Genomic DNA, 142,622 nt, shown 5'->3' on the forward strand with positions numbered 1-142,622 from the left:
GGTCTTTTATGAAGTAATGGCTGTATTTCTTCTCTTTTTCATTCCCTCCCTTCAAAAGAACTCTATGTGTTTTCACACTGATAGTAGTATTGTGATTATGAATAATCTTTCACTGTTCTTGTTCGGTAGTCTTCCTTTAAACCTCTATCACATAACACATGTGTAAGATTATTGACCACAAAATTTTCTTTCACAATCACCACCAACTAGAAGACACTAGAGATGCCACTGGCCAAGCTCCTGTTACTGCTAGATTTTCTCCGCTTTCTGTGGTTGTACCTGGTGTCTAGAAGAAACACTGTTGAAGAAATCCTGTTTGTCTTGTGCCACAAATGTTTGTGGCACCCTCCTGGTAGACATAAATAATTCCTGCCCTGATGAGCGCTTGACTGCAGTTAAGAGAAGAGAAAAAATGCTTCAGAACTCTTATCTACTTAGATATATTTAAATATATATAATATATTTTCTAATTAACATTTATTCTTTTCATTTCAGCAGCTATACACAGTGGGTCAAATTAATCCCTGGTAAATTGTTATTAATACCTGCATACATATTAATCGAATGTTTCCAGGCAGACAGAGAAACTGCCTGGCCACTCTCTATCTGCATAGGTTGCTTTCAGTGGGAAGAAGCAGATCTTGAAAGCTCAAAGGAGCTGCTCACTCTTGCAGTCCAAGCTGAGAAGTTGACCAAACTTTTGACAGCATGCAATTTCCCCATGAGATTTTGAGTATAGGTTGGGCTAAAATCATGTTTCTGAAGGGATTATGGTACTTCCCCATTCTGATTGTAGGAAATGTGGAGAAGTAAAAAAAAAAGCACTTTCCAATTTTTTGTAATGCTCCAGGACTGTTACTCTGGGCTGCTGCTCAAATCACCTGAATAACTTGCTGTTCCCTATGTTTTATTTTAATAAAAATGCTTCTATCAGTACATCATTATTTAGTTCCTAGCAGCAGAACACCTAAGAAGACCCTTCTGGTTGCAACCATTAATGGCACCAATCAAACCTGAAGCTGAAATACCCCAACTTTATTTAAACTCAGCCTCCTGCCAGACTTCAGAACTAACTATTTGCACATCTTCTGTTGTTTTACATGTGTTAAGACCTTCCTGCTACTGCATAATGAGCTAAGGAATCATAAGCAAGGAGATCAAAACACAAAAGATGTTTTTTTCTGGATGAAAATGTCACCTGGGTCTACTCTTAGCTGTTTTTTTGCCTTGGTCAAAAGTGAGTGCAGGATATGAAGACGCATAACACTGATGTGTGGCTGTACATTCAGCACACAAACAAATACTTCACCTTTCCTGATGCAGGGCTGTGGCCCTTGCACTCCTTGTGTGAGCTCTGGGATTATACCACACGTTACCACTAGATGTCAAACTGTGTCCCAAATCCCACAAATGCCTCCAGTGTCAAGTGATGGAGGGCCCTACGTGCTGCTCCTGCTGCAGCAACCGTGTGTCAGAGCAGATTTAAATTTTATTTCAGAGGAAAATGGTAGAAAAATGATTGATTTAAGGGGCTTTAGTTACTGCCGACACAGGGATTTCTAAAGGGGTACTTTGCCCAGAGAGGCAGGATCAGGTGATACTAACAGCTACTAACTCTGATTTTGTTCAAAAAATAAATCTACCTGCTTGCACTATTAATAAAGAAAAAATTAATGTAGGTCCACAGGGGAAAAAGTTAACTTACCAGAAAGTGAGGCTATATTTTTCCTCTGATCCTTCTTGGCAAGATTTAGTTGCTTGAAAACTAAAATCAGCAAGAAAAACTGAGGAGTCCTCAGCTTAGGACTGCAGCTCTAGCAGCATTCATACACGAAGCACAAAAATCATGATCAGCATTTGGATCAAGGATTCTCCTGCATACAACAAAACCCACAAGAGCAGCTTATTCCTTCAAGCAGCTTAATCTGGAAGCGATGGAGGTGCTCCCTTGCAGATGAGCTACATGCTGAAGCCCCTAATGAAAGGTGTTAATTACAAGTCCCGTGTTTCCTTCCTCAGGAGAGGCCTATGGTGCTGTTACTCTGGACAGGTTTGAACTCCTACCTACCATGAGTTTGATTTCTCAGATGTGTGCTTCTTTTTGTTACCTTTACGTGTAAATGACAGCTCTTTTACCACCCAGAGAGGGTTGTTTCTTAACAGGAGGTGAAGAAATTCCCATCTAACTGAATGGTTTCTCAATGAAAGCTGTTAACATAAAGGATGAGATCTTGCCTTTACCGTGTTTTGGAAAATAGAGTTTGTTCGATGTAGGCTTCTGAAAGGACATGGCTCGGGCTCTTTTTAGCCTCACCGGTGTCCTTCCTGTTTCTACCAAAAATAAACGCAGCCAAGCTTTTCTTCTTTTCTTCTTTAGCACTTTTAAACTTTCTTGGCTTTGTCACAAGTTGTGTCACAGGATGTCCCACATCACCACAACATACCGCACCACCACAGCATGACATGGGCTGAGATCAGCCATGTGTGGGCAAGTGTCTGGGCCTCTCCTGCCTCTAGTTCCTTGTCATCATTTCCCACTGGATCAAGAGTGATCAAGTACACTGCGTTCAGAGCCTCCCTCAACAGCTTAATCAGGAGGATTTCATCATCTGGCTCTTACCTTCTCTTTTAGCAGTGGTGTCTTACACCTCTGAAAGGTGTAAGGCACCCAAGATCCCCCCCGCCCCCCAGTACAGCCTCAGTTCTTTCCCTGTTCATTTCCACATACACTCAGTGCACAAAGTTTACTCATGGTTCATGTCTCTAATCGGTTTCTCCTCAATTCCCTCCTCCTGTGGTCCTCTTCTGTGGCTGGTAAGAGGCCCCGAGGCACAGCTGTGTAAGGACAGAGGGTCTGGCATGGTGGCTGCCTGTCCCCCACAAAGGGGATGGAGGCTCTGGCAGTGGGACAGCCAAAGAGCTGTGTGGGAAGGAAAAGCTGCCTGGGCCTGAAGCCCTCATTTGAATTGTGTCAAGGCCCACAGCAGGTCCTCTTTGGCAGTCCTGTTTTTCTACATGGAGCAGCAGGTTTGAGAGGAGGGTCTCCTGGACAAAACAGGCTGCAGAACAAGCATGGTTAAGAAAGCTGCTGGATCTGGTTACTCGTCCCCAAAGCTGTCTCTCCAGCCAGAAAATTTCATCTTGACACATGAGGAGGGCCTCCTCAGCAAGCGTGCTCTATCCAAACCAGTAAAGAAAGGGCCTTGTGCCAACAAAACCAGGCCAAAACTATGCAATCAGACCTCCAGCACGTTTAAAAATATCTCTGGGTCCCTGTACATCCCACTTCTCCTGGCTCCCTTTCTGTTTCTCAGTGTGAGGAAGGAATCTCTAGCTAGCCGAGGTCTGGGATGTGGTTGAGATGTTTCTGTGGTAAAAGGGTGGAGCCTCCCTTGTTTTCTTCTTTTTCCACAAAGTGCTCTGGCTCTTGGACAGTGAGTGTTCAAAGAAACCATGTCGCTTTTCCTCTCCACCCCCACCTCTCCTTCCCTCACTCAGAAGGTAAATGAAGGAACTCAGGGATGACAGGAGCAAGCAGCAAGCCTGAGCTTTGCAGCAAAGCTCTCATTAGAGCAAGGTGCGGCCAGCACGCCACAGCAGAGGCCAGCCAAGACAAGCACTTCCCTTCAAAGGGCCCTCCTTCCTACTACACCAACACTGGGACACCCTTTCATGGGATTTCCTTGCTGTGGCAACGCACACCCACACGGTATTTAAAAGAAGGATCATTTTGGGGTTATCCCTGTGTCACTACCTGCTCCACTTGCCTTAAGAGTTGCCTCCAGCAACCAAACAATAAATTATCAGGGGCAGGGATGAGGACATGGAGAGCACGAGGGTGCCCCAGGATAGCAATGAAATGAAGCGGCTTTTGGCAGCTTGACAATATAACTTCTCAGTCATCATTGCTCTCTCTGAATTTTATGTCTGAGGCTATAGCCTGTTCTGAATATAATGAAAAAGTTATTCCCCTTCAATGGCACGCAGTCTTACACTTAAATTTTTCTCCCTTCAGCATCCCCCTTAAGTGAAAGATGTAAGTGTAAAAGTTAACAGCACCTGAAAGTAATAATGATGATATTTTTACAATCAAACATTGGCATGAGACTGTGCTCTTGATTTTTCTCAGGCCATGAGGTCTCACTAGTCACAGCTGGCCCAAATGCCTGAAACCACAACTAGTCAAAGTTCACAGTCAATCCATGGAGGAGAGGAAGAAATTGCAGAAAACTTGCCAGATAGCCTAAGATAATAAAAAACCTGAGGAAATTTCAATCTGCTCTGGGATACTCCAAAAGTAGAAAAAGAAGTGAGATTTGCTGAATAAACAATTTATGGCAAAATTATTCACTGAGATTAGAAGCCACACAAAAGAAGGGAGAAGGATCCAGAATGTTTTATGGTAATAGAAGGTATGATGGTATTGGCACAGGAGGAATGTACTTCCTAGGAGAGATGACAAAGAGGATCTGTCTCCTTGTTGGCATTTTTCAGAAGCACAACAAGAAGTAAGACTCTAGAAGAAAAATAGAAGCCATTTTTATCCACAATCTATAGATCCTGGGGCCCCAGAGCTGAGCTGTCACATCTTATTCTTATATCCTACTCCCAGTGTGTGAGTGTTTTACCAAGATGTTTTCTTTTCTCTCATTTGATATTTGCAGCAATTGCTATTGTTCTGCAGTCTCCAAACGGGCTCTGGGAGCCCAAGGACAGCATGAAAAGCTGAAGTATGGGAAACATTGTACCCGGAAAGGGCAGAGCAGGAGGACTGACAGGGGTGACAGAGACTCCAAGGTCTCCTGGAAATGCGGTGCCTCACTATCCCTGATGCAAGAGCTGTACTCGGGTGCTGTGGCATTTCACAAGTGAGTTCAAAAAGTGTTTATAACCCTCAGGTACTGAGTGGCTGTGGCTTCACATGCCTGTAATAAGCAAGAGCTAGTGTTAGCCTAGAGTGAACAGAAAAAGTGATTTGTAATTTTTTTTTCCTTCTGTTTGGAGGCTGCTAAGCACATACAGAGTGTTGGGGGTCTCCACTGCTATCCACTTCTCTGGCCATAAAGAATGAACCAAACCAGCGAAAACGTGAGAAATTGTGTTACTTATTGCATAGGTTAACCTGAAAAGAGATGATCTAGCTCAAACTCATTTGTGGGTAGCCTAGATAGTTTAAAAGGGAGACAAATCTGAGCTGGCACAAATTGGGGTATCTTAGAAAAACATTTGTAGTTTCCACATAACTGATTCATGATTTTGTCTGTTTGAGATGGTGTGCTTTAAAAATATCAGATAGAAAAAAAAAAAAAAAAAAAGGATGATTGGTGTAATCTATTTTAATTATTCTTCATATTTGCAGTTATTTCTAAAACTCCATAAAAATTACCAGAAAACAAAACTAAACTGAACTAAAAAGGTTGCTTCCTGTTAGCTGGTAATTAAAACATCCTGATTTGAAACTAAATATAACCCTTCCTCTAAATTTGGTAATTTTTTGCTAGACTGGGCTCTCTGCACATGTAAATAGCACAATCTAATAGCTCATTTTTATTCAAATCCACAATTTGCATTTACTTATGTTAGAAAATAGCGAATGGCTTTGCTTATTTATGTGATAATTATTTTTTTTACTTTGATTTGTGTCAAGCTATTTTTGGATAAGAACTGGAATTCAATTAAGATGCAGAAAGACAGCATTTAAATTCTACTTTTTACTTGATAATGGAGCTACCCAGTAGTTGTACAGGACATAGAAGATGATAAAACTGATTTAGCAAGGAAAGGAAATAGTATCTGTAGGTGTGAATTTAATTATTTCTTTTTGGTTCATGTGTCTTACAAGTTTTAAAGCTAATAGATCTCAGCCTTTCCAGCCTCACTTACAGTAGAAAGACGAAAGAAGGAAATCTAGTCCTTCTTTTCCAACTTGCTATGAACTTTGTAGTGATGATAACAGCAGTAGCTGTTGAATCAAAATAATAATAAATAATGAATAAATTTAAGAAAGCCTCCCAGAACTTCCAGAAAAAAAGGCTGCAAATTGCAGGGAAGGGAGCTCTTGGACTTCAGCAGATTTTTCTAGTTTTTTCACTGGTGACTTACCTCACATTGCTGATGTGAGATTAGGCCTTTAATACACAAAATTTCCCACTGATTTCTCAAACAGTTTCATTTTCTAACAGGAAGGTCCCTTTTATTTAAAAGCTAAAAACACAATTAAAAAAATTCAAACCAGCTATGACTGCACCCTTAGCAGCCCTCCATTTGCTCCTACTCATTTCACATCTAAACAGAAGTTTCTGCAAGAGGCTCCTCCCAGAACAGGACCCATTCTGCGATCACCAAACGCAGGTTTTTGTTGCATGTTCCTCAAACAATTAGCACCACCTCAGCAGCCATTTCACTGCCATCCCTGAGCTTCTCAGGATGACATTAATCCACCTTCTCCTCCTGATTCTCCCTGCTGGCAACCTTTTCTGTTTCATGTTCAGCTGGAGCCCAGGACTCCCTCCACCTGACTGTGCTGCCACAATAGGTCACAAAAGGACCTCAAGCACAAAATGTCCCTGGCTGTTCAAGCAGTTGCCCAGCAGCTTTCTTTTAGTTAAGGGGCTGCAGATTTCTGACTATGTTGGAGAGTCAGAAAAGGATGTGGCTGCAGACCAAACCCTCTCACATCTCCTAAGCAACCACTGAAATAGATGAATGGTCTTTTCAAAATGGCATCATGATAAAATGATTTGGCAAAATGCGAATATAATTTCCTGTTGACTGTTAAGGCTCCATAAATGTTCTTTAGTCACTGAGCACAGTGGATCTGTGTTCTGCAATAAACAGCAAGTATGAAATAACCTCCTTCTCTATTGCAACACAAACCAAGATCACAGATTTGTCTAGCCTGTATGCACTAAATCAGGAGCTCCTACAGAGACAGGCCTTTGCTTCTCAGCTTGACATCCAAAAGTTTCCAAGTTTTTAGGGTTTGTGTCTTTAAAATTTCTCTATACACTAATGATTGCTGTAGCTTTTTTGGTAGTGGTTTATCCTGAAATCTGAGCATCTTACAAGAAAATCCCCGACACCCGGAGCTGGGACTTTAGGGCAGTTGCTGTGTGACAATAATATTACAATCCAGAAAACCCAATACATACTGGGTTTTCTAATAACTCCCTTATCTCCTATGACAAAGGCAATTCCCAGTTTTATTAGGCGCCTTTGAGTTACTCATATTTTCTTCTGTGATGTGTTGAAGTGCAACACTGCAGGGTCATGCATGCTGTATCCTACAGACCCTGTCTGCTAGAGGTCAGTCTGAAATCCAGCCTCTCCTTGCTTAATTTCTCCCTTTTACTGATTTATCTGGAAAACATGAATTGTAGCACTTGAGTAGTTCCCTGTACCCTCCATTCATCTACAGTTTCCCCCTGAGACTGCTGTCCTACAAAGCCCATGAATCAGTGTTGTGTGCCCATGGTGTCAAAGTATTATCTTACTTGGTTTTGCCCCAGCTCCATTTTTCCCGACAGCATGCGTTGTCCTAAACTGTTCTTAAAAGTTGCTTCCAGTTTCAAGTTGGAAATACTTGGTATTGTTACAAAAAGATGCTATGTAACTATAACTCAAACCACTGGATTTGTCCCAGCATCTCTTAAATTTGTCAGAGAACTGTGTGTATGGGGTGATCAGAGGAGTGAGAGTATGACACTGGCACTGAGGTTGCTTGCACTTCTGCCCTCCTCCTCAAAAGAGATTTATACCCCTCTTCTCAGGCAGGACTAGCAGATGCCTGTGTGGTTTAGGCAGATACTTTTCTAGCTAGTCTTTCTCTTTCCCCTAAATTTTGCTATCATTCTGGTGCTCAGCACCTTTCTTATCTAGCTGGAAATGCTGGCATCCTTTTTTTCTTTTTTTTTGCAAGGAAACCTCTCTAGTGCTTATGGGTCTCAAGGAAAACCCAAACTTGATCCAGCTGAAGGATGTTCCTGGAATCTCCCTTAGGGATACACATGTCCTTTTCTGGCTAGAGCTATTTTGGCTCAGAGGGCCAAAAGAAGCAGCAAAGTTGGAACTTAAGATAATGGAACAAATCCATTTTGGATGCAAATCTGTGATTTCCAGGCTCTCCTCATTTAGGCTGCTATGGATCAGGCAAACCTCTCAGTCTTAAAATAAACTTTCATTCTCTCGTCTCCCTGTATGGCTTGTTTGATTGTTTGTTTGTTTGTTTGTTTGTTTTCTCCCCCTCTTTGTTTTTTACTTTGGCTTCATTTGTTTAAAACAAGCAGAAGTAATCTTGTTCTTGCTCTGCACACCAGTAGGGCTGGGGCTGCTTTTTCTCTCCCGTTACAGTGCTGCTGTTGCAGAGAATGATGGCCAAACACCACAAGACCACAGGAAACAACAATGGGGTGAGGGAGAAGGGCATCTGAGCACACCTGTAACCCTATATGTACATGTTCTACTACAATCAGGGCAGAGATAGCAAAAGCTTTCCAGGAACAACCTGCTGCTAAAATGCACTCTGGCAGGAATACAGGATTAAGGGTGAGGGAGAACACAGAGCAGACCTTACATTGCTCCTTGCCATCCTGATTTGTTGTCTCTTGGCATTCCCACCCCCCCCCCACCCCCCCTCCCCCGTGTCTTCTGACACCTCCTCAAAGACAGTGCCTGGGGCAGGGCCACACCACAGAGCTCTGAGCAAGAGGAAAAAGCCCATGGGGAAGGTTGAAGTGAAGAGGCAGAATTGCTTCCCATTTCCCAGTACAGTACGTTACAAGGGGCCCATTGCAAAGCTTGGCTGCCTGACAGTTTCGTTTGCAAGAGCTTTGGCCCCTTTCCAAGCAATTCTTTCAGGTCTCATTGTTTGGTAGGAAACAAACAAGGGGAACAGCACTGGGTGGGCACACCAGAAGAGGGTCTAAATATAGCAGGGCAGCATTAGGGAGCCAGGCTTCTTGGCCAAAGCTTACTGTAAAGATGACAGACCCGCTCTGCTAGTCTACAGAAAAGACACCAGTTCTGCTGTAGGCACCCCAGTTACACAGGAGAGGGCTCTCTAGATGTCCCAGTCCTCTTGGCCAGCTACAATGATGCTACACTAGCCATCAAAGTTGAAAGTAGCCTGTTAAGCTGAGTAAGTAATTGCAAATCACAAAGAGAATATAACTGGTTCTAGCCTGAAGTCTTCTGCGTAGTTTCTGCTATAATTTACACCCAGTCTAACTTCAGCATGAGTCAGGAAATAATCTGAACTACAGATTTGGGCAATGAGGTGTCAGAATGAAGGCAAGCCAAGCCCTTTTGACCTGTGATGGAAAGAAGATAACTTTGTGCCACCTTTGCTTGGAGGTGTTGAGACTCTGTAGGATTCAAACTAAATAATTTTGCTGGCAGCACTGCAGACCTGGTGACACTTCTGAAAGCAAAGGAAGAGAGAAAACAAATCTGCTAAAGAAGTTTAAAAATGTCCTCCTTTACTTGGCATATCCCCACAGAAAACACATCCCGCTAGAACAGCCAGGGCACGGGTAAGGAAATGTTAAAGGAGAAATGTGGCTTTTCCTGAGGGAGTATATGGAGAGCTTTAATTTTACACATCCTGAGCGACACTCAAATCTCAGGCAGAAGGAATCCCCTCACAGAGCTGGTTTTCCTGCTCAGTACCTTCAGCATTTGAAAGCACAGTAGAAAGGCAAGTTGTTTTTCCACTTAACCTAGGGGCACGCCTGACCATGAGGAGAGATGTGGTGTGAGACAGGAAGAAAAAACAAGAAGGAAGAGGGAATATGACCAGCTTTGCAGAGAAGACAATAGGAGATCATTTGTGCAGACCCTCCAGAGCATTTCCTACAGGGATTTAGCTCAGGGAGCAGAAATAAGAAACAACAAATGTGCCAGAGCCTGCCACATGCAGGAACACCTGGCCTTGCCTTATGCAGCTGCCAGCACTCTCTGCCCCTCACAGCTGCCAGCCCCTGTTAGAGGTGTCTGCAAAGAGCACATGTGGCTTTTGCAAACTTGTATTTCCTTTCTTCCCCCTTCCTGCCACCAAACCACGCTTTGCCCTCTTAGAGAGAAGGTGTGAAGCAGCAGATTGTCCTAGCACCATCATAGCTGGTGATTCTTCATAGGAACTCATCCTTGTGCTGGATGTTCAGGCACAATAAAAGGAATCTTAGTTGAAAGCTTGTGCTAAAACAAGATATAAGTCTCTCATACAAAGGATGATTCATGCAAGTGATCAAGAGACGACCTCAGAATAAAAGAAGTCAGGTTTTAAGTGACTTTTAAAAATAGCAGGCTAGCTTTTATCCCTAAAATAGTTAGCATCCCCTGAGCTATTTGTTGGGGTTTTTATTAAAAAAAAAAAAATAAAAATTATTATGAAACAGCCCTTATATTCTGCAGAAAGTGACCAAAATGGAGTCAATCCCTAAACCCACTTCTTTTCTCCCTTACAGATTAGTCCTTATAATAGAGATTAGTTCTCAGCCCTTAGCCTCAAAACACCATTAAAATAATGCAAGGCTGCTGTTTTTATGCAGTCAAGTTAACCCACAACTTCCTTCTCCCGTGGCAACATGATTAGCAGAATGGATAAGAGAGGTACATCTGAAAGTGGAAATACAGGCAGTGAAGTGGGTGCTGGTTTCAGGCTGGTGAGCTAGGCTAATCAGAAATTATACATTTGGGGTTTTTCACAGAGTGCTACCAATGCTGTTTGGCAGAACTGAGGACAGGAGAAACTAAATAGTTGGGTTTTTTTGGTCTTTTTTTAAAATTTTATTATAGGCCTCTGGCTCAACAGATTTTTCATTACTGTTAGAACAGTGTTTATAGACTAGAGGGCTGGGGAAACTGCAACAAAAGAAGTGGGTTGCAAATATGGAGGAAGAGATTGATACTTCAAACTCTGCTTCTGTCTCTTAGGCTGTGGTAGTAAAACTGCCACATAGTGACAAAGCAAGGGGTGTCTGAAGGGATAGATAGATAGATCTCCTAAGGATTTTCTTTCCCAATTGAGTTTTCTCAGCTCCTAGAAATGTCTAGACTGTGCTTGAATATTCTGATAATCACTTGTATTCACAGGCTGGTAAGACATAAGGAGAAATGGCCTTATGTTTAAGACATTCCCCATGTTCACAGGTGTAGCTGATTGGGCTTTTTGTTGTACTGTAGAGTCACGATGTAGTTTTAAGCAAAATTTCTGTAGGCCTCTTTGGTTATCTGATCATGCAGAAAAAAACCAGACAAAAACATTTCCTGGTTTGGTGGGAATCCTTATTGTTGATATTTGCAGTGAGGCAATGTGTTGAAGGAATCACCTCTGTGACACACTACCTTGCTTGTACTCAGCATAAAGTTGCCAGCTGTCTCTTTGAAGTTATTCAAAAATTTGCTGGCAGGATGCTCTCAAAAAGGCCTTTGTGACTTTGGAATGTCTCCGTCGTGGAAGGTTTGTGGTCTTCCTTCCTCACCAAATGGGTCACTCCTGCTGGTAAGATGCTAGGAGGAGGTTCAGACCATGCCTCTGAGATGAAGGAAGCTTTTTCTAGCTGTGTGGCTTGTCTGATAGATTTTTTTTCTCTGAATGTTTGTTTTACAATACTGTCATATAATACTGAGCTATCAATAGAGTTTTACACAGGGAGACATAAAGCCTTTCTGTAATGGTCTTTATGTTGTTTAAATAACGAACAGTTTGAGTCCCCAGTCAAGAATTAGAGATCCGCTGTGCCAGATGCTGGACAAACACAGAATTAGGCAAATGTCATGGTTCAAACAAGTTTGTGCTCTGAATAAGGGAATGGAGATATGCTCCTCATCCTGTTTTCTGTATCCAAGACATCTCTGAAAGGACTGTGAACAGTGGCAGCAGGCAATCTGGCTAAAAACACAGTTGCATGTTTTGTAGTTGTACTCTGTACAGTCAGTACTGAATATCATGTTATATTGGGGTACTTAGAATCATTTAGGTTGGAAAAGACCTCTAAGGTCATTGAGTCCAGCTGTTAGCCCAGCACTGCCAAGTCCACCACTAAACCCTGTAGCCCTGGTCACGCTGCCATGTCATGAGCAGGCAGCAAGGAGCCTTGTGGGGTGCCTCCTTCCTTTGCACCCGAGGTGCTGGGATCTGCAGAGTAGCTGACAAAACAGCTGCACAGAGCAGAGAGACACACAGAACAAGGTATGTTAGGGTGTAGGTCAAGAAGGTGGAAGGCAAAAAGGGAGGGGAGAGCTGAGGATAAAGGGCTTGTGTGGCTGGGAATGGGTGAAATTAGGAACCAAGAGTGGTAGGTGCCCCGTGACAAGGATCAGCCCCATAGTCTGTGGTCCAAAATGGGCTCAGAGAAACAAAAGACTCTATGACAGCCTTTGGCTTCACAATACACTCCTGCTTTGGCCACAGAGATGGGAGTAGACAGGAAACTGCTCTGGAGAGGGGCAGGAGAGGAAAGAGAGTGTGCTGAGGGGTGGGGAGGGAGGGTGAACTGGTGTGTCAGAGTCTAACAATGAACCGTCTGTGTCAGGAAAACAGACGTACTTGGCAGGGCTATTTTTAGGGGTTCAGATCTCCCCCTCTCTGAGTCTGCCTCCCCCCCTCTTCTGTGCTGAGTGGCGCCTGGCAGATTGGTGGAGATTTAAAGGCCACAGATAGGAAAGAGCTCAAACACAATGAAGGAAATGCAGCAGGGAGGGGAGAGATGGGTGCCCAGAAATAGCCTGTGCGACGCCTCAGCCACGGCCCCCAGCTCTAGTGGAAGGGGAAGAAATACTTAGACCTAATGGCCAAAGCTCGTTCCCCAGGCTCTCGGGGTGCTTCTGGTGTCACTGATACCTTGTCTGTGAGAACGGAGAGAATGGTAAAGAACTGTAAAGTCATTATCCGTGCTGTGTTCATTCACACACACAAGGCTGGCTCGCCACATCCATTCTCAAGCCAAAGGGCGGGTGAGGCATCGCCGATCAGCAGTGAAGTGGGATGGGAAGGTGCCTCACCTTCCTGCATGAACCTGTGGCTGACAGGGAGGCCTTTGTAACTAACTTAAAATCCTGACCTATATTTACAGGTTAAAGGGAAGGAGTTAAAGTCATTGTTGGGGGTCATGGCTTCCAAACTTGGGCTGTGGCACTGCGGGGCTGCTGGCTACCACACTCTGCACATGTTGGCAGAGATGAGGAAGGAATCTGTATGGAGATTGGCTGCTATGGGAATCCCAGTTTGGCCTGATGTTGCTCCTATTCTGCACTCATTTTTTTTCTTTTTCTATTTTATTTTTAGGAGGGAGAGAATTTCCCCCTTCTTTTCCAGCTGTTTCAAGCTTGAATTCCATTTCGCTTTCCATAATTCTTGCCTGAGAATTTTTCCTCTCCAGGTTTGCCTGATCTTGTCTGTGAAGCTTTTCCAGGAGGGACACTGGCTTACTCCTTAGCCCTGCTCACTCAGACTAGTTCAGAGACCTGCCCTGCCTCCTGAGTTGCGCAAATCCAGATTTCGTATTTTTTCCTCTCTGGAGAACATCGCCTCTTTCCCTCAGAAAAATCCCTTGGCTCAGCACTGATTTCAGGCTCTGATATGAAGTGCTTTATTTGTAAAGCCTCCCTTGTTTGGCTCCCACTCACCTTGCCTGACCTCCTCCTCCTCCTCCTCCTCCTCCTTCCTCTCCTTCTCTTGGCCACAGGCTCCCTGGGCAATCCTGTAGCGACCTCCCCTCTGTCCTCTTGCTGAACCTTATCCTGGCACTGGAAGAGCGATGGGAAGGCCCTGTAGCCCAGCCTGTCTGGCAAGAGCTCTCCTGGAGCTCCTCTTTCTCTTCTTTCTCTTCTTTCTCTCGCTGCAGCACACGCCTCTTTCAGCCTGCTTGCCATGCCGTTTCCTTTCTCCAGCTCTCTTCCCTCCATGGGAACGAGGAGCTGGGCAGCAGCACAAGGCAGCAGGGCAGCAAACCTACAGCATCTGAAAGAGCTTCTGTGAATAAAGTGGGAATATTCCCTGTTTTGTTTCTAGCTTCTCTTCCTTGTACTTGTGCTTCAAATACTGTTTTTTTCTTGTCATGGCGGTGGCAGTCTCTCTGCTTTCCCCACTACAGTACCATGGTGGTGATGGCTGCTGGTGGGTCCTGCAGCCTGGCCCTGGATACTCAGGGTCCAGGGTCCTGGCTGGGATCAGGGCAGCAAACCACAGATAACCAAAATGAGAGGGCAGCATTTAATTTCTGCAGTGTTCATCAGCCAGCAGGACCCATCACCATGCCTTCCAAAGGTGGCACCAAGAAATGGTGCTTCCAGCCGAAAATGCCTACTGGCCTGTAATAATCACCACGGGGTGAGGGTGCTGTGCTGACCCAGCATTGCTGCTGAGCGCCCATGCTCTGGGACTGTGAGCCTTGGACCAGGGCTGTCCAAGGAAGGGGAGGGGGTTCACGCTGCACTGGGTTCTCCCTTGCCCCTGGGGCCAGAAATCCCTTGCTGGTGACATGAGGAAGCTTTACTCATGCAGGGGGTGATTATATTTTTTAAATGTACTTATTTATTTATTTTAAAATGAAAACATCCTCTTTTGAAGACATTCTGTTTGGATAAACTTGCAAGAGGGGAGTGGAGAAACCATATCTAAGATGAGGGAGGGCAACGGAGATAGGGCAGGAGTGTGATGTGGAGGGTTACAAGATGAAAGTACAGGTGGACACAGATCCTGTTAGTGATGTGACCTCCATCTGATGTAGAGCAGCGGAGGAGACCAGTGAGATTAAACATCTTGTTTAGCTCAGGGTAGGAGGGAGGGAGGGGGCTGCAGGGGGGAGTTCGGGACTTCAAAGAAGATGGTGTGGTTACTTGCCATGGTGAACCTGTTCTCTCACCGCTGGTCCAGTGTGGAGACTCAGCTGTGTGTGAAAGGGCTGGCAACTGCAGCAGGACATGCCTCCTCCCTGAGGAGGCTGGGACAGGGCTTTATCTTCCTACAGAAGGCAGCCAGTCACCCAGACAGTGGGAGGATGGCCTGGCAAGGCATCCAGGTCTGAGCGTCCTGTTGTCTGTGCAAGCTGTGTGAAGTGCGGCCCTTGGCAGGCAGGCAGGATGCGCTGTGGCACGCGATGGCTTTGGCGGCACGCCGGTGCGGAGAGGGATCCCATGCTCTGACTCAACATCAAGGTGCTGTGAGATGCTCAGAATAAATTCAAGGAAGTTCTAAGTGTTTCATGAGGACTGAGGGTTCCCGAGAACAAGCACTGGTCTGGTGTGAGAGCTCAGTTTTCCTCCTTAGCCTGCGACTGGGAGCAGAAGGCAGGGAGGTGACGGGCCAGACATCTCTATGATACATTCTGCAAATCATTTTCCCCTCAACCCGTCAAGCATCAAGATGTAAAATGGGGATAATTATGATAATTGCAGAGATAAACTGCAAAATCAGAGCTGTAATTGTACAAGGTCCTTCACTAGGTCCCTTGGTGTTTTTTCTTAGGCATGAAGTGGTAACATCCAACACTTCTGAAGGAAAAATTAGTCACCGTACCAACAGAACCTGAATTGATTTTGGCAGTGGTCAGATCTCAGACAGGGGCTTGATTTCTCTGAAAAATTACTCTCAATGAGTGAGGTGGTGAGTTTGCAGACGGGTTCCTCTGCCCCATGAGAGTGCAGAGCCGAGGATTGTGAAGGGAGGTGAGTTAAGGATGTCCTTTGCACCATTTCCTGGCCAGTTTTCCTCCACACCAAAACTACTTTCCTTGTCTTTGGCCTGATTTTTGGTGAAAAGCTGTGATATCCCATTTTTCATTTGTTCGTTCATTTTTTAACCCAGACCCATACAGCCACATTTGGCACAGAAGAAGGGTCAGTGAAGCCTTAGGAGAGTAAATTTTGCCTCCCTGGGTACGCTGGTGGGCATACCCAGTCCTGTAAAGAAATTTGAATTTCTGGGATAAAAAAACGTGAAGTAAGTGCAAGGAACTGCTCTTTTGAGCTGACATGTGTGTACTGAAAACTGGACCAGAAAAGCACTTTTGGGGTGAAAGGGGGCGATGACACAGACAAGGCTCGGGGCCTGAAGGCAGACCTGTCCCATTTCCCTTCTTGCTGTACTGAGTCATTTCAGCTCCTTATCTAAACCCCTTTGTTGTTCAGGGGGAGCCTTTTTTGGGAGCTGACTCAAAAGTATGTGAACTTAGATGCCCGGACAGCATCTGTTTCTGCTTGCCGGGGAGGAGGGAGCTGAAGGTTTCCCTCTTTAATTTCCCAGCTCTCTGTCCCCTTCTTGCACTTCAGCAGCTCCAGCCCGCACCTCCGTAGAGGAAGGCAGATCCTGCAGTGACAGAGTCATGTTGGAGGGCAGGAAGGCGCCTTGCAGAGAAGGACCCTGCGAGCAGAGCCAGAGCTTTATTGGAGAGGCTCCTGTCGGACCCTGCCCGGCCTTTGCCGAGCTGCGGGCTGGCAGAGCAGGAAGCGCCTGCATCGCCCCGCAGCGATTTCCTCCCGGGCAGCCCCGTTATCTGGCAGGACAAGCTCTCCCTCTTCTTCTCCCTGATCCCATCCCTGTTCCCCAACTCCTCTCCCCGCCTTCCCTCAGCCTCACACACACACACACAACACACACGTAGACACAGACACACACACACACACACGCACTTCGCTGCCAAAAAGCGTCCTCCGCCCCCCTCCTCAGCTAACTTCCTTTCAGCTTTTTTTTTGAGGATTTGTAAAACGGGGGAAAGGAGAGAGCGACTGAGCGGGAGTCAGGACAGGAAGCTGGTTTCTCATTCCTCCGACTGTCCAAAGCAGGAGGAGGGGAAGGGGGGGAGCCAAAGAGGAGCCTTGTGCAGACTCTTCGCCGGTCGCTTTTCATCAGTCCGCTTGAACTTCCAGTCTCCTCCGAAAGCCAAGAGGAGGACGACCAGACTGGGACGCCTTCTGCTGGAAGTGGCGACAGCGCGACTGACGAAACCCAGAAGGTGGCTGTGGAGGGTCCCGGGATCGCGCTGCTTTTCCCTAAAAGACATCCCTCCACCATCTCCTGCTCCCAAATTGCCAGCTCTGATGCGGGCACCCATCCGCCACCCACTTGCCTCTGATGAGAACCGTGCTGGGCTCAGGCTATGATCGCTGCTGCTGCGGGCTGTGGAGCCTCCTCTCGCCCTGACCTTCTTCTGCCACAGGAGCAGCCCAACATCTGGTGGGGATTAATGTTTACTTCTCTGGCCGGACGCTGTACGGGACCCCCGATGTTGCTCCCTGGGAGCGGGACACGGGCGGTGGTCTGAGGAGAAGAGCAAGAATTTTGTCGCCCAGCGTGAGGCCGGGGGGAGGGGGGCAAGGCAGGAGGGGGGTGAACCTCTTTTGGGACTAACCTCATGAAGAACAAGGGAGCCAAACAGAAACTCAAGAGGAAGGGAGCCGCGAGCGCGTTCGGCTGCGACCTGACGGAGTATCTGGAGAGCTCTGGGCAGGATGGTAAATGCTTCTTTACTCTCACTCTGCTTGCAGGAAAGCCAAGCGCGTGGCCCCCTCTTCTCACCGGTAGTAGGACTGCAAAGCAGACCTTTCCAAAAGCTCAGGGTTAGACGACCTGGAGCCGATTTATCCCCGGGAAGTGGAGTCACTGCCCCGTTACTCACAATGAATGAACGATCGGAAGATTGGTGATGCATCTGCATGAGCCTTGCATGAGTAGTGCTGTGTGTGTGTAAAGGACTGGGCTGGGGTTCTAGGGTTTCCTAAGTGTGTACCAAGACAGCCCGACATCGGTTGTGGTGCCCTCTCCCACCTGCCTGGCTGTGGACAGGCTTTTTGGGGAGTCAGGTTTGGAGATCTCAACTGTGCTCAGTGTTGCCTCCTCCAGGATTTCAAAATCCACCTTAAGTCCATGAGACTAGAATTTTGGAGGACTCCAGGGAGGAACTGGACTCCAGTACTCTTCCCATGTTGTCCTTGGACTGCTGGACGGACAGAGACTGGGTTATGGGGTGGAGTGTGGTGGGTTGGTGTAGGAGGCGTCTGAGCTAACGTGTTCACCACCCTGCCTGTTTGCTCTCACTCCTTCTTCCCTTGACTTTCATGCTCCCAGGTATTGAATGAGAACATAGTAGCTCAGACAAGAGGTAACTCCAATAAAATAAGGGCTTCCTGAGTTTGAAATGGTCAGTCCTTGATGAGGGAAGGAGCAGAACATGTTTTTTTAAGGTGGGTTGGACGACAAGAGAAGTGGTTGTGAGTTTGGCCAGCAGAAGGACCTGCAGTTTAGCAAGAGGAAAAAATAAATGCATGCCTGTTACCATCCCTGATGTTAGCATTATGATCCAGGTTTAGCATTATGTTCCAATTTGAATTAACCAATTTTACCAATGTCAGGTTATTTCAAGAAAAAAAACCCAAAAACTTGTAGCAGGAATGCCAGCTTAGTACAGGGAGAGCTGTACAATCAGGTCTTTCATTTGCTGATGAGCATGGCTGATGAAGTGCAGTGTGGAACTGCACTGGCAGAGGGATGGACTACATAACAGGAGTACTTTCGTTGCACAGTGAAGAGGGCAGTAAATGTATCACTAAGATGAAATGTTATATATGTGCATTTATTTAGGTATGGGGGGAAAACAGCGGTTCAATTGCATTGTGGGTCATCTGTAACAGGTACCGACTCTTTTAACAGATATAGCTCTTAACAACAACTGAATTGAAATGTCAAAAAAATAACAGACTTAATGAGCTGATGTCCCTTTGCCAGTGTGAGGTGCAGACAGATAAATTCCATCCAGTGGAATCATCCATGAGCCTCTGTGGTGAAGGAACTATTTACAGCTGTTTACAGGAGCACTGGAAAACAAGACAGGGAAGGCGGGCACAGGCAGTATATTCATTCGAAGCAGCAAGGGGATTTTGAAGGCAAAAACATAGTTACTGCAGTTGAAATTGGGCCAGACAAGCAAAATCTATTACCTAAAATCCCATAGATTTTTTTAAAAAATAATCTTTTGAGACCAAGAAGGAAGGACATTTTCTCAAATCTCATTTGTGGCATGGTTCACAGTTCCAATGTGCTTATCTCTCCATGCTGAGGAGCATTGGGGGAGAATAGGAAGTTCCTTTCCTTTATGCAGTACTGCTGTTTGTTCAGTAGCACATCCCATTGCCCAGTGCTGTGGGATCCAGAAATGTAAGACTCGGTTGGTGTAGGTTTATTGGTAAGGGTGTAAGTTAGATTGGAAGTTCCAATTCTTCAGGACAAGGGGAAAATAAATTCAAGTATTAGAGATATTAACTTTGTTGGTTGTACGACTTGCAGGATGAATAGGAATGACCAAGAATGCTGAAGTGACGTTCTGGGGGAAAAATGAAGGTTGGGATGTCACCAGGACATCACAAACTTGCAACCAAATTAGAAGAGCATTTAGGGTATGAGAGATGGTTGATTTGGGGGGAGTTGAATTGTCCTGCTAAGAATTATTTTCCGTGACAAGTCAGTGCTCCTGTAAGCAGCAAGTTTTATAGGTAAAACTTTATAGAGCTTTATAAAGTCTTTCTATATAGCTTTATAAAGCTGTAGCTTTCTCTCTGCTTTATGTAGTGCTGTGTGTTTAACTGGTGGGATGCAGGCTCAGGTTGTTCCCTACTAAGAAGCAACGAAGTTCTAAGACTTTTCATGGTATCTGAGAGCGATGAGGAGCAGGAGAGCACTTTGGCAGCTGTCCAGCAAACATTTTGTTGTGGACCTTTCTGAAGGCAGGTTTTAAAATGCACTCAGAAGGGTTAACTGGAAAAGAAGATGCTGTGGGCTCGGCAGGACGTGAGTCATACTGATTGTGCTTTCCGTGCTCAGGTTTGCTTTACACCATCCTGCAGTGCTGTTGTGTGTGACTGGAGCTGCACAGGCAAGGAGAGGCTGAGACCTGCTTTGCCGGTGCTGGCCAAGGGAGCACAAGGGATGGCCAGGGCTAGTGAAGACGATTCAATTCGGAATTTTTCCCTCTGGGTTAGTACATGCCCTTTGCAGTTAGGGGGTGCTGCACTACTTGTCCGATGCTTTGTGGAGGAGAGGCACAACCTGAGTCCCTACATGCTTGTGGTTGTTGAAGAGCAGCTTGTGCTTTCTGTAAGAACCTTAGTCCCTGTGTTGTTGCCAAATTCCAGTGGAGAGAATTATATTCTGCTAAAGGTATCAGCATTTCCTCTCTTCCCATTTAACTCTTTAATAACTTGCTAGGGTTAGTTTCAGAGACAGCCAAAGATCCTGCTGTCTTCCTTACCAGATCCATGTATCTAAGCCTCTGTTAGAAAGAACTTTATGCAGCAGAACTACAGAGTATTTAAAAATTATTAAATGGGAAGACTTTAGCAGGTAGAGTGAGGCAGCTCAGGAGCCAAAAATGTGGTACAAAGCTCTTAGGCCTAAGTTGATTCTTCAGATCTGACAGAGGTCAGTGGCAATGGGCAGATGTGCATGTCTGGTGGCTGGTTAGAAACTCAGATGTGTTGAATTTACTGTGTTTCAAGTCAGTTCCTGTCAGTACCACATTTGACCCTACTTGGCCTTTTCCTGCTGGCAGTCTATACACAGACACTGGTCACACTTCTTATGGGGGCAGACTGCTATCAGTGCACACAAGCATTTAAAATCATGACTCAGGCCACAAAAACCATGACATAAAATCAATGCTGGGTTCTTTGTCTTCTCTCTGTTTTCCAAAACTTCAATGTGCATCTGGGTTATGTTTTCAAGTCTTTCTTTGGTAAGAGGGGAAAAATAAACTTCTCTTCCTCCTCACCATAATTATCAAACAATGGCTTAAATAGCAGTGTGTATGAGGACAAGCTCACATCAGACATGAAAGAATGATGGCTGGCAATACCAATGAGGAAAAGTTGTCTAATTTTGCTTAGTCCCTCCTGTGTCACTTCCTGCACTGAGTCCACTGATCTTTTGGCATATAAAAGCTTCACTAGAAAGCAGTGTCCATGCCCAGACTTTGGACATGGATAGGCGTCCATGCAGAAGGAAGTGAGTACTAATGCCCTCTACTAAAACATTTTACTGTGCCAAACTTTATTGAAATGTATGGGCTAACAGATAATAGTCTTGAAGGACTAACATTAGAGTCATGTTTTGTCCTCTTGATAACCAGCTTGGTTTCCAGAGGAGAAAAATGCATGCTGCCTCTGCTGAAGTCAGTGGGAGCTGCACCTCAGGCTCTCAGTTCCTGTAATAACAACAGTATAATTTTCTGGTGACGAATGGGCCAGCAGAGAAGACAAGACACAAGTTTGTGCACCATCGTTAGCTGGGGCAGGACACTCTGAACTGCCTAAGAAAACAGTCACAAAGAACAGTCTTGCTTCTGGTTGTATCACAGAATTGTTGTAAGAATCAAAGCTGTTAAAGTGAGAGGAACTACATGAAAAGGGAGTTTAATATTTCCAGTGATTCTAACTGCGGGAGATTCAAGCTGGGATCTCAGGTATACAGCCAGGTACAACTCCCACTTTTTAAAATGGAAATGCACACAGCATCTACAAGAATTGGGTTGTGATGTAAAAGGTAATCCAGTCTTTTGCATCAGAGCCTCTACCGATCCAGACCTACCTTTGCTTCATTTGCTTAGAGCCAGGTAGGACTTGGGAAAAGCCTGAATTGTTTCCTTTGTTTTTTTGGTATGCTGGTGTCTAGATGTTGGGTTAGGAGATGCTACCTGGTCTGCATAAAGCCAAATCTCAGAGTTGATGCCTTGTTTTTATGGTACAGGTCAGCTCTGTGTCTGAGATTCCCCTATTTGCTGGAGAGCTAATTCTGCTGTTGCTGTACCCCTCTGTGGTTTCTTCCACATCTGTTTCCTGCCTGATGTTGTCTGGTTGGGATGCAGTGAGCTCAGCTTTTCCCCTCAACCCCCTCCCACACTCCCCACAGCTCCCTCAATGGCCCTCATCCTGAGCCTGTAGCACCCAAAACACTTTCTATCTCTTCATCTAATGCAGCCTATTGGCTTTGTTTGTTACTTGCTTTAGAAAAAGAGCTATTTAGTTTGAGAAATTTTGAAGCCACCAATTCCCTTGTTCTCCCCACTTGAGGCTCCTTCTTGCCATGACAGAGAGAGCAAGGCCAGTCTGCAGTTGGCTTCAAATGCAGACAGGGAGACAGGTGAGGAAACCCTTACAAGTCCCTTGATTGTAGTATGGGAAAGGAGACAACAACATGGCTAGCCCATATGACACTTTCCTGAGCTGTGTGGCTCTGCAGTGGCTGCTTCTGCCTTGTCACAAGTGCATTTGAATGAAATAATAAGGAAAGTTTTAATTTTGCGTTAGTGGTCTCAAAAACGTGGTAGCTCTGCCTAGCCCTGGCTCCACAAGCAGGTTCTTAAATGTGTCTGAGAGCTGCAGTAGGCAAAGATTTTGCTGTAGCATAGACAAGTAGTTCTGAGGGAAAGCAGTAGCAATAATTCAGCAGTAATGTGCTGGATACAAATGAAAAGTGGGCTTGGATACTGCTTTCTTATTTTAGTACAGCCCCTTAAGCATCCTGTCCTCTGTGTGATTTTGTCATCATGAGTTTCACTGTGAAGCTGCCTTGTCCACATGTGACTAGATAAGGAGACCTGTCACTCAGGAAAAAAACTTCTTGCTTCAAGAACAGACTCCTTTTGGAGCCAATCATTAAACCTGCTACACAGATGTGAAGCAGCTTTTCTGGGCCCTGTGGCTTTCTTTCCTCACCCTTGCATGTCTTTTGGGATAGGAGCATGCTGGGATGAGCATGGGGGTGCATGCAAGTCCATAGCACAAGTAAATGGGTGCCACACAAGGCTGCATTTGTCTTCACTTAGGACATTTTTTTAAGCTGCCTTTCCTCTAGTGATGTTTCAAAGTGAAGACATGCCCATGCTTTTGGGTAGGTGCTTTTGGTTAGTGATGCATGCAAGAAGTCCTGGGAAAACTGCTGAAGAATCATTAAAGGCAAAGTGGAGGAAAAAGACAAAACTTCTTTTTTTTTTTTTTAAAGTCCCCTTGGAAAACTGAAAATGCCACACACTCATTTAATCTGCTGCAAAAGAATGAAGAGCTGCATTCATCCCTCTCTCAAAATTAGAAACTGTGGCACTGGGGATTTCTGTCTCAAGAACTGATCAAGCTGAAAAGAAAGCTTTTTGTGGAGCCAAATTGCTTTCAATCTAGATCTCTTTCCAGACCTACCTTACTCTGTGGCTATGCAAACACTTGTCTCCATTCAAGGAAGGAAGCGGCAGGGGCTGGGAGGAGAACAGGACAAGAACAGCCTCTTGCTTGGGCTGACTCAGAAATGCTTTAGTCCTGTTTTTTTTGTGTGTGACGTGTGGTTGTGGTCTGATCTACATTTTCACTCTGCTGATATGCAGTGGCCACATGGCCTGCACTCTGAGGGGTCTTATTCCTGGCTCTAGTCATGCAGGCTGTGTGGATATTTCAGGCTGCACCCCCTCATCCTTGTGATGGGAGCAAAAGGGACAACTGAACTGTGAAATCTGGGGGGAAAAGAAGTGGGACTGTGTTATTGTACAGTGAAGGAGAGCTGTGGCAGTGGATCCTGAGAGCTGAGTACATGTACTGACAGGTGGAGGAGCTAGGCTGGGCTTTGAGGAGAAGATAGCTCCCTGGCCTTTCAGTGTCTGCCAAATCATGTCCGGTGGACAAGAGATGAGAAGCTTTGCTGCCAAAATGGATGCTGTGGAGGAAATTATTAATAATGTAACTTCTTGCATTTTCTCCACCCGCTCTCACAAGTGGAGCATCACATTTTGAGTCCCAGATACCAGCCTCTATGGCAACAAGTGAGAACAAAAAGGCACTGGGAACAATGGGAACAGACACCATCTGTTTGCTTCTGCTACTTTGCTGTTCCTTCTTGTTTTGGATGATGTTTGTGTTACTTCCTCAATCTGTTTCTGGTTCCTGGGACCTGGATTTTTGTGTCTCTGTGGCACAGTGTTACTGTTGTTTAACATTCATATTGCAAGCTCAGCTCCTTGTTCTGTATTGGCTTTCCATTGCTAGCACTGTGTGATTAGCAGAGAACTCTTGCATGTTGCCTCCTGCTTTACATTTCCCTTACTGAGCACTGCAGGAGGCAGATGTGTGGTTTGCATGCACTGAGCCCCACTTTGATCCTGCCTTCTCCCCCACCCCCTGCAAACCGCATGAATCACATCTTGCCTGCAGATTTTAGATTAGGACACATATTTTGATTTAGCAAATGTTTTCTCTTTGTTGGTAGCAGCTGATTTCATCTGAACTAGGAAACCAAGGAGTAGGGATTTCACTGCTTGTGGTATCACAGCTCTCAAAGTTTCAGGGAAACAGTGGTAGTGGATGAAACATTGGCAGTGCACGGGGTGGATGTACAACACAGGCTGATCTAGACGTGATGAACAAGTCTGGGAGAGACCCCCATTCATCTGGGGGACTTGGGTCCCAACCTTTGGTGTGGGCCTGGTTCTAGTTTGGAGAGCTCAGAAAGCATGCATCTGTAACTTGGGCTTCACATATATGTCACAGTTCTACAGCAGCAACATTTGCTGGCATCAAGGTTGTGCCAAAAACTTATGTTGCAGTGTTTCTCCTTTAACGGTAATAAGGGAAATGAAAACAGCCTGTCAGTAATGGTATAACCAGCCCTGCTCCAAAGGGCCAGGGTTGGGGGGACTGTCAGATTGACTGCCCACATCATGGCTTGGGCTGGATCTCTATCTGGAGGGTGATTAAAGGATGGAGAGCTACCAGCATCTGCCTCCGGTCCAGCACCACCAACAGGCTGCCAGATACACTTAGAGCTCTGATGTGGAAACCTACAGATACCTTATTGCAGTGCAAAGGCTGCTAAATGGCTGCACTGCTGCTTATTTCAAGGGCAACTAGTGCTCCTAGCTGCCTACTAGTGGCTCCTTTCCATACATTCCCAGAGCCTCGAGCCTCAGCTGTCCTTTGGTCGCATGCCAGAGCCTTCAGCTTCTCTGCTGATAACTTCAGTTAATGTGTTTTGCATTGTCAACAAAAAAACCAACAAAACCAACAAAACTGACCAACCAGCTAACCAACCAAAAATCCCAAAAAACCCAAACAAAAAACCAAAACAGACACCTCCCCAAACAAACAAACAACAACAACAAAAAATCAAAAACCCCCAAACTAAAACAAATAAAAGAATCTGCAGTATGTTTACAATGGACACAGAGAACAGTGTAACATAAATTGAATTTAGTGTTAAATGAAATTATGTTGTGCAGCTGTGCTGACTATATTATTAACTTTCATACTTGATTCAATAGTGTGGACTCTCTTTTCTACGTTTATCTGAAACCACAGGCAGACTTTCTGATCTTCTGCACCAGTGTGATTGCAGATATGAAAGTACTTAACCATAGATTTAAGACCTACCTTTTTGTCAGGTGTTGGGGCCTTTGCATTGGGGCCTCACTCAAGTGCCAGGCCACTGCTACCCTGTCTGTGAGAGCAAGGAGTTCAGTCCCTAAGGCTACAAGTCTTTTGGCACAGAAGTGCGCAGGGAAGTGCCAGTCCTCTTCTGTTCCACCCTCCTGCCTTGAACACGACCCTGCAGCTGGATTAGAGTCCCCATTTTCACCCAAGTGGGGGCCCTTTTGATTTTAACAGTGCACCAAAAAGGGCAGAGCAAAACTCATGCTTTTTGCAGTTGCCTTGAGTTCCTCCACCTCAGTTGCTGTGTTCCCGTTTCTGAGCAGCCAGCTGGCCCAGGCTCAAACCAGCCTTCTTCCATCCTGGTGTCACCAGCTGATGATTCGTGTGATGGACTCAGTTCCAGGCCGTGTCAGCCTGGTTGGCTGTTTGGCTGCCTTGACTTAGGTGAGTTAATGTCTATATAGGAAGAGTTACCTTAACAGCAGTAGAAAATGTTACAGAGTCACAGAATTACTGAGATGAACAGGGACTTCTTAAGATTAACTAAACCAAATCCTCTGCTCAAGTAGGGTTAGTTTAAGCCAGTTTCCCAGGACTGTGTCCAGTTGAATTTAGAATATCTCCACAGATGAAGACTCCACAACCTCTGTGAGAAAACTGATCCAACCTCAGATTACCATCAAAGTAAAAAAGTATTGTGTTCAGATAGAGTCTCATGGTTTTTAATTTATGTATCTTGTATTGTCAATAGGCACAACTGAGAATAGACTGGATCCCTTTTCTTCATTCCCTTCCAGCAGGTCTTCATTCACAATGATTGATCCTTCTCTTATACAGGCTGAACAATCCTGGCCTCTCCTTATATGAGAGATGCTCCAGTCCCTTAATCAGTCCCATGGCCCTGAGCTGAGCTTGCTCCAGTAAGTCCTTCTTGTACTGTGGAGCCCAGAGCTGGACACAGGACTCCAGCTGTGGGCACAGCAGTGCTGAGCAGAGGGGAAGGATCACCTCCCTCAACCTGCTGGCAACTCACCTCCTAACTCTTCTGATGTTCTTAGTAATCTATACAGTTAGCAGAGATTTGCCTTGGTATTCCAGTTTTTGCTGGCAATTCAGTCAATAACTAACGTGCAATCAGGATGTTGTAAGGGATCCTTTCTGCCTTGCTTAATGCTCTTTCTGCCCTGGTTAATGCTCAAAAGGAATTGTATTTTCATAAAGAACCCCAGTTCTTTAATGATTTCTGAGGTTTTGCTGCTGGTCAGCCCAAATAAATTAATTTATATAATATTCTGCTATGCGGCATCTTCTGAAAGCCATGCAGAGCCTTGGCTTAATAGAAAGTCTACAAAAAACGCTTTGAAGCAACACACCTTTCTCAGGTGGTGTTTGTAAGAGCTCCCCCTCTCCTCCCCCAAAGCCACAGTGCACAGGACCAAGGCATTGTGGCCAAGCTCCTTCCTGCCAAAGCATGTCCAGCAGACTGGAGAGTCAGAAACTTTGCTGCCAAAATGAATACCGTGCGGGAAATTATTAATAATGCAAATCTTGCTTTTTCTCCACCCACTCTCACAAGTGGAGCATCACATTTTGAATCCCAGATACCAGCCTCTATGGCAACAAGGGAGAGCAGAAACGCTCTGGGAACAAGGGGAGCTGAAGCTGTGTTACACCTCCAGCACGGGAATCGAGCAAGGGGAGGGGAAACGTGCATCCCTTTGCAGGATTCTCAGCTGTCTCTGTTGCTCTTAGAAATATGCCCAGAGCAGCTGACTTGGGTTCATAGCAATTTATCTCCAGCTCCTCACTGCCCTCTTCTACACTCAGGGCTCAGCTAACTAAATGCTTTTGGAAATGCTATTATCTCCTGTGCTCTCTGGGGCCAGGAGCAGCGTGGTGATTTATCATCTGGAACAGGAAGCTTTGTTTAGTTCTATAAAGCACAGGAGAGTTAAAGAAAGAACAAAAAATAAATGCCAAATAAAATGCAAAACTCACTCTAAATCTCATGCCCTTTTTTTTACTCTCTCCTATCTGGGAATGTACATGTATTTTATTTTGTAATGTCATTAGATACTGTCACATGAGGAAAAGGTTAGAGGAGATATACCTCCATCTCTAGACAAGGGATTGAACATCCAAATGGCCAGAAGACATTCATGATGTCACTAAGCTGTGTAATTTATTTCCTGAAGAGCATCAGACCAGGTCAGCTTCTCCAATACAAACTTCATTTAAAGGATGCCACTGCTGATTTTCACTAAACACAGCAGCATCGATACTGCCTTTTTATCTGAAAGATGCTGAACATGCTCACTAACTTTCCATACACGTAGGATGCAAGGCTGAGAATCCAGGCTGGATCTGTGCCTGAACTCACCATCTATATTCACTGGCTCATCCAAAAATGCTGGTTTAGCAGACAGAACACTGGGAGGAAGGGGGTGTGTGTCTGTGTATGTGTGTGTTTATCTGCAGCTGAGTATTTCAGTTGGGATATTTTTGATACATTGGCATTCTGCATTTACCATCTCAGCAGGGAATGTGTCAGTCCTGTTGCAGACAGGCAGCTTGGCAGCACAACAGAGCCATCCAACATGTGGAAAACCCTTTGCTCCACGTGCAACTAGTGCTGGTTTTTCTGTTCCTCTCCCATTGTGCTGCTGCTGCTAGTGGTGGCAGTCACACCTCAGGAGGTTCAGATGTGTGATCAGGCAGGGTGAGCCTCCTTCTTGAGCCCTTGCATCTGTGCTGCAGTTTGTGTGAAATAAATAAGCTGTCAGTGGGACTGAATTGTTTACTTTCTTTGTTCAAAATTGGAGAGGGAAACAGCTTCACTGTTTTGTTCTTTCTGTTTTTATCCTCTCAGAGTGCTCCAATTGGTAGTGCATTTTCCTTACCCTTGTTCTGTTCAGGTAATTTCAGATACATGAGAAACCCTAAATGAGAACAAACTCTCTTGTGAGATTTATTGCATCTTCTGCTTCTAATCAAGCCAGAAAAATAGAGCAACAGACTTCCTTCTGTAATCCTGTTCTCTCCATTCCAGTCCCAACTGGAAACCAGAAGTACAACAAGGAGGAATGCAGGGAAAAAAAAAAAAAAAAAAAAAAAGGTTAAAACAAATGTCCTGGAATCTCTAAGAAGAGTATAGGGTTTGGCCTGAGGTGATGGCTCAGGGGTGCAGAGGGGGCGTGGAGGATTCTCCTTTCTCTCAAATGTTTTCAGTTCCCTCTTCTTATTCGTGTATTTTTTAGCTCCCCCTGTGCTCCCCTCCCTGTCTCCCTCCATTTCGCTAACTTTATTTCCAGGATGGCAGTATGCACATGTTGCCAAAGTCAATACATCAAGCTCTGTGCCCAAGGCAGGCTTAGGAGCAGTAAATGAGAAGAGCTGGTCTTGATCCATTGGGTCCATCATTCTTCCCTCCTGTCTCAATAGTGACTTACCTACTGCTGCTTAAGGTTTGCTGTGTAAAGTCACAAACGGGGGCTGAGCCAGGAAATTCAGTTCCATATCCCAGTAACTTCAGTTTGGGGTCACCCTCCAGACTTGCCAGAATGTAGATAAGGAATGGAGTCCCCTGCAGCCCTGTCTGTAGATCAGGTGGGCGTAGGTGACCCAGTGCCTCCTGTCCCTCCTCAGGGTGGCAGGCAGAACACGGTGGTAGAGGCAACCTTCCATCACTGCTCACAAACCTGCTTGAAGAGGGGAGGAACTGATGTGACAAACACAAAGGAGGGCTAGGAGTCCTAATTAGTCCTCATTTCTATCCTGCTAAAATACCCATCTGTCACTCTGCTGCAATAATGAGATTTGAGAAGATTAACTGGATACTGCTGAGGCCCCTCAGCATGGCAGCTCAGTAAGTGTGCCGCTGTTCAGCTTTAAGCCATGCTTGCAGCAATTACACCCCAAGCAGGTTTATGTCTGGTTAGTGCTTGCATGGGAGTGGCCCAAAAAAATCTGCTCCAGGAATGGGGTGGGTGATTCAGAAGATGGCAAGCATAGTATCAGCTCATCAAGTTGCTGCCTTGGCATCGTTTGGGGAAATGTTGCCATTTGGGCACATGGTAAAACAACAACCCCAATATTTTTAAAAAAATCCCTAGTTTATCTTTTTATTTCCTAGAAGATAGGGTTTCTTTTACACATGCACATGCTGTGCTGTGTCTTTTCCTTTGCAGAAGTGATTTCTGCTGGAGCTAGGATTTGTTTTTTTATCCAGTGCCCTAAACTGTCACATAGTGTTGCTCTGCCTGGCTCAACAGCTGCCACCTCCCAGCCTAGAGGTGGGTGGAGTGAGTCTTGTTTTTGCAGTTTGTGAAATATTTCAGGATGTAAGGCACTCATTAAATTATTGATGTTAGCTCTTGGGCATTAAACAGATGTGAACTGCAGCTCTGGATCCTAAGGGCTTTAGAGGCTTATCCCTGCCCTAGTGATGGTTCCCTGCTTGGGATTTTTCATACATCTCTTACTATAGATTTGAACTCCCTGCAGGATGGTGGAAGGATTTAGCAGATGGACAAAGGGTGACTGAAGGGTTTTCTTTGCAACATTATATACCTGTGAAGGAAATCTAATTGAGCCTTGGTAGAAAAAGGGGAAAGACGCATGTTTTCTTTAGGAGAATGGGAAAAATTATAAAAATGTGTTCCTGCCTCTTGACAGAACATGTTTGCAGGGTATGAAAAGATTTTGAATAGTTGTGATTCAAGGAACAGTGCAGGTGCACCTGACATCAATTCTTGTGCTTAAGGAAAGATATTTTCACTTGTAATGTGCCTTATTTCTATCCCTTTCCCCAGTCCTGCCTCCCTGAAAAGCAACTGGCAGCAGTAGGGCTGCTGACTTTACCTTGTGGTGATGGCAGGGTGGAGGTTGGGACTTTCAATGCAGCCCTGTCTCTGCAGTACTTTCAGCTCTTTGCCTGGGCTGTGGTGGTGAAAAACAGCACCTTGGCTGATGTGGGACCAGGAAGGGAAGGTAGCAAGCGTGGCACCACAAGCTGTTGAGATCATTGGGCAACTTTGGTGGGCTCCCACTGCATGTGTATGGCAGGAAAATCCTCTCCCAGGTTTGACATGGGGTGCCATGTTTGTGTTTGAATGGGAAGCATTCAAGAGGCTTCTCCCTTCACCTCCCCTTGCCCACCCATTCTCCCCTCTCTGCTTTGGGGTGCTATGGGGGCACAAAACTCTGCTGTTTGTTATGGGGCAGAAGAAGGGTGAGGGCCATCCCTGACCCCCCTCCTCCCCGCGGCAGTTTGCATGGTAATTAGCTCGTCCCTACGAGACAAGCCCACAGCCCAACAGAGCGGCGATTCAGAGGCTGAACAATGTCCAATTATCCCAGCCCTAGGAGCAAGAGGCCACTCCCTGACACGTGGGCTTCGTGTCCCTGGCCAGATGGCTCCTCAAACTCCCTTGGCTGGACCAGGAAGGCTGCTTGGGGAATTTGACACGTGTCAGCAGTTTTGGCTGAGTGCTTTCGTGAGCTACCAGCAGCGCAGTTGCCTTAAATATTGGGAAGAGCTCTGTGTGTGCCCTGGGCAGTGGCACCCCCTCCATGCCCTGTGCTGGGGCAGTGCTGGTGGCTACAAGGGAACTTGGGTGTTCACGGGTGGAGTGAGATGTTGCAGCCTCAGCTTGGCTACCTGTACCCCTTGACTGGTTTGGTGACCTGCTGGAGATGTAAGCAGCTTAAAAACACACCTTCCGCTTTTCTCTTTGCATCCCAGCGATTGTGCGCCAATGACGGCTGAATTGCTCAGACTGGAGTTTGAATTGCATGAAGGAGGTGGCAGGAGTCACATCCATGGCATGCCACAGGCCAGGGCAAGCTCTGTTCCTGCCGCTGCCTGGCTCAATGAGAGACCTTAGGGCACTCCTTTTTATCCACATCCCACCTCCCTCAGTGATTATGATGCTGGTATCATCCTCTTTTTGCAGCAAAGTTCCCATTATTGTTGTTATGAAATCGGAAGCGCCCTAGCTGTTTTCATCACCCGGTACTGAAAAGTGGGCTCTTGCAACCTCTGGGGAGTGACACATTGGGTGAGAGAGAGGGCAGGAAAGGGTCAGGCTCCCCCAGCTTGCCTGTCTCAGCAGGTTCCATACCCAGAGCCTCCGAGGGAGCTGTGAGGAACACCAGGCTGGCGTTACATACCCAGAGTGCTTCGTTCTGACTTAGTGAGGCTTCTGCCACCAATTGTCACCAATACGTGACAATGTAGCTTTGAAGAGAACAAGACAGCCATTTGCCATCTAACCTCTGGGTTTAGGAAATGGAAAAAACAATGCAGCATGGATCTGAAATAGCAGAAGAGATTACCCTAGACTGGAGCTTGGCCAGGATGCTTCTGCTAATCTTGCAAAAAAAAAAAAAAAGGAAAATAAAAAAAAGGAAACCGAGCAGAAAATTAAAAAAAAATGCTACAAAGAATTTCTGCAAGACTGCAATCTTGATTTTATAGTCTCTGATTTAGAAGGGAGAATATGCAATAGCACAGCTTTCCCTTTGCACACCATGGGATGGGTTCATTACTGACTCATGGATAGGACTGCCTCTTACAAGTTGCCTGCAGCAACTTCAATTGATTCTGGTTTTGGGACCAGGCCCAGTCTTAATTTATGGATAGGAGTTAATGATAATGCATCCAAAGAAACAGCTGGGAGGAAAGAAGTGTGGCAGAGAAATGGAAAAGGACACTGGAGGAAATGAATGGGAAAAGGGAATAAGGGCAAAGGTGGAATGGAGAGAAGCATGTGAGGAAATTCCAGTGTGCTTGAAAGGGAGGAGGCGAAGGTTGGAAAAACTAGTCTGAGGGTAAAACTGACTGTGTTGGAACAAATGGAGACAGCTAATGAATGGTGGAAGAGAGAGGGCTCTAAGTGGGAACAAAATTCAAAATCCTGGCAGCTTTGTTAGTAGGGGTGGAACAGAGGAAGTGATACTGTTCTGGGTACAGACAGCTGAAGGATAGACAGGAGTAAAGGAACATGCTCAAAGTGGTAACAACCCTTGTTATCCAAAACTCCTCTTCCAGATTTTTACCCAAAACCAGGACAGGGCAAGAGGTAAAAAAATTATTTCTGACTGCTTTCAGCTCTTGAAGCAAGCTTGGTTTTATGAAGTGTGAGGAGATACCATTGAGTTACTACATTGCAAGTGACGCATTTTTTTCATCAGCTAACTACATTTTTTCATTCCCCTTTTGGCACCTAACTGATGTTAAATTGAGCTTCAGTCTCTGATTAGTTCCAAAGTCTATGGATGTGAACAAGAGCAGCTTTGCATTGCTTGGATAAGTTTTCAATAGTTAATGTTTAAATGTGCTCATCTTCATCTCCTGCTGAAGCATGCGGTGCTTCAGCTTCCTTTGCTTTGAAAGCCTGTGCTACGAATCAAAACTTCTCTGAATTTAGTCTCCAGCAAGGTCCTGCTTTTAGATCATTCAGTTCACCCCCCTTTGAGACACACCTGTGCAAGAATATGAACTTAGCCTGGAGTTTTCTTCCCTCTGAAACATGTCAGCCATGTACTAAAATCAGGATACAGGTCATGGCCTGAAGTGTGTGGCTCAGCTGTGTTGTCTGTGGAGAACTGAAAAAGGCAAAGAGATGATTGACTTGTACAGCAGTACTGTAGCTATCAAAATGTAAGGAAGTTTGATTAAGTATGATCTCAACGCCCTTTTCCTGCAACACCCCTTCTTGTGTTTGCAAAGTGTTTATTAGAGTCTCAAAGCCCTTAGTACAGCAAGATCCAGGAGACAGAAAGACAAAAGAAACACAGTCCAGAAACCCAATTCCTGGACATAAGCCTTTGAGAAATGTAGTGCATTAAAGGATTTTTTTCTTTGGTTGCTTCCTCTTTCCTTGCTTCCTCCAGTCTTTGTTATTCCCAGCAACAACTTTATTTGCTTATTTGCTTCTTCCCAAACCACTGGACAGACGGGGGCTTCATCAGGGAGCAGTTTAGCTGGAGTGGGCAAAACAATGGGGCTTTAATCAGGGTGCCTCCAGCAGCCACTGCTGGCCAGAGGTTTCTCTGAATTCCCAACATGGAACAGTTGCCTCTTTCATGAAGTGCCTGTGGGATGAGCACAGGATTGCTACACCCAAAGCATTTTCATGCAGCCACAGCTCTCTGAAAGGAAACGCTGCTGAGGACACTGCCTGCAACGCCCCAAGCTACTGGGGTGACCAGCATGAGAGAGTCTTTCTTCCAGGCCTGGGCTGCGTTTGCCTTCCACATGCAATCTGTGAATAGCTCAAGTCTGGAAAGTGTTTAGGAAAGCATCTAACTTTTCTCTTAAAGGAGGAAAAAAAAAATAAAAAAGGAGGGAAAAAGAAAATGAGAACGTCAGGGATAAAGAAATAGTTTCCAGTGACTCGATGCAGTGTGGCCAAACTATTTGTAATAATTTCCTTTAAATTCCTTTTTTATATAGAAAGAATTAAATATGAAATCATGAATCAGGAAGCAGTCATCCTGCCAGCCAGTGACATGTACAGAGAGATCAGAGCAAAGTGAGAAAGACACAGAACAGCAGGAGACTTGCAGAAACCTTTTTTAGCTCTCTCTTTTTTTTTCCTCTTTTTGTTTAGTGTACACATTCATGTAGAACTAACATTTCTGACCCAAAAGAAGCTGCGGGAATCTCCTGCTGTTCCTTGTCTCTCCAATGGCAGCCCTAAACCTTCCTGTCTTGATGTGTCTCATCTGTCTGTGTTTCCTGATGGATGTTGCAGTCCCCAGATGTTTGGATACCTGATTCATCTCAAAGGAGACTGTGAAACATTAGGTATTTTTAAATACCCAGCTTTATAATTTCTTTGTTTAACTTTGCAACATTCTGAACTCACATAAGGCAATAACAAAAATCACCGCTGTTTCCCTTCAAAGATTTTTGCCATTGCTTCTTCTAAATTTGTGTGCACACAATGGCTTTTGCCTTTGCGATAGCAAGTTTATAACATTCCTGTTTCCTGAATTTGTATTTTTCCAATGGCTTTTTTTCAAGCCCTCTGTAAAGGTTCCTATCAGGAGTGCCCAGGCTTTTGTGTAAAGGAGTATGGACGTTACCCAAGTGCTACCAAAGCTAAGAAATTTCCCCAACAAAACCTGAAGTCAGAAGAAACAGACCTTTTGCCTGTTGTCCACAAAGGTCTACAGGCCCACAAGGCTGACTTGAGTTGCACTTGAGTTCTGCATATCTCAGAAGCCTGCTGGATTACACTCTGGAGCTCTCACACTGGCTTTTGCTGTGTCTCAGCCAAAGTTGGAGATGAAGATGCCTCTCTGAATCCCTGTTCATTTCTTGAAATTATTCTTCTCAGATTTCTCTGATCAGGGCTGAATTTGAGGTACAGATGCCTGACTTCAATTTCCCTGAAATACAGGGTGTTCAGCTGTAGGATTTTTATCTGTGTCTGTCTCTAGCTTGGCTCCAAGGGAAAGGAGAATAAATACTACAGGCCAGGAGACTGCAGATGCAAAAAATTATAGGCTTTAAAATGTCACTAGCTGAGCACATAATAGATATTCTTCACATTTTATGATTAGCTGTTGTGTTCTGTTGGCCAGTGCTGCCTTCCTGATGCAATTTATAAAGGAGTCTCAGGTCATTGTGAGGCAAGCCAGATTCAAAACTGGATTTCCTGAGAACATCACTATCTTTTGTAACTTTTCCTTATATTTCTGCTTCTCTGAGCAGGACAAGCTTGCCTGTGTACACCTGACTGTGACTCCCACTGTCTTTGCCGTCTCCCCTTCTATTTCTAGTCCAACAAGACATCATCCACCCAAATATCTGCGTTCATACAGCAAAAGCAACTGGTTTATGAACCAGGTTATGCAGCTGAATCGTGCCATCATGCCCAGCATTTCATATCAAGGGAAGCACATTATGTTTAGGATTCATCCAACTGTCTCCCATCTCTGCCCAGAGCTGTCTTAGAGACTGGGATGACCTTAATGCTGTGTGTGAAACCAGTCTCTACAAGGGGCCATGTGTGCCTGGGGGACCAAGGCACTGGTCTTTAGACCTTGGCAGCTGTATCTGCACTTCATGGATTTTTATTTATGTGTTTGTTTCCTTGCAACTCCTTTCATGCGCTGCTCAGGTGAGCCAGAGGCACAGCTGCCCTCACTGAATGTCCCCTGCCCGGCATCCTCTGGTGTATGAAACTGTGGAGTAGAAGAGTGGTGTGGCAAAATTGGATGGAGCAGGGCTGTACAAGCCATGGGATGCAGTTAGGAAAATACCCCTTGTCTGTAGGTAGTGCCACAAGCTTTCCCTGGGGCTCTTGTCACTCAGTGTGTCCTTTCAAACATCCTGTACACAGAGTCTCTTGCAGTGGGACACAAGCAGTTTAAGGGATTTTCATGCTGTCAGAAAAAGAGTGTCCTCATCTTGTTACTGTGGCTCTGAAAGGTTTTTCCAGCACCTTGCAGCCCTCTGACTCCTTGCCTCCATTTCAGCATGCTGCCTTTTACCACTGAGCTCCTCCAGAAGCACAGCCTGCATGGCATGGGGCCAGCCTCTGACCTCAGTGATACTAGTATACATCTGGGATCCTGCAGCCAACTGGTATGGAAGTACTCAGCTCTGAATATGCAGGAAGTATTCCCAGCCATAAAGGGGCTTACGATTTAGGCTAGTGAAACAGCAGATCAGAAGCAACTTCTGTGTGATGGGGATACTTGCAAATCTCTCTTGTGACAAAGTGTTTCTGCAACATTCACACTTTCCCTGTTACTACTAGAGTGAGCCATGAATTAATTCCAAGGAAGTCTGAGGAATGCACCAGAACTCAACTGATGCCAGGAATGAAAAGAAAGGAACCAAATTTTAGGTGGATTTGTCAACAGAATGTAGACTGCTGTAATTTGCTGCTCTTGACATTGGGGACAGTGGTGCCGTCAGCTCCAAGAGAAGTGAGTGGTTGTGTTGGCCTGGAACACTTCTCAGATTGCTGAGAAACTCTTGGTGAGGCTGGGTATGGATTAGAGGAGTGCTCAAGTTGAAAGCTTTGATGACAGTGTCTGGATAGGGGGTTTTGGAGACCTGGAGACAAAGTATTGTCTGTTTTGAGTGCACTTGACACAGAATGACCTTCCTTGAATGAAACCAAGCTGCAGACAAATACTATCTTCTGTGAGACTTGCAGCAAAATTCCTCTTTGGCCAGGGTCCCTTTTTGCTGTAATTGAAGAAAATAAATTGATAATAAAGACTGGGTAAAAGCATTGTTATAGGAAAAGATCAACCTGAGAGATGCAGAGCAGAGAGCAGGAAGAGCCTCATCTCATTCCTAAATTGGATCACATCCTTGCTGTAATGCTTCCCAGGAAAGTGCAGTAGAGCAGTGTTGCTCAGGCTTCTCAGGCTGAAGCCAAACATGTTACTTCAGAACAACTGAGAGGCCATGACCAAAATTTTGCAGCATATTGGTAGGCAAAGCAGAGAGAGAGAGTAGAACGAAAGTCCTGGAAGCCCTGAAGATCCCCTTGGTGCAAACACTTCAGGTGGGCTGAGGAGCAATGCTAGGGCAACCCTTACTGGGCAGTGCAGGCTGCGTTTCCTGTGATGGGGCAGAAAAATATGGCCTGTGGTTGGTAGTTGACTCAGCTGATTTTCCCCATTCCTTCCAAGAACTCTGCCCTGGGATGCTGCGGCAGCAGGCAGAATTTTACAGGCAGTTCCCAGAGGTCAGGCAGAACCTGCTGCACTCAGTACAGACTCTCCTGCAACCTTACAGGGAGCAACGTGGGTCAGGAAGATCCCAGGTCATCTCAGAGCAGTCCTGGGGGCATCTGAGGATGTCTCTGGGGCAGGATGTGCCTGGCCACCCCATCCCTACCCTGACACTCATACACTTGGATTTGAGAGAAGCCATTTCCACATGGAAGTCAGCAGAGCTAGAACGGTCATGAGATCTGAGTTCTGACAGCCCTGCAGTCTGTTGGCTCAGGAGGAAGCAGTAATGCATATATTTGCAGTCTTCCTCCAGACAAAGCAGGGAATGTGTCTGAAGGGGTGGATACCCATCCCAGTATCTAAGAAGAACCTTGAGCCCCCAGCATGGTTTTCCTGTCTGCCTGGTAGCATCAGCAGCTGCTGGTTTGGAACAGTCTGTATGTCCTTGTGCGAGCCAGGGCAGCTGGAGGTGGATTTGTTTTCTGTTGATTTCATGGCAATGTTGCTGCTTCGGGCCACTTCCTTGGTGTGAGGAACAACAACATCCTAGAGGAGACACCCAGTGAACTGCTGACTGCTCCACGGCTGCCCAATCCGCATGCCCAGCGTGGGAAGCGGTCAGACCACCCTGACGGCATCAACAAAGCCATCGTGTTTGCTGACATTTCAAGGGAGCACAGAAAGGAACAAAAGCTGGGAACAAAAGTCTTTGATGCAGTTTAGAGCTGCAGTTGGAAGATATGGGCCTGAATTGTAAATGCCAGATCCAAGTGCCTTTTTGCTGGGGAGGGATTTTAACCATCCAGGTCCCGAAGGTGGGGCTTGAGTCTGAATTCCAGGGGAAAAAAAAATTATGCTGAAAACTGGGTTCGCTGTGAAGTCAAAATGAATGGTAAAAAAAGGAAAACTATAGGTAGCTGAGGAGACGGAGAAAGTCAGTAGACAAAGAATGCAAAAAGTGTGGTATAACTGATATGTAAACAGACAGAGCATCTTTTCCAAGGAATTCAGGCCTCTCTTCACCCACCCCCCACCCCCAACCTCCCTTCCCTGAAATGATCAGAAATACTGCAGTTTCTCCCTAGATGACCCTTTGGTAGCGTCTTGCTATTATTGTGGTATTCAGTTATGAGACAACAACTCAAGAGGGGAAAAAAAAATAAAAATAAAAGAATTATAGAAGTGACACCAAGCCACAGAGCACAGGACCGGTTCCAAACATGCCCAAGGACAGGGCTACTGAAGTCTGGTCTTTTGACACAAACTGTCTTCTAGGACAAACAACCCGAAAGGTTTTTCTGACCATCTGATCAGTGATCTTTGGTTCAAATCTCCTGAGGTTTTAGCCTGTATATTCAGGTTTAGGGCAGAACTTTGGGTAGGAAGATTCTTTCTGGTTTGGTGGAAGCTTGGGGGAAATTGATCCTCTTCCAAAAAACCACAGTTGTGGGACCCACATCTTTTTGGGTCAGTGGTTCTGACAAACCAGTTGCAATTTCTGCATGCTTTACCAACTTCTGAATTTTAGAAGGTAAATTTCTATTTGCCAAGAGCTGTGATACAAGAAAACTGGCTCTTAACCTTCGGTCTTCCACTGTCTCAGTGCTTGACTCAGTGCTGCCAAATAATTTCTGTTTCTCCTGTTTGTACCTATGGGATGAGAATGATCCTTATCCTCTGTTAATTCATGACTCCTTGCCGAGGGCTTAGATTTTTGCTGACAGAAGCAAAGCACATTTTGTGAGACCGTGCTGGGGTTTTATCCTCACAATGGGGGACGTGACATACAAGCAAGATTGTGGGGTTTTTTGTGTCCTGAGGGTTGAAAAGCAAACCATATTACACTCACCTCCTTTTTTCTCATTCATTGACAAGAAACACATGCAATATTCTGGGCTTCAGCTTGCTAGGAACAGTGCTACCCTCCTCAGAAGTGTACAGAGAGGAGCAAACACTGGACAGGCATTGATGATATCACTCAATGTCCATTAGAGCTCGTTACTGTTTTGTGTTGTACTGTACTCCATCTTCCCCTAACACCAGCCTTCCTTTCATCCAGAACTGGAATAAAAAAAAGGAGAAACCACCCCTAAATAAAAATTCTCCGAAAAGTTTAATAATGTTAAAAATAATGATAAAGCAATGAACATATTTCGCCTTCTAGAAATGGTGTATTTGAGTGTTTGGTTGAAAAATTGAACAGAATCCATGCATTCTGGTGAAACATTTTGATTCTGTGAAATGCACACTTTCCCACTGGAAAATCTTTCAGCTGGATGATTTTCAAGTGGCCTTTCTTCCCACATGCTTTAGTATCCAATTTAAACTCCAGCTGCTGGTTGTGGTTGTCCTTTGCTGTAGCAAGTGCTGGCACTTATGCTTTCCTTTAACACAGCATACTCTTCCAGGGAATCTTTCTGTGGCTGAAAAGGCATCACCTGATAATGACACGGGAAGGCCGGCGAGATGGTTTAGTCTTTGTCTCAGTGGCTGGTGCAGAACCATTCCGTTCTGAGTAATCTCCTGACGGATTTTGAATATCCAGGAAGCCAGCCTCCCACCCTCTCCCTGAGAAGGCAATTCTACACAATACTGTGTCTCAGTCTTAGGAGGTTTTCCCTGCTCTTTAATACCCTCTCACAGTTTCATTCACTCATAGCTACAAGCCCTCGATCACCCAGAAGCAGCTGCTCCCCTCGATGTTGTGCCTTCCCTGTGCAGAGCACTACTGTGTGTCTTCATTTTTCTCCTGGTCATTTGGGCCAGCTGTGCCTATTTAGCACCAGCTCTTTGTTCTTCCTTGCTTGCTAATCCCTGTAGGTCATTAGAGTTTCTGCTCCTTTTCTCTTCCTCCTCCCCATATGCCTCATGGTATCCTGTTTTCCTTGTAACCGTAGCCACACTGCAGGGCTGAAAGACTCAAGGATTTTTCCATTAATAATCCCCACGCCCTTTTCCTGGTCAGTACACTGCTTAAGCGGGATTGAGGTAATTCATTCACGAATAGCAGGCAGCACTTGGAGACGGGGAGAGAGCCACAGGAAGATGAGGGCTCGCTGGAGTCTGTCTCTCTTGTGTGACCCTTCATCCAAGGGCGGTTTTGCTCCCGGAGCAGCTCGTGGTCCCCTTTCCCACTGTCGTGTGTGGGCACTGGCACGGCTCCAGCTATGGGGGGCACGCCTTCTGTGCTCGGGAATGTTTGCTCCAGTGTCAGCACTGCAAATTTCAGCAGCCCTGGCCAACTCCTGCTGGGAGAACATAGGTGGGCTTTTATCCTTTGGGTCTTACACGCTCACCGGCCATTAAGATTTTGCAGTTGCACCTTGAGTAAGAATTTCTTCTGGTGAGGAAAACTAAGCCCTAGTTCACTCTTGCAGCTCTGCTGGCTCTGCCAGACTTGGGGCCACATCTGCTGTTGACTACAGTTGCATGCAGCTGGAATAATTTTTTCGGCCTCTGTGGCAATTTATGGACAGAAATTGGAAGCATAGTCCTCTGCTTAGTTACTACAGTGTCACGAGAAGGTGACTAGGCCACAGATAGGAAAAAGAAGGAGAAAATCACATTATAACAATGTATTTTATTGATATATGCCTGTGACTCATCCCAGAGGAACATCAGGAGCAGTAGTTCTAGATAGTCTGCTAAGGGACAGGTCCTATTCTGGTTATTGCAGTGCACCCCTTAGTAAACACCCTCCCCACCCCACCTGTTTGGCTACAGTGGTATGGATGTGGTATTGAAAACCCTGGGGGGCTCTATTTCTCCAGTCAAGGGAAACCCTTTCTTGCTGGGGTTCATGTCCTAAGGGGACCCGATTTGTTGCTCTGTGAAGGAAGCCATGGGACCCTCATGGCTGAAGTCCTGTGAAGGGCAGGCAGCCCTGATGCCCTGGCTGGCCATGCTCCTCGCCCTCTGCCCTGCTGTGTGTCCCTGTAGCCACAGGCTCCAGGACTGTTTCTTACGCTGTGCAGCAAACTGCAGACTTCCTGGTGGGAGATGGGACAAGCCCTTCGGCTTCTCTAATGGGACAAGTGCAAACCTTGAATATCAAGGGCTGGGGGAGGCCTGAAATGATTTCTGGTTAGGTTTCCTCTTCTCTGCTGTGGCAGTGGCACACACAATGGCAGTCTGTGGAGCTGAAGTGATTCAGCTTGGTGTGAGCTGTGTCCTGCACATTTGTCGCCCATTTCCTCCACTGCTGATTGAACAGTGCTGGCAGTGGTAATGATTCCTTCATTTGAGAGAATAAAAAAGAAGGCAATAGTCTGGTGTAAAGGTCTTGGCATTTGCTGCAGCTTATGACAGCGCTGCTGGAACGCAGGGGCTGTGGCTACTCTATTGTGAGCTTACATTCCTTAGCAGTGGGAAATCAGCAGTTGTAATTAGTCTCTGATGTTCTCTGCTAATAAGTGATTTTATGGTACTTGCAAATAACAGCATCCCTAAGACATAACTGTATTGCTTTGACCTCTTATCTCTTCTCTCTCCTCCTCATTGAGAGGGACCCCAGATGTTCTCCAAGACTACTTGGCAAAAAACCATCCACCCCTGCTCCTCCCTATTACATCCCTTTCTCCAGTACTGTTTTTTTTCCCCCAGCCACTGTATAGGAAAATGGTTCCTGCTAGTCCTCATGGAAAAGGACACAGATGCTGTCAGGAAGCCCATTTGCTTTAGGAGGAAGAGGGGCCTGACATCAACAGGAAGAGCTGTGCAGCAGAGCTGCTGCTGCCTCTGAGAGAGGGGGGCCTTGAAAACAATGTCAGCTCGCAGTTTAGGACTGGCCAGCAGGAAACGCATGCACCCTGGTGTTTGCTGTGCAGAGGAAATGATAAGCACTACCTGGCCTGACTTGGAGCAGAGATAGCATGGGGAAAAAAAAAGGGGGGGAGGGGGAGCAGGAAAGTTGTTTTTCTTCATAGTAGTATAGAGCCTGTCCTTTGCAAAATGGAAAACAAAATAAATAGTGAAATATGGAATATATCAGAAATCCATTGGGGGGCTTGGAAACCGAGGAACACAATTGCCAAGTGATTAGATTTACCGCTTTAGTAACTGCTTGACATTGGATTTTTTTTCCATTGTTAGCACTGAGAATGACCCTCAGTTTGATAACCCCTGGCATGCATATTTATTGAGAGGTGAAGGGAGTGAGAGGCTTGTATCCCCTGTGGAACTGGGAGGATTTTTTATGCAGGAAAGACATGGGGACAGTGCTACCACTGGAAGCAGAAGGGCCTTGGGAGGACAAAGAAAAGTATTGTATAGATGGATAGCTTTCCTGACTTGTCCTTACTAGGTGAGGGGCTAGAAACCTTCTTGAGAAGTAAGGAGGTACCATCGTGCTGAATATTTTATTCAGCTTTGTTTCTTTTCCTCTTTTACTAGTGTCTTTAAAAGCAACATTGTGCCTCCTCTCATCACTGACCATGGCACAGAACTAGTTTCTGTTTCTGATGCCCTTACACCTCTAGCAGGCAGTTGCAGAGGTACAGTCCCTGCAGCTTAGCCTTGGAGAAACCATTCCTTGTGCACTGGGTGCATTTCAGTAGCTGTGTGCTGACATACTGAGGTGGACAGGCACAAACAGCATGGCAGGAAACATTCTAAACAATCCTAGCCCAGCATCAGCCTCTAGAAGGCTGGGAGACACTGTGACACCATCTGCAAATGTTGTTCTGCCTCTTTTGCTGTCCTTGCTGATTCTCTCAGGCCCTGGAGAGCAAGCAAACTGCCCTCTTGCAACATATGTGAGCACTGATGTGCCACAAGGCTGGCAGATGGAGCAGTGCTGTGCTCCCTGCTGTTTCTGAAAGAAGCCCTGAAGGAGAAGCACCACATCCAGATGTTTGAGCCAGGCTGCTCAGCAGCTTCTTCTTGAGCTCTTTACGCTCCCTGGTGTATGGAAAGGAAAACAAGATCCTCGTGAACACGGCTGTAAGAGTACACTTTAGAGTACTGCAGCCTCTGAAGATGAAAAGGTGTAGTCAGTATGACCCATATCCCATGGGCTGCCCTTCTTAACTAAACTAGTGAGTGAAACCAGTCCACTGAGGCTGGTTCTGGACATGCTGATGCAGACATCCATGCATGCTTGAGGAGCAGCCCCCCAGACCAACAGCTTTCCTTGGCTGTGAGTGAGTGCTTCACCCAGCAAAGCCTTCAGCAGCAGCAAGCAGGATGATGCTACAACAGGCAGGAGCACCAGCATGTCATGATGTATTCCCCCAGCCCTATGACACTGGCCTAGCATGACTTTCACATCTTTTGACTCTGTTAGGCTTTGACTGACACCTCATTAAAACCCAGCTACTTCTCTAAGGAGAGTTTCCTGGTAATGCACTCGAAACCTCACACATGCACGCACGTACATACATAAACAAATATAGTTGTATGTGTAAAATACATTCTTATGTGTACATGTGTGCACACACATTTATGTGCTGATATATACCTTTATTTACTTGTAGAGTTATGTGTGTCTGATCAGGTGCTGCTTCTGTCAGAATTTTCTCCATGCTTTTTGGGCACAGAAGCTGAGCCCGCAGACTGTTGTGATCGTATACCCTGGGCACTGCTTAGGATGGGTAGGACAGCACCTTGTTCCACCAGAAAAACTTCGGTAATCTGAGTCACCCACAGCTTAATCCTCTTCAGATAAAGACTGACCTGTTTTCAGCCCTCCTCTGAGCAGGGTTGGGGGGAGCATTTCTAGGTGACCTTCCACTGCCAGCAGAAGTCTTAATTCTCCACTCTGTGCTGAAACTCACACCATCATTTTGTGTCCTTGAAAAGCTGGTGAAAATGCTTCTATCATTCATACACCTCCTTTGCTAGTATTTGCATGTCACAGTAAAAGGTAAAAGGGACTAGAACAAATTGATTTTATTATCTTTTGTGGAAGATACTGTTGAGTCCAATGGGATTTTTTCTATGAGTGTGTTTCTTTGGGTCAGGCCCAGGCAACCTGGCAATGAAAACACTCAGTCTAAATATATGTTCAGCAACTGAGCAAAGATGGAATGGATTTGGTGCTGCTTGGCTACAAATTATAATGACTGATTAATGCTAGAGCCTTTGCATGTTTGTTTTCAATCAGATTGACATCATGAAGCCTTATTTACTTTTTCACAAAAGCCTGTTTTCATTTGCCTTTCACTTCTCATTTGCAGTCGTTATGGGTTTTCATTTAGGCTCCTCATCTGTCTGCCTGTGATATGTAATGATCCTCAGCAATTTTTCCTGCTCTTTGCCTTAAGTTGATGACTGTCTGTAAAACAGCCCATCTGGAATAACCTCTGGAAGTTACTGTACCGCTCTTGACTAGGAGAGCCCTTGAGGCAAGATCAGTGAGAGGCCTGAGTGAAAGAGCATTGCTGCATAACCTAGTGTCAGCCTGCATCAGTCAGTCCATCAGTGTGACAGAGGGCAAGAGAAGAAGGAGGGAGAAGATATAAATAAGTGCTGTGAGATTCAACCATGCCACTTTTTTTCCACATGAGAGTTTTTCCACCTGAGTCCACAGTGGGGTGGTGGGCCCCTGTTCTCCCTTTCACGCACCTGAGCTCATTGGCACTGCCATCCTGGGTTAGCTGGCACAGCTGGGTATATGCTTTAGAGCTTGGGAGTGGCTGTCATGTATGTTTGTGAACGTGTGGCAAGCATGGAAGGAAAACCATGAGTGCAGGTGGACCTCCGTCCTCTCCTGCACATTTGAAGGGACAACAGAAATTTCCTGGGGAAGAACAGCAGAGAGAACTGCAGAGCAGCCCACTTTGCTGCAGCACAGGTGTTCATGAGATAACAACCCAGTTCCTTGCTTCATCCTGCTCTTCCCCAGCCTTCCATAGCATTTATTTGGGGATTAGTTGCTTTGCCATGCCATCACTAGAAGAGTGAAGTAAGGATCTGTCAAACAGTGAGAGATCATTACAGAGCAGCACAGAAACTGCAGGCAGATTCCATGTCCTCAAGAGATTCCTACAGATTTAAGTGTATGGAGATGGTGTTTGTGAAGGGCACAGTACAGAGGGCTTCAAAACTGTTTAACGAGTAGCTGGTATTTTTCAGGTGCACATCAAGACCTAAGCACTCAGAATTTCTTTCTAACAGCCCCAAAAGTCTGCCTTATAAAGAGAAACCTGGAATCCCTATTGCCTGGCACACTAGAGTCCAAGTTGTAAAGAATTGGGGGGCAAACTAACACTGACAGCCAGGTAGGGAGCATTGATCCCCTTGAATTGCTGCTCTCCTGATCCTGGGATCCTAACAATCCCGTGTAGAAATCTCAAAGTGTCAAGGGAGATTTTGGCTTCTGCACCCTTATAACAGTTAAGAAGTGTGTGTTAGAGCTTGCAGGTTGCCTCCAGAGTAATTTTGGGACTGTAAGAAACGCAGCAGGTCTGCATCAGGTGGCAGGCCCAGGTAAAAGATGGAGACTGTGCTTGTTTTTTAAGTTTCTTCTGAAGCTCTTGTAAATGAAAACACATAGATCAAAATCTAGAGAGAGGAGGAAGAAACTTACTGAGTCCATGTAATTCTGTTGCTTTGTTGCCAGCAGTTAAGAGGGTTAACATGGCTTACTTTGGTTTCTATGCTTAAGAGGAGAGCAGAAGAAGAAACGAAAGCATGATACAGAAAACATGCCATAAGCTTCTTTATCGATCTGGATGAAGGACAGCAGGCTCTTGAGAGACTTCAGATGAAGCCTACATTACTGGCTTTCCATCCTATCATCCAGCACTTACCTGGGCTCTTCCCTGGCAGGCTGCTTCTCCCAGCTCCCTTGGGCTGCAGCATCGGCATCGCCCCACTTCTGCACTCCATCAGCTGGTGCAGTCTTTGGATTTGTTAGTGGTTTTACTACATGTCACCAGAAAGAGGTCAGTGGCAGAATTTCTGTCTTACAGCTTGCTTATCATCACAGCATCTAGGCATTTACCAAGACAGAGGTCAATTCATTACATGCAGCTTCAAAATTATTCTGATATTTTCTGTACTTACAGCTGAGTCCATTTCAAGACACAGCATAAATTGTCTAGTTACTCCTATCTTCAGAATTATTTATCCCTATTTCTTGTGCTGTAGGAACAAAATGCTGTACAATATCCACCCTAATTTGCTGTGGATCAGGGTTGTTAGGATTTGAATGGTTAGCTGAGGATGTGCACAGCTCATTGACCTGCCATGCAGAACCTGAGCCACTGTTTTCTGAGGTGGTTGTACCACAGCCATAAAAGTTAGGAGTGGAGATATCCTGTTCTGTTATCTGGTCTTTTTTTTTTTTTTTTTTTTTTCAGGAAATTGTCAGCAGGATGTTTTCCTAACAAAACTATTCTAGTATTTAGTGCAACCTCTTTCAAAAGTGCCTGCGTGACAGAATTTGCCAGCTATGTCAAGGTGAAGTCACATTTCAGAGGGGCACAGTGACCGTCGGGTCTGAGAGTCAGCGTTCAGTGTCTGCTTTGGCAGTGCTTCCTCTTAGGCTTTCTTTGATGTGTGCTGTCTATGAGCTGGCCAGGTCTGCCACAGGCTTTTTCATTCCTGCTTCAAACATCACAGCTGTCAGATCTGCTCTGGAAAAATCAGGTGTTCCTACATGTCTTATTTAGATACAGTAGATTTAAGCTGGGTATAATATCAGTGGGAGGAAAAAAAATAAAAAAATCCTTGATGGTGGTGCTATTGACTTTACTCAAACTCACAGCTGAGCCTGCAGGTTGTGTTGAAATGCGTGTGCTTGAAATCAGGAGGCCACATCCCAAAGAGCACTCAGTGTTTCCATTTCCCACGCAGGCCGTGGAGGGTGATGGCTCGCAGCATCTGACAGATTTGAGATCTGTTTTTCCTACATTTTTGCCCACCAAACCACAGCCGTGCACAGGACAGTGCTTTCATCGCAGGGAATGGCACTGTTGTGATAACCTTTGTGACACTGCAGGGGCATTTCCCACAGAAGCAGAGGGGAAAAAATACATGAAATGTGTGCCTTAACACAGTGAATCAATTGTGCTGTCTGTGTGGACAGGATCACCTTGGTGCCAGCCATTCACCCTTTTAAACTGTGTTTATGGCAGCTAAGGGAGAAAAGCCAAGGTGAATTGTAACAAGTTGGTTTGGTTTTAAGCCTGTTTGGTGCTGTTTATCTGTCTCATGCTGTTTAAATACAGGTGTGTGTGTGTGTATGGAGGGGTTGTGGTAGCTTAGCTACAGCTAACAGCCAAATTCAACACTGGACTTTGAGAGTGAGACAGGTTTTGGCTTTTTTTTTTTATTATTCTGTAAAATTAACTTAGTGCTGGTGGAAAGTATACACAGACATCCTCTGACTGAGCTCTTTGTCCTCGTGGCATTTATGTCCTGACAGGGCAAACCATCCCCTTTCCCAGCTCTGCCAACTTCATCTCTGAGCAGGAGGGACCCTCTGCAGGGATTTTGGATGCTGTGGTCCCTTCCATCCCTGGGTGCCGCTGACAAGGAGACAGTGGAAGGCAAAGGAAATGCTACTTGGTGGGAAGGCAGGGTTTATCCTTAGCTGGCACTGGTTAGGGCTGTGCACTGGGAGGAAATCTGGTGTTGTGACTCATGTGCTGCACCAGGGCTCGGGTGAGCTGCAGGGAGGAGAGCACAGTGAGATCTGCTCTCGGCTCTGTTTCTCAACCAACCTTATGCCTAGTGAAAAACAGGCAATGTCAGCAAAGAAAGGAAAAAAAATGTAGTGAATCAGCTTTAAAACTTGTGATTTACAGTAGAAAGTCAGGAAATGCAGAAAAATATCGTATCAGAGATACTGATGATCAAGTATGCTGCCATTTGTACAATGTTGTTCCTTTCCTGTGATTAGGAGGCCAACTGAATATATTAGTTTGTTCTGTTATTTTTTTGTACAAAATAACTCTTGCTTAGTACAGACTGAAACACTTTTTAGAAGGAAATATTTCCTATTTTAGTCATTTAAATTGAAATGGGAGACTTTTGACCTTTATTGTCGTGGCATCGACATAGCATGATAGGAAGCATGTGCTGCTATTGAGGGTAATTGAAGACAATTTAAAGAAATAGTAATGCATAAAAAACCCAAAATGATAAAATAAAAATGGTAAATGGTTGCAACTTCTTTTTTTTTTTTGTTTTTGTTTTATTTTGTTATATTTTGGAGAGAAATTAAAATAAAAATCCAAACTACTTCCTTCAAGTCAAAAATCAAAAAGTTGGTGTTCCAGGTGAAATGAAAGGTCCTCATTTATCCTCCCAATAGAAGAACTAAAATTAAAATAAAATTACAGAGGACATGAAACCTCCACCATGTGGCAGAAACCACCTACCAAGGAGGCCCTGAGCATTTCTGTCACCAGTGCTTATCCTTACAAGTAGTCTGAGAAAATAACAGAAGGATAAAGTAAAATATTAGGCCTGCTGCTATTCAGTCCAGGTCAGTGCAGTGTACCCTGAACACATGGCCCAGTCCAGGCTAGCTAACTTAGTGTCTAACTGGGCACTATTCACACTGACTGCTTAGGGTGTCTGCCTTAGCAACCTCCTCCCTGGGGTCCCTCTTTAGCCCATGGAGACTCAGAGTTTCCTCTGGAAGGTGGCACTGAAAGTCACAGGATATTGCCTGCATCTCCTTGCTCTTTGCTGGCTTTGGTGGGAGGCCAGGAGGCCATCCTCCCTCTGGTCACTGGATGGGGTCACTCCCTCTTTTCCTAGTGACCTCTCCTGCTTGGGCTGCTTGGGGATTTAAAGAGGGACATGCTTAAAGGTCTCTGCAGATTAGATCCAAAATGCTCAGTCCAGTGCCAGATGAAACCTTTGTTAGGCAGGCAAAGAATGGGCTCCTTGCTTGCTGGTGGGGAGGTTTGGTGGGTGGCAGCACCATGGCTGGGAAGGGACAGAGGAAGGGGAAGGAATTAGAGCCAGCAGTGCTGGGAGGAGGGAATTTCAGTGCCTGTTGCTGCCACTGGAAGCTGGGGGGATCAGAAGGAGGACAGCATGGTGCCTGACTCAATAAGAGCAGCAGACACGAGTAAAGGAGGTGGCATGATCTGTTGTCTTGGAAAAGACCCTGGTGAAGGTGCATGTCTGTGTACACTGAACTTGGAGGTGATATCCAGTGAGAGTGGAACGAGTTACTGCAACTGCTCTTCTGGTTTATTTTTGTCTAGGGGAAGAGAAGTATTGTCTTTTGTGTGCAGTATGTTTATAACTGAATTTCCCTTCTGACTGATGCCTCGCTCCGTGCTCTCTCGTCCTCCTCCATCTGGTTTCTATTGTAGTTTTAAATGAGGACAGTTTGGCTGTCTGGCAGAACAAGCGGGGTCTGTGTGACACCAGCTGCCCCTTCCAGCTTCTAAGCCTTCTAAGCTTCCAGCACAGTTTTAATTATAGGAGTGTCAAGACTGGACTCCCTCCCCGCCATCTCCTTTCTGTGCCTGCACGTACAGCCCCTGCTGCAAATCCCCTTCCACGCCTGATCTTCCTCTGGGAGAGACACAGCCCTGTGATTTACATGCCCTGTAACTCCAATAGAGACCTGCTGTAAATCCCATGCCAGAGCCTGTACCTTCCTGCATTCAGGGTTGATCCCAGCCTCAGTTCATCAGGAGCCACGTCTGAAATAATCCTACCAGCTCAGAAACTCCTGGAAGTGGGAGAGAGCTGCTCACTGCTGCTCTAACCTCACCACCCCCAAAAGCCCAAAAGGCTAAGCTTTGTAGGAGATCAGAGCTGCTCAGGAATGCCAGAGGTACAGGTCCTGCTCAAAGAAAACATTTATTGTGCTCCAGTTCCATACAAGTGCTGCATTTAAGGGCTTGATTTGCAGGAAGTTGATGTAGTCCCTTCACCTCCAGGGATCTGAGGTCAAAGTTTGTAATTTTCAGCTGCAAGTGAAAGGTGTCCTATGTTGGATTTTTTTTTTGACATCACAAAACTGCCAGAAATTTGTCTCTTCCTAGGAACCAAAGACCTGGTATGGCAGGAAATCTTGTACATGATGAGTGAAGGGCACTGGCAGAGATATGTGAGAAGCCCAGGGTTGGAAAAGCAAGGAAAAATGCAGGGCTGCAGTAAGAGATACTGGCAGAGCTCAGTGCATATTGTCTACGTGCAGTCTACAGGTTGTCTCTGCTGTGGAGTTTTCACCCACTTTTAAAAATGGGTTGAATTTTATGCATTTGCTACAGATTGTTCCCCTCAGGCCCCTGTTTTTCCTTACCAGTCCTCAACAGACGGATCTAGCCTTCTCTTCTTTTTCTGTATAGGGGGTTTGCTTACCTGCCTGAGGCCTATTGACCTCATTTAATCCAAGGAAACTTAGAACTCGGCCAAAAAAATGGTGTGATTTAATAGGTCTTACTTTCAAGAGGTCAAATTAGTCACAACAAACATCAGTATCTGCATTTTTAGTTGGTTTTCTTATTCTTAACACTGAGGTTTTGAAAAGTATCTAATAAAGGATGCTTTGTGCATGGACCCCATTTTTTGGCAGCCAGGCACCATCATATGAGGCTTGTCTCCATGAAAGACTGTTAGCCTTTAAACAAACCTTGTCACGTGGCTGTCGTGATCAAATAAGTTTTCTGTTCAATTAATTCTTCTTTTTTTCAGGTTGCATGAATGGTTTCTATTCTCTCACTCAGATAAATCTGAGGTGGACATGGATCTACCTAACTTCCATTTTTGCTGGTTACATGTCATTTATTCTGAGACCCCTACCAAGAAGGAAGGTTTAATATGCCATGTACCATAGCTTCTACCATAAAGATGTTAAAATCTGATTTTCCAGAAATGGAGATGAGGCCTGAAGTAATTTGTCTTTCCCTTTTTTTGATTTTTAGCATTCTCATCATCATATGATTTGAGTTCCCTACTGCAGTTCTAGATAATCAGGACTTACTCAGACATAAGAAGGTCTTCTTTTTCTGATGTGTCACTTGGACTTTTCTTGGAAGGATGTTAAGGAAATTTCATACTGCTCTTTTTTGCTCTCTCCCCTTCCACACCATTTAGCCCGCATAGGAAGCAGGTGTTGCATGCACTGGAAGGAATACTTCCCAGGTTCTTTCCTTTCTGGAAGGCTCTGATGTGATCCTCAAAAGTCCTTGAGGAGACAGTACCATAACTCTGTGACTGTTGTGGACAAAGCTTTCACTCTGTAGACTTCACCTGTTGTCTTTGCAATTTCATGGTCTCATGAGCACTGTTGTAGGCTTAGGGCCTCTGCCATGAGCTCCACCCAACAACTTGAGGGTCTTGAAAATCAGCACAAGGGCTTTGAGTGTGACACAGTATGACCAATGTACCCATGTTATGAGTGCCTGCTCAAAAAACTCATAAAGTCAATTTTTCCCTGTTGTTTTGGAGAAGCTCCTTTGAGAAGAATTAGCTTGTTTGGACTGTTCAGGCTTCTAAGTAATCACTGAGACTTTGTGTATTCCTGCATTTGGGTTGGCCAAAAGACAAGAGAAGGGACACACAAAAGGACTTCTTCTTTGCTTCCCTCAGCAAGTCAGGAGGCAGAAGGGCAGCGCTTCCCTGGCTGACTGGCTCAATAATAGTGTGTCACTGAGAGAGGTGCAAGCTTGGAGCCCTTCTCACCAGAGCCTGTGCCCTGCACTGCTTGGTAGGGACAGGTCCACTCATGAGCTGGCTCTGGCCTCAGTAGCTCCCATGAGAAATGATAAAATAATGAAAATTAATAATGCACTAACTGTTTTTGTTCAGGCTATTGTTGGAGTGCTGTCTTTAGATGCCATCTGATGAAGCACATGTTAATATATCATTATATTCCTGAGTTTTGAGCAGAAGAACTCGGGGAAGGTCCAGCCAGAGGCTGGCTTTCCAGTCAAATCTATGGCTTAGCTGGTTTTCTTCCATACAGCTTTTGAAATGTGCAGTGCAGCAGAGTCAGCATTACAGCAGGGAACTTTTGACTTGTGCATTTACTGACTTTTGTGCCTATGGCTGTGTGAAGCATTGCATTAAATACACAGTAGTTTCTAGCACCTAATAAGGAAGGGCTTTCTTACTGTTATTGTTATAGCTTGGGTTGTTATAGTACTGGGGACAGGGAGGCTTGATCTGACCAAGAGAATGGGGGGTTCTTATACCTATATAATGGGGAAAAAATAAACATATACTTTGGGTCCAAGTCTGGATATAACTGTTGTGCCTCAGGCTCCTCTCAGCTTTAAGACTGGTTAAGTCTTTGTCTAGTTATGTTGATGGAGTTCTTTTGAAGCCAATGTCAGGTTTTGTCAGTGTGCAGATCTAGTCAATATTTGAACTTTATACCCCCTCAGTGGGATTTATGTGCACTAAACTGTGGGTATGTAGGCTTATATGGAAGTGTGAATGCTTCTCTGATTTTTATCCAAGCCAATGAGACCTTTTGGCACAATTCAGCGAGGCTGGAGCTCTATACTGGGGAGGGTGGAGGTTCCCAGGACCTCATGCCTGGAAATGCATTACCACATGCTTTCAATTAGAATGAAAGAGCTTCTTTTATTTTATTTTGGAAGAAAAAGGAAGAGAGGGAAACTCTACCTTTCTTTCTGCTATGTTACTGTGACTTCAGGGTCAGTCATTGTCACATGTCAGTGAGCATTGCGTGGCACAACCACAGCATATCCTCATGGCCACTTTGCAGGGGTTATTTTTGATTTCTCTCATTGCTGTACCCTTCCCTGCATCCACAGAGAGCCTCTGCTGTTTTTTCATGGAACTGTCTCCTCTGTGGTGACTTGTCAGAGCCATCAGTGGGTATTCATTAGACATCTTGCTTTGCTTTCCTCTCATAGTCCCTTACGTGCTGAAGAGCTGTGCGGAGTTCATCGAGACTCATGGCATCGTGGATGGGATCTACCGGCTTTCAGGAGTGACATCCAACATACAGAAGTTGAGGTAAGGGCATCATTTGGGAGTGTCAGAGGGATTCAGGGGCATTACTCAGTACCTTTTTGGCATTAGTCCCTCAGACTGTGGCCAACAGAGCTCCACACTGATGCAGGAGATAAACTCTCTTTGAAGTTGGAAGCAGGGGAAGACAACATTTTAGGGATTAGCCCAAAAAGCCCTGTATCTCCCTCTGCATCTATTAGTGGGAAAGGCATAGAGGGTCTCAGAGCAATTGCTGAGTTGCTCTCTCTCACTTTGGGGCAGAGCAATCTCTTTATATCAGTTTGAGGTCCACTGCCTGTGTTAGGGATAATGGAGACTAATTGAAATGTCAGGGTCTGAACTTGGGACACAGTCTGGGCCGGCCTGTAGAGACATCTCTGCTTTCCCATTTGTTTTTTTCTCTAGTTGCAAATGAGTACTTAGGGTGGAGTACTGGCCCACTACTGCTCTTATTCACCCATATTATCTTCCCATGTTGTTTCAGACAAGAGTTTGTTTCTGACCAATGCCCAGATCTGACAAGGGAAGTTTACCTCCAGGACATCCACTGTGTGGGATCACTCTGCAAGCTGTACTTCAGGGAGCTGCCCAACCCTCTCCTCACTTATGAGCTCTACAAGAAATTCACGGTGAGACCCTTGGCTGTTCTTGTTCCTCTCCGGCAGTGTGGATGTGCTGCAGATTCCTCCATGACAGCTGTTTGGGATTCACTCCAATGTCCTGGCTTCTGGTGCATCTATCCATATAAACACTTCTCAGTGCTCTTCCCTTCTCATTTTGTGTTGGCTCTCTTTCCCTGTCCTTGTTTCTTTTCACCCTTTCATGTTTATTTCTCTCAGTTTTTATGCTGTTTCCTCCCCTTCATCTTGCTCATTTTTTCACTGCATTGCTTCCCTGCTGCCTCTTTTTCTCCCTCCTGTGCACCTCCTCCCAGCACTACTAATTCTCTTTCTTTTCTTAATTACTGTCCATCACTGAGAGTCTTCCTGGTCACCTGGGCATGTGATCATAATCACAGGGGTGTGGTTTCCTCATCCCTGTCCCTCCAGCTGTCCCTGACACCTGCACAAACTGATTGCCCAGCCCATGTGTAAAGCATCAACTTTTCTGCATCTGTCACATTTTTCATACTGTTTGTAGGACTGAAAATGAGGTTGCTGGTTATGCCAGATACGGCGTATCAGGTCCATCACGATCACGTTATAAATACAAATGGCAGAGGAAAGTGGCAACTGGCCAAGCAGAAATCTCTGTCTTTGTTTAAAGAGATTCAAAGAGTAGTTGCTTGATTCTGGAAAACAGCCATAGATTATACGTGGATACAATTGGAGCTTAGGAGCAGACTGCGGGGGAGCAGAAATATAAAACCACAATGCCTGAATTTTTAAGAGACTTGGCTAATTTTGATGACAGATAATATTTTATGAAGAGGTGGCACAGCAAGCTATGCTTGTTATTAAAGCCGCCTGTGTCTTAGCACTCTAAATCTACTTTCAGTTTTTTATGACACCAACAAATTTGCATGCCGTCACTGAGGCTGAAATCTTGCGTGCTGAAGGTATGCACTCTCAGCTAGAAGAATTCACCAGCTTCTTAAGATAACTGGTGTGGGGGATGGGAAAGATTGTTTTCTCAGTGCTAGAAACATCCGTCCTTTGTTAAGAATTTCTGTCATCCTACTCTTTCCCATTTGCTGGGAGGAGGAGGCGACAGCCATTGCCAAAAACGTCAGATGTTGCAGAGAAGTTCTGCAAAATCAGGTGCTGCTGTCTGAGTTGCCTCTATCCCAAATCAAGCACTTCCAAGTGACTCTGCTGTGGCAGCCAGGAGGCACTGGGAGAGATCCATGGGATTCTGACAAGGAGATGCTCTCCAGAGACTGCCAGTTGCTGCTCTGGGAAGAGGCATCAGTGCAAGGGGTGCTTGCTGTGGGGCAAAGCCAGGTGGGACCAACCAAGGAGGAACTTGCTGTAGGAAGTCAGGCAGCTGTTGGGGACACGACTCTGCTGGGGATTGTGGCGTGGGGAGTGGCTCGCTGTGCTGCCTGACAGTAGTGCTAGGTGTCTTGCTGTACCAGTGCCAGATTTTAAGTAAGATTGGTCTTTGTTTCAAGGTGATGTATAGTCAAATCTTCAGGGAAAATCCTGAGCAGATTTAAAAAATGGACCTGTATCTTCAGGATATAAGGATTCTGAGGATATGGGGCAGGATTGCTGGAGACAGGATGAATAGGATCTTGAAAATACAGGGTATCATTCAACCATTCACTGTAACTGATGAGTCTCATTCTTGTTGGAGCTATTTGGCTGTTGTCTTCCTTGCTATCACTACTGATTTATGAAAGAAAAAAAGTGCTCTAAAGGAAACATTAAGATTTAGATGGAAACTTCTTTTAGGAAAGAGTGTTTGCTGAAAAGAGAACTTCTGGGATGATGACTTGCAGATTTTCAGTAGATACATTTGGTAAAAAACTTTATTCAAAAACAAAAAGGAAAACATTTCTGTAACTGTTTCTTTTACAAGTACTTTCTAAAGGAAATGTTTCAACATTACATCAGCACATTTAACTTACATAAAATGTCTTTTAGAAAAGGGTTAAATACTTCAAAATCTAAATTGCAATTTCTGTAACTAATGTTTGAGTGCAATGCTTTTGGTCAACCTTGAACAGTTATTTTCTAAAATCTTATGCCAGCTTCCCAAAATGTTGTCACTTTCAGCTGACCTAAAAGGTGGTTTTTTTGGTTTTTTTTTGTTTTTTTTAATCTCTGGCTTTTCAGTTTTTCCACTTAGCCACAAAATCCATTATTCATGTAAGCCTGCTCAGTAGGGATTTATAATTGGTAACCCAGCTTATAGGAAGCACAATCAGATACCAGGAGGAAAGAGAGAAAGAAAAAAGACTGATTCCCCAAGGAGCAGAAAACCCACTAGGAGTGTGTGTGTGTGTGGGGTGTCTGAACAGGGAACAGTGGCAGCTGTACCTCAGCAGACAAGTGTGGTAGTTATAAAGAACACATTCTAATCCCATCTTGACTGAGCCAGAGCTGTCTCTGAGTTGGGATAGGCTGCAGTTTGAGTCACCACAGTGAGTCAGAGAATTCTGTCTAAGGAAAGTCAAATTCTTAATGACTAGGGAGGGGTTGGTCTTTTGGTCATCACTATGTCAAATTCACAGGTGTAACATCCCAGTCATGACCTCACTGGCTATAAATTTTTGCCAGATGGTTGCCATCTTGTATCCTCGTAATTGATAGTTGTTTCTCAGGACAGATAAGTTGACTCTGCTTGGGTTTTTGTGGCTTGGGCATAGAGGGACCAAGTATTCCCTCAGAGCAAAGCAGCTCTAGGAGGCCAAGCTTCTCTCTCTGGACTTTATTCCACTTGATAACCAGGGCTCATGAACTGTGCACTCCCAGAATGACTAGTGGAGTTAAAATAAATCTTAAATGGCATAAATTCATACCATGATGAACAGATATGCAATAAATGGAATTACTGGTTCTTCCTTGAATTCTGTATTCTGCTGCTGTAATCTGCAGTTTTGGAGGGCTCCTCAGGTTTCAAAAGCACAGCTTGTGTGGGTCAGATGTGGCTCGGAGGACTGAATGGGTCATGACCTCAGAGAAGCTGGTATTCACTTGCTGTCTAATCATTAGCTCTTTGAGATCTGGAGGGCTGAAAATAGGAATGAAAATGTGCACATGGGGAGAAAATACTACAAATAAATAAATAAATATAGTTGAAATATATAAATCTAGTTGAAATCTAATGCTTTAGGCGCACCAGTTAAAGTTTTTATTTCTCTCAGTCTCCATCTTTGGACAAGGCTATTCAACTGGAGACACTGCATTAAGATTACAGGAACTCTTATGCTTAGGATTTCTAGGGGTTGTTTTTTTTTTATTTTTTATTTTTTATTTTTTATTTTTAAGGAGCTGTAGCCATGTGTTAAATCACTAGAAGGAGTTAACCTGCCTTTAATTTGGGCAAACCAAATACATTTGCATCTCATATATGACTAGTGAGCTCACTTGTTTTGATCTGCCATCACTTCTCTGGCTGGGAAACTGGCAGTGTTTGGTTAGCTGATGGTTGTAGATGAGAAGTGATCTGCAGGGAAGAGGGCAGTGACTAAACCAGCATCATCACGGTGGGTGCTGCAGTGATTGCTGCAAGAAGATGCCTCTCTAGCGGTGGTTGGTAATTTCAGGTTCATGTTTAAGCCACGGGTGGCTTGGGAAGAGTTGTTTCCTTCCTTTCCTCCCCTGGCAGTGCTGACATCTGTCTGGAGGCAAAGCTTGTGCTGGCAGTGCGGGTCACAGCATCTTCCTCTGAACCCGCTCCAAACTCCAGTGGCAGGCGGGTGGGTAGGAGGAGGTGCCCAGACAGTCGTGCACTGTTTGAACTGGCTGGTGGCTTGTCCTCCCCCAGCACAAATATTGAAAGGGAATAGCTGAACAGATGAATACCAATGCAGTGAACTCCGAGGAATGCTGACAAAAGCTTCTTGTGGCTCTGTGAGCTCTTGGTCTGTAGAGATTTGCTCAAGACTGAGATGTATAACCTTGATTCTATCTAACCCTGAATATAAGAATTTATTAATCTGATGGGCAGGGATTCTGCTAAAGCTTCTTCCATCATGAAAGATGCAAACCCACATAAACAATCCCCTCAGCTATGTTCTTATGACAGTCAAAATATCGCTCATTTTGAAGAATACGGAACATGTACATCCAAGGTGTTCTCGTAACACAGAGCTTGAAGAACATGTTTTATTTTTAACAGGTTATTTTTGGGGGGGTGTCATTGCTTTTTGCTTTTTCCATTATTTTTACTTCTCTTTCCCCTCTCTTTCTATTTCAGCCATCATTGCTCAAGTTAAAAAAGGGAAAAGAACCGAAAAAATACCCCACAAAAAGCAAAGCAAATCAAACCTACACAAGCCAAAAAAACCCTGTAATTTGTAATTGAAGGTTTGAGGCCTTCAGTGCCCCTCTCCCATAAACACTGACCACCATGTCTGAACGTCTGGGCATGGTGTTCTGAGACATGGAATAACAGTGCAGGAAATCTCTGCTGTGCTGGGTAGGGTAACAAGAGAGCATTCCCTTTGAGACAGGGTGTCTCGTGTGACCCTTCTTATCCCTCTTCCTTTTCCCCTGAGTCCATTGGCAGGGTGTACTGTTTCCTTGTGTCCCTGCAGGAAGCAGTGTCACGCTTCCCCGAGGACGAGCAGCTGGCACGAATTCAAAATGTCATCCAGGAGCTCCCACCATCACATTACAGGTAAGATTGTGTCCACAGAGGTGCTGAGGATCAGCGTGGTGACCTCACCCTCACCAGGGAATATTGCCTGAAATAGCTCTGGGATTCATTTCCAGAAATCAATTTCCAAAAGCTGACTCACCATTTCCAAATATGGCAACAATTTATCTGGCATTTAAATATCATTGAGCAAACCTTTGTTAGAGACAGAACAAGGTCTCCCTGCTGCAGTCTTACCGTCCTCCTTCCCTGAGTATGACCGCTGTGGCACCCTTGGGCAGTGTCCTGGGGGTGGTAAGGAGAAGATGATCTGCTGGAGGTGCTTGGAGGTGCCCATCTCTCGTCTTCTTTGCTCCCATCATGCTGAGGATAGTTTGGTTCATGCCCCACCCTTGGCCACCCCAGAGCACAGCTGTTCAGGTATTCACTGCCATCCCATGCAAATGCTGGCACTGTGAAACCTCTGCCCCATGGGCTCTGTTGTGCCATTGCAGACACTTGGGAGGGGACAGGGCTGGCTCTAAGCCGTGCTGGCCCAGCAGGCAGGTGCTGGTAACGTGACACATTTTTCTTTCTTTGTGTGAAACCCCTGCAGGACATTGGAATACCTGATCAAGCACCTGACTCACCTGGCCTCCTTCAGCAACATGACCAACATGCACACCAGAAACCTGGCCTTGGTGTGGGCTCCAAATCTCCTCAGGTACTGTAGAGATTCCTCTAATCCAGAGCCCCATGATGAGCTCCAAGGGCAGTGGCAGCATCTGAGCCTGCTGACCCATCATCACCTGAGGGAAATGCAAAGACAGGGAAAAGTTGAACAGCTAGAGGGAAGAGCATAGCAGAGCAAACAGCTTTTCTTCCAGGTTGAATAATTTAAAGTTTTACTGCCAGCATCCAAGGAAGCTTGTGGGTTTGTGTGTTTCTTATTAAACAAAAGTTGTTATTTGCAAGTTGAGCATAGATTTAGAAACGAGGACTTAACTCATCACTTGGGAATGTTAATGACATTTTTGATGGTGCCAGTGCTTCTGCAGCAGGGCAACGAGAGACAGCAAGGATCAGAAGGGAGAGAAACAGGGCAATAATACTACAGACCTGTTGCCAGATCTGCTTGTACAAAAATGAGATGAGCTTGCTGGGCTTGAAATGGCAGCCAGTGTCAGATCTCAAGACCACCAGCTAGTTTTTCATATTTGTTATGTCTGGCACTCTGCTGTGAAGAAGCCTGGATTGGTTGCAGGCAGGGGTTTGGCTGCTATGTTGTAGAGCTAAGCAGAACAAGGAAAAATAGCATCTGGGGAAAAAAAAATAAATATTTTGTATCTTGTCGAAACTCCCTTTCCATCCATCCAATACCCCTGCATTTAGAGGAATGAACTATGCAGGGAGAGTCCAGGACTGCAGCTGGGCAGGAGAGGGGGTGATGGCAGACCATCAGGTTACCCCTGGGCTGGCAGAGAGCCTTGCCTAGAGAGGTACGGGCCTGAAAAGCATGCTCTGAAGAGTTATCTCACCCTTCTGAATCCCAAAAAAGGCAGAGTAGGTTCTGAAAATGAATCAAATGTTGACTCTATTGAATATCATAAATTGAGCCTTTACTACTGAGACATTTTCATTCTAGCATTTATCCTTGTAAAAAAAAAAAAAAAAAATGAAGTCTGTTTTTCCTTTGCAATCTTTCATAGGTACAAGTCCCAGGGAGGAAAAGAAAGGAGCAAGCAATGCAACTGCAGTCTCCTTACAGGGTTATCCTCTTGGCTATGCCCCAAGCTGTTATCTAACACACCAGTCATTAACTTTACAAAGGATCCATTGCCCAAAGATAATTTCTTCAGCAACACTTTGGCATGTCAAGATAAGGAATGTTCCTCTGCTGAGAGCAAGATTGAGAATGTGGGAGCACAAGGGGGGCAGAGAAGAGACTATTGGGGCACACGGCAAAAGTGTTGAAGAAATTGGCATGGGGAAGACCTGAGCAGGGTTTAAAGGATTTTACTGAGAGGTGACTGAAGCATTGAGCAGGGATCTAGAAGCAGCATTTGAAGGCTCCTGTGTTGTCTTTCAGGCCCAGCCTTGAAATAGCTAAAACAGGAAAAAGGGAGAAGAACTTGAGAGTCACAGTTTTACCTGCTGAAGAATGTAAAAGCCGAGTGGGGAAAATAACAAATTCAGGAAAGAAAGTAACAGAGGTGGCAAGGAAATAGAGAAAATTATTTTTAAAAGAGTGAAAAGACAAAGAGAGGATGAGGGCCTGTGAGGGAAGGAGAGGAAGAGGTACAGCAGGAGTGGGGAAATCATCCCAGTTGCCTTGCTTGCAGGAAGAAATCTGGTCTGTCCTTGCCAGGGGCTGTGTGTGGCAATGCTCACTACTGGTACCCCTCTTTCCTCATGCAGGTCAAAGGAGATTGAGGCAGTTGGCTGCAATGGGGATGCAGCTTTCCTGGAGGTGCGAGTGCAGCAACTGGTGATCGAGTTCATCCTGAACCACGTGGATCAGATCTTCAACAACAACAGGAAAGCCAGCTCTGCAGAGAACATTGGTAGCAACCTCCCTGTGCCACCTCCCATGTCACTTGCTATGTAGTTCAGCTCTCACTTCAACTAATATTACAAGCACAGTAGCCCTTGCTATCACCACAGACTTCCCCAAAAACACCTTGAGCCCAATATCTCATTGCTCTTGCCTTCTTCACCCCTGTCTTCAACATTTTCTTTTTGACTACTAGCCCCCTTCAGCGTTTTCTCAGGTTTCCTTATGTCTCATCTTTTGCATGATCTCATGTGGCTTAACCCTTTCCACAAAAGGAAGTTCACGTGATTGATTCTCAGTCTAGGTCTAAGCTTTCTGCCTAAGTCCAGCAGCCACAGTCTCGGCTATTCTCTCAGATTCCCCCAGTTACAATTCCTCATACCAGCAATACCTGCCCTGCAGCCACTATTTCCACCCAAGTCAGAGGTCACACTCCCAGGCACTCCTGGCAAAAAAATTAATCTTGTGTTCCAAAAACTTATATCTTGTTCTTGAGGACATTTTATAAAAGAGATTTATTTTTTTCTTAGGACATCAATAGTTTTCAGAGATGCTGATTTTGCGGTTTAGTGATGGTTTTGTTGGCAAAGACTGGGAAGTGAGAAGGCATGGATCCACAGTGACCTCACATAATTTCAGAAATATGCACTTTCCCATTTTACACATTTGACAGACTTCTGATACCTTCAGTACTCAGGCAGTATCCACCTTTCTGCTTTGCAGCCCTGTGTCAGCTCATTCTGCCCATCATTCTGCCCTTACCTTAACATGGCTTTGCCCCTGCCCCCATAAACAGACACTTTCAGTTCCCTGGGCTGCCAGTGACACTGATGTCTCTGGCCATGAAATGGATTAGAAAGTTAAAGTAATGCTGGTTTTTAGAACAACCCCCTGTCCTGGAACAAGACAAGGAGAAAGACGTGGAAGTGAGAGAAAGAACTAGGCACCAAATTTGGATCAAGGACTGAACTGCTTCAAAACTGGGGGAGGGTAAGGGTGAAATGGTGGAAGGGAGTGAGGGAGGAGTAAAGGGAAGGTGTGAATCCTGGTGGTTTTCAGAGACACCTCCTTCACACAGAAACATCTACGGCAGAGGAAGCAAATCCACACAACACAGCCTTTGGCTGGCAAGCGTGGCCCCTGCTGGGAATGTACTCAGATGGATAAGGTTGCTGGGGAGCTGAAAGGCTTATCTGACAAAAAGCCTTTCTCCTTGCACGTGCCACTTCTTTCCCCCCTCCACAGGAGGTGTTCCAGTCAAATAAAGCCATGAAGCTCTTACTCTGGTCTCTCTTCCTCACCCCAGGCTGGAATGTATTTTCTTTTTTTTCAGAGAGCACATCAGTTGTGAAAAGTTTGACCCTCCCCTCGGCCTCCCTGCCGATGAAACTGGTGAGCCTAGAAGAAGCCCAGGCACGGAGTCTGTCTGCATCCCACCCTGCTCGGAAGGAGAGGAGAGAGAACAGCTTGCCTGAAATTGTGCCTGTAATTGGGTCCCTCTTCCACACAGTTGTTGACCTTCCTGACAGCAAGTAAGTGCCAAGAGGAGTGTAAAGCACAAACAAAAAAGTGCAGGTTCCTCAGTTTGATTGGGAATGATGCTTTTGTTAATGTGATACTCCCACATCTGCACTCATCTGATTCTACAGCCACTATCCAAAGATAATGCTGTGTCTTTCACAAAAGAGGCAGAGCTTCTCCTGAGAAGTATTGCAGGTGCTGGGTCCATAGGTTCACTGGTTCCCATCTCTCCATCAGGGCAGAACCTCACAGACCTCCTGCAGGAGGAGTGAATTGTGTTTGCAATCCTTGTGCCAGCTCAGAAGTTGGCTAAACACGAGATGAGAGTGGAGCAGGTTGGGGCTCAGCTCATCTACGAGTTCCACCTGCTGGTGGCTGGTCTAGGACATGCCTGGTGCCACATGCCTGCTCCAGCTTCTTCATTCTCCTGGTTCCTCTGCAATTACAGCCAAGCAGGAAGGCTCATTTTCACTTCCAGCATGGAGAGATATTTACATAGTGGCACCTATGCCAGCTACGTCTGTGCCAGGAGAAGAGTCCACTTTCAGCTGAGGTTGCTGCAGTTGTTGGCACAGCTGCCCAGAATAAGTATTTATCTCTTGGTCTATCTATCTGTTAAAATATAGCCACTCTACTGCCTGGTTCTAATAGATTATAGCCTCTGCAGCAGGAGGCTCATTAATCTACTGACCCAGAAAGCACCAGAACAAAGATATTTATTGGCACTTGATATATTAAAGCAAAAAGGAGTCATCTAACAGAATACTGGCAAGAGGATAACCAGCTTAAGACAAAAGGATGTATTGTCCCTCTGGAGTGCCTTCTCTTTTCTCATTTGAAGACAAAAGTCCTATCCCCAAGATATTAATCCCCTTTGTAGGACTGATTTGTACTTCTCTGTGTACTGATCAGAAAGACAATCAGAAATAAGGGGATAGAAAGCCCAATGTGGAGAGCGAGACAGGGAGATAAGAGAATTCTTGCTCTGAAAGAGGGAAGATTGGAGGAGGAGTCAGAATGACTATGAAGGAAGTGAAACAGAGCTTCATGAAGAAACATGTATACAAGAAAAAATTGCATTAGAACAGGCAGCTTCTTTCTGCAAAAGCTGGGATTTCCGAAGAGACATGGGGAACTGGTGTCCCACTTCCTCTGACAGTTACAAGAAATTGATTTAATTCCCTTAAACCTCTTCCTGTTTGGTTAGTACATTATACTTGCATATGAATATATAACACCTATGATTAAATTAATATTGTCCTGAGAAGCATTAATAGCTAGTTTTTATTAAGGAATTCTTCTATTTTTGCCATATGACATGGTCTTTAAAGCATTACTTTGTGCACTGAGAAATGGTACCGGTTCCATCAGTTCCCTGGAATTTATCACACATTGTGCCATTAAAACCTGTTAAAAAGGCAATTTTCCTTTGCTTTATTGAAGGATAGTCTGAGCCTTGGAAACCTCTCCTTTCTGGAGACAAGCGTGGTTGATTGCTCAATCACTGTTGCTCTTAGCAGGATGCCAGAGCCAACTATCTGCAGGCTTAGGTGTCTTTCCATCCATGAAATAGTTAAATCAGCAGTATAGATAAATCACTTACAGGATGATTGCTATCTATATAGCCCACAAGGGTTGGTTGTATAGCTATGCCTTGTATGCTTTAGAATTAAAAGAGGTGTGAGAAGCAAAAAATGGAAAGTGTTGAGGGGAGGCAGCTCAGAGGCATTTGGAGGGTATTAAAAAGGTAAAAGTCTCTAAGGTTTGGTGACCATCTGAGCCTTTTTTCCTTCCAGGAGGAAATTATCCACCAAGTCCAAGAAATGGAAGTCAATATTTAATTTGGGCCGCTCTGGCTCAGAATCAAAGTCTAAACTGAGTCGAAATGGGAGTGTCTTTGTAAGGGCACAGAAGCTCTCTGGTAAGAACACACTTTTCAGCTGAATGTTTCACTCTGAGGCTTTCTCTTGTGTTGTTGGTAGCATGGGATGACCTGTGTCCACTTGCCACTAATGCCATAGACTTGAGATAGTCTGATGGAGTTGTGCTTGTTGCCCGGTTTCACACACATCTCATATTCCTCTGATGGCAAGAAACAGCCTTCCAGGAGGATTTGACAGACAGCTACAGTAAATATTACATTTTGGTACCTGATAAACAGGCTCCTGTTGTCCAGCTGTCAAGCCTGGGGACTAGGAAATGTTATGTAGATTTGGATTAGTCCACTCTTCCAGCCCAGCCAGTCTCTGTCTCCTAAGGCTCATTTCATGGCACTGGGTGAATGGCTGTCCTTCTAGGCTGTCCTTCCACTAAAGGACATTAAAGAACCAACTGCATTCAGTGTCTTTGTGAAAAACAAGGCACCAGGAGTGCCTTCAACTCTGTCTCTCGGCACTTTGAGAGAAGCCATTGCTTTTGCAGAATTTACAAGAGAGAAGTTGTCTTTTCTCCTGGCTGTAATCCCAAGTTATAAACTCTCCTGGGCTGCAATCTCTTAAACACTCTGCTTCCTAGAAAATCACATGGCAGTGCCAGTTCCCAGTGTTAAGAAATGATGACTCAAGCTCTAAAAATCAAGAACTTGACTTAAAAGTAACCACATTTTTAAAAAGAAAGCATACCCTTTTAACTTGAATTCATAAATAAATATTTTGGGTTTATATGTTCTAGATTTTTTTTTTGTATCTCCAAGTCAAGGAATTTATTTTCTATAGGGAGATGAAGGTGGATTTTTTCTTTATATAATCTCATTACTCCAGGAGTTGGTGTTTGGAGGACCACTACCTAACAGTGCAAGACTTCAAATAAAATAGTTAATATCGGCAAGATTAGCTACCACCACATATAACAGGCTGTATTTGGATCAGAAATGAGTGTGAAGCCAAATGCTGGACCCAGTTCTTTTTGGAGCCCTGCCTTCCCCATGTGTGCATGTACAGATGGCCTCACACAGTGTGCCCATGACAGACTTCAAAATTGCTCTCTATCCCATTTTCATCACGGGATCACCTTCTCACCTGCATAAGGAATACTCTGTCTCAAAATAGCGCTAACCCAAGGAGGCACAGGAATGATGGCAGCCCCAGTGATCCTTGTTCCAAGGACAGTACTGAGTGACAGGGGGCTGGACATTTTCACCAGCAGGACACACAAATGCACAGCTGTGCACAGAGTTTTCAGCACTGAAGCAGTACCTTTCAGCAGCAGCACTTCTGTGCTGCTGTGTTACATTTTTCAGTGCTCTCTGCTTACAGCCTAATGTGAGGGAACAGATGAAGTTGCTGCTAAAACTCAGCAATGCTTTAGCACAGCTTGAGTCTGTGCACACAGATCTGTAAGTCACATAAAATGTGACTTACACAGCTCCCCAGCTTGAATTCTGTTCCTCCTGGAAAGCAGAAACAGTGCTCAAGACATCACGTCTTATGAATGTAGAAAGTAGCCAGGGCTCCGTATAAGTGTAAAAAGTAGCTGGACTTTCTCCTACACTCATGTGAGAGACAGAGGCAGAAGCCTCAATTATATAAACAGATGAAGTCCAACAAGCCTTCTGACTTTCTGCTTTACCTACTTTGTGCAACTCTGTAAACAGCAAACTTTACTCCCAGACATTTTCCAGATCTCCATGGACCCTTTTTGGGCTGCCAGAGACTAACTTGTCTTCCTTGCCAGTTACATTTCCCCACCTCCCTTCCTTTTTCAGAGCAGTAACAGCTATAAGCTTCCAAAACCTCTCAAGAACAGACCTGTAGAGTGTATAGTAACAAATGACAGCTTGTTTCTGGACAAGTGAGTCCAGTGACGATGGCCAGCAAAATAGGTTGCTTACTGCCCTCAGAAATTTCCCAGAGTTCTTGCTGGAGGCAGGGTATGCTCACATCAGCAAAAGAGCCAGTAGTGCAACGTAAAAATAGCCCAACATTTGCTATCAGGAGTGAGAGGTGAGAAGGCATTGATGTCAGTTTAGTTAAAAAGTCCCCTACAACCAATAGCCTAAGTTGGGGAGGGGAGTGGCACATGACAGCTTTGGGGATGCTTAACTGCTTCACAGTGGAGGTGGTGTTGACTGGCTGGGTTAAGTATAGCTCTCCACATGTCCAGCAGGTGCAAAGCTGTTGTTAGCACTAGCAGATCCCCAGCTGTGTGGACAAGTGTTGTGGGTAATAAGCCATGTGGTGTAGATACATGGGGGAATGCTTGGAAATGGAAAGTGTCTGCCTGGCATGCCTGTCTGTATGTATGCAGCCTTTGATCTTCATGGGCTGAAGCCTGCAAAGCCGCAGGATCTGATACCTGCTTCTAAAACCCTTTTCCCACAGAAAAAGCAACTATTCGGCCTGCAAAGAGCATGGACTCGCTGTGTTCCCTGCCAGTGGAAGGTGAGACATCCATAGCCTGCCTATGCTGTAAGGGGGAAGGATTGCAGCTCTGCATTTTCAGCAGCATGGATCACAGAATCCCAGAATGGTTTGGCTTGAAAGGGACTTTAGAAATCTCCAACACCCATGCCATGGGCAGGGACACCTTCCACTACACCAGGTGGTACCAACACTTGAACAAGCTTTGAACACTTCCAGGGATGGGTCATCCACAACTTCTCTGGACAGCCTGTTCCAGTGCCTTACCACCCTCAATGGATGAGCAGTCTGTGTCTATCTCACCGTGATGTAAATCTCTGTATACTTATGCCGGGGTTGCTGGCATGTGTCCCCACCTCTGTGTCCCTGCATTTTTGACTCTTTTCTGTGTTGTTTATCTCAGTGCATCCACCTGAGAGTTACCACTGTATTTAGCTGCACCTTTATTGGCAGTTGAACTGCTTTGGTTTCTTTCTCAGTTATTCTGGGCACAAAAATCCCATTTGTAGATGAAAAAGGCTTACAAAAAGCTGACAAAGGTGTGTGCATTGTGGGCAGTATGTGATAGCCCTAGATCTTGGTGCATCTGATGGAGAAGAGTGTCTAATAAAAGTCTGAGCTGATTTCCACTGGAGGGCATTCAGTCCCGTGCTGCCTGCCCATTTTGAAGGAAACCCTAGGGCTAGAGCATAGAAGGTCTTCAGTGTCTATTGTCTACATCTGTCTGGGGAAATGTGAGTGTTCACCAGGGCAGGACTCATCCCTGGAAGGATTGAGGAGGGCTCCTCACAGAGGAAGTTTGTTTGCTAGTGCATTGCTTCCCACTGACTTGCTCCTATGTTCCCATCTCTAGGGGAGGATGACAAAAGCAGGTTCAAACGGTCAGTGACTACTGGAGGATTCTTTGTTCCCACCAAGATACGAACAGGAGGCACAGGCAGCTCATATGACCTCAGCAAGGAGAATGAGTGGGAGCGAGAAGGCTCTGCCATAGGGGCTAAAGGAAGTTCAGAGCTGGGTGGGGAGAAGGGTCTTCCCCGGACACCGCAGGTGAAGTCACCTCCTGAGCAACTGAAGGTTTTCCGGGTAACAGAGGATGCTGAAAACGAGCAGATTTCAGCCAAAGGAGTGCTCATGTTCTACACCTCTGAAACAGCCACCAAGTCAGGCTTCCCAAGCAGCCTCTTTCCCCTGGAGGCCTCCCCTCATCACCAGAGGAAAGCCCTGAACATCTCGGAGCCATTTGCTGTCTCTGTCCCGCTGAGGGTTTCCGCAGTCATCAGCACCAACAGCACACCCTGCCGCGTGCCCACCAAGGAGAAGCATTCCCTTTCCAGTCTAGAGGAGCTGTCTTCTCTGGTGGAGAGCACGAGCCCCTCTGCTCTGGAGGCAGGGACCCACACAAGAACAGAGCAGGCAGCAGAGCGCAAGGAGAAACAGCCGGGGCCAGCTCTGCCAGTGGCGGCATCCAGAGGTAAATTGTGTTAAGGAGGGGGGCGTGGATCCTCAGCTGGGCTGCTGGAAGTGCTCTGCAGCTTGGTGGTGTGGAGGTTTCTCCAGTCTGAGCTTGTGGCAGGAAAGAAACCAACCTGTAGCAGGGTGGGTGTTGATTTGATAGCAGGTCAGGGGGGTGCTTGTTGCAGTAAGGAGCCTGGGGAGGTGGGTGACCTCCCAGAAAGATCTGGTTGTGCCTGGAGGGAGCTCTTTAGCTTTGTTAGTTGGTGTTGGCTCTTGGCAGCACTGCTGTGTCCCAGGGCGCAAGTTTTCAGTCTCAAGTAGTTACATTTGTTTGTGTTTCTGATCCAGGGTCTCATCCTGAGGAGCTGGTGGCAGCCAGGAAACCTGAGTCCTTAGAAACGCCACAGCCAGCAGCAGAAAATCAGGAGATGTGTGGGCAAAGCAGCTACACAAGCAGCGCTAGCGGCCCCCAGCAGGCCTCAGAGCAGAGTCCCACCTTGGAACAAACACCAGCTTCAGATGTGGTCCATAAGGGACCACACCCAGCAGGCAAAGCAGAGCAAGGACAGCTCAAGGTGAGGGATGCCTCCTCAGAAGGCAGCTGTGACCAACAGGAGATTGAGATGGCCAAGACAGAAGAAGGATCGCGCATAAGAGATGAGGTAAGGAAGAAGGCATGAGAAAGGTGGGGGACCATGTTGTGGTAGTAATTGGGAGGTTGCTTAAAGTTTCATTGTGTGTCTGTATTTGAGAACACTCAGTCTATTACTTAGGCAAAGCAGCACCAATAATTGACCATGAATTGATTTATTTCACTTCTGTGGAATTGCCATGTGGTGATTTACCTTGAAGTAACTACCTACTGTACCCTTTGGTCATCTTTTCCTGTAACTGTTCAATTTCAGTCTGTACCATCTGTCTGCTCTGAGACACTCCAGATGTGAGACTGTCCGGATGTCTGAGCATTTTGACCTATGGTCTCTGAATTCCCCTTCTATTTTTGCTATCTCATTTGTTCTGGACAGCCTGAAAAGTTCTTTTTTACTTCCATTCTCTACACATAATTTTATTTTTTTAATTCTTACTATTTTTTGCCTCCTCTGTATCTCTAGCAAAGCCTTTTCATCAAGTTTCTTACAGCTATACTCATCTCTGGTCAGCTATTTAAAGATCTGTTGGCATATCTCCTTGAATAGATTATTCATTCGAGTTTGTGTGCAGTTTGGGAATGCATATTCTCTGGCAAGGCCAAGTGAGCCTGAATGGGAATTGCTGAGAAATGGGCTGGAACATTCCAGCTACTCATTCAGCTCACTATTTCAGTATGTCTGTCCAGGCCTCCTTTTGGCTGCACCTCAGACCTTCTCCTCCATAAACCCTCTTGTGTAGAGATGTATTTTCATCCTTGAACTGGTAGCAGTCTGTGTGTCTGTGTTTCTGTACCCATGAGTGTGCTCATCCAGGAGCCTGGCTATTCTAGGGGGGCTGTTTGGGGAAGATGGAGGGGTATTTACTGGTGTTTTGTGAGCTGCCAGGTGATGGCATTTCTTCTGATTTTCAGACATCAGAGGAGGGCCCGGTGAATGCCCTTCTAGAACCGCTGTGGCCAGAGATACAGCAGGAACTGAAAATTATTGAACCTGAAGAGGAGCTCTTGCTCTTGCCAGCAGCTGTCCCCAAGACAATCCCAATTTCCGAATCCTCTTCTTCACTACAAACAGATAGTCCTTCCTCTGGCCCAGGGCAAAGTCCAACACTGGCTGAGCAGAAATCTGAAAGCAGAGCATCGCAGATAACTCAGGTGCCTTTATTTGGTGCCAGTGGCATGGAGAAACAAGACAGCCTTCCCAGCTGCCAGTCTGATGTGGCTGCACAGCACAGTGGTGCTTCAGCCCCACCCAAACAGGGCACTCTTCCAACGGGCTCCGCCAATCCGAAGAACCACCAGTCAATGGTGGAGAGCAGGAGTGAATGTCTCACCCCTACCATGGACTGGAAGCTTCATAGTCAATCAGAATTTAGTGAGATTGCCACTAGTGATGGATTATCTTGTTCCAAAGGAGCATGTCCAGAATCAGGGAAAGAAAAAGATGGTGCTTATCATCTCCAGAGGGAAAAAGATGGCCTTACCAGAGTCCAGACTCAGAGGGAGAAGCATGAGACAATGACTACTGATGAAAGGGACACATTCTCCTCCAAGGCACTGAGTGGAGCTGGAATCCAGGAGGTGAAGGAAGGCAATGCTGTTAGCAGAACCCAGGATGCTGCTGACCAGGATGATGAGGATGCCTGGACAGATAACGTGCAGAGCTTAGAACTTGTGGAGCCTTGGGAGGATCACCAGTGGGTTACAAGCCCACTCCATTCCCCCACCTTTAAGGACATTCAGGAGAAGATGACCCAGGAGTTTCACCCACAGAGCCAGAGAACAGAGACTGGCCTTTCTCTTAGACCGCGGTTCAGTCGCAGCCTCTCCCTGGACAGTAAAGATACAGTGCTGAGTCTGTGGACTACCCCATTCACCTTCATAGATGCCACTGACCAGCAGCAGCCATGCGGTGACATTCTGCATTCAGTGCCTTGTGAGCTGTCCAAAACACAACCCATGTCCCCCTCTAGTTTGGGCAAAGCTGTGCAAGATGAGAATGGCTCGAGTCCTCCAGAAGAGCCTTCAAAACCTGAGTATTCCCTTATCAGGGAGAAAGCACCAGGTGAGAAAGCAGGACCCTCCATAGTCCCTCTTTTGGAGACAGAGGGAAAGACAGTGCATGTGAGCAAAGAAAACCCTTGGAGCCCAAAGCTTCAGTTGTCCTTGCCATGCCAAAATAGCCCAGGCAGTTTTTCAGAGACTAAGAACATGAAGGAGGAGTTGTCCATCCCTCAGGACACTGCGCTGGGAGGAGAGACTGTCACCAAAGCATTGTGTTCTGCCACTGAGTCACAGCTGAGTAATAAAGGTGAAGAAACACCTCACAAGGTTAAGACCAGGCCTTCATCCCTCAACTTGGATTCACTCCTCCCAGCCCCAGATTTCTTCACATTTGAGAGCCTGTCCATGCCATCCGCCCCTGGGAACCTCCTGTATGGGCAGAAGGAAGTAAAAACCAGTGATTCTGTCCCATCCCTGCCGACACACTGCCCTGATGCCAGTAGGGGTGTTCCCTGGGGCTCTCGTTTCAATGCCCCTGTGGATCTAGACTTGGATTACCTGGCAGTGGCCCATGCCAACACCGGCCGTCGTAACTCTGCCCCCGTCAGCGTGTCAGCAGTCAGGACCTCCTTCATGATTAAGATGTGCCAGGCTAGAGCGGTGCCCGTGATACCGCCCAAGATTCAGTACACCCAGATCCCCCAGCCCCTGCAGGCTCAGAATGCTGCTCCAGCCGCTGAGAAGAAGGAAGCAGAAGCCAAGCAGGCCATCAGGCAAGCTCCACGGGTGGCATGGAGCCACCTGGAGGCCCCCAAGAGCCCGCTGACAGAGAAGAAGGCCAAAGCAGAGAAAGAAAATAGTGACCCTGCTCAAAAGGACTCAGCCTGTCCTTGGCATGGCACTCTCCTGGGCTCTCCACTGGAGTCGTCTCAGCCCAGTCATCACCCTGCTCCAGACGCCCCTGTTCTGCGCCGAAAGCGCACCTCTGGCGGGGAGACAGCTGGAGATAACCCACAGTCTTCAAAGATAGAGAGGCCATCAGGGTTCTCCAAACCCTCCTACAGATCCAGGCCTGGGAGGCCCCAGAGTCTGATTCTCTTCAGTCCCCCTTTCCCCATCATGGACCACCCTGCCTCCTCAGCAGACTCCAGGGTACTGTTGTCACCCATCAGGAGCCCCACTCAGACCACCTCTCTGAGCCCCATTTGCGGCGATCTGTCCGACCCTGCGCGGACAACGCCTGAGGGCGTGACGCTGAGGAACAAAATGACCATCCCCAAGAACGGCCAGAGACTGGAGACCTCTACCAGCTGCTTCTACCAGCCCCAGAGGCGCTCTGTGATTCTGGATGGACGAAGTGGGAGGCAGATTGAGTAGCAGCTGCTCCTCCTATTCCTTTCCTGTGATGGTTGGAATGGGAGTGTCCAAGACCAACTCTGTTGCCATTTTGCTGTTGTTAAAACTACTCTGTTCAAGATGGACCTGAATCCTTTATGGTTTCCTGCAAAGCTTTTGCTGTGGAAGGTCATAGTATCTTTGTCTGGCTTTTCATTCCCCTTGTTACTCCTCCCTCACTGTCTGTTTCTTTTTATGGTAAGCCGGTCCCAGGGAACTTGCATTTCTCACACCTGTTTTCTGCTAAGCCCTGTCTCATCCTCCCTATGGAAAAAAGGAAAAGTAAATCTCTGTATAATTAGGAAATAGGGCTGAGAGAAAACATTGTTACAAAACAGTGCAGCTCAGGGTGCAGAGGCAGATCTGCTGAGGAGGTAAGTCCAGATGTTTGGGAACTCCTACCATTATTTCCCAGACACCAGTGAAGGACTTTCTGATTTACATTGTGTAAATAAACAGTGCAGGAGGCTGAGGGTAGCTGAAGAGGAAGGTGAAGCTGGCACGAGCAAACCACATAGGGTGTGAGACACCCAAGGATGTTCACAGTGATAAACATGCTACCTGAAGGCGCCGCCTCCAGTTCTCTCCTTGGATCAGAGATGTGCTCTTTCCAGCATGTGCAGGGGCTGGAATGAAAGCAGATGGACAGGAAATGCCTAGCTGTTCCTTCAGTCTTCCAAGGTCTTCCTCATGAGCTTTGTGTGCTCAGTCACTCCTTCCTTGGGCACACAAGATCCGTGTGGCTGAGGAATGAGTGTGCAGCTGGCTGCCCAGCGGTAGAGACCCCTCAAGTTGAAAGCAGTGAAAGCCAAGGCAAGGTCATAACCAAGGTCAGTATCAACTCTTTTCATCATTGCTTAAAGCCAGATGACACCTCTGCAGCTATCTCCAGCTGAGCTCCACACTGCCAACAGCAGACAAAAGCAAGAGGATCTTCTTATCTCCTTGGGGTATTGCCCTCTTGCACCCTGACATATCTTTGACCCTTGGTCTTTCACTGCCACTGTGTGGCATGTCCCCAGGTGCTTCTTCTCCATTTAAATTTTATCTCCTATGATTTTACACTGTTTCTTTGAGAGTATGGCTGGTTGCCACCTCCCTGGACCTCAGTGCCTTCAGACTGATTAAGAGTATGGTAAAGAGGATGATTTGTGGGACTGCAGAACAGATCATGAACAAGTCCTGAGAGGGGAATCTGAGGTGAATTAAACTCTCTCCTGAAGGGAACATTAGTGTTACAGGCAAATAGGTGTTCAGATATGCAACGGCTGCCATGGGAATAGAACTGAAGCTTCCTTTATAGAGCCTCTAACTCTGCATTCACCACAGGCTTGTCTATTGTCTGATCTATGGCTGTGGGCGATGGCAAAGTCGGGTACAGCCTGTGCTGTCTCTGCAATTTAAGTGTCACTGGTGACTGCGGAGGAGACAGGAGCACAGGTGTTGCTGCCAGCTCTGAGATTGTCCCTGTAATGTGCTTGCAGGGGCCGTCTTTCCTGGAGATGTCTGAGTCTGCAGGCCCTCAGATGGGTGTGATGGGCTATAGTTTAAGCAGTAAACTGTTAGGAAGTGCTATAGCCACCACGATGACTGTCAGCCAGAATTTTCCAAAAGATGTGTGTTTAGGGCTTTGTTTGGTGAAATACTGGCAATTTCCAATGATTAGTAAACTAAACCCATGAGCTCCTAGTCTGTATTGACTGTGCCACTTTAGTAGTGCCATTGTGGCTGGAGGGCCCCATACAGTCTGCTTTCTCTGAACTCTGATTGCTAAAGGAGAGATATGCCGCAGTATTTTTGAGAAGTTATGGGTCCACAAATGCAAGGAATATATCTTCAGCAGAATTTTCTCCTTCCATTTCCAAAGGGAGTGTGAAAATGCAAGAGGGCTTTTCCTTGTCACCAGCTGCAGTCTTTGATTCTCCCTACTGCACTCTTTATTTGTGTATAGTCCCACATGGGAACAGAGCAGAGAACTAAGTCTGTGCTGTCAGTTTTGTTGAGGGAGATTATTAAACCAGATGAGAGCCTGGAGTTCTTGTTTGGGTCCGTGCTCTTTCACAGGCAGCAGCCTATGCTTTACCTGGGCAAGCTGTGGACAGCAGGCCCAGAATATGCAGCTTCATGACAATTGTATTATTCTACTCACAGACCATAATTTGCGTGTGCAGCCTCTTATTAAAACTAGGGAATTTCCAGTCCTTCATGCTCCTCCATGGTTAGCACAGCTCCACACTGCATTTACATGGCACTGCCTCATGAGAAAGCTTTTAATCACCGTGGCTGGGTTAATGACAAAGGGAAGGTGTGATATGAGGTATTGTGGTAAGGTTTTAGAGGAAGTAAAAGTTGTGGAAATGATGCCCAAGGGTTTTTTTGGTGTCAACAAAATAGTTTACTTTGGACAAGGATTTGTAGTATCTCAGTTCCTAGAAGTTTTGACTGCCAAGGCACCTGGAAGGGAGCTAGAGAAGCTCACAAAGTAATGCATCAGAAGGAAAAGAAAATGTGATGAAAACCTTGGCATGTTAAAACCATTTTCCCCCCCTCTTTATTCTCATATAAGCTGATCTATGAACAAGAAATGAGGTCTGGCAATTTGTATATAATACACTGTCTCAACTCTTAACAGCATTCCAGTAAGTAATAGCGCTTTTGGCATAAATGGTGAAACTCCTGCAAAAGAAAAATTATTAGAAGTCATTACTTGATATTAAAGATCAGCCTCAACTAAAATCTGTATCCAGACTATACTTTTTAAGGGTGTTTCAGAATTTGAACTCAGATCTGGGTCCTGGATTTTAATTAAGCTTAGATGCTGCAATGATATCTTTATTTTGTAGCTTGATCCCATTTCCTATCTACAATTTCTCCAGCCTTCAGCTGATGTATCCAGAGCACTTAAAATAAAGCCCCAGGTCCTGCAGAGATGAAATCATGTTCCTAGTTGCAAGGTGCGCTGTTGCACAGGTGTAATTGTTGTCAGCTCCAGACTCAGCCTTCTGCAGAGTCAGTAAAGCTTGATGATGGATCCATGCTGATTCTGGTACCTGCAGTCAGCTTGAAGGACCAGAGCTTGGGAGCTGGACAGGGCCAGAAGACAGATGCCACCTCCCATTGAATGGGACTGGGTGGCTGAAGCGTCCTGAGATTCAGCTTTACTAAGATATCCCTGATGTCAGATTCAGGGTCAGATCTGATCTCTTTAAGAAAGGACTTTCTTCTTTCTTGTGTTTTTTCTCCTTGGTTTTGGGTTTGGTTTTTATTGTTTTAGTTTGTTGGTTTGTTTGTTTGGGGGTTGTGTTTCTGTTTTTCCTTTGTTTATCTGTGAAGCATTATGAAGAGGGAGAGATGGGATTTATGGGAGATGAGTCTGGCCCTGGAGAGCTAAGATTGGTATTATTGAAAGGACTTTCCTAAATAGATTGGCTCATCATCTGCAGCTCCACAAGGATCATGTCAGGGACCCTGCAGTACATTTCAGTTCTCCTGAGACTAAAGTAAAGGCTGTTCCCCAGTTTGCAGATGGCCCCAGTATCAGACACGACAAAGTATCCCCAGCATGTGTTGCTGGTGGGCTTTTACAAGTGGAAGACAAGTGAGTAAATTTCACTTATTCTTCCCATGTAGTCAGGGGGTTGGTGCAGCTTCTCTTAAACGTAGCTCAGAGTGAAATGGCTGAGCTGGCAAAGGGGAGAATCCCTGATGGGAAGGAGGGACATGGATAATGTTAGCTCGTGTGGGAGCTGCCTCACTGGCAGGAGAGTAAACAAAAATGAAGGTATTTTATAAGGTATTTTACCTTACAAACCCTGGTCCTCTGGGCTGTCCATCTCTTGCTATCACTGTAGAAAGACTGAAGTACTTATTTTTTCACCTTTAGAACTTCAGAGGAACTTAAGTCTGTATTAGAGACATTCATGAAGCCTGAAACATTTTCCTTTATCCAGCGTCCAAATGGTGCAATCAAAATATATTTTTTTTCTTTATGGATTCTGAAACGCCTATAATGGTGAATATTTTTAAATTTTATATATATATATATATATAAAAGATCATTCTATGTAAATGTATTAAAAAAAGGAAATGTAATTAACATGAAGGAATTGCCTAAATAGTATTTTACACATCTGTGAAACTTGGGCTGATGCATGGAACTGTTTTCTGCTGCTGTGTTTGCAGCACTGAGAGTGTGAGATGAAATAGCTTTTTGTTCACAGAGTAGCTAATTAGTTCTGGTTAATCTGTGGTGGGCAGAAGGCCTGAATGTGCCTTCCTGAGAAGGATCTTGTCCTGGGAAAGGAGGGACAAGATCAGGGGAGACCAGAGTTCAAGGGCTGATTTAGCTTTCCACCACAAGCTACTCCCCAGGCCTTAAAAATGCAAACAATCTACTGAAGCATATACTACCTTTCAGGCATGCCCAGGTTTTGCAGTTGTCCTTTTTGCTTCTCTCCATCTCTAGGAAAAAGAAAACTAGAAACCTCTAGGGGTGGAGGAGAAGCTGCAGCTGATCCCTATTTTGTTTAACCTTTGCTTGCTCCTAACTGATGTAAAGGCTTGGTGATAACTAATTCTGCTCCAAGCAAGGAATGGAAAACTTCCCATTGAGTTCGACTGGAGATGGAGTAGGACTTTAACAGCCCCAGAAAGGAAGGATAGCAGAAGGCAAGAACTTTCTGAGGGCTCCATACAGCAGTCCAGACCTTGGATCTTGTGCTTGCAGGCACCAGTCCCCTTTGAAATATTATTTGCTGCCAGGTCAAGACGAGGGCTGGAAGCTGGTCAATATGAAGAGGACTGTCTCCATCCCACTGGCCCTGGTTTTGTGATGATTTTTCCTGCTAGCTCTGATGAATTGCAGTTTTGTTAAGCTTTTTTCTCTGTGTGGACTTGCCTGCCTCTGTGCGTGATTGTTTAAAAAAAAAAAAGGAAAGAAAAACAACAGCCACAAAAGAAAGATGTTTGCCAGGTCTCAGCCATGAGATTAAACTGGAGTTTTTATAAAAACAGATCTGTGCCCTAGTGATGTTTTGGAACATTTTAATTTTTTCTGTATTTGGTTTATGAATTCAGGGCAAATGCTTTTGTCATCATCTGACATGGAGTTTAAGCCCCTCTTGTTTTGTGAGTGGCCAGGGCACTGATCTATGTTTGAGTGGGCTTTGCTGGTGGGGACTGAGGTTAGGGCCTGACCACACTCTTTTCTGATTGGAGGTTATGGGATCTGCAATTGCTCTGCAGCTCTGAAAATGAAGTGCGGGCTTGGGGATTTCTGTAGAATTACTGTTACTTGAAATGTTTTAAAATTTTCAAGGGTAAAATTATTTTTTTTGTTACCATTGCTAGTTCTACAGGCTGAAGTTTCAGTGATGTGCAGCCATGTCCTCCCATTTAGCACGTCTCCTGCAGAATTCTGCCTTGCCTGTGATAAAGCAGAGCAGCTCAGAGTAGAGTATGAAAAAACCGTGTGACCCCAGTGCTTGTACAGTAGAAGCCAAACTGGAACAGAAGTTACTATGAAGGCCTCTGGTGCATCATGTATGCACTTCTTTTGATTTGTAAAGGACAAGCAAGAACTTAAACAAATTATTAATTTAGTTCCTTGGCTCTCATTGAGCCAATCTCTGAGCTGTATTATGGATGTGAATATTTTTATTATGTGTCCCTTATTCCATCCTGGGATCAAAGAGAGAGAAAAAAATGGGGTGTTCTTGTTCTTGTAGCCTCAGTGGACATATCTGCAGTGCAGCTTGCTAACTGTTCTCCCTAAAAGGCAGATGAATAATCAGGTTAAATGATTTTTTTTTTTTTTTTTTCCTATTCAGCAGCTTAACTCAGGGCTTGACTCCCTTTCCTACCTCTTTCATGACTTCAATTTCCCTTTAGGAAAATGCCTGGGTTGTGCTTCCTGCTTACCATGGCAACTGGCATAAAAATTGAGAGAGAAAACCATGTTTGTTGAACTCTGGAGTTGTTGTTATCCAGAGCCAATTATTAGCACTGTATGAGAACCCGTATTTTCCTATTCTCTGTGCCACAGAGTCTCGCAATGACTTGGCCATAAAGCAAGGGGAGAACCTCAGACTGTCCCACAGCATTCCCATGGCTATGAAAATTAGGCCAAAGGGACACTGCAGACCTGCTCACGCTCCAGAAGGCACCATGCCTTAAATCAGGGTACTTAAACATACGTAAGTGCTCGAACACTCTTTTGGCCAGCTTCTTTTGCCTGCCTGACTCAGGGCAATGCCCTGTGTAGGTTGTATTGGAAGCCACAGCTACAACATTTTGGATACTTTCAGCTAAGCCAAAACCAGGATTAAGCAAGTTCCCAACCTGGAACCAGGATTCAACCTTAGCCAGCACCAAGGAGCATTTGACACTGGTGTCTCATGCATCCTCACTGCAACATGGGAGTCCCGCAGCTCTGGGCAGCAGGACATCCCACTGATATCCCACTGGGATGGGACTAAAGGTCAGCTGGCAGCAGAGGGGAGCCACAAGGCACCACCACCAACAAAAAGAACAGAATCATAACAAGCCAAGATAGAGATAGGCAAGGAGATTTCTGAGTTCACTTTCCATCTGAGCAGGGTAAACTTTTCAGGGAATGTGCCTCACCACAAGGGTAAAGGATGAACAGTTTCAGAGTTAAGGGTTAGAAATGAATGGGATCTGCAAAGCTCAGACCTGCCCAAGTCCTGATGTCCTCAGAAGTTAGACACAGTGTGAGTGTTAAAACTTGAATGTTTGCCTCACTCCATAATTAAACAGGGTAGGTATTTTCATATGTCTTATTGGCAAACTGCAGTGTGAGATGAGCTACATTTTGCAAACCTAGACAACTCCTATGAATTATGTTTGCAATTTGGGTCCAGATCCATCTTAAAATGGAACCTGTTTTCTTCCATAGCACATCTGCTGCAGAGGGTACATTTCTCTGTCCTTTAAATCCCTTATCTGAAAAGACCAGGAATTATTTGAATTCAGTGAAAGGAAATGACTTAAAAAAAACTTTGTACCTGCTTAAGAAAGAACCACAAGTCACACAAACATGGGAACAACCAGAACTGGAGAAAGGAGAACAACACACATGATGATTATTCAACAGAGGAAGTTTCTAGATAAGTAAAACCCAAAAAGGAAGAAAACCCAACACCCAACAGCCATAAGATTGAGTTGAACCAGTCTGAAGAATATCAGGTAACAGTTTCTTTCCCTTTTCCTTCATAGGAGTCAGGAAGAATAAATCAGGAAAAAACGGTGCTCACTGCTTTACTTTTTTTTTTGCTCTGTGAGATAATTTACTTTAAACACCAAGGGTCAGACAGTGTAAAAGGACTGGGCTGGTTATTTAGAGATTTTTTTGAAGTGACTTGGCTTTAGAGTCTCCAGCCTCTGTGCCAGCCACAGTAGCCTGCTAATTTTGGGAAATTGCTTTGGGAAAAACAGACAAGTCCTGCATTGGCTCACTGTTAGCAACAGCCCTGGCTAGCCAGAGCAGCTCACTGCTCATCACTTTTCTCTCTTGCAGGGCTTATCTCAACTGGTGATCATGCAAGAACTGCACATGACCTTGCCTGTGATGTAATTTCACCTCGCAAGCAAGTCAGAAACACCCTCACTGTTTTTCCTGTCATGGATAAACCCTGACCAGTCTTATTCCACTCCTCCCAAAGCAGGATCTCCTAAAGATAGACGTCTGAGATTACAGGGAGAGCTCTTGCAGGAGGTTCCCAGCATACCACACATTGCAGGGGATTTCCCCAGTTGCCAAGGAGGGCAGGGCTGCCAAGGGTTGGGAGTAGGAGGATTCATTTATGAGCTAGTTTTAGGTCATTGGTCCCCATAAACATTTGCTTGGCATGAGTCCCTTTTGTAAGGAATGTGAAAAACTAAGATGCCAGGGCAGTGAGCAGGAGTGGGAATAAATCACCCGAGTCAGGAGATGCTGAACATCACCATCAGCCTGGTTCCTGGTTTTCCCAGTGAGGTGGGTAGCCAGATGCAAGTATGGCACATAATGGACATTTTATGTCCTACATGACGTTTGTCAAGCAAGGCAAAGTAAAGCAGGGCCTGAAAGGGTCTGTGCAAAGAGGTCTCATGAAGAAGAAGTGAGGGGAAAGGGTAGGAAAACTTGTTGGAAAAATGGAGTTGAGGTACAAAATTCACAAAGGCAGCTTCACATTGCCCCACTGCCTGAGGGAACAGACACCTTCAGTACTGCCAGCAACAAATATTCAGCAGTGTGAAAACCACCAGGTTACATTTCTGTGTGGGAGGGAGGAGGGAAGTGGGATTCTTTTTGGATTGGAGAACACAACACTCCATCAGCTATGAACAGGGGATGCTTCTCAGCAAGACTCTTGATTTCTCAGAGCTGGGAGCATTGTAATAAGTTTATAATCTAAAAATACATTTGGTTACTCCATGGGAGAACTGAAGTGTGCTTTTATTGCCAAGAGAGAACTGTGAATGTTCACACCTACAGAGAATAAATACAGAGAGCAAATCTGCAAACAAACTGAATGACTTTCATCTGCAGCATTTTTTTTTCTTCATCCTGTCTTAGCAGGATGTCTTAGTCCAGCAGTTCTCATGCACACATGCATATTGCCTGCTCTGAGGACCATGTACATCCGTGCCTTCAGGAAGCAACCCTAACAGCTGAGAATGATCAGGATTTTTTTTACAGGTCTCAGCTGACACATAAGCCTGTTCACCACCATTCCTGTCACAGACTCCATCCCTTCCTCACCCTTTCCCTGGCACCTCAGGTAATTTCAGAGGCTGGAATCAACCTTCAGAAGCACAGCTTTTTCTGGTTTTTCAGCAGGATTTTTCATTATCCTAATCAACATCATTCTGTCATCAGTCTAATCCTCTCTTTCCCCCTTAGTTCAGGCAGATAAAGCTGGGTTTTTCTGGATGCACTGTGGCATGTTTGGCACTTCTGCACAGATCCACCATTGCCTGGACCACTTGGTCACAGCTTTTATTTTTTTAATACACAAATCATAAAGTGCAATGGGAGGAAAAGGCTTAAGAAGCAGAAAGCAAATTTGAAGAACCCAAACCAAATTGACTTGAGCTGCCATTTATGTAACAGGTCAATGGTATCATTTGCAACTGGTTGGAGCAGTTAATACTGCAATAGTATTTTTAAAGTATTCTCAGTTTCTCTTTTCCTTCAAAATCCTGCAGCATTTTCCTCTATATTAAATGCAGTGCTGTAATCATACCTCATTTAGATGAAGCAGAAAGGTCTGAAGCAAAAGACCAGAGAAGGAAAATAATACTTGATCTTACCTGACTCTGTGGTCCTACAGTTTTCTCCAGGCAGAATGTCCAGTGACATCCATGTTCAGAAGGCTTTACTGGCCTCTAGGAAGTCTCACAGCCAGTTGTTTCACCCATTTGCAGGGCTGCTTGAGTTTCAGAAAAAACTCAAGCAAGAGGTCCTTATGCATGAGGGCAGCTATCCACGACCAAGAGTTACTGGAGGCGTTTGGCCGAGCAAGGACAGAGCACCTGTGCCTGCCATGTCCTTCCTGCCCCATTTCTCTCCTCTCTGGACTTCGCAGTTTCTGGCAAGTAGCAGAGAGCCCAGTCTTTGCCATTGCCCCCAAACTTTGGCAGATGCTGATTCTCTTTAGATTTCTTTACTTTTAGGTATTACTGTTGCTTTCAGCAGCATAAACATAAAAACACCCAGCCCTACCACCAAACCTCATGCTCACCCCCTTGAAAACCAGACTCTAAGCACTGACATACATGGTCTGCTTGGTCAATCCATGACTCAAGTCTCACAACAAAAGTGCTGAAGATTAATTTTCTTATGGAACTTTTCAGAGTCCAGGGTCTCCAAGCCAGTCACCACACCACTGAGCCAGGGGAGTGGCTGATCCGTGAGGATTATCTGTTCTGAAAGCAGTCATACAGAGAACGCCTTCAGTGTTGCAGGGACCCATTTCTTCCTCAAGTTCTTCACCCTTGTATCTACCTCCTCCTATCCCCCAGCACTCTGGCAAGGAACTATTTGCCTGCTGAGTTTCTGTAGCACACTGCATCTTGGTGCTTTAGTGTCTCTGTTACAGATGTTAAAGCCTGTCATTGTCCTGCCCCACATGTCCCAGACACACCTTTACTATTTACCCTTCCCAAAGACATGATCTTGAACACAAGAAAAAATTCACTTCCACTTCTTTTTAATTAGTATTTTGGTGAATATACAAAAACAAAGAATCAAGGCAAATGGCATCAGGATCTGAACCAGTACATCTTTGGAAGAGGCTTCACCTTAAAACACTCTACAGAGGAGCACATTTATCACAATAGATTTAACTGCTGAAGCATTCACTAGGAAAGGCACCAGCTCAGTCTGGTCCAAAGTAAACAGCCTTTATTGAACTGAGTGAGAACTGCGAGCACTGATGCAAGGACTGGGATTGATTCAGTTAGCTCCTTGCTTGCATTTTTTTCACATGAGCTACTACCTGTCATTATTTGCCTTTTGTCCTACCTGATCCAGGGATGTGGAAGAGGAATTACACATAGGGTGTGACCATTTGCACACAGGTAGCTGAAGCAAGAAGCAAAATAAACTAAGAGCATGGGACAGCCACATTTGTAAAGGCAACTACAACACAGAACCCCTTGTATCCTGCATAAATTCTAGCCCGTAGATGTATGAAATCTTGTGCGAAGTACATATCATCTTTTTTGAAGGAGTTGCTTGTTAGCAAGTGGAACTTTTCCTGGACTGACACTTATGAAGGTAGGAGCACATGAAGTAGTTTCATCAGTGACAGGAGGTAGGCTTGCATATAGGCAACATTTTGCTGAGGAGTGAGCTAGCCTTTTATTGGGCTTGACTAGCAACAGATTTTTTTATCTGTGACATGTTTTTATTGCTGACACACTTAAATGCTCAGAGAATCTGCCTTATTCTAAGGCAAGGGTGACAGAGACCAGCAAGAGAAGCTGAACAGTAAAACATAATAGAGAGGTCTGCAGTCTTCTCCCTTGCAGCATCTGTCCTTATTGATCACAGGAGGTTACAGTTTTATTCGCATAGCCTTTGCTGGAGCATTATAATTTAAATTAAAACTAATTTAAAAAGATATTTTTCTGGAGGATGTATACAGACATTTTCTTTTCTGATGTCGTCAGAGAACAAATCAGATCCCTTTTTTACTCATCTTATGTTCCAGGATTTCTTCCACAGTGAAAGAAGGATTGTGACTCAGCCAAGAGGCATTAAAGCTGCAGAACAAGGGGCAAAGCAGAGACAAGAAGATTCTTTCCTGCAGTCATCAGTTCTTTGCGTCAAGTTTTTGGAGGGGAAAAAGTATATGTGGGAGAGGTAGTGGGAAAACTTCAAATCCCCCTTAGTCTGAGGAGAATGGAGCGGGAGACAAACAAATGCAGTTTCACATGGCTCTTCAGGACAGCACTGGGGACACCAGGCCTTCAATATTCAATTCCACTCCAGTAGAACATGGTGCCAAGGAGGACGCAGAACTGAAATGATAACACTATTAAGTTTCTCTGCCCCCTATTTCCTGCTCTCCACCTCTCCTACAGCCCCATTTAGTCCTACTGGTAGGAGAGAGCAACAGAAATTATTGAAAAGCAAAGCCCGTTCAGGCAGACAAAGCTTAAAGGTTTTTATCTGCCTAGAAACTACACAGTAAAGAAAGAAGATATGTGCAGCTATAACTATTTGACTGTATCACTCATCTCACTGGGGATTATCTGTCATGATGCCACTGAGCCCTGAATACTGAATAAACTCATACAAAATCTTTGAACTACAAACTGAATTATCTATCATGATGATCCAATACCCTCCATAAAGAAGCATCTGAAAGCTGTGTTTGCTGTGCACTATTGCTGAGATGGCAGCAGGTCGCAGCAGGCCATGGCAGGCTGGAAGGCCATCTAGTTCCCCACCTCTGGAAGCCACAATGGAGGGGAACTTGTAAATGTAGCCCTAAGAGGAGCAGGCTACAAGCAGATTTGTGATGAATGAATGATGATAATCTATGGACATTTTAAATGCGTCAGCCCTGTCATCCCCCTCCACCCAACTGGGTGTGGAATAGCAAGAAAAGAGAAGAGGAAATAAAGGCAAATATTAAGTACTTACAGTCCAGCAGAGGATGGCAAAGCCAAACCAGGCAACACCCCAGGCATGTGTGCTCACTGGCCCAGAGATAGCGTCGTAACAGCCCTGAAAGACAACCAGGAATGACTCAAAACCAGCACTAAGCCTGTACTGCAAGGTGACAAACTTATCCATCCCTGTGAGAGACTGAGGTGGCATGCTCCTCTCCTACTGCAATTTGGGTAGTTCAGAAGCTCTCAAAAAACCAAGCCAGAGCTACACTGCTTATTGACATCTGGCAGATAACCTACCTGTTTCTGGCTCCAAATACAAAGTTGACCCATTTCAAACACTTCAAGGACAACTTGCTGTGCCATCCGCATGCCAAGTACACTTAGATAACACAGTTGACACAGAACTGACCTCCAGAATCAAGAAGCTGCAAGCAAATTTGGAAGCTTGAATGACTTCTAGAAATGCAAGCTAGTGCAGAAACTGATGCTCATGACCCAGCAACCTAGTGTACAGGACATGCTGGTCTACTGAAAAGTTCTTCCTTGAGGAGAAGAACTGCTGATTTGCTCACTCATGTTGTATACACTCATCTTTGGGCTAAGTTTGATTTAGCTACACCACCTACATGTTGGAGATGTCACTTCTTACCATTGGCTTGGGAGATTTCTCTCTCCACCGGAAAAGTCTTTTTCCTAAAAAAAAAATCTTGTCCTTTCTTGACAGCCTGTCTGTACACTTCAGCAACATGGCCAGGACTCTACCAGTATTCCTTCTCCTCCAGAAAGCTTTTGGACACTGCGGCTTACAGTTGAAGAAGAAAGGCTATTTATGGTTTATTTTTCTTCCAGCAGGGCACTTTTGACTGACATATGCTAACTTGGAAAAAGCAGAGATGATCTTACATTGCTGTTATAGTAGCCAGGCACTCCAAGTTTGCAGCCATCAAGGTTAACGGGAAGCCCTTTTGCATCCAGGACACAGCACTTCCGTGGCCAGGGGTAGTCAGCGTCGCTGTGCGTGAGGCGGAAGGCAGACGTGTACTCCTGCCAGTCGGAGGGGCCCAGCACCCCACAGCAATGGTTCTGCAGGGACAGAGAAGGGAAAGGGTCTCTTTCTCTCTGTGGGCCCAGGTCACAGCCCTGCACATGTCACGACACTGGTTAGGCACTAATCACAGATTTATGGGAGAGATTTTTGAAGTGCCCGAATTTGACAGTCTGCCGTCTGATAAACGAGCTAAAGGGGGAGTGTGTCAGAACTTTCTTTAAGGTTCAAGGCAGATGCCATCTTCTTTATTACCCAGCTGACCCAAGGAGGACTTGAAATTCCAGGCTTGCAGAGCATTTAGTAATTAGTGACTTTTCAGTGTTACTACCTGAAGCATGAGTTCATCCCATGTCTTTGTGACCTCATTGTCACTGTTATTGGCTGGCTCTGACTTCTGATATCTCTCCAACATTTGTTTCAGGAAGAACCCTGGAGCGAGCTACAGAAAAAAAAACCAAAACAAAACAACAGAGAAAAAGGCAGAAACTATATAAATAAGTGGCCATGTAAAGCAAATACAGGGTTATTTGGGGAGGGTTTATTTTCTTGTTTCAGTGTCCTGCTGGAGAACAGGAATGTTGCTTCTCCTCTGGTTTTAGACACAAGAATAAAGAGCAGGATTTGAGGAGCAGGAACAACAAAGATGAAGATCTCAAGCATGCACTACTATATGTAGATCACAGGAGCTGTGCAGAAGCTATGGATTGCATTTGGTATGTTGGAACTAAAGCACCACAAATAATTTCCCTCCCCACAGTATCTCCAATAATCCATGTAATCTTTCCCTCGCCAGTAACACTGCCTGGGGCAATGCTGAAGATTTGTCTTCTCTGTGTATGATAGATTAATCAGTCTGTAGCTGAAGGACTAAACACTTGTATTGATGATTCAACTAGCCCACACTATTATTTCCTTAACTACAACGTTGTAAACATTTTAAAATGTAAAAAACAACAAAACTATGTTAGAAAGAACAAAATTACTTCTTTGACTAGAATAACAGTGTTGGAGTTTTTCCTTGTGGAGGTGTCTTCTGCTGTCTTCTCAGCAGTAGTCCTGTGAGTTTAGACTGTATTATCACATTTACTATGCTGAACAGGATAACTGTATGCCCTAGAATTTGTGAATCCCAGTGCAGTTAGAAGAATACATGAGGATAGAAATGCTTACAGAGTCTTGGTGAGTTGCTGCTGTGATGCAAGAAGCCATTTCAAATGCAAAAGTGATCAGCATCAAAATGATGTACTGTGGGAGAAAGAGAGCAGAATTAGTTCTTGGAGAAACAGTTCTGCATTTTTTTCAAGATTAAGCCAGAAACTCTGCTTGATGCAAAGGTGGACAGGTTATTGTATTCCCTCTTATACAGCCTGACTGTTCTCATAGCCCTTCCCTGTGCATGTTTCAATTTGCAATCTGCTTTCTTGAAGGTGAATGACTGGAATTGTTCTCCATCTCACGGAAAAGATTTCATCAGAACCTCAGGGCATTAGGACTACCCTGCCTCCATGGAAAATACTTTGTCCTTTTCTTTGTTGCGTCTCATTGGCAACCTATGTTTGTGTTATATGTGCTCCTTTCACTTCCACTTACCAGCTATAAGCTTTTCAGCAGGAAGCTGTTCACTTCTAGCAGCAGAGATTGTACTTTGGGGAAGCAGAAGGTGCAGCTTAGGCTGTCATTCAGATCCCCCTGAATTTTCATCATCAAATTTCCTGAACACTCCTACATTGTGAGCAAAGATCCTTACGAAAACAGATTCCAAGGGTCACCTCTCATAGTCTTTTTCACGCTTTCTTTTCCCTTGCCAGCATAATCCCTTTGACACTTTCCATATTCCCTTTGGAGTTCTCATGCATCTGTTTCTCCTCCCACATTTTATAATGTTCTCTGATTTAAGGCATTTTTTTCCTACTTACCCCAGTAAGTAGGAAAATTAATGTATCCTAAACCAGAGCCTTGGGTTTCAGCCAAGACATCAAAATTGGAGTTAAGGGAATTCTATTTCCTCAGTTGTTTGCTGACATATTCCCTGGCCCAAGAGTTCAGATCTCTGAGTGCCTTTTGTCTAAAACAGACACCCACAGTAATCCACAAGAGAGCTCATTTCAGAGTTTTCATCTCTACCCTTCCTTAATGCAAGCACCAATTAAGTTTTGCCACTGCCAAACTAAAGGACTAAGTAAGATGTTGTACAGAGATTTGTCCACATCTTAACATTGTCCTTGGCTTATCCAAAGCTCTGTCCCCACCCCTGTAATTTCTGCCTGCCTGATGATGTCTTATGTTCTTGATTGCACCCACATTTGCTATCCTGACACTTACTAATGCCTTGTACAGAAGTCATTACTTACCAGCTCCTAAACTGAATAGTGTATGACAGCTGAAAAGCAGTAAGGGGTGGGGAGAAACAAGGATCTAAAACACATCCAGTTATATGTGATTGCACAAGAGCTCCTGCACTGCTTCAGGGCAAAGCCAGGGTCAAACCAGTCAAATCTTCACTGTGGCTATCTCCATATATTCCCTCAGTCTGGTTCAGGAGCTTCTCCTGCATGGGTTATCACAGGAGTCGCCTTCTGGGACAACGCAGCCATGATCAAGAAGAACCTTTGGCTCCTTATCAGTATAAAAGCTCTCTTTGCTCATTGGTTGATTCCCAAGGTGACCAGGGACACCAAGGCAGCATTTGCTCAGTTTGGCAGCAGTAGGAAGGCAAATTTTGCTACACTTACCACCAGCAGCAAGGTCCTGCTGGCCTTAATGACTCCAATGATACCAAGGATAGACAGGGCAAAGAGTGCAAGGCCAACAAAGATGCCAATCCATGCAGCAGCATAGATGTCACTGCTTTCTGTGGCTTTCACCAGAGGGTTGAGACCATTGGGGCTAGACACAAAGTAGATACACTCTGCTGTCAGGGCAATGCCGCACATCTGGGAAGCACAAGAAACACATTAGATCAAGGATCCCCAAAGAAATAAGACAGAAGACAGAAACAAGTATAAACTGCTTTACTCTCATTCAATTTCCTGTCAAGTGGGAGCTACTCAACTCCTCCTCTGCCCAGCTCTACAATCTCTTGCATTGAGACTTCACAGAAGAATTGCAGGCAAATCTTACCCAGCCTTGATCTGAGAGGTCAGGCCTAGGACTTGAGGATGTTAACAAAGAATGAACAGAACCATTCCATCACTATGGAGGGAAGTGGCTGGGAGGATGTTGGTCTGCTCCTGTTGACAGACCTAAGGCTTTGCCTATAGCACCCATCTCAGTATGGTGGATCTGCCCCTGCTGTCCCTTTCCCACCCAGCTGATCATCTGGGACAGCTCTCCTTGTCCTCTTCTTTCACACTATTTATGTGCAGACTTCACATGTGAAGAGGGAGAACTGCTGTTTTAAGAAGTGTCATACTGGAAAGAAGCCTCCACCCATACTTGTTCCACTTCACTTACCCCAATAACCACATTCCCAAAGACTAACAGACCCTGCAGGATGTGTACACAATCATCACTTTTTGCCATCTTTAATTCTTCATGCAACCTAGAAAAAACAAATACAGTTTTCAATTAAATCACCGGTACAATATGCTTCACTCAGAAACACAAATTATTCATGAGAAGGACAGACAGAACTTGACAGCCTGTTTGTACACTTCCCATCTCTTATAGTAGTTTCAGAGGAGACCTCCCTAGGTGTTAAACTCCCTGATACTTGAGCTACAGAAGAGTGGGACCACTTTGGGGGCAGCTGGTGTCTTCAGCTCCCTTTTAGGTAGGATTTTCATCATGACAGCAGCACTCACAACAGCCTCAGCTCATGGGGTGTCATTTCTACCTGGCCAGAAACACCAGCTCTCCTGACCCCTATTCCAAAGGAGCCAGCGTTACTCCAGGGCAAGCTGCCCTGGGACATTTTGACCAGCACCATCAGGACTGAACTGGTAACCATGGTGCTCTGGCTGTATCCCACACACACCTACAGCACAGGGCTTTGCTGAGGAGCCCCATCTCCCACCCATGCTGGGAATGGGAGCTGAATCCCCCAAGTCAGGTGGTAGGGAGAAAGGGAAGGAGGGAGGGGGCAGCTCAGGTTGCAACCAGCTCATGGGAGCCAGGCCAAGTAGCATTCCTACCGAATTCCTGAGAGTGCTATAACCTGCAGTCTAGAGTAAGGTGTCCTGCATCAAACTCATCCCCTTCCAGAGAGAGCATCATAAAGGCATCAAAGGTGTGAGACCTCTTGGAGAAAGCATCTCAGACACCAGAACCCACCAAGTTTTTCTTTCAAAGGGAAGGAACAGGTGTGCATGGAGAGGGTAAGGGGAAAATACCCCAACCCTGAGACAACTGCATTTACCAGGTGTTTAAGAAAATACAAAGCAGGAAAGAAAGGCTGCAGTGAGCCCAGCTTGAGCAGACAACAGGAAAAACTGTTTGAATGTCCTTCTGCCAGAGTACCTGCACTTGTGCCTCTCTTTTGCTGGGGCTACTGATTTCACGATCCCTCAAAGAATCTGTTGGGAAAGATGAGCAGACAAAGCTGTCAATGAAGGGGAGCTTTCTGAGGAACAGAGCACTGTGAGACCTTTCTAACAGTGGCACCTCCTGCCTTCTCAGCAGCTGCCCTTTTTGGGGTATGCAAGACTTCCCACAGTGAGAAATGAACCAGACACTTTCTACCACTCTTTCTGCAGTGGTTTGAGGGTTAGGCTTGCAGACATCTCCAGTGCTGTCACCATTACATCAGCAGAGCACCTAAGTATTTTTGTATGATAACATGTGTAGGAATTTTTTAATAATATGTGGCCATTATTTTTAAGTTGAGAAGACATTTTTAGTCCCAGCCAGGTGTTTGGAGGCCAGACCCAGTATACATGAAACTGTATGGCTCTGTATTTGAAAATGGCAGGCTTATGAGTTCAACCTGGATCTCTGTCCCTGCCAGACTTCCTGACCAGCCAAGGGTTGTCTTGCAGGTCAAATCTGAGTCTGAGCAAAATTCAGCCATGTGTTCAATAATACAACACTGCAGAATCTGCCAAACCTAGGATGAATCTTGGTCCTCCACTCACCTGAAAGCTGGAGCGACCACTGCCTGGCTCATGGACCTATGTGCTACAAACTCCAGAGATTTTAAAAAACCCTTTAGTTATTGCCCTCTAAGGGGCATCACAAGCCAGGCAGCAGTCCAAAATGCAAGGAACTCTTTCCTGCTTGAACACAGACACTTGAACTCTGACTGCTACATGGAAAAGTGGGTCTGCTCCAGTTGCAGTGCATAAAGCAAGGTTGAGTGTGTAACCCTGTTCAGTGTAACAACAGCGCTCACATCTTGTACGTGGGCTGTCCACCCAGCCCAAGCTCTTGCCTCTCCACAAGCTGGCTTTCTTCTCCTCCTTGGTAGGCAGAACCTGACTCACTCCTGTCTCCCCTTGGGCAGGAAGAAAGCAAGCCCCTTCTCTTGGGGTGAGCCCACCTCCAGTGGGCTACTGTGGTTGTGAGGAAAGCTGGACAAAGTCACAACCATATGTATCAGCTAGAAAAGGGCAAGTTTCCAGACAACCTAAGGTTCTCCAGTACCTTAACTATGTTCAGTGGAATTGCAGTGCAGGGGGGAGCAGAGAGACCAGGAAGGGGAAAAGGGAAGGAAAAAAGGATTTACTCTAGACCTAAAAACCCCCATTGTTCCCATATTTCTATGAATTATCCCTCTGCCTCCAAGCAATTGGTGTCAAAATAATTCATTTTTTGGTGCCCACTTTATTAACCTGTGCCACATGGGTCAACTCCTCGTCTGACCTCTTCTCCCTTGCAGATGGTCCAGTATCACCATCAATGATGTGAGACCAGGCAGGTGCTCCAAGGCCATGGCAGCAGCTGGGCAGCTGGAGAGCCAGTGCTCCAGCATGTCCCAGAGGAGAAGCCGTGGGAGATCGGGAGCTGCTCCTCATGCCTCGGAGGTGAGCTGAGCTTAGCAAGAGCAGATTGCACAGCACTTGGCACAGGTACACGACTACAGAGGCACGAGGCAAACTTGGCTGGTTTGCCCGAGGCAGGCTGTGCACAGATGTGACTCACAGGCACCCCTGGGGGTGACAGTGGTGGGCTGCCCTCCTCACAGCCCCCAGAGACACAGCTGCCAGCAGCCTCTTCCCCCCGACACAAATGCATTTGGAGGTAGAGGAGCCTTCTTCTTGGGCTTGTTAAGAACATTTTTGTGACCCAAATGCAGTTCCCTGGGGCTTTAGGGAAACCCCTGAAGAAACTGGACCTTCCGTTGCAACCATTATCCAAAAGTTCCACAAAAGAAGGCAGCCAGGTCCTGGAATTTCAACCTTGACCTTGTGTTCCTCAGCACATCCTAGAAACCTTGCAGTTTAGGTGTGACCTGTCTAGGTCTGAGGCATTCAGTTATAACTATTACAGACATTGCTCCAAGCTCTAAGCAGCTTTAGAAAGGTGTCTCTTGCTCTCATTGTACCAAAATCCCCTGTGTCCCTCCTGAGGCACATACTTACTCTTCCTGACATTCTGGTCACAACCAGTACAACTGGTTGTAACTTCTCCCCTCTCCTCTGCCCTCACACCCCCAAGACACCCCTTAGACTCATGGTGGTTCAGCTGAGCCTGACAGAGCTCAGGAGAAGTGGTAGCTTTTCCTCCCCCTGGTACCCCACAAGCTGCAGACAATCTATTATTTCCATGCCCTTGAGGCTTTCTTGACCTCCCCTCGCTTCCTTTACTCTCAGTATCTCTAAGATCCTCAGCACAATGGTAGGAGATGAAAAGGACGCTCCTTTCTGCAGAGGCTAGCTTCTGCCCTTGTATTTTAGGTGATAACCTCATGCAGGCTATGAAAGGATGCTTTTCTGGCAATAATTCCTGAATTCAAATGGGATTTGGGGTCTGTTGCGTGCCCTTCACACACATTGCGCTTGTCAATCTTTTGGAGCCTCCACATCCTGTTTCTATAGGCTGGGACAGGATTTCACCTTACAGATGAATTCTCCCTTCTTATCCTAACTCTACTCCATCTGTAGTCTGTAGCCAAAAAAGCCAGTGGATAAGAAATCATTTGGCATTGCCCAACACAGAACGAGGTGGCATTTTGATTGCCTTGTGTTTTGTGCTAGCTGTCAAGCACTGCGGCAAAGGGACGTCCCAAAACATCCCTGTGAGTGTCATTTGCTTCTACACCCTGGTCCTGGAGGTTTCTCAGCATGGTAGTGGGGCTCACAGGGGCCTCACACCACCCCTTGCCACCTCCCTTTTCCTCAGCGTCCCTGCTCAGGGCGTTGCATTCTCATGCCCTGGTGCAAGGAGGCAGAGACAAAGGATGCATTTGTTTTGTGACTCACGGGCTCTGCCCACCTTGGCTGAAGGGCTCTGCACCACTTGAGCGCAGCTGAGCAAACCCGGCCGCTCAGCAGCAGGATCCTGGTCCTGCCTGTGCAGCCCTGGCAGCCTGGGCACCACCCCTCCTGTCCAAGCCCAGCTGGAGAGCATGTCTCTACAGGCAGGAGCAGGATGCCTGGGCTAGCCCTGGGGTGCTGATGGAGGGAAGTCATCCAGGCGGAACCGCTGCCGGAGGTGCTGTGCCAAGGCCAGTGCTGGTGCCATGGGAAGTCTGCGAGCCACAGACCTGCCCACACCCACACCTCCTGTGGACCCCGATGCATCAAGCAATGAACTTACTTTTGGGGTTTTTTAAGATTGGTTATAATGGAAAATTTAGCCCCTGAGGGGCTTAAAAAGAAGGTATTTTCCAAGTGCTTGAGACACCTTGAGAATTACACAGTTTTTAAGAGGATGTAATTTAATATGTTAATGATGAATCGCTTGAACTCCACTGTTAGAAGCCAAATGTTTTACAAATGTCAGTTCATCAATTGTTTACTTATTTTAAAGCAAACACCTCCAGTGGACACAAACCCATGCACTCCTCCTGCCTTGCTGGACTTTCCCCAGTGCTCCACCTCCCCTGAAATGCAGCCACCTCTGACAAAAAACTGCTTGTATGCTAGGAGTCAGCCACACTCAGAAATGGAAGAGGCAGACAGTTATTTTGTGCTGTCAGGGGAGAAAAATAAAGCAAAAACATAGCTCAGCATCAAGCAGGGGTCACAGACTAATTAAGTTTCCTTTCGAAGAGATTGCTATGAAATGAAGCCTGTGTGAACAGTGGTGTGGCTGGTAAATCATCATCAAGCATAATTATCTTGGAAGTAGAGCTGGGAGATAGGCTTTTCCTCTCTCCTTTATTAGTTCAACACAGCCAAAATAAGAGGCGTTTTTTTAACTTTCCTATTTTCACAAGTGAGGGGGAACTACAAGATTCATCTTCTCCTACCACAATTTTTCCTTTTTATTTTTTTAAACATCAGATTTACAGCAGATTTAATTTTTCCATTCCCTCCTCCCCAGTCTTTAGGAGAAAAAATACGAAACAAATTAAAAGAGCCATAGAGAAGACACAGCCTGAGGTTAGAAAAATGAAATACTTAATAATTTCCTGTAGTTAACCTTATCCAGGTACCAGACTCCCACATACCAAACACAGTCCAGGGACTAAAATAAAAAAAAAACATTAAACATAAGAGCTGTCTTTTCTGCTAATAGACACTTATGGCTCACATGCCTCTTTAAGAAGAAGACCATGACCAAAGCAAGGCACTCACCACTCTCTTCTCGTGATACTTCCCAGCAGAAATCCCAACCCACCTGCAAAGCCGAAAAAGCCCCTTTCTCCCACCTCCACTGCTCTTTAAAGAGCCCAGGTTGCTTGAGGAACGTGCTGTGTGATTGGTGGGGTGCCCATCACATGAGGAAAACTTTTTTTTCTAGCCAAACCAGTTCCCCAGTCCTCCTGGGACGGGAGGGTGTCTCTGTGACTCTTAGATCATATCGGAATGCCGTTGTGCCGAAAACACAAAGCTTTAAAGAATTTCTATTATTATACTTTCAAAAGGGTGGATGAGTGAGTCACTCATACGAGGTACTTGAACTTTAAAGAGGATGGGCAAGTTGGAAGGACGTAAATATACAAGGATTGCTAGATCACTGTTTGAACTGAAGTATAAGAAGAATGTACTGAATAAGAAAAGAAAGTAAATTAATTTTAATGTTTTAATTTCATTATGTAGCACGGGAAAGATCCAGTGGTTTGGGTTGGATCCATTTTCGTTTTATTCAGCTTGGGATTTTTTTTGGAAACAGAAGTGTAAGTGTTGGCTACCCTGTAGGACACTGTGGATGACATGAGAAGTGGGGAGAATATTCCATTTCCTTGGGCACTCTGGATTTTTCACACAGTCAGTCCTATTAAGACAGAGCAAAGTCAAGCACAGATATACATATATTCATTGGCCTGTGATGAACTGAGGACAGCTAAGGCTGAGGAACACAACAGAAAAGGAATGTCTCTCACCTTCCTTTCCCTCCCTCATTCCAGCACAAGTTTGCCAAAAGTCATGAATGAACACGTCTCTGGCAAAAGCACAGGTGGTTGTACTTGTCATTCTTCATCTGCTGATGCAAAAACCAGACAAATAAATAACGGGCTTGGAAGGGTAATGGGAGTTCCATGATGTTAGAGCCCTTCACAAGTCAAAAACAAACACGAAAACAACGTGTATATGTCCTACTGGTGGCCATCCTGGCAAATATTTTGTATTAAATTAGTGAGCAATAGTTCCAAAATCCTATGGATCTCTTGGTACTTGTAGACAACTGAAGAGAGATCCTGCTCTCCTGTGAGATCTGTGTGAGATTTAACCCTGAAGAAAGGTCAGTACTTTCGGCATTTCTAGTTCCATGAGGTATCACAGCCATAAACAAAAGAAGATCCAGCCGCTGCAGCCAGCCTGATCTAGTAGAAAGGGACAAGAAAGTAGTCCTTTGGGTCCTCAAGAATACAGATGCAAATTTGTCTAGACTTAAATGGCTCCTTGCCCACTAACTGTGCTCCCTATAACCTGTGAAGCCTATTTTGGTGCAGTTGCCATCCCATACTTTGGCAATGCTGGTGGGACTAGGTGTTTCACACCAGCTGGTGTCCTGGGCTTTAGGAAGGCAGGCTCCCATCATTGCTGTTGGACATTCAGAGCAGCTGGCAGGGGAAAAAGCAGTGCAGCTATATCCTGAGCATTGCAGCCAGCCTGATCTTGGGGCTGTGATTAGATAAAAGCCTGCTCTGGTAAAACACCCCATCACATCTCAGCTGGGAAGAGAAAAGAGGCTGTGACTGTGGAAATACTGTCTTGGGAAAACAAGACAGGGAAAGAGAGGAAAGGGAAGGGGAAGCTGGCAGTGAAGTTCACAGTCTTGCCAATCACCAGCACTAAAAGTGGCTGCTGGGAGAGAATCTTGGTGCAGCTGAACTCTTGCAGCTCTGTAGCCCTGTCCAGGGCACTGCAGAAAGCTGTTGGAGTGAATCCTTGTTTGGGCTGGAAGAGTGGGTTAGGCTGCTCTTGGGTGATGGTCACCCTTCAGCTGCCATCACCATTTGGCTCTCACAGTTTGTTAATCTGATTTAGAATCTGGGTAAGAATATTTTTTATGGAGAGAAATTTGATATAGGAAAGGAGAGGCTTGGGATGGGGTTTTTGTTTATTTCTTTGCGCTTCCTTTGGTGTGTGCCAGCAAGGTCAGACTATGAGTTTACATGAATGCTTTTGCAGAACAGAGGGTCAGACAGAGACCTTGTCAGGGGAGGGAGCACAATGGGGCTGTGCTGGGAAGCCCCTGTTCCCACAGGGACACCTCCAGTGGGGTGCCTGCAGCTCTTTTAACCTCCCCTGTAGGACTGTGTCTGTGCTGACCTACCTCAGATGGACCAACACTTCTATACAGCCAGAGCCATACCTTTGTTCAAGCTCTTGCACTTGTGAAAGCTCCAGCCTCCTAAGTGTGCACACCCCACCCAGAGCCATAGGTGTGTATGTGCACAGGTACAAACCTATACACGTGTGTGCTTTGTGTATCCAGCCACAGGTCCAAGTAAGTGCACACCTCTGCTGCGAGTAAGTTAAAGGCAAAGTGGGACTTGGTAGTGAAGACATGCTGCCATTTGGGGTTTCACCTGCCAGGGCAGTCAGATGCTGAGGCCACAGGCTGGCCTGTTTTCAGATGGAGGCGGAAAATGCAATTTCTCAGGAGATCTAACACTTGGTTATTCCAACGTGCTCAGTGGGTGACAGGGCAAAGTTAGAACATGCCTGTCACAAAGTATGCTGAGTTTATTGAAAATTGTCATGGAAGGCATGCTGGAGGATGCCCAAAATTGCTGAAAAGGGCTGATTAGATGTTGTGGTTAGTTCCAGGGTGTTGGTTCTACTCTTTACTTTAAAGAATACTTTCCCACCTTTCTGAATCCTTCGAATTTCTTCTCTTCATAGCATGGAAATAATGATTTAAGGCTGAGATAATATGAGAGGGAGGAATTAGGGAGGGAATGAGCACACAGAGAGGAAAAGGAGCTTGTGGTCAAAGTAGCAGACTCCCAGGAGTCATCTATGTGACCTCCTCATGTCAGTGTCACTGCTGTCCGTGAGCAGGAGGCTCCTGACTGCATTTGCAGTGTTGCATGGTAAGATCAAAGCTCACAGTTCAGGGACTGGGTTTAGGAAATCCCTCGTCCCTACCAGTGTGGCTTCAGTGTTGGCCAAGCCTGTGTTCCCACACACAGGTTCAGCTTGACACACTCTGTCTGTTTGTCCCAGGGAGGGGCCTTTTTAAATTATTGTCCCACCAGTATATGGTGGCAAGTTCAAGGCAGCACTACTGGGAGTAAAGCCAAGCATCCCTGTTGCAGCATGCTTCAGAGGGGCTGCCCATGAGTGGAGGGGCTGCCACCTTTCCTGGTAGAGCCCCGACCTCACCAGCTAGGTCAGCTTTCACAAGTGCAAGAGCTTGAACAAAGGTATGGCTCTGGCTGTATAGAAGTGTTGGTCCATCTGAAGTAGGTCAGCAACTTGAGGGCACAGTTCCCGGTGGACCCAGCCCCAATTCCTGCCAATACCCAATACCCAGCTTTGCTCCTGCATTCCTGGGAGGGCTGCAAACAGCTGCTTCCCAGTCCGCAGTTTGACCTTCCTTCCCTGGACCAGATTTGGGTTTGAGGCTCGTGTCTGCCACCCAGGCCCTCCACGTGCCATGGCTGGGAGCCAGCTCCTCCCTGGAGTAGAAGGGAATTCCTAATGGCTGCCTCCTCTCCCATCTCAGTGCATCTGCACAGGGGGTGAGGATGCAGGCGGTGGGGGACAGATGTCCACTGCTCCTCTTGGGTTTGCAGCTGGCCTGGCCTCCTGCCAGCCTTGCCTCCCACCTCCCCAGTTGAGTCGTGTCTTTTGCTGCAGCTGCCTCCCACTTTTGGCAACATTTCTGCCCTTTTTTGCCACTTCTATACCTCACAGCCTTAAGAGAGAGGAATAACTGTGGGGTGCAGAGAATAAATAAGTGAACACCACCTAGTGAGATCAGGGGAGAGCAACTCTGTCTCTGAAATTGTTTACCAAACAGTGCTGAGTGTGGGGAGACAAATGGCATACCATGAGCAGCAACCATGGGCTAATTATAGTGGGTTAGGATAAACCACTGGCCACTGGGCTGGCCACCCCAGCTAAACCTGAAAACATATAGGCTGAAAAGCAGAACTGTATATATATATTTAGTATGATGTGGAATGCAGTCAGTAACATCTGTCTGAAACCTCAGCTACCTTGGCAAAGAGCATTACAGGGAACACAGATACAAGCACCTTTGTGATGCTGGTAATCCTGGGGTTTTGCATTTAGCAGTGAATATGGCATTGCACCCTTCATTCCTAAGAAGAGTGCTTATAGGGCACACTCTCAAGGACTGGGTTTTTTTAATATTTTAGGTTAAGACAGGGATGTACCTTACCTTTCCAATTTTGTAGGGTAGCTTTATTAGTGAGCTTATTACCATGTCTGTATTTTGGTGTCATTAAAACTTGACATTTTGGGTGGTTGCATAAAGCCCAAGCTACTGGAATCATGAGATTGCACGAGAATCTGCACTTTTAGCCTTTCAGAACAGCAGGTTTATCATGATATGTGAGCAAGCAGAACGGACAAACAACTTGGAGAAAGCTGCTCTGTCTGGTAAAGAACTGAGGTTGGGCAGGGAACTGCTTCCCCAGTAAGTTATGAGCTAGTGCTTATAGTGTTATTTGCACATGTGGGTAAAGGCAGGAACAAATTAAATCTTGGTATTCTGCTGCTAACAATTAGACCAGCGGCTTTTGCTCCCTTCCTCAGTGGTCTCAACCCAAAAGTCTAGAGAAATAGTGGATTCTCATAAAGATTAAACTCTATTGGCTGCTACTACTGTTAATAAAAGAGACCCTTAGGATACCTTCTTGTACTCACTGAGAGAGATTTGGGCTCTAAGGATGTCTCTTACTCGGCTGACTATGAAGGAAATTTACAGGAGAGTCTCAACACATGCCCAAGGACAATTTCTGTAGAGGAAAATCCAGACCAATGCATCTGCATTTTAAGGCTGCTGATCTCACTCAGGTCTTTCAGCAACCCACAGATCACATTTTTGTATACACAAGAACCAGAAGATAAAATAAGCATGGAGGAGCATGGCAGAGCGCAGAGGTCGAGCTCTGCCCTGACTTCCCTTACACCAGCAGGAGTTTCTCCTGGCAGGGAAAGGGAGCTATGCCCAAGAGTGATGCTCCACAGCCAACATCCTTGATGGCATAAAGGGACCAAAAAATGGGACATGGTGTTCTCTTGCATCTCGTCTTCAGATGAGGGCAGGCCAGCTCACTCTGAAGAGGAGCATGGCTGCAGGCAACCATAGAATCACAGAATCATAGAATGATTTGGGTTGGAAGGGACCTTAAAGATCGTATAGTTCTAACCCTCCTGCCCTAGGCAGGGATGCCACTCACTAGACTAAGTTGCTAAGAGCCCCATCCAGCCTGGCCTTGAACACTCTCAGGGATGGGGCATCCACAATTTCTTGTACCCAATCGTATAAAAAGTCCATCTCCCTCCTTTTTATAAGCCCCTTTTAGGTACTGGAAGGCTACAATGAGGTTTCCCCTAAGCCTTCTCTTCTCCACGCTGAACAACCTCACCTCTAGCAGCCTGTCTTCATAGGACAGGAGTTCACAGGGAAGGTTCACAGTAGGATAGAAATCTCATTGTACCTTTGCAAACGATTGCCTGGGATTTGCAGAGATCTTTGGCAGGAGAAAAGACTTTAGAGAAGGCAGAAATTTTCTGCTTGTCATTTAGATAGCTTCTTTAAAAGGCTGTCCAGGGTAGATCTGCTAGACAGTGTCTCTGTATTGCTCTTGGTTATGAAAGCTGGGCTCTGAAAGACTGCATATGTCAGTGTCAATACAGCCATTAGGATGCGGTCCCAGCTCCCAAACGGTCTTGGCACTATGATGGTCCTTTACTGCTGTTGGTTCAGTTGAGTTTCCCCTAACAGACTGGGAACAAGCTGTTCTGTCTGGATCTGGTGACTGCATTGTTCTTGCTGACGGTTAAAAACCACTCCTCCAAAATCCACTCTGTCAGTCATGAGCTGCAACATGCTTCAAAGAAGAGGTCTTATTTAGGAGCCTTTACTGCTTGTTTGCGAGGGGCCAAAGGAATGTGTACACATTGATTCCAGCTTATTACTGAAGGGTGTCTGGGAATACCTCATTCCTCCTAAACCCACTACTTGCCTCCTGTGCATTAGCTGCAGCTGATGCAGGAGGCCACAAAGGGCTGGCAGTGGAGCACTGCCATCTACATATGGTTGCCTGTCAGTACCCAGTTTCCAACACACTTGCTGCAAGCATATGTCTCATTTATCTCAGCATTTCCACCATCCACCTTGCCAGAGGGCTGGAGCACCCAGCAGAAAGAGGGAGGTCAGTAAATTAAAGCTGCATCACAGGAGTCTTGGCAGCGGGAGGAACAGGGAATGGCAGAGGGGTGTTGGCTGGTGCGACACCGCAATGGAAATAAATAGCACCGGCCTTGGGCGAGTTTATATTGCTCCCGGGGTGACAGCCTCTGCCTTGGCAAGGGTGTGGTTGATGTCTCACACCAACTCATTGCTTCAACTGAACTGTAGGCACGGTCCAGAATTCTTCCACTGAAACTCTTTCAAGGTTCCAGTACCTAACTGGAAACTTCTCTGAGAAATCTGTGAGACTCAGACCCTGCCGTGCACCTGGCGTCTGACCCAGTCAAGCCTGTACCGAGCTGTACCTGGGTTTCAGTTTCAGGTGGATGACGGATGAGCTTGTGCTTTAGGCCATCCAGCCCTTTTACACAGATCTTTTCGCCTCTGCTTGTAGCTACTCCATGGCTGGATGTAAACTCATGCCTCTGAATAGCCTTTAGCAAAGGCTCAGCCGGTCTGTGCTGCCCTCTCATGGGCACACATAGGAAAGGTTACGTTTTATTCCGTTTTTTTGGGTTTTTTTTAGTTCAAGATGCTTTTTAACCTGCTACTCCAACACCGTTTTTCTACAGGTGATTTCTGAAAAGTCAGGAAGGCTCAGAACAAATACTAAGAGTTCTATGGAAGCTAACTAGGGAAAATTATTCTATCTGTAGTTGTGCTGGACCCTGCTCAGCTTCTACCTTTCTAAAGGGCTTTGCTCTTCATTTACAAAGATTTAAACATCTCACAGGGCAAAACGTAGGAAGCTGTCGCTAAACTTCTCCCATATGCGCTCCTATCTGCCAAGGCAAACATATATTGGCATCATGGCATCACATGATGTCAAGGAGTCTCTCAAGATAGCTCTGTTACGCTACCAAGGATTCAGACAACAGGGCCAAAAGCTGGGTTCTCCAATGAGCAGTGATTGCTTGAAATACTGGGGGTTTCAGCAAACTGTCAATGCTGTCCTTCGCTGAATCTCCTTGCAAGGAGGCAGGATACTACACTAGACCCAAGGGTATGCCTAAACAATAGACCCAAGGGTATGCCTAAACAATAGATAGAGCTTGATCTGCTCTTCAGAGGGACTGTGGTGTTCACGATATTTATGTAAATTTGAGTCACTGTTAAAAACCTTTGAGTCTCTGACCATTTGCCTGCATGCAATACAGCCTTCCCTCTAATGTCTACTCACCTGTTCAAACTCCAAAAGCTCCTCAAGGTGGGAACTGTTTTTCTTCAAAGGCTGGTGTGATATGTGTTTTTCCCATTAACAAACAACTGCAGTATTACACATGCCTTTATTCACCTGTTTCCTGTGTTATGCTGTAAGTTAAGCTGAAGCACAGGAAGGAGGAAGGACAGAGGTCACCTCTTTTCCTTACAAACTCCCTAAACCTAACATGGATCCTGCCTCCCAGTTAATAATATTTTTTAAGGCTGGACAACATGATTCTAAATAAGGCATTTGCCTTAAAGGCTTGTAAGTTTATAGTGAAGTTTCCAGGGCAAGTGTAAACTGAGGGTTGCACTCCCTTTGCTACAATGCTTCCCTTTTTATTTTGAGAACTGCACTAGATAGCTGTGCACCTTCATAAGTCTGGCTCTGTGCAGCCCTATATTCCTCCACCTCTCACCTCTTTAATGACAACATTACTCTCAAAGTAACAATGTCAAAAAGAAAATTAATCTCATTGTTTCTTTCCTGCTATTATTTCACTGCAGTCTATGAGATAACACCAGAAGTTTTCTGTCCTGGAAGATAGTTCACCCCAGACTCCTGGATGAATAAGGCATGGAGATGTCCTTCCTAGTGCTTGAGAACAATAAGGTCCATGACAAAGAAGGGTGGGCTATTCCCATCTGTGAGAGGAGTTGTATGGGGAATTGAGATGATAGCCTTGAGGGAGAAGAGCCACTCCATTCATTCATACCAAGAATTTCTAAAACAGACCAACTACTGGGGTGTCCACAGTCAGTCTGCAGTGCTGAATTATATATACAGAAATCTCTTGCATCTCCTTTGCCTAAATTCATCTGTTCTGCAGTGACATTCTAGCCCACCACCTTTCTCCAAGAGATGATGAATGACCATTCAATCCATGTCTCTTCAACAACTCAAAATTCTTCTTTTCATTGTTGTATGTCAAACTGTGGCTGTGAGCTTTTGGTGATGCTGCTACATCAGTGTTGTCCATAAGGGCAGTCCCCCAAAAAGGAATGCAGCCATGGATAATAATGCCTGACCTTAAGGAAATGTTTCTTCATTTTCTCCTGCATTTCATTTGGATGAAAGAATGGTCAAGAGAAGCTTTCCCTGGAATACAACCTGGAGGAATGTCAGACAGGGTTTGATCAATTTGTCTCAGTATATTCCCTTTCCAAGGACTTCCACATTCTCCAGTCCTCAGCCGGAGTTCACTTTAGCTAAGCTCTTTGTTGGACTTTACCCAGAGGTTATTTTCCTCAATTTCAGACATGGAAGCAGTTGCTGCTGCCTACTATGAGTTCCACACGATTGTGAAACTTTGAAATCAATGGCATTTAACTAGCTTACAGTTGGTGTTACTTAGCAGTGATTCATATCCAGTGAGTCACAATGAAATGTCTCATGCTGTAAGCAGCTGCCCATTGAAGGGAGATCTTGCCTGTGCCCTCCACCTAAGAACCAGAGAAGAGGCTGTGAACTTTTCAAAGGATTTTTAATCAGCTGTTACATTTTTTCCCCCATTCGTTAGAAGCAGTACACATGCAACTTCAGTATTGCTTGGGGCAGCTGAGTCTTTTCATGTTCCATACAGAGATGGCAGAAAAAGAAACTGATGTTTTGGTCCAAGAGACCTATTTTACAGGGACTACACTTTCCCCCTGATTGGCTCCTCTGTGTCCTACCTCTGGAGGAGTACAAGAATCACAATAGAAACAGAAACAGTTTGGGCACCATAAGATCATGCCATTTGGTAGATTAACTGGGTGTTGCACCTCTCTGCCTGTCCATGGATGAACATGGATGAAAAGAATCTCTTCCTTGAAAATAATGTGTTTTCTCAGTACCCAGCTCATACTGCAGAGGAATCATCCTTGGGAATTACAAACTACCTCCAACTTCTGCACCTTCCACTTCATGACTTAACCATTAGAAGTACACAGAAATACATAGGTGTGGTAAAAAAAAAAACCCCAAACCACCCTTTCTAAAAGAATGCACTTCAGTGCACAGCCATTTCCCTTGCGAAGTGGAGAAAGAGCAAACAACAGATGTTAGTCACATTGCTTAGTACTCTGGAGGGCATTCAAATGTGCTGTGACTAGCATGCTATAAGGACTTATATGGAATAGTTTTGGTTACACACGAGGAACTGCTAATTTCTTCTGAGCACTCAAGGCAAGAAATTTAATGACAGTTTAATGTCATGTTGATAAATGTCCACTTACAAAGAAGAAATAAGGATCTACTGGTTTTGGAAATAAATTGTGGAAAAGGGACAGTCACTCTGGAATTAAGACTACAGTAAAAGTTTCCATTTTCAATCTAAGTTTTCTTCTTTCTTCAGCACAGAAAAGCCTTTGTATATACAAACAGCAGTGCCTTAATGTCAAGTAGATTTTTTCTAGACCTAGAATTTATTTTTCAGAATAATTTTGAAGCAGATCAAAAAATACAGCTGTGTGACACTACCTCAAACACTGTAATCTGCAAACATTCTGGAGGATGCTTTTTTTGTTTTCATAAAATTAAGTTCAATCATCTGAGAGTCTTGAGGTGAAGTGACATTTTTCCTTAGCTCATGATCTTCCCCAGTTTCATGCCATCTACATATGCCAACTCCAGGCTCACAGAGCTTGTCCTGGGTATAGCCTCATTCATCTCCAGAAAACTGCTTTTCAAAAGAGAAAGACCTCTCCTTAGTAGAAACAAAAGAACATGAAACACTTTTTCTCTTTTCTGAGAAACAGACAAGACAGATGCTCTCTCTTATGTATACTGAGAAGGACTTCTTGCTACCATACAGCAACTTTGTTTGCATGAGATGAGGTGGCCAGGCCACCAAAGGAAAACTGTGGCCCTGAGATTACTCAGGAACACCGGGTACGGCCTCTCTTGCAAAACTTCTGTCACCTGTAAGAAGACTGCTTTCCAGCTCATTTCAACCTACCTGAGAGGAATTAAGGATCTTCCCTTGCCTAACTTCCTTATTGCTGACATGAAGTTGAAAGCATATACTTATAGTCTGAAAACATATTACAGGTCACAAGATTTTCGTAAGAAAAAGAGAATAACAAAATGCAATATCTAAATGACAGAGGCAGGAAATACACAGTGAAGGCTGTACCCCAAGGCATCCTAATCCTGTTCTACAACAGAATTCAAAGACATGTCATCTTCTCCATCTCCTCGGACAATGTGCTGACAAATGACTATAGAGATGAGAAGGCTTCAAACACCATCTTCATCTTCCATACATTTCCTGTTCCCCACAGATACATTAGGACAGGGCACATATACATTGTTTTTCAGCCTGATACATTTTTGGTCAATAATTTGTAAGTAGATCAATCTCAGATTCTCAATGACAGATTTTTCCAGTTGCTGGAGATAAGTAGGGATTTCAAAACTGTCTCACTGCTGTAGTGGGACCTCAATGCCTAAGTCTACATTAAAACTCTTATAAAACCAATGAAGATTTAATCTGAATCTTGAGCCATCTTTAGTCTCACTATCACCTTGAAAAACAGTCTGCCCTATGAATGACAGGGGTGCTTACCTGCCTTCAGTCTTGAAATATATGAGTTAACTGATCCGTTTTGAGAAACTCGGATAGAAAGGAAACTCATCTCACACTCGGAGTTTGTATGCCAAATACTTGCCCACTGTTATTCCCAGACTTTTGGCGCCCGAGCTGTGCTGTGTAGAATCACACAACCCAATCATCATACATTATTTTTTTAAAAATAGATAGATGGAAGTTTTTATGGTGCTCTCTTCATAGCCATAGAAACAGTCATTTGGGAATACACCACCATTCATTAGGAAATTAGAGCACTTGCCTAAAGAAGAGAAAAGCCTGTAGTGACATAAAAACACTTTCTGGCATCTACTGCACAGAGACAATCTATTAAGCCAAAATAACAGTATGCTCTGTTGCACATTTTCAATAATTGTCAGGCAAGAGACAAGAAGAAGAAAGAAAGTTTTTTTATAGGGTAGAAACAGACACTTGGATAGTATGAAAACAAGGACTGTAAATGTTTCAAAAATCAAACACAGTTCAAATTATGTGTTTGCGAAATGTACCATGACTCTTAATTCTCAGTGCTTGGTTTTGGTTTGTTTGGTTTTATTCACCTCCCACATTCCTGAGTGACAATGTCTTCTGAAAGCATAAAAAGGGTGTGTGCAACTGTTGCCTTACTGTTCTGGTTATATGTACTTACAATGATACAGGCAGGGCAACCCCAAAAAGCAGAGTGATCAGTGTCCAGCAGAGATAATTAAGGGTGAGACAGCTGTATCCATTGTGTGGAAGAGGCAGAGAGACAGCTTCTTGCATTAGAGGACCTCTGGGGGCAGTGTGAAAGGCCAGACACAAGATAGGCACTGGTGCTACTGCATAACTGATCACAGTAAGCCACCAATGCAGCATGAAAAAAGAAGGCTATAGGTTGTCCAGGGCTGCTTTTTAATTCTACTTGCTTTTGTCTTTGCATTGTCTGAGCTGTAAGGTTTTCCTGCACAGAAAGGCGGAGTCTGGAGTGGCTTAAATATGAGATTTATGCATTTAAATGCATAGAAGTTCAGACCTGCCTCTTCAAGATATGCATACCATACATGCATGCAGATACATCCACACTTAGATCTCAGTCTGTGATTCTAACCCAAAACTTGGTTGCAGGATTTAAACCCAAGCATACAAAACAGAGAAACCAGGCAAGAGACGGATAAGCAGATCTTTTCCACGTTATTGCCAATGACTACACAGTGCTCTGAAGGCATGGTGTGGCAACACCACAACAGCAAGGTCAGTGGGGGCCAAAAGGAGTGCAGAAGCCCTCTTCTCAAAGCACCTACACATCTTTGTTCTCTTCCTATTTTCTCTCCGGTTCTGCTTGCCTGGCATCTATCATAGACTGCACCTAGGCAAAAGGAAAAGGAAAAGCGTCATTTGGGAGCTTATTTGCTTTCACACTGATGCCCAGAACTGACCTTGCCATGCCTCTGGAGGTTTTGTGCTTAGTACACCATGAACCCAGCAACAAACCTCAAAGATGGTGCCTCTCCTGAGTGATGAGAAGGCAATGAAGGAAGACACTCACTCTTTTCCTCTGTCTGCTTTCTTTCTTCTAACCTCCCCCTTCTCCCAAGAAGCAACCCACACTTCTAATTCACCCCCAAACCAATGTCTCACTTCACCGACTTTGAATTACCTTTGCTTTAATACCCTAAAGGATCAGCAGAGACAGCTCACTTGAACGGGGGATATGGGCAGAAAATGTGCTCCCTCACAGTTTGGGATAGAGGCAGCTAGAAATGGTCACAGGTATCTCTGTCATTAAGCTTCCCTCACCTCTCAGGTAATTCCAGGGTACATTCACCCCATTCTTCCCCCACCTTCCCATACCTTTCCTCCCTCTCAGAGCACACATGGTCCCTTGCAGCCCAGGCACTCTGCTGCTGCCTGTGATTTTTGTCCTCCCAAGACATCAGAAACAATCAGAGAAACAGTTCCGGGCTGACCATGATTCTGGTGTGCTCAGCAAAGCTGATCCTGTCCCCACAGAGCCCCAGCAAGGCACCTTACCTCCTGCAATATGAACTGCAAGGGGTCACCAGGCTTATGGATCAGCAGTTTTTCTGTGATAGCCTGAGAAAGAGACAGACAGAAGGGAAGAATTATTTATCTTTGACTAGATGGGTGCCTGCACTTCCTGTTCCAATGACATCTGCATTTTAAAAAGCAAGAATCTTTTCAGACCAAAGATGATCAAGGGTCCCTTTCTACTGCTTTTTCTTAAGTCTATACTTAAGAAAACACTGGACAAGGAGGGGTCTGGAGAAGGGATAATTTGGTTCAAGCTAACTTTAGGCCAAGCTTCTCACATAAGCCTCTGAAGGAGAAGTATGTATTTCACCTGAAATATCTGTAGAATTTTATGTTCCTCTACATAATTCATGGCAATTTGATAGGGGTCTGCAAAAGCCTCTGGACTCTCCAATGATTCAAAAGTAATCTCTGCTGCTGACAACACAGTCTCAACGGTGTTACTGCCATCCTCTGTGGATTCAGGGGTGTACATCTTGACTTTGAAACCTGAAAGTTCACCCACAGGTGACCTGATCTCAGGTGAGCTTTCCCTGGATGCAGACTATAAAATGAGCAGGAAATGGTGCTCAGAACGTGGTGGCTTCTTGACAGCCAGCTTGTCTGCAGACACTGGCAATTCCACTACAGATGTCTGGGCTGTAGATGCTGGTGCTTCCACACAAGGTGAGTCATCCAGTGATGGTGAGGATTCAACTATAGGTGTCCTAAGGTCCTAAGTTGGTCCAGAAGCTGGTGGTATGCAGATTCCTCCACTTCAGATTCTGAATGATCATTGAACCCTTGCTACAATATTTAGCAGATAAAGAACAAGAGTATTTTAAACATCTATCTCCACAGACTAGACATAGCACATTACACCATCCTCTGCAAATATGCTACAACCACACTTAAAGCATGCACTAATAGGGTTTATTCCTATTAATGACTGGCCCTACCTGCACTTTCTGCACGATCCCAGGAACGCTACTTAAGCTCCAGCCCAGGCCTTCAGAACTGGTCTGAACTATGCAGCAGTTGTATCTGTGCCTGATCCTCACTTACTGACTAGTTTTCCTAGGGTGACTCTGAGTGTATATTCTAGGTAGCTTTGTCTTTATGGAAGTACTTTGGATGGATCCTGGACCTGACTCATGACCTTTCCTTGCCTGCGACTGTTGCTGAGCCCTCTTACGTGCACACTGCCTGCACTGTGTTTGCCCTCAGCTCCTGCCTCGTTCCCTGCCTGGTGCAGCCCCAGGTTTGCTCCCTGACAGCAGCAGCTGAAATTTCTGCAGGCTTTACCCACCTACCCCCTGAGCAGCTGGCCGTGGGCTGTGCTGTATCCATGCCCCACACTCCCATCCCTAGGCCTGTGACTGACTGCGGCCAGTCTTGCCCTGTTTCTTTCTCCCATCCCTTGTCCCGGTTGTCGCAATGTTGCCTGAAGCGGGATGCTGGGGGAGGACAGAGAGGGAGCAGGACCTGCTCTCACTCCCCTGGAACTGGGAAGGAGAGTGTTGTTCCTGGGGACAACGGGTTGTTGACAACGGGGTTCGCTGGGGCAGAAGGGAGGCGGTGGGCGGTGGGAGGCCGGGCCAGGCCGGGCCGGGCGGTGCAGCCAGGGAAGCGGTGGGAGCGGTTCCTCACCTCCCTCACCTGCCCCCGACTCTGCAAGGAAGGACAGGGAGAGAAACGGGGCGGTGCAGCCAGGGAAGCGCTGGGAGCGGTTGGCGGCCGGGGCTCTCCCTCACCTATCCCCGGCTCTGCAAGGAAGGGCAGGGGGCGCTTCGCCCCCCGCCGGTGCCGGCCCTTTCTGCTGCTCGTCGCTCGCCGTAGCCGGGGGTGGCGAGTGGGTGCGGGAAGCCGCGGCGGTTGCCGGGGTAACCGCCGTCACGTGGCTCGGCGCGCGGTGCCGCTGGCGTCACGCGGGCGCTGAGTGCCGGGCGACCATCTTGGGCGAGGGCGGAATTGCAGGGCGGGGACGGGGCAAATCCCAGAGTCCATCGCTGGGAAAAGAGCTCCCAGACCAACGAGTCCAGCCCATGACCGAGCGCCACCATGGCAGCTGGACCCTGGCACTAAGTGCCACGTCCAGTCTTTGCTAGAACATGTCCAGGGACGGTGACTGCACCACCTCCCTGGGCAGCCCATTCCGATGTCTAATCACGTTTTCTCCTGATGTCCAACCTAAACCTCCCTTGGCGCAGCTTAAGACCATGCCCTCAACCGACCTGCTGGTTGTCTGGCAGAAGAAACCAACCCCCACCTGGCTGCAATCTGTTTATAGGTGGTTGGAGAGAGTGGTAAGGTTCCCCTTGAGCCTCCTTTTCTCCAGGCTAAGCATCTCCCAGTTCTCTCAGCTGTTCCTTGTAGGACTCGTGCTCCAAACCCTTCACCAGCTCCATTGCCCCTCTCTGCACTCACTCCAGCACCTCAGTGGCTTGTAGTGAAGGGGCCCAGAAGTGGGCTTGATTTAGAAGAGACAGGATTTGAGGTGTGGCCTCTCCAGTGCTGAGTACGTGGGGACAATCGCTGCCCTGGTCATGCTGCTCACACAATTCCTGATGCAGACCAGGATGTCACTGGTGGTGGTTCCTGGCACTGGCCCTGGTCCTGGCTCTGGTCTTGGTTCTAGTTCTGGTCTCGGTCCTGGAAAAGGACATGTCAAATAGCTTGTACAGGGAATCAGGGAAGCAAGAGGTAGGGTAGTAGAGTGCCGAGAGAAATATTTCCATGTACATTGATATGAGAGATACTTTCTCCTGTCCTCAGTTTTACACAGATCCAGACAGTTGGTGTTCTGCGTGATGAACTTCATCAGAAAAAGCAAATAAACAGACTGGCAGTTTTCCCCAAAGAGGAGATGAAAGGATAAAGATAAAAGCTGTTCTGAGTTACCACAGTAACTAGCTTCTGACATATTCTGGTTCATGCTCCAGTCTGACAAGAGCTGGGTTTGAAACAACTGGCTGAAACTGCCATGGGGGCTTATGGGGATGTGAGGAGGGGAGATAGAGGACTTCAAAAGCTATTCTAAACTTACAGATGTCACTTCCATTCAGAGCAGTTCACTTTGTGTGTTTTTCAGGTTATGCCATTGGCATTTTAAGAGAAGTGGCTGCCTCACTGTTCCAGTACCAGATTCATGACAGTGCTGTCCATATCCTCAGCTATGCTGACCACTCAGACCATCTTGCACTGGTTGGCACTTATGGGATGCCAGGTCATTCCCTCTCTGATCCCTTCTTGCATGTCCCATTTCTCCATGTAACAGTGATGGTTCCAGACAACATGGGACTGCTGGCTTTTTGTAACTGCTGATACAGTTTTATCTGGAGGAGGCATCTTGATATCAGTTGTGTGTTACTGTGGTTGTGTGCTGAGCCATCCCAGTGCTGTGTTCACAGCATGACCCCCTGCAGGACTTCTCCCATGGGTTTCTCCTCTCTATCCTCTACTGGACAGGACTAAGCAGTTCTCAGCTGCCTGCTGGCTTCAAATAGTGTCATGCTGTGGGTAAATCTTGAGCCCCATGTGTTTCTTTCATCTGTGCCTCATTGGTAAACAGCAGATCTCTCCATTTCCAACCCTACTGCCTACTGCAGGGATCTGGCTGCTGGGTCTGGAAAGCCAGGATTTTGCACAGGGAAGTAAGATGAATGACTCTATTAAATAAACATCACTGCTCTGTTTATTCTTTCAAAAGAACAGATTAAAAAAAGCAGAAGATGCATTTTAAATGCATTAAAAATTCTGAGCAAAATATTGCCTTAAATACAATGCTCATGTAAGATAAATCACATGGCTTTTTTCTACACAGGGACATGGAAAGCAAAAACACATTATTATATCATTATTTATATGGCACCATATGCTAAGTCTGGAACTTAAAGACTTTGAAATAAATAAGAAAACACCAGCTGCAGATTAGCAATACACTCCTTTATTGGGAGTCACTGTGTAACTGTGGCTATCATTCCTGCTGTTAAGTTAAAACTTAAATAAATTGTCAGAGAAATAAGATAGCCATTAGAGATTCAGTGTCTGTCTCCTGGGGATGCTTTTTCTAACAGCTGTAACAAAGACCTGCTGCTGGTTTTGTCCTATCTCTGTAGTAACTCACTGCATTTGTCCCTGCAGTATCGCACAGTTGTTCAGTAGAGATGGTTGAGCTGCTCACTATAAATAATGTTGGTTAACAATGCGGGCCCTTTTGGGTTAATAAATTACGCTCAAACCACTCTTGAGCTTCTTTGATTGGTTTCTTGCAAGTCTGCAATGGAGAGTTGGAAGAAATCACTTTCCACAGTCTGTTTGCTTTGAATATTTCTTCTTATTTTATTGAGCTGTAAATATACATATATAATAGCCAAATCCTAAAAACGCCTATCTCAAATTCCAGTCGCCTCATCCGCTACTTGAAAATCGTAATGAGATGCATAGGATGAAACATATCAGCAAATTTAAATGTCATTGCTTAAAGGGGTAGAGGGCCTCAGTCAGCACCAGGCCGGGGGATTTGTCCCCCTCCTCTGTGTGGGATTTGCTGTCCAAAGCTGGGGTTTCCCCTGGGCTGAGGCTGGTGGCTGGGGCACGGAGCTCACCCACCATATGATCCATGAGCTGCTGCAGCCCAGTCGATACCCACAGCAGGAACCTTGCAGTCCTCTTCATGCTGCAGCCCCAAAACTCTCTGACCTGTGAATTTGCACAGTTGCAGCCGGACATAGTCAAAGCCTTCCTGAGTTCTGGTGAAGAAAGAGCAGCTTTAGGTCATGGATCAATGATCAAAATACCCCCTAGGCTGTGGAGCAGAGGCGTGGGGTCCTTGGAGAGACATCTCTGCTCATCTGTGTCCTGACCGGTCACTGTGGGGGTCATCAGGCTGCCCTGCACATTTATTCCTTACCTCAATGGTGGGTTAATTGTTCTGCCCTCAGTCCAGAGGGTTTTTGAGAAAAAAACAGGCTGGGAGGAGAGCAGGTGTTAGTGCAAGAGCATGGAGAAAGCCAGCTTCTGCATGAGACAGAGGGCTGAGGTGCAAGGGGAGGAGAGGTAGCTGGGGTGTTGATTTGCATCCAGACTGCTCCTGTACCAGCAAACTTTGATGTGGGTGTGCTTCTGGCAGCGATGTTGAAGAGGAGGCTGTACACAGGTGTCTGTGCTTGTACAGGTGGCTGTGAGTGTTTGTGTGCTGGCAAATGCAGCTCTTCCCCCCCAGCCTGTCCTGCAACTCGGGCTCTGCCCGCTTTTCCCAGCAGAGAGCAGCAGAGCTTCGTAGCTGCTCGCAGGGCCTCGGAGTGCAGCAGCCCCCGACACATTCTGGCAGCGCTTGCCTCCGCAAAGCACAGCAGTAAACCTTCGCTGAGCTCGCAGGCATATCAGGCCTGTCAAGAGCATTGGTGTGGGCAAACAGAAAATACATGCTTTCAATACTGAAGATTCGGGGCTTTCCTGAAAACCAAGATGTCTGCAGGAATCAGTGAGACCTTTCTTGAAGGGGTGTTCTCCAAATTGTCTTTCTGCTCAAAGTTTGATGAAAGGGAGTGCCTCAAGCATGGCTTCAGAAAGTGGGGGCAACAGGATAAGCAAACCTCTTTCATAGATGACTGGCATGGACTAGGTAACTAGGGTAAAGACCCTTGAGGTCTCCTTCAGTCCAGTCTTCTGCAGTGCAGGAAAGAGACGTTATTAGCTTCTGTGTTTGGAAATATTTGCTTCGGGAACCCGTTTAACCCTTTCAACCTTTTCTGTTAAAAATAAAGTTTCAGCTGACTCATGTTCCCTCATTTGTAATGTTACCAGGTATGTTACTGGAGATAAAGATGAATGAAAAAAGTGGGATTAAGTTTCTTTGCCAAGGTGTCAAAACTAATTAATCTGTGTCTAGTTTAGATAACATTCTCAAGGAAAACAAGACTTTGTTCTCTGTTTGGAAATTTACCTGCTGTTCCCATGGCATTTAAATAAGTCAGATTTGGGATTGTATTAGAAGCTTCTCAGCAGTATTAACTGGGACAGGTTTTGTCATTCCTTAATTGTCCCATTCTAGTTCCTGAAACTGTTATGGTTTTAGATGTCGGAAAATGATCACAGACCTTCTGTAAGGTCCAGTCCTTGTAAGGCAGAAGGCTTAAATTTGGTCTTGCCATCGCATGGCATGAGAGGGAGGGGATGCTGTGTTCTGGTTGAAGTTCACAGTGAACCTTCATCCAATCCTGTCTCCATCAGCTGTGGAACCCCTGAAGGAAGGAAGGGTCCAGACGTGAAGTTCAGCCTGTGTAGGATGCTGGGCAAAAGGACAGCAGCTGGGTACTGGGAAGACTCTGGTTTGCCTTTTTGCTCCATCCTACAAACACTGCCTAATTGCTGTGCTCCCCTCTGCTGGTAACCCATCCCTGGCATTGCGAGAGGCAGGTGTGGTATGGAACATGATTTTGGTAGGCAAATGTATCACACAGCGACAGCAAGACCCTGGATAACTATGTCAGTAGGTGCCTCTTGAAGAGGCTGTAATCCAGAGATGGTTGTGAGGGGCTTTCTGCATTCTTCAAAGTCTTGTGGCCAGAGTACCCTCTTCATCCTCTCTTCCCCACACCCCTTTATTTGGCCTGTATACCAAGCTAATTTAAAATATGATGCAGGTCATCTAAGCACTGGGGTCACTCAACTGGCCTCTACAGCCTCCCACCACTCACTCTAGGTAAGATTTGTCCTTCTTTATTGATGCAAATAATAACTTTTTCTCTGAATCGTAGCTATACATGGGAAAGGTGCAATTAGCTGCTGCAAGGAGCCAGGCCTGTCTGCCTTCCCTTGTTTAACAGAGGCTTTAATTAAAGACCCCCTGATGCTAGAAAGGCACATTAATTATTCATCTGAAAACATTTACATAGAGTCCCCCGTTTCCCTTCTTCAATAAATTATCAGCTTCACATCTCCATAATTCATCGAAATGACTAAAAATACATTGTCTCAGCCTCCATCACCTCCAACTGTGATGGGTTCAGTATCTTAATGTGAAGGTCTCCTACTGCTCTTAAGTAAAAAGGGAGGATGGAATACAAGGGGGAGAGGGAGAGAAAAATATTTGTCCCTTGATGGTAGTCATGCAGATGGCAGTAATTTTTGGTTTTTTCTTTCCCACAAAATTGGCATGATCCTGAGGTTTGAAGAAGCTTGTGGACTATTTCTAATAAGGAAAAATACACTGACAGGAGGAGAAAAGATGTTTCCGGGGGCAGAAAAGGTCTGGGTTTAGATGATTTCTATGCTCAGATGTTGACAGCCTGTGTGATCCTTTGCCCAGCAGTTAATCACCCTAGATCATCTCTGTACCTCACCTGTAGACCAGGCCAGCAGTTCCCTTTCTGCCTGGTAGAGGGATGCTGCTTTACTAATTATAAACTGTTCCAATATAGGTGTGTGCAAGAGGAAAAAACAAATTAGCTTAGGCAGAGGGAGAAGTTTTGCAGCAGTTCACAACAAATATGTCACTGCAGGCACAACTGAGGTAAAATTCACTGCAAATGGTTTTCTCCAACTCGTTTCACTTTGTGACAAAGCGAACCATCACATGAGAGAGGAAAAATCCAGTCCTCTGAGGGCTTGTTTACATGGGGAGTTAAGACAAATTAGTGTGAGGTGTGAGGTAATGTTCAGAAGTTGAAGTGCACTTAACCTCTTTGTGGGGGCTCTGATACAGAAGGTAAATGGCCACAGTTCACTATGGTGACAATTAAACAAAAGCAAAGCAAAGGTCACTTTATCTCCAAATATCCATGCAGGGCTTAACATCCTTTCACGTGCACTCATTTCACATCTTTGGTAATTTACCTTAACTTTCATGAATGTTCTAATCTGCAGGAATTGGAGAAGTGCATGTTCCACCTGGCTCTTAATAACTACTGTTCCTGGAAAACCTGGAGCAGTCTTGGTGCCTACAGAAATCAGATCAGATGTGCTCTCCTGGGAGCAGGGGGAGCCAGATGCTGCAAACAGGTGATCTTCTAGGACTACGAGTGGAAGGGGTCAGGATGGTAAATTTCTTGGGATGTGGTCAAGGAGAGCATTAGAGAATGAACCAGGAAAAGAGTACTTCAGAGGAGCTGGCCCACTTACTTTTAAAGGTTCAGTGTTTTCAGAGGGAAATAAAAAGGTTTATTTTTGGTGCTGAGCACACACAGGGGCTAACTCTGAGACTGAAAATGGGGTGGAACTGATTACAAAGAGAGTGATACACTTATCTGAAGCATTATTCTGTTGACTTCCATGGGTTTTTTTCTTTTTCTTGCCCTTGTTTTAGATGGGCTGTCTTGGCTCAGCAGTGAATAACATGGTGACAGAAACCTTGTCTGACCACGAGGACATGCCTCATCCTTGGGCATTGCAATCTTAGAGCTGAGAGACTAGAAGCCCTTCCTGTATTCAATACATTGATTAAATTTACTAAGATATAAATATCATCTATTGCTTACTAATTAAATTATAGTTCAGATTATGTTATTAAGGGATCTGAATTAACATATTTCTGGATGTAAGAGAAGCATGTTTTTGCAGGCAGTAGTTAAAAGCTCCCATCCTTTTCTTCCATCTAAAGAAAATGGATTAAAATTTTCTGTAGTGAAGATTTTTAGCACTCAGATTTTCTGTGGAGACCCCTCAAAAACTGTCCAGGCCATGGCTTTCATCCAAGTATATGTAAGTATCAGTTTTGAGATACCTCACTCACAATCCAGCCTTTGCTGTTAAATTGGTATTGGCCTTAACATGCTTTGAAGTAATAATCAGTGCTGTGTCTCCAGGGGGATAGGACAATATGTAATTGGCTTAAACAGAAGGAAGATCTCGTTAGACATTAAGAAGCCTTTACTAATGGTACAGTAATTAAGCACAGGAATAAATGGCTCGAGGCCTTCTGCCTATAGAGAAGTTTGGATGAACACACTGAATCTTGTCTTCTCCCACAAGGAAAGCAGAGATCATTCTTTGCAGTTTCTTTCAATGTTGTTTTCTATGATTCTGCATATGTCCACAAAGTTTTCTTGCCAGAAGTGGCAATAGCAGCATTTTCATTGCCACCACATTGTCATTGAAAATGCTGCCCCATCAGTGCCCCAGCGGAAGAACAAGCTGAAATAACAGAATGCCAATGAGAGCATCCTTTCTTTCCAAGCTGGCAGAAGCAAGCCATTCTGGAAGGTGATGTACATCTCCCATAACCCATGCTCCAGCTTCCTTGGTTGAGCCAAATTGTCTTCCCTGCTTGTCAAATGGGAGAAGTGTTAACACTGTAATTAGAAACATTAAAGCAATCAAAATGAGCATACAGGCATAATTAAGGCACTATTGGTTTATGTCCCCTGCAGGCATTCTTTTAGAATAAATGACTTTTTGGTTTAATTTAAGCTTCTTCCAAAAACATCACTAAAACAAAGGGGCAAAGGAGTTTCTATACATACATTCACCAGTAAAACTTCTTAGTTTTCAATCTCATAACCTAGTTTATACTGGTAAATTTTCCCTGCACTGACAAAATCTAGAGGGTATTGCTGAATAAAGAGCTTAGCTTGGAGAGAATAAGTTGTGTCTGGACAAGAAGAATCAAAGAGGAGCAAAAGAGACTTCATTGGCTCTGTATCAAGCCCTTCATGAAAGAGGAATTAGCTATGCTGTGCTAGTGTTAGACCTGATGTTATGAAAGTGCCATTTTTTCCTGAGAAGGAAAAGTATACAGAACAATTAACAAGGCTGGAAGAATTTTTTTTCAGACAGGGTGGGTGAAAAAAGGAGAGATGAAGATCAGGAACACTGAGTATGGACGAGTTGCAACTCTTCTGCCCCTCTGTAAGTCTTGAATGGTGTTGCACTATGAAAGAACCCTACTCATATTGCTCACTGGGTTAACCCTTGGAGAAGTAGATGTTCAGCTCTGACTTGCTGAGGTTGAGCTGTCTGCAGAAAGTAGCTACAGCCTAATTAAGAAAGATGGGCCCAGCACTGTGTGTATATATATAAATATATATATATATATGTATATGTATATATGGTGTGGTTTGGGTGCTGACAAAGAAGCACAATTGCCACCCATTAGAAAAGTTCTGCCTCTTGGTTCCTCATTCTGCCATAGGAATACTTCTTCTTATGAGCCTGGTAGTTGTAATGAACAATTCAGCTCGAGAAAAGGGGCTCAGGGTTACCCAGGTGGTCAAGGCAGAGCTGCTTGCACACAGTAGCTTAGTATAGAATGGGAATATGCACGTCCAAATGTGTGAATATTTTCTGTCCTGGCTGCCTTCAGCTCACAGGAAGGTTGAGCGACTGGAGAACTGACATGTGGACTTAATTTGAGGTTGATGTTAACCTTCCCACTACTTGGAGGTTACAGTGTCTACTAAGTTTTCCTAATGGTCTGGGAAGAATATTCAAATTTGACCATCTCTGCAGGGATTTGATCCTACAATATGTTTTCAGAAATGTCTTCCTTGTGTAGAGTCTTCCCTGTTTTAATGAACTTCAGGTCTTTGATTTACCCTCTGATGAGATCCCATGCAAACCCTCAATCTATCTGGTATAGATGAGAAACATAACAGAGCCAGCTAATGGTAGTGCAGATGGAAGGACATGGCCACTTTCTTTGAGCACCTGCCTTCCTGACAGGGTTAACAAGACTCGTGTTAGTGGGGGGGTCACTGTGGGGTCACTATCCCACTCATGGCTGTTCCAGACTCAGCTGTTTGCCCATGAGCCAGAAGAGTGACAGTTCCACTGCTGGCATCTCCCACCACTGGTTCCTGGATTTGGCTGCTGTGAGCTGCAGGCTAAACTCATCATGTGTTCCTTCATGCAGGTAACATGACAAGCAACAGGTACTGCAGAGTACTGCTGCAGCTTCCTGGTCCTAGTACTGCCCTCACAGGTACCAAGTGCCATCCATCAGGACCTGAATGTTCCTGTGCTGGATAGCTGAGAAGAGATGGCAGTGTAAACCACAGAGGTAAATAACAGATTCTGAGTTTCATTATAGTTCTTTATACTAAAAACAAGCCATAGTAAGAGTCAATGAGTGTACCCTTCCTCCCCAAAACTGACTAAGCAAGAGGTTCAGGAATGCAAGAGGAATTTTTTTGGCTCATGTTTCAGCACACACATGAAGACTAGAACTGTGGAAATGACATTTGTCTTTGCTCACTCTAGCTCTGGCTAAGATCTCTGCAGTCATAGAAAGACTGGAGTGAGTAGCTCCCTTATCCCAAAGCCTTGCCCTCTTAGTGAGGCTGCTGCTTCCCCAGCTTGCTTGTCTTAGGTTGTCTGGGTTAGGATTGCTGAAGCTCCTGGATACGGAAAGAAGCACAGGAGAATCTTTATGCTGGAGAATCTCCTGCAGCACCTTTGCAGAGGGGCACAAATGCCACTCCTCTACCTCACTTTTTTTTGTCCCTGTCCCCAGTGAATGTTACCCCAGCTGACGTGCCATCTGTATAGAGCAGGCTGACGGCCCTTTCCCTTGCCGCACGCCCTCTGCAGAGGCAAGGGGCTGGCAACTGGCTGCGACAGACATGCAGAAGGACAAGGTGAACGTCACAGGCAGCACCAAGAAAATACATCTGAAACCTTGCTCCATATGGGGAAGTACAGTTCCAGCTGTTTAGCCTTTGGAGTAAGCTGACTCTGAAGCTGCTGCTACCCTGGCTGTAATGCTAGGCAAGCAAAGCCCCATCAGAGCTGGTGAATAGGGGAAAGCAGCAGGGGTAGCAGCATCACGCTGGTACAAGGAATCTCGTGATGCTATTGCTCCCCATGATTATGCTGTTAACAGGCAAGCAGGGTGGAGTTTAATGAGCAAAGGTAGATGAGAAAAGGAAAACAACTGAGACAAATGATGTTTAAATGTGATGGCTCATTAAACAAAAGCTCTCTGCTATGTTTCTTTCCTTGGTAGCAACAAAAGGGACAATGGCCATAAGTAAAAGGCAACCCACTGACAACAGGAAGGATTTATAGAAAGTAACACACTTTAGCTGCTCCAGCATGAATGAGCAGAGATATTTTGCATCAAGTAACTCAAGTGAAGGGTTTTGCAATGTCTTTGTATGAGACAGAGTGCTCTTTTCTGCCCAAACCCTAGGAGCTTCTTGCTATTTGAATATCAAGGACAAGTCCTGCTTTCCTTCATAGCTGAATTGCTGCTGTCTTCAGCTGATGTTTTGCAATGCAGAAGTCATTGCAGTGTGGGCTAGGGGGCTTCATACTAATGTGTCCAACCATCTTGTCTGGCCTGGCTTAACAATGCCTGCCTGTGGGGCCTTGATCCTGACCAGATACTATAGCTTTTACTGAACTGTAGGCCTTCACAGATTTTGAGAAGTTGTGGTAATCAATTCTCCTTCAAAAGACAGCAACAGCTTCAATAGTATCCTTCCTGACAGATGTAAAACTACTTTCCAAAGCATCTGTGTGATAGAGGCTCCACACCCCCCCAACCAAGCAACTATTCCAGTGTTTCATTGTCATTATCCACCTTGTTAGTATATTGCCCTCTCCAGTCAGGATATGGAGGACAGACGATTTCCTTCTTGTTTGCCAAAGCCTTGCTATCGATTGTGTAGTAGATTGCCTTTCAGCTTTCCAACAACATGTGAGAAAAGATCTCCATAATGGTCATCTGTCTTACAAGGCAAATGGCTACTCTGCATTTGTATAAATCGTGGAACTGTGTGTGTGATTTTCTGCCTGAAGAAAAAAATGCAGTCTAACTTATTGAAGTTCCTATTGTGTTATTTATGAGACTGGTGAAGGCAATAGTCTTCAGGCATGAAATACCTGATTCCCCAGGAGCTCCCACCATTAAGCTCTTGAGTTGAGAAGTTTGCCCTGTAATCCAAGAAGAGTGGAGATGGGTCCCTGGACTTCTTTAAGAGTTCAAAATATGTCAGGAATGAGAAACACTGACTACACAATCACTTCTGATGTTAAGATATCTTGGATAGCAAGAGAATGATATCTTTACTGCTCATTTCTCGTTCTCTGCATGGGCAACTCAGCCTAATCAGAGATTACATTGTCCGGTACTGGAAAATTTAATCATTTGGATGCTGTAGAAAGTATGCTGCTAGGTCTCTCCATAACAAAAAACAACAACTTTGGAGCAGATGCAGAGAGATGAGATTTAAACTCCCTATTCACTGGCCTTTTTGAAAGTCACGTGCCAAGGAGCTAACACAGATTCTAGTATTCCTTTTGAAATGGTGATGCACAACAGCAGTGGTTTTGTTGGTTGTGTTCTGCACATCACTGCACTGACATCGTAAACCAGAGTAAAACAGATAACTTTGTTCTGTCTGATGTAACAGAAGGTCTTCTGTCTCCAAAATGTCATTTGATCCAAGAGGGGTTGAACTGATTTGAAAGCAGCTTTCATCAATACCCTCTCTGTTCCAAGTGAGGAGCTTGCACCATTGGAACTACCTATTCACAAAACTCATGGGAAGGCAGCCAGCAAAATGCAGTGTCCATACAGAAAGTGCTTATTGGTTAAGAGATGGCAACGCTGCAGACAGGAGAAATGTTGCTGAGACAATTTATCTACAGTGAGGAGTTTAAACATTCAGTTCTCACTTCCATATCACTGCATCTCGTACTTAGTGGATGTCAAAATGTTGCAGTTGAGCAACATCTCATTTTGTGCATAGAAATCAATGGTCTGATTGATTGCCCTCAGACTGGTTTTTGTTCAAAATTGCTGAAGCCCCATTACCTGGATGACATGAGTCAGAGAAATTAAAGTCTCACTGATTAGTATGTTATAAAGCAATCTGAGTCTGCAAAAGAATTACCTACATATTTGATATCAGGGCATGTTGTGTTTGCAATTGACACTTTGAAGGAAGATACCTAATGCTAGAGAAAGCTACAAGAAAAGCAGAACACAACAAGGCAAGGCCAACAGGATATGCAGTGACTAAAGCATGTTTCATTTTAGAATCTGGCAATGAGTGAATTTCCAAAACTTCTTACTGACAGCAAGATTTACCTCCAACTGCATTGCTTAAATGCAGATATGTGGAAAGCTCTGACACTGCAGAGATCCAGTCAATGCAGGTGGTGCATTGGGGAGTTGTGCTGCTCTTGTTAAACACAATAGACACAGCTGATGAGTTGAATGGCTCTCCAGAGTCTGCAGCCTGCATTGACTTCTTTTCTGTTGACTGTAAGCAGACATTTGGCCTCAAGTTCCCATGCAGGTACCCACAGTCCAGACAAGCCACATCTCACACTGGCTGCAAGTACACACAGTTCTCACTCCTGAGCTGCAAACATCACCTTGGTGTGCACCGTGTCAGTCAATAACAAAAGCAAGCAGCTGGAAAAGGTGGTTACCAAAGAATAATCTCCAATTCTGTGGGAATAATATCAGTTTGGTGTTTAAGACCAGTCCTTCCACCTTATTTCACACTGTAATGATCTATAAAGTATTTGGAAACTGATTATTGAGTTGGAATGTCTTCTGAAGGGTATCTTCACAAATTCCACCCCAGAAGTAAAGAATGTATAAATGTATGTATAAATTTATATATAAATGTCTTGCTCTGAAACCTTTTGCCCACCCTGTCTATCTTATAAATAACTTCCTCTCCTGACTTTATTCTGATGGATTTCCTAGAGTTCTCTTAGTTCTTTCCAGGTGACCTCTCTCCACTTTGATATCTACTGATGACCACATTTTCTTCCTGTGTCTATTGAAGGCAGTGACCACTATATCTGCTTCAAAACAGCTCCCCATGGACAGATCCAGGGAGCTTCTCATGACAAAGAGCAATTTGATGTTCCTACACATTATGCTGGCATGTAAACCCACCAAGGATGACCAGAAGAAACGGGACCTGACTGTCTTCATAAATTTCCTCAAATGCCTGGTGAGTAGCAGAACATGCTCTTGCCAATGACCTCTGAGATTTCAGTACAAAATTAACCTAAAGCATCTAAAAAGCAACTGGAGGGGAAGGATGTATTTTATGTCAATTCAGTCAAAAAGCCCTCAGAATTAGTTGCCTGAAGTGTTTGGGAAAGCTGACAAAGTATAATAGCACAGAGACTATTTTCTTGCTTCTCAGCAAAGACAGCATTAATCGTCTGGGCTTAATATAGCCTTCCACATGCCAACTGGGTGCAAAATTATGGCTGGTATTAGAAAACCACTTACCATGTGGACAGGCTTAAAGTGCAGTAAGCTGTGGGGTGTGGATGCAGATGGAGTACGCCTAAGGACAGACAGTGACCTTGAGAATTGTATGCCATGTCTCTGGAGATATAGTGCCTCTTCATTATGAACCTTGACAGACACGGAGCTCTTCATCAATGGTGGGGCAAGGAAGGACTTAGATTTGGAGTCAGGCTTGAATTTCACAGTCCAGGTGTATCTAGAGATGTCTGAGCATAAGAGATTTACTGGGATAGGTTGTATACACTGTTGTAATATCTGTATTCATAATGTATAGGCCAATATACATCAAGAGTGTGTCAGAGAGAAAATCCACAGCATTGGATGTTTGCAAGAACAGCATGTATAGAAAAAACCTATCCTTTTCTGTACCCAGACTAGCTTGATTGGTGTATCTTCTGCCAAATAGTTACCCTTACTTTGATAGAAAAGGAGCAAAAATATAGCTGAGTATCTCATCTGAGACTTTGTCTTAGCACTTGAAGAATGCAGAGTATATCAAATAAGGTCAAACCCTTTAACACCCTGCATTGTAACATCTGTACAACACAGCTTACAGATTGTTGTTCTGCTATTACTACCTAGTAAAGTGGGCTCAATGGTGCAGTGCTTACGTAACACTTTTTTTCTGCGCATGAATTGTGTCTCAATCCTGTTTCTCTCCCAGTAGATTTTCTTGAAAGTTATTAATAAACAGTTTTAACTAATAAGTTTCAGGTTGTGCCATGCATTCTTCATTGTTCTGTCTGTAGCTGGCCTCGGTTATACAGCAGTCCCTCTTGGTGGTCTCTGATGAGAAGATTAATTTTAAGAGCATGATAATAAATATACTGTCATTAAAGTCTTTTGGACAAATGTAAATCTTTGCTAAAATTAGAAGACGTTCAGCACAGTATTTCCACAGTTATCCAGAAACTGACATACATCATCATGCGGAGTGAGTTGAGCAGAAGGCTGATTCATGGATCAGGATTTTTGATAATCAACCAACACTAGTATTTAGATAATTTTGTCTGTACAGGATGTTATGACATCTCTATCTTACGTGTAGTGCCAGATACCGAGACAGCTTCTTTTTATAACTAAAATATACCTTTCCTGCCTGAAAACATTATGATAATTGTGAGAATGTCTCTTATTACTGAGCCACCTACCACTTGATGAAAATGACAGAGCTCAGCTTGTGTGAATTAATAATGAAAGCACAGAGGAGACTAGCAATGGCTCCTCATCTGACTACTGGAAGCATGAAAGATGTGGCAGCAGGGCTGGAACTGAAAGAAACAACTAAAAAGAAGGGGGAGTGAGAACATTCCAGCATTTTCAAGTGTCATCTTCTCTTGTTAATGACCAAGATGACTGTCACCGAGACCCACTGAGCTGAGGGCTGATCCATGTCTTGCCTTCTGGCTGTGGAAAAGAGGCCCCAGGGAAATGGCTGAATATTGTGCCACTGTGTTACTATTGCACCTGTCTGGAGGTAGGAGCATCCTTTACAGCTGCACACACACTGGTGCAAACACCTCTCCTGGCCACAGCCAAGAAAGGAGAGTTGACTTCATGAAAAGCAGTTGCTGTGCACTTAATGTCTTGTGTTGTTACTGGATGTGTTACTTTTTAGTTATACTGGGGATCCATTTTCCTTCCCAGTCTGAAACTGGGAAGCATAGCTGCGCTCCTCACTGCTAGGCCACACTGCTAGTGAATGGAAGGTCAGCCCTGTCTCCAGACCACAGATACACACTGATCTCTGACCCTTTCACTGGCAGTCTTCCAACAAACTCTGCCCCATGTTCAGATTTGGGGAGAAATAGCCTTAATTACGTGCCAGACCTCTGATGCACACCTTGCAAAGTCTGCTGGGGTCTATCTGAATGACTAAATAACAAGGCCCAAGGTTCTTGCTCTGCGCTGGAGTGCTGTAGCTGTGCTGATGTTCATCTGAACCCTGGCAGTTCAAGGCTGCTCACTGTGCTTCTTCTGCTGGACAATGCCTCACCATTACTGCTTCCTTCTCCCTTTTCCCTTCCATCCCCATGGCAGGAAAGACTCCTTGGCTTTTAGGTGGGGGAAGGTCATGGCAGATGTGTGTTCTCCTTTGAGACTTGCCCACTGCTTGGCTTAATTAATCATGACACATTGCAGTTGCTGTTACGGAAGAAACGTCAAGAAAAATTAGACCAGCTGGTAGCATGAAAACTGGGGAAGCGTGGTGCCTCACTTTCCTGGATAAATTTGATTTGCTTTCCTGGCAGGGGCTGTGGGGGACTGGATGGCTGTGAGCAGAAGAGGCTGGCCTATGTCACCTGCTCTTGCCACGGTCACCTTGCACTGAGAAGCAGCAAAAGGACAACAAGGACCTGTTCCCCAAACAAGCCAAGCAGGGGATCTAACCAGCAGCAAATGGCATGTCTGGGCTTTCATGAGAGCTAGGACAGCCCTGGGATTTGGCTTGGCTTAGGGTCCTGGTTACCTGAAGCGTAAGGCTGTGAGGAGCTCTGAGGCTTTGTTGAGCTCCTCAGGGAGAAAACAAGCACTACTGAGTTGCTTCTTTATCTTCTTTTATTCTATCTATGATCACCTTTAGCAGTTGTTTCTCACTATTTCCTTCACCTTTATATCTATTTACTTGAATGTTTTCATATACCAATCAATTTTGTGGGGTTTATCAGCAGCTTTTATGCTTTTCTTAACACAAGCAACCTTCATATTTTGATGTTTCATTAGACCATCACATCTGAAATCTTTCCTTTCTGCAGTGATCTGATTTAGTGAAATGAGAAGCCAGTCTAATAATACACCGTGGAGCTGCACAATGTGGATGCATTTGTGAGTGTGTATTTCCCCCATATGAACATCTTCTCCTCTGTGCTCTCCTGTGGCATATCAGTTTGTAAGTCTGCAGATGCCACGAATTTGGAATAGAATTGCACTTGCAGAGAACTGGCTTTAACATTTAAATATGGCCCAAAGTTCAGGAGCACTTTTTGTGCTGTCTTGGGGATGCATGCAAGTAAAATTTCACCTCTGGTTGATGATTGGCAAAAAAATCTCTTTGTTCTACCAGACAGGCACTTACTTGTCAAGGGCATGTTACTCATATTTAAATATTGAGAGCAAGGCCTTGACATGGCATGGTATCTCTAGCTTGAGAAGCTCAGAAGTAAGTTTGACTTCTGGTAGGTTAAAAGGGATATTTTTCTCCTGTCTTGAACACACAGATTGCACATCCTGTTGCAGTGTTGGTCTCAGTGCAGGAGTGCTCCTCTGGGACTCTTCCAGGGAGCGGATCATGAGCTGTGCTGCACCAAGAAGCAGAGAAGAGACCAGGGACTCAGAGGGGAGAACGGAGAGGAGGAAAAACAAGGATGCTTTTGTGAGGGCCGTGCCACTCCTTAAGGGACAAAGGCCTGCCTGCAGCAGACGTTTTGGTAGCTGTGATGGCACTGTCAGGTTCTTTGCACTGCACCAGCAAGCTCCAAACTCAGCGGTTGGTCTAGGCACAGGGTTACCCAGGCCAGGAGATTATAGGAGACAGCAAGACAGCCGCAGTCTCTTACCCACCTTTGTGCAAAAGAAAGCTGGGCTGTTGCTGGCCAGTGACAGCCCCTCTGACCTGCAGCAGTCGATGCATTGTGGTTGCTCAAAGCTCAGCTGACCCCAGAGAGAAGAATGCCTTGGTTTTGTGCATTGTGTCCCTCACCCCCATCCAACTCCATACTCCTCAAAAGGTCGCAGCATTTCTTATTCTCTCTCTCTCACGGTCAAGGAAAAGAGGGATGTTCTGTTGCACTGTGGAAAACTTATTTTTTCGAAATAAACCCTTCTCTCTTACTTTGGGCTTGATCTGAAGCTTACTGCACATATCCAAGTGTAAGAGGGCAAAGGGAGTGGGACTGGGGGCTATGAGAAGCATATCAATCCCTGACCCCATGTCCATTCATTTTCCCTTTGCTATACTACCTTCAAGAGGTCCTAGTCTAGAGTCCTAGAGATTGTTGGACTGATTCTCACCAGGCTGCCCAAAATGCTTGCTGCCTGTGGTAACAGCAAGTCTGCCTGTCCTCTGGGTGGTGAGTTTCCAGTGAATTTATAGGAAACTGAACCCAGTAGGCATCACTGCTTCATGGGTCCTAGCATCCATTTCCTTTTTGGGAGAGCTTGAGGAGCTGTGAGCATGCGAAAGCAGCCTCATAGCTCTGTGTGGAGAGGGATGTTTGCATGGTGCTGATCAGGGTGCATGAGGTGGGAATGCACTTCTGCCTGTGTCTCTGCCATGTATCAGGCCACTGCCTGTGCTGGAGCTGTCTCATGCTGAGAGAGGTGCACACATGAGAGCTTCTCTGGTATTTTTTCCCCACAAGTCACATGTATTTCACTGACCAAAACTGCCCACAACTTAGAAAGGGACAGCCAGTTTAAGTAATTTTAACAAAAGCACACAAGGGGCCCATGGTGCTGAAAGGATGTCTGTCCCTGGCACTGGCACTGCTGCCCTATTGGAAGTTGCTGGCCCTGCACAATCTGCTGGGGAAGCTGTTCAAGTTCAAGTTTCCCTCCCTCATCCAAGTTGTGCACAGTCCTCAGGTTTAGCTCACATCAACCATTCTGATGGCTTCAGGTAATGTGTTGAATCCGTAGCTTGGATTTGGCTCCTGTGGACTGGTCTCCCAGCAGTGCTGTGCAAGCTCCATCCCTGCAGAGGCAAGGAGAGGACACTGAGGTACATCTGCTCTTCCACTGGCATGGCTGAACCTGAGAGAAGGCACTTCTTCATTGCTTAGGCCTTTCTCACTCACAGCCTTATCCTGGTTAAGTGAAAGCATCACAATCCTCTCCCTGAGCTTTTTCATGTTAGTCTAAAAGTGCTTTACATCTGCTTTTTAATTCATAATTTCCTTACAGACTTAACTTGGATCATCATAAGCTTTTCTCAATCCTGTAAAGTACAAGTGAAGTTGGGAGGGGCTTCAACTAAGTGCATATTACACCAACACAAATTTTACAGTTAGGCAAGCTCTGATCAACATGATTGAGGACATGTGAATATTCACAGCCATTAAAGTCAAAATAAATACAGTGTGGGTGCCCTAATAGATTCAAACAGTCAATGCAGTAGCAGGAACTGCTGTCAGTGTCCATGAACAAATAAAAACAAAGTTCATTCAAATAAATAAAAAGTATATTCACTCTGCATTATTCACCCAACCACAGCTTCTCAGGGAAACCAAGCTGTTAATGTCTGGAATGGGAGAAAGCACAGCAAAAAGTGCAAGAGAAATGAAAACAAAGTATCTTTTCATGTTTTAGCTACTGGACTAAACTATTAAATAAGTTTTCTCAGGATGGAAGGATGTGAGATATGAAGCCCTCAGGCAGGAACAGCAGTACACAAAGATATCCCTGGGGCTTTTCACTTTAGCTCAGAAAGGTGCTCCAAGGATGGTTTTCACTGGACCCACGTGAAGAAAGGAGAGGTCCCCCCCACCCCCACTCCCCACCCTTCCTGTAGGACTGCAGATAGTAGGAATGGAAGGACTGGCACCTGGCTGTGTCTGGAGGGAAGACTTACTGATGGTTCTGCTGTCCTCATACTCATGTTCTTGAATAAACCACTAGAAGTTAACTATCATTAGTGTCTCAACAAATTACAAACAGGTTTGGGGACCTGCTCCTTTGGGCTCTTTAGTAAACCTGGACCTTATTAGACATCTTTTAAAAAGTCAGCAAAGTCTTTGTACATTTACTTCAATGTTATTAATTTACAAGGGCTACTCAATTAAGAGAGTCCACTAACTTGTAAAACTTTACTTATTTACACTGCTTCTTGGAGAAGGATTTTCTTGGAGCGTGATGATGATAAGCTTAGGCATTACAAATCCTCTTGCTGCTTTTGTCAACAGGCAGCCTGAGAGCATTAATCAGAGAAATGCACGCTTCCCAGCAGTGGCTTTGCTCCAGCTCCCTGCCGCTTCCCTGCTGTGGGGTATGGCCCCGTGGGGCACCAGCTTCCCTCCGAGTCTGAGGGAGCTCTGCACACTGGCATTAGCTTTTACCAGGGCTGGGGACCCCATTTGAGAGGCAGAGGGAAATTGGGATGCTTCTCATGACTGCTTTTTAGGCAGCAGGCAAGATGAGGCTGTGTTTGCCTCAAAAGCAAAGCACTCTCCCCAAAGCGTGCATTTTGGCTCACGGCAATTTTCTCACGCTGTGCGTGTCTCCAGTGCATGAAGCTTCATCAGGGCAAGATGTGGGGTACACTTGGGCTTCAAAGCATGCTCTGGGTCACTTTTCAGACAAGTGAAAAATTGCAGTTCAACTTACTGCTGCAGAGAAGGGGAGTGCAGGGTGAGGAGGACTGGGAGTATTGTGACCTCCAAGCCCTCTAGATCACCTTTAGGGATGTCCCAAATGCTCCTTGTTTGTCTAGGAGTCTCCAAGTAATTTCAGGCCAAGTCAGTCATGCAGCTCTGTGTTACTCACACAGCAAATGTGGTAGGTAAATGCTGCTGCTTCTTCTGGGAGGTGCTTGTATACATTAATGGTATGAGGAACGTGGCACGATTTCTGCCCTGCCCCAGCCCAGGGTGTTACTTTTCCTTCTGTCACTGCTGCAAGTGAGATTTAACAAGGATAATTTTCTCATTCCTGATAGTTACTGAGATTTTGCTCTGGTCAGTTGGTGAATCCCCATCTCCCTGATGTGCAGACACTGTGGGTGCATGAAGTGTGAAATTTGAACCCACCTGGCAGACTGGGACAGGTCTTTCCTCTGTTATGGACTCACTGAGATGGTGCTGAGGAGAGTGAATCAATTGACTAACTGCTATGGGCAAGAAAGCCACTGTCACAGTCAGTGAGAAAGAAGAGTAGCATCCATCTGCCTGAACAGGCAGATATTAGACACATGGAGAGTTTGACACAGGTTGTATAGCAGTGAATTGTACATTTTGACCCTTTGTCCAGTGTCTGCCTCTCTGGCTACTTGGACTTCTTCTGTGTTATTCAGAGCATTATGCTTTGTATTGACATTTGTCTTCTTTGAAAGCTGCAGGGAGAGGATTACCAACTGCTTTCCTACATGGAAAATGCCAATAATGAAATTGAATGCAGGGGGTTCTATCTTCACTAGGGGCTGCATGGCTACACAAGCATGTCATAAGCGTGTTGGTAGCCTTTTCTGGGCTGAAAGGGTTCACTTCTTGAAGCAAATTGATGTCCCCTCTGAGTCAACATGAAAACAAAGTTTTTCAGCTCTGATTATTCTACAGGTGCTTGTGCAAAATCTAATGAATGTGTTAATGTGCAATGCAAGGATGTTGCTAGGAAACTTGTGAGAGCTAAATGAGGAAATGCTGTTAATAGAGGCAAGTGGCAGGGCCTCAAAGTTTTCCTTTGCAGTCCTGCTGATGGTTATTATTACATAAACAGGGCCAACTGTGGCACTGTGTTGGGTCATCCTCTGGTGACAGCAGGTCTGCTTAAAAAGCAGTAAAAGGAAATTAAAAAAAGGCTTGACTCTTTTGGGTTTTGATGTTCTTCCATCCCAGATAAGCTTTACTACACTATCTGCTTCTGTAAAGGGTAAGTGCCTTCTCTCTCGATGTGCTGATGAGGACTTTGCTCTGCCTTGTTTCACTGTGCCTATTTGACACTCACTGGTGACCAGTCTGAACCAGCCTGTGCAGACCAGTCTAAGCCCCAATTTGGAGCAGTGCTTTCCCAGTCAGCCTGAAAAGTTTTGTGGGCTCTAGAGCATTGAAGGAGGTGATTTTTGCCTCTACCTCTGTCTGTCTCCAGTGGGCCTCTTGGACTTTAATTCAGCTCAAAGATGATATTGAATGAGAGAATTTCTTCCCCTCTTTGTGGTGTTAAAATGCCTATAGAGCCCAATGGATGCAAAGTTAGCAGTGACTGCTAATATACTATGTTTGGAAGAGACCAAGAAACTTTTGGCTCAGGTTGCCCGTGGGCACACTTAAATGATCTTCCCAAGTGAACCCCTCTTGCCTTTTACACCTATCTGCACATTGTTTCTGTAACAAGTGTTGCTTTTCATGCAATTAATAACCCTAAGAAGCAGCCCATTTTGCTTCTTCCAAAGATTAGGGAGTGCTGAGCTTTTTTTCTTTTGGAGCAACATTATTTTCCAACTGCTGAGGAAGCTAGGGCTGGCAATCCTGGCTTCCCCCAGCTAAAGCTGTGACATAGTACATAATACTTCTCCATGTCATCACTTGTTGCATTTATTTTTTCCTTTTTTTTCTTTTTCTTTTTTTTTTTAGAAAGAGCTAGGGAAAAAAGCCAAACCAACTAAAGAAAGTAAAAAAACTGCATCAGCAAAGGTTTTCTTCGGATGTAGCTGCTTGCTCTGTCATCTAAGAGTGACCTGCAGGTGCCAGCTGTCAGCTGGAAAGTCTTTGCCGTGGTGTGATATGTGGATGGGAGCAAGCTGCATGCCAGGTAAGATTTGTTTTGGAATGAGTTGACAAGGGAGTTGCTCCTAATGTGTCCTGAAATACAAGTTGTTTATGTGGCTCATCCTGAAGAAGCCCTGATAACCTTTTAGCCCACTGCATGCCAACTGCTAGGAAAAAAAACAACCCTGAAATAATGTAGTGAATTTAAAATATTGTTTGGAAGAATTCTTCCTCTTTGGGTCTCTAGTGTTCAGATCCAGAGATTCCTTTTTTTTTTTTTTTAATCTTGAAGGCTTTGTAAAAGATTATCTGATTTTTTTTTTTTTCATCTCTTAGCTGATCTAATAAAAATTAATTCTTTTCCCTAGAAACATTGTCTCGGCTACAGCCTAAAGAGTTCACAACTACAACAATACTACTACTGTGAACAAAGTTGTCTCCATTTCAATGAGTCCAACTGTTTGAATCTGAACTGTAGAATTCAAAGGGAATTAGCTGTACAACCATTTTAAAATTACTCAAATGCATTTCTATGCAGAGAAAGTCATGGCATTTAAAATCTCACGTCTTTTCAGGACATGTGTCCCCTTTGTGCAGTTGGGAATTGCCCTTCCCTAATAGCATGAGGCTCCTATTTCTATCCCTTCACAACCACCAGGCATTAAAGATGTGAGGGTTTTTGTTGTACAGGTTTTTTATGCCTAGAAAAGCATCGCTTGCCCAAGGCTGAATCTGAATCTAGTCTGTCCTGAGTGGGGATAGTTTGGGGAGAAATGCCTTTGAAGCCGATGAGTTATTTGTAACACCAGAATACATCTTGGTGAAGATGAATTAATGGGTAGAGTACAGCTGAGCTGGTGAAAGGTACATGATTAATTCAGTTTTGACAGGACTGTATAATTTATAGCCTGGATCACACCTTCAATTAGGCATATCACATTCTTAATTTCTACAACTGTAGAGCCTAGGAATACCAATGCCAGCCATAGTGTGCTCAGTGCTGCACACAAACGGAAGTACAGAAATAAAGGTACAATGGGAAAGAGAAAGAGCACACCTGAATAATGTTGTGACTATTTTCGGAGGCAGTCCTGCTCACCAGTGAAATATTGAACTATTGAAGCTTTCATGCTTAATGACTACTTGACTATTTCCATAAATGTCCCAGTTTCTGTCTTTGCAGCCATTCCTTCATGGAGGCTGAGTTTGATTTCAAGGATAAAAAAGCTGAGAGGGCAGGACAAGCATTACAAAGACAGATGTCTAATGTTTCTGTAGATGATGTTGGGTTTGGATGCCAGGGTCACCAGAGTTTTGCTCATGAACGATGTGTGGATTCCTGCCTTCTGGTGACACTGTAAGACAGAACTACAGAAAAGAAAGGGAATTTGCCTGTAAAGGAAGGGGTCTGTCCCAGGAAGGAACAGGTTAATGTGCCTTGTTGTTGACAAGACCCAAGTGATGAGGAAAGCTAGATAGGCTGGAGCTTCTGGCTCCTGTAAGGACAGTAGCTGCCCTTGCTGTGGGCCCATCTCTCAACTTCAAACAGCCTAAGGAAAGCAGGCTCAAAATGGACTATTTACACTGTGGGGGAGAACCCCCTGCCAATGACCATGAAGTGGATGTCAGTCAAAACCCCATGTTGGTGTCATGGCACTGAAGATCTTGCTGTCCCACCTGTAGGGCTTGGAAGGCTGTTGTAGGAGCTCTGCCGCCCACCTCTGTCACACTTTGGGGCTGCTGCTCACTGCAGAGCTTGTGCTCCCCTTGTTAGTGATTTCAGAAGTATCGCTGCATAAATCAATATGCAGGAAACTAGCTTAGCTTCTCTGCCAGGTGTCTGTTTTCCTGTAGCCTTCCCCAGTATTTCAGACTGGATTGGTAATGAGCAGAGAGCTATATTTGTGTGGAAGTGAGATGCCAGCTCCTTAAGGATTCATTTGTTGGGCGGCAGGCCAAGGAATATTTTGGCCCTTGATTGCACGTTACTTGCTGCATTTACTTAATCAAATGGGGAAGCTTTTAAACTTTCAATCCAACAACATGAATACATTATTGTACAGTCCTCTGATCTCCTTACTAGCAACATGTCAGTAATGAAAATGGGGCTAAGGAGGAAAGAATCAACAGTGTAATTTGTCTGAGTCACTCTGGGATCCAGGTATGGATAAGGACTGTGCTCTTGTCTCTTTCATAACATCAAGATCCATTTTATGAGATGCCTTAGAAAAATATGGTTTGTAGCTGTTTGATTTCCTTGAGAAAGCTAGCTGCTTTTTTTCTCTTTTGGAAGAGGGATTCTTCCTTGGAGATGACACCTCCTGGAAATCATTATAGAAAATAGTATCCGTGGTAACTGGAGTTGATATTTCTATACTCAGAAGAAATCTGTGCCGTCTTAAACAGGGAGTTGATTGGATGGGGGAGGATAACTTCAGAAAAAAAGCTGTTTTGAACCACTAGAGAGAAGATCAGGAGGCCATGTGAGGTGCTCAAATGTAACTTTACACACCAGTAAATACAACCTTACACACAAGTGTAAGCCCAGTCCCAAATTCAGTAGTACCTGCATCATCTTTTGAATGCTGGTGTGTCCAGAGAAGTCTTCTGGACCTTTCCTGTCCTACAGGCACTTTAAGTTGTTAAACTATGTTTGTGCAGATACTGCTGTGAGAACACTTGCTTTGGTTAGCATGCTCTGTTAGCAGAATGAGCTTGCTGTCATCCTCTGCTGATTAAACTGGATTGTGGTGAAGTACTGGTGCAGGGGTGTAGAGGCCTTGATCCATTACCACAAGAAAACAAGGAGAAGCTCAGGAAGCTGGGCTTCTTCAGCCTGGAGGAGAGATGGGATAGGGGAACAGACACTGGCTTCCAATATATATGTGAAAGTCATAAAGAAAATGGAGGTAGACCCTTTTTACTGAGGATAATTAGTGGAGAAGCTCAGAGAAGTTTTGGAGTTTGTGTCTGTGTAGATTTGGAAGAATTGACTGATCAGAGCTCCAAGCAATCTAGTTGGAATGAAATGTTGGCCCTACTGAAATTGTTAATTTTCTAATAATTTTTTTGAAGTGAGGTGTATCTGGGTTTTTTTGATTACTTTTGCTAAACTTAGCTGCCTCACAGATAACACTTTTCCTTTAAAGGTTTAAGGGAAAAAACTCTCAATCTTCCTCTGTATTTGAGAAGCTCAAATATAGAAACTGAAATGAAATCTCTTGTCAAAAAGATGCAACATGGGGAAAAAACCAGTTGTGGTAGAATTTTGGTTGAAAAACTTGGTTCAGGTCTATGCTTACTTTCAGATGTATCTAGGCAAAGTGAACAGCACTGGGGGCAGTAACTAGGACTCCTCAGAATTATTTTATATTCATGCTCTAGTAGCACCCAAGGGCCCACTGGTAATGAAGCCCCCCATAGGTTGGTCCACATGCCTTTGAAGAACAGGCAGATGAAGAAAAAAGTGAATTTTTTATTAAGGGTTTCATTTAGCTAAATTGAGTTGAATCTGTGCTACCACACAATTGTGCATCTGAAAACTCCAGCTGGTTTCCTAAAAGTCTGATCCTCTGTATTCCTCTAGCTGGGTTTGAAGTGCTGTGTGTTTCCCCAGCAGAGCATGCTCTCTCTGGCTAACCAGCCCACAACTGCTACTACTTTGTATCTTTTTGGGAGGCCCTGCTTTCAAAAAGGTAGACTCAGATGAGGTCATGTGCATCCTGCTCCTCATATTGATACAGTAGAGGGAAATGCAGGCATGTGTGGTAACAGAGGCCTTCAAAGAAGGGACAGAGGATGCAGTGCAGAGGAGAGGCATAGGGGTGATGACAAAAGTGGTACAGGATACCAGTGTAGACATCAGCTCTACAAACAGCTCACTAGTGATCAGATAAAGAAATGGGGACATGAGAGCTGGACAAAACAAGTATTAAAAAAGAAAAAAAAATAAAATTCAATATATGTAAAAATTCTTCATGCATAGTAAATCTGGATGCAGTGCATATTTGCAGGCCAAAGAAAGAGGAGTGAAATATAAAATATTGCTAAAAAATGTATAAACCCTGCTCTATACAGATCTTAGATGGAGGAGGAAGAATGTATCAGTGTTATGTTCTTTCCTGCAAAGAATCCCAGGAAGTGTGGAAACTGATTTCAACTGTGTTATTACTCAGATATTTTCCAGATAATAGTCTTTATTTTTTTGCCTCTAATAATTAGGCTTAGGTAAACAATATTTCTTAATTAGACCGCTATGATTTCAATTGCACTAACAGTAAATTCCTAGGTTTGTAATACTTATTTCTTTATTGTCTGTAAGCAAGAGTTTGAATGCAACTGTGGCATTCAGCAGAATCACAGAATCATTTAGGTTGGACCTCCAAGATCATAGAGTCCAACCTTTGACTGAGCAACCTTGTCAACTAAATCATGGTGCAAAGTGCCACATCCAATTGTTTTTAAAACACCTCTGGAGTGCTGACTCCACCACTTCCCTGGGCAGCCCATTCTGATGCTTGACAATCCTTTCCACAATGCTTTTCCCTGTGAAAGAGACATCTTCCTGATGTCCAACCTGAACATCCCCTGGCACAGGTTAAGGCTGTGTCCTCCCTTGTCACTGGTTTCCTGAGAGAAGAGGCTGACCTGCTCTTGGCTGCAGCCTCCTTTCAGGGAGTTGTGGAGAGTGATAGGGTCCCCCTGAGCCCCCTTTTCTCCAGGCTCAACACTCCCAGTTCCCTCAGCCACTCCTCATAGCACTCACTGTCTAGACAGCTCCCCAGCTCTGTTACCCTTCTCTGGACAAGCTCCAGCACCTCCATGTCCTTCCTGTCCTGAGGGGCCCACAGCCGGACACGGGACTCAAGGTGTGGCCTCACCAGTGCCAAGCACAGGGGGACAGTCACTGCCGTGGTCCTGCTGGCCACACTATTTCTGACCCAGGCCAGGATGCCACTGGCCTTCTTGGCCACTCGGGCACACGCTGGTTTGTGTGCAGCCACTGTTGACCAGGAGGTCAACATCTCCCAGGTCCTTTTCCACTGGGCAGCTTTCCAGCCACTCTTCCCCCAGCTTGTAGTGCTGCATGGGGTTGTTAAGGACAATGTGTAGGACCTGGTGCATGGCCTTGTGAGCCCGTGAGTGATAGCCATGAAAAAATATAAAAAGAAACAATGAATGAAAGAAATAATGACTTCATTTGGCCTCTGGCATGAGACATTCTTCTGCTCTTCCAGCTTGTGGTATTCCATAAGACCAAGCTCCTTTTGTGATGTTTTCTGGAGAAGCCGGCAAGTGAGAGATACCACAGACTGCTGCCAACCACAAGTCAATTTGCACTAGGGGAAATTTTCCTCTAAGACAGGAATCAAGCAGACATTTAAGTTACTGCCTCTTCTAGTCCAGTCCTGAACTCAGTGATGCATCTTTATTTCCTTTCTCTTGATGTGAGAGCACACTGTTATGATTCCTGGAGACTTGATTTCTGCATGCAGCAGCTATGCTCAGTCTTGGCTGTACTGCAGCAACAGCTACAAAACCCAGAAATAGTTTTGTCGGTGTGACCTGTTCTGTCCCAGACCATTTTGCTAAAATAAGCAAAAAGAAAGGCAACTGGTATAGTATGTTTTGTACTGCTGAGCAAGGCACCTTGCTGAGACCGCTGCTCTCATTTCTCATACTGTAACTGTCTTCACTGAAAGCATTCATTGCCATTCACCTTTAGGAGTTTAATTTGCATAATCATTTTTTCTTGCGGGGCTTCAGAATTGGCTGATCTGGACTCTCCACTTCAAAATATCTTAACTGTGCTTTTCAATATGCACACAATGCTGTGAGCTAGAAAAAAACGATCTTGTTGTGTTACCATAGAGACATCCAGGGTCTAGGAAGGGTTCCTGCTTGAAATCGGACTGTTAAAGGAACAAGGGCTGTTAAAATTTGATGAAGGGCTTAATCCTTGACCAGGCACTGGCATAAATCAGTGCCACCAGGGTGAAACGAACTGGCAGTCTCAATGCAGTCCTTTACAGACAACACTCTTAGTCTAACTGGCCCAAAAGGGCCTGTTGCCTTGGTAGACTCAGAGAAAAAAAAAAAAAAAAAAAAAAAATAGAAGAGGTGGAGAGAGCAGGGGAAAGGTCCAGGAAATTAAGTTGGAAATGTTGAATCACTTTATGCCTTTCCTTCATTTTCTCCCCTCCTGTTTTGATTTGAGTTCTAATTAAAAAGCTTTCCTTTGCACTTAGACAACTCAACTTTGCTTTTTAAGCATACATTTTTAAGCACCACTAAATGAAGGCAGGCATGAGGGGAGGTGCAGGGCTGACAACTCTGCTCTGGAGACTGAAGTCCTGCATTCACAATTAAAGTGGTTGGACTATAGCTGCATTCCTGTGTTGTCCTGGAGAAAACAAGATTTGGAGTGAGAGGACACTACCTTCTATGACCCTGTAGCGTTTTTAGTGTTGGTGCTGTAGTTGCCAGTTATAATGACCATTTTGTGCAGTGGAGAAAATGCCTTGCTACGTACATAAAGGGAAGCAGAAGTTGGTTGGGAGTAGATTCGGCAAAAAAAACCTTCTGGCATTTGTGTTTACTTGGGACCACAGTGTCTGGGCTGTTTCTGTGAGCATGAAAAAGGTGATTAAGAGTCCTACTTGTCAACTTACCTTAAAACTCTACTGCAAAATGGAGAGAGAGGCTGTTCTCTGACCCATGTTAGTTAATTGGTGTTGACCCTGGTGTTAAAATCCCTAAATGAGCATTAGAAAGAGCATTGATGAACACGTCTTGAAAATTCCCCTTTTGTCATTGTCTGACAGTGGTGGGAGGTGCAGATCTGCCTTATGTTATACATGGAGCTATTTTTTAACTTTCCAATAGTGGCTGTTGATTCAGTCCCATAGCACATCCTGTCTCTCAAGTCTGGTGAGGGTGGAGTTTAATCCTTTCTGCTATCCTTAAGTCAGCTCTGATGACTTCTTCCTCTGGCTTAAATCCTGGCTCTGATGGACTCACCCCATGACTGTTTCATTATGTAGAGAACAAAGTAGGGTCTCTAGGAGAAGACAGTTCTGCTCTTTGTCTTTTTGCTCTAAAACAAATCCTTTCTGGTCCAGGCAAACATGAATTATGTACCCCCTACCTTGCATAGGCATCCATGTCATATTGTGCCAATACAGGATGTTCAGCAGAGCTAAATTTGTAGACATCCAGGACACTATTAACTCTTCAGGTGCCCTGTATTCTCATAAATACTGTGTGGCCCATGGCTAGCATTAGGCAACAGCAAGAAATGCTGTCAGTAATAGCTTGGGAACTTGCATTCCTGTCAGCAGTGATTTAGAGAAGGGTTTAGACTTCTTGCAGGACAGATGAAAGGAAGATCAGCTGGCATGGGCTCTGGGCACCTTCCCAGCAGCCTAGCAAATGCTGCAACAAGGAGAGGTTTGAGTCTGAAGTGGAGCATGGGAAGTTAGAAATGTTAGCCAGCAGGTCATGTCAAAGTGCAAGCTGAGTTTTGCTCTGATATTACTTCAGTCTTATATTGCTTCTAAACAGAAGACTGCATTTGCTGCCACATGGCTGCCGAGATTTTGTTGGAGTCACCCTTGGGATGCAGTTGGCTCCCTGTGTTGAAGGATTAAGTCAGAATCAGAAGATGCTGAACATTTGTCCCATGAAAACACTGAGAGGGAGGTTGAGGTGTATTTAGCAGCTACTTCAGTGTGGTGGTAATAAATACCATCATGCTTTATTGGGGAGAAACCTTGCCCAAACTGACCTTTAGGCCAGTAACATGTATCCCACTCATCATTGCATAGGTCACCTGTCCATGGGTACATTGCACTGTGGGTACCAAAAATCTGAACTTTCTCCTCCATCAGTCCAACAGAGATGCTCTGCTCAGCTGCAGAGTGACATAGTCACTATGGTGGTCCCTGAGCCAAGCAACCATCTGGAACTGGAAACAGCCATGAAGGTGTTAGAGAGATACCTACATTGCTTTATGAGCTTGGAAAGCTGGGGTTTGCTGCATGTAGATCTTCCTGTCCTGTTCTGTCCGGCCTGCCCTGTATATCCTCAAGGTTTTCACCATTACCTGGGATATCTCTGGCCTGTGTAGGTAATTTACTGGATTAAAAGTAATTTTTGCAAGTTGTTGTTAATGTTGCACCATTAGTGATATCAAAATTAAGAGAAGTGGCCATATGTCCACTGGCACAAGGAAGGATTTGAACCTCTTATTTTCCTGGATTCCTTATCCATTTTCAGCCCTCTTTGGAAAAGCAAGTAAGTGGCTGAAAAAGCATTTTGTTTGGTTACTAGTTGCCAATGAACATCAAAGAGTTAAGAAATGCAGAAAACTGTAATATCTTTTATTAGACCAGCAGATGTAATAAGGAAAAAAACAGATTAGTTTTCAAGCATGGAAGCTCTTCTTCAGGTCAATGCGCCCAAAAGCCTGTTGGTATTTTCAGCTACATCAGCTGGTCTAGTAAAAATTATTGCTTCTCCATAGAAGTTATTGTACCTCACATATCTTTAGACCATCACAGCCACAGCAACACTGCTGCTAAACAAGATTCTCAAAGACCCATTTTGTATCACAACTGCAGGAATACATCCGCATGAGTCCTAACTTTAGTGTATTTCTTCTCAATTTTGTCATCTATTTATTTTCTGTCACAGCTGTGTGTAATAAATTCTTTCAGCAGTTCTGGAAAAAAAAAAGAAGGAAGAGTGATTGATTTCCATTTTCTGGGCTTTATGGGGTGTGCTACTTAGAAGAGTTGTCATTACCACCATTTGCTGGTGTTTAGTGGAAGATTTAATTCACCTACTGTAACGATTTGGGGAAATCTGTCGATGTACAATTTAGAAAGTTGTTATGTAAATGGCAGCATTATGAAACACTTTTATGTGGATGCAGCATCCCCTGTTTCCTAAGGGGTGGCAGTGTGTGTCTGACAGGGTACAATGGACAATTGTTAACCACAGCAAGAACAGCGTGTCCAGAGAAAAGATTTAGTTAGAGCCTTGGGGACCAATTTGTTTCAAACATGTCTGCATGGGCAGGACTTGGGGGAGTGAGTGAGAGATTATGGATTTCAAAATGTTGAATAAAAAGCTTTGGTTTTGTAGACACCAGAACAGTGGGGGACTTCGGGCAGGAGAACTGGGGAGAGGATTTTGTAGCTGAGGAGGTTTGCTTTTACTGTGGGAACAACCAAGGAAACCTCAGGAGATGTAAAAATATGTAGAGAGATGATTAGATTGTGGATGATCTCAAAATGCATTGGGAAACTCCAGGATAGTCAGAAATTGCATGCATGGGGTGCATAGAAATTTATTTATTCCCCACACTACTGTGGAAAGGAGTACCTTGCAGTGCACTAATCAAAATCAGCATGTCACAGGTACTCAGGCCTGGGATGAAGAAACCAGCCCAACAATGTGCCAACATGAGGGTAGAAAGGTCTAGGGGAAGCAGCATCTCAGCCCAGCTCCTGGTGTTTGGCTATACGGCTCCCTGCCCATCAAGTGGGGACAGCAGAGAGGGATGGCTCTTGACGTGTGGGTCAAATTGGCCTTGGAGAAAGAAACAATGCAGTGGCCTACTTCAGTGCTGAGAAGTTTGAAAGTACGCCTAATCCACCCGGGTTTCCATGGACACATCCGCTCCTGCCATCTGGCATCGAAGGAGTGTGGAAATTTGCTTGTTGTTTCAGGGCTGGTTTCCCTCAGATATTCCTGAGGTCTCACTCCGTGGCATGTAACCATGTGGCTCACATGTAAGCACAGGCCATTGCTGTGACGGGGATCAGGTTATCCTGACCAACACATGGACAGGGCTAACCCAAAAGCCTACACTGGCCTGCGCTAGACTGCACCTGATGCTGGACAGTGAGGGCACATGAGAGGAAACTGATGCTCCTGCTTGTTCCACTATGCAGGCTTTCAAAAACACAAACCTTTACCCTTGGGACAGTATTCCCACATAACCAGTCATGTGGCCAGTAGGAAAAAATCTGTGATAGATGAGTTGACAGGGTTACCACTGCTTCCTCTTCTGTTTAGTGACCTCTGTTTTGTATGCACAGGTGTTCAGCAAAATAAATCTAGGGTTTTGTTTGAATTAGCTTTATTGAAAAGGTACAGACATAGTTAATTGGGTGTATCTTTGAAGGGCTGTCATATTTCTTCTCAGATAGGATTAAAACAGTTCAATCTGCAAACTCTATTTCATCTGTCAAAGGGAGATAACCAATTCCACAGACTGAAGTTATTAATGATCAACAGAGTGAATTTTATCCATCTTTTTATATCTTGGAAGGACACCTCACTGAAGCTGATTTTGATCAATTTGTAAGCAATGTCACCTTCAATAAATTCCCATCTGACAATAGATAACCCAGTAACAAGCTTGGAGACAGCAATGGTGATGTAAGACCTGGAATCTCTTGCAGCCCTTGAACCCAACTGCATCCCCACTGGATTTTTAGAGCCATGTTAAGGCAAAAGGGGGAAAAAAAATGTAGCATAATTTCAAATTTGACTGACAAAGATGTTTTTCACTGAGATATGAGGATTGCATTACTTATCATAATTCTTTCAAAAGAAAAAGGTGGGAGTGGTTTTATTTTTATTTTTTTTCTGTCCTTTCCCAGCTTAGCATGCACAATCTTGGAATTATCTTGTCCATTCAGTTTAAGGATCCTGTGTGTGTTCTTCTGAGCAATGTACCACAACTGAGTCCTGCAGTGGTTATCTGTCAACATCTGATGCCTGGGATATGGCAAAGCATATCTCTATCCCTGATGTGCTATTCCATCGATGCCAAGGAAGAGGTGCAGACACTCACTGGTGGGAAAATAGGCTGCTAGAGCAGCAAATATCTGTGCTCATAGCTCTAGTATCCAACTGGCTGGAGTGTGCTGCACTCGCTGGATAAATGGTTGGCATTTTGTGGAGGGCTCAAGGACAGCTAAAGTGGAAATTCAGAGTTCCAGGAACAGTATCTCCTCGTCCACGTCCTTTCTGTACAATCTGCAAGCTATTTTTGGAAGTGGTGATAAGGTGAAGAGGGAGCCAGAGTGAGAGGACTGACTGGTGCATCTGAAGATTATTATTCCCTGTGGCTGCTCCATCCTTCTGGAGTGTGGCCACAGATTGTTCTTGCAGTTGCTGCAAGAAGCAGCTAAAGTCACTTGCTGTGTCACTGTGGTTTGTAGGTATGGTACGGTATCTGCTGTGGTGACCAGATCTGAAAGCTGATTAAAATACTCCCTGCTCCTAGCAGCATGCATTAGGAGGGAGTAATTTGGGTCCATTTTGGGCAGAAATGCTTTCTTTGACCACCAGGCTCTTGATTCACATTATGCTCACTGCACTTTTTAAGAAGCACATTAATTCATTTACTGTACAGGGTGAACTGATCTTTGCTGTTTACCTGCCAGCTGATGCACAGCAGGATGCAAGGAACAGTCCAAAGTGAGCTGGGATGGCATTTGCTAAATGCAGTGTGTCCTTATACCAAAAAACACACTTCTTTCCATTAGGTCAAGACAGCTTCCAAGTCTTGGCAGGCCAGAAAGGCAGTGCGACAGTCCTAGGGAGAATATGCAATTTTTCTTGTTTTCACTTGATTTGCCTTTGCATCTTTTCATTCTTGGAAGTCATCTGCAGGAGTAAGGGCAGTGGCAGGCCACTGTGCCCAATACACTCTGTGCTCTGTGCCCTTGACTTTGGTGGAGGAGGTTATGCTTGGCAAGAAACATTCACGGGCGTTCATGTGAAGGTGTGGACATATACATTGTATTCCTCAAGGTGGTCACTGTGTGCATGCGCAAGGATGGGGGTTTCTTGGAACTGCTTCTGA

The 142,622-nt window shown here is 45.1% G+C and overlaps 3 protein-coding genes across 5 annotated transcripts; 1 reads left to right on the forward strand and 2 right to left on the reverse strand.

Annotated features, from left to right (window-relative positions):
- Positions 1 to 16,714: 16,714 nt before the first annotated feature.
- ARHGAP31 (Rho GTPase activating protein 31) lies at positions 16,715 to 80,909 on the forward strand. 2 transcript variants are annotated; one of them, XR_015774798.1, is made up of 13 exons: positions 16,715 to 17,451; positions 52,908 to 53,010; positions 53,492 to 53,636; positions 58,214 to 58,296; positions 58,871 to 58,978; positions 60,673 to 60,818; positions 62,142 to 62,340; positions 64,126 to 64,250; positions 66,649 to 66,708; positions 67,541 to 68,161; positions 68,494 to 68,807; positions 69,707 to 73,020; positions 80,892 to 80,909. XR_015774798.1 is itself a non-coding variant. In XM_005523902.3 (12 exons), exons 1-12 carry the CDS (start codon positions 17,352 to 17,354, stop codon positions 72,170 to 72,172), a joined length of 4,470 nt encoding a protein of 1,489 aa, XP_005523959.2. In that variant the 5' UTR covers positions 16,715 to 17,351; the 3' UTR covers positions 72,173 to 77,202. The 2 variants fall into 2 exon arrangements, 1 of the variants encoding a protein (XP_005523959.2); XM_005523902.3 differs by lacking the exon at positions 80,892 to 80,909 and having other exon boundaries at positions 69,707 to 77,202.
- A 1,422-nt stretch (positions 80,910 to 82,331) lies between these two features.
- On the reverse strand, positions 82,332 to 94,102 carry UPK1B (uroplakin 1B). 2 transcript variants are annotated; one of them, XM_005523903.3, is made up of 9 exons: positions 94,046 to 94,099; positions 89,826 to 89,881; positions 88,821 to 88,908; positions 88,100 to 88,300; positions 86,538 to 86,612; positions 85,696 to 85,806; positions 85,223 to 85,402; positions 84,348 to 84,431; positions 82,332 to 83,719 (listed from the first exon to the last, which is right to left on the reverse strand). In XM_005523903.3, exons 3-9 carry the CDS (start codon positions 88,887 to 88,889, stop codon positions 83,669 to 83,671), a joined length of 771 nt encoding a protein of 256 aa, XP_005523960.2. In that variant the 5' UTR covers positions 88,890 to 88,908; positions 89,826 to 89,881; positions 94,046 to 94,099; the 3' UTR covers positions 82,332 to 83,668. The 2 variants fall into 2 exon arrangements, with proteins under 2 accessions (XP_005523960.2, XP_087908355.1); XM_088052229.1 differs by lacking the exon at positions 89,826 to 89,881 and having other exon boundaries at positions 94,046 to 94,102.
- A 12,126-nt stretch (positions 94,103 to 106,228) lies between these two features.
- TEX55 (testis expressed 55) lies at positions 106,229 to 108,967 on the reverse strand. The gene is made up of 4 exons (XM_088052010.1): positions 108,850 to 108,967; positions 107,427 to 107,902; positions 107,096 to 107,158; positions 106,229 to 106,430 (listed from the first exon to the last, which is right to left on the reverse strand). The coding sequence occupies exons 2-4, from the start codon at positions 107,589 to 107,591 to the stop codon at positions 106,383 to 106,385; spliced, it is 276 nt and encodes a 91-aa protein (XP_087908136.1). The 5' UTR covers positions 107,592 to 107,902; positions 108,850 to 108,967; the 3' UTR covers positions 106,229 to 106,382.
- Between the last annotated feature and the right edge of the window lie 33,655 nt (positions 108,968 to 142,622).

The sequence above is a fragment of the Pseudopodoces humilis genome, chromosome 2 (genome assembly GCF_049639895.1).
Source record: "Pseudopodoces humilis isolate 2021_Gansu_Grassland_sample_001 chromosome 2, ASM4963989v1, whole genome shotgun sequence".
NCBI lineage: Eukaryota > Metazoa > Chordata > Aves > Passeriformes > Paridae > Pseudopodoces > Pseudopodoces humilis.

Coding starts and splice junctions, on each gene's coding strand:
- ARHGAP31 (XM_005523902.3), top strand. CDS start 17,352: ATGAAGAACAAGGGAGCCAAACAGAAACTCAAGAGGAAGGGAGCCGCG. Junction 58,297..58,870: donor CTCCCACCATCACATTACAG/GTAAGATTGTGT, acceptor AAACCCCTGCAG/GACATTGGAATACCTGATCA. Junction 58,979..60,672: donor TGGGCTCCAAATCTCCTCAG/GTACTGTAGAGA, acceptor TTCCTCATGCAG/GTCAAAGGAGATTGAGGCAG.
- UPK1B (XM_088052229.1), bottom strand. CDS start 88,889: ATGGCAAAAAGTGATGATTGTGTACACATCCTGCAGGGTCTGTTAGTC. Junction 85,403..85,695: donor GGGATGAACTCATGCTTCAG/GTAGTAACACTG, acceptor CTGTCCCTGCAG/AACCATTGCTGTGGGGTGCT. Junction 83,720..84,347: donor TTGCCATCCTCTGCTGGACT/GTAAGTACTTAA, acceptor TTATCATTTCAG/TTCTGCGTCCTCCTTGGCAC.
- TEX55 (XM_088052010.1), bottom strand. CDS start 107,591: ATGTACACCCCTGAATCCACAGAGGATGGCAGTAACACCGTTGAGACT. Junction 107,159..107,426: donor AAATTCTACAGATATTTCAG/GTGAAATACATA, acceptor TCTCTTTCTCAG/GCTATCACAGAAAAACTGCT. Junction 106,431..107,095: donor TGCAGTTCATATTGCAGGAG/GTAAGGTGCCTT, acceptor CCTTTTGCCTAG/GTGCAGTCTATGATAGATGC.